General features: G+C 42.5%; 2 protein-coding genes across 2 annotated transcripts in view; both read left to right on the top strand.

Moving 5' to 3' along the window:
* Positions 1-20,343, top strand: part of TTLL10 (tubulin tyrosine ligase like 10) — a 93,629-nt gene extending 73,286 nt beyond the window's left edge. The window contains exons 7-11 of the mRNA XM_082274151.1: positions 2,675-2,846; positions 5,842-5,982; positions 9,431-9,547; positions 16,931-17,024; positions 19,622-20,343. Coding sequence (XP_082130277.1) covers positions 2,675-2,846; positions 5,842-5,982; positions 9,431-9,547; positions 16,931-17,024; positions 19,622-20,319 — 1,222 coding nt within the window. The 3' untranslated portion in view covers positions 20,320-20,343. The remainder of the gene's footprint in view (positions 1-2,674; positions 2,847-5,841; positions 5,983-9,430; positions 9,548-16,930; positions 17,025-19,621) is intronic.
* An 11,406-nt stretch (positions 20,344-31,749) lies between these two features.
* On the top strand, positions 31,750-131,205 carry LOC309568398 (putative pleckstrin homology domain-containing family N member 1). The gene is made up of 12 exons (XM_082274055.1): positions 31,750-32,408; positions 68,572-68,653; positions 79,911-79,967; positions 84,213-84,359; positions 86,239-86,325; positions 87,988-88,060; positions 90,254-90,396; positions 97,342-97,488; positions 101,035-101,121; positions 119,733-119,808; positions 126,537-126,613; positions 130,518-131,205. The coding sequence occupies exons 1-12, from the start codon at positions 32,323-32,325 to the stop codon at positions 130,584-130,586; spliced, it is 1,131 nt and encodes a 376-aa protein (XP_082130181.1). The 5' UTR covers positions 31,750-32,322; the 3' UTR covers positions 130,587-131,205.
* Positions 131,206-144,179: the final 12,974 nt, after the last annotated feature.

Here is a 144,179-nt window from a genome sequence, read left to right as displayed (position 1 = left end):
CGCGGACTTGAATTTACGGGAGGCCGTTTTTAAATGGCCTCCCAGAAAGACTCTCCCCGCGCGCTCCCGCGAGCGCGCATCGGGGAGAATCTGTGTCTGCCGTGTCCCTTGGACACGGCCGATCACAGATCGTGATGAATGGCCAATCACAGCGGCCATTCACCACGTGATCAAGCCGTCCAATGAGAGATGATCTCATATGTAAACATATGAGATCATCTCTCATCGCCGGCGCTCCTTCCTCACACAGAGCCTGCAGTGTGAGGAAGGAGGGGGAGCCGTCAGCCGCCGGGGACACACAGCAATGTAATCAGGGCACTGATCACCAGTGCCCTGATTACTAAAGGTAAAAAAACACACACAGTGCCCGCCATCAGTGCCCACAGTGCCCGCCATCAGTGCCCCCCATCAATGCCCACAATCAGTGCCCATAGTGCTGCTAGTCAGTGCCCATCAGTGCCTGCTCATCTAGGCACTGATGAGCACTGACTGGCAGCACTATGGGCACTGAGTGTGGGCACTGATGGTGCTGCCCATCAGTGCTCATCAGTGCCGCCCATCAGTGCTCATCAGTGCCACCCGTCAGTGTCCATCAGTGCCATCCGCCAGTGCCCATCAGTGCCACCTATCAGTGCCCATCAGTGCCGCCCGTCAGTGCCGCCTCTCAGTGCCCAGCAGTGCCACCTCTCAGTGCCACCTCTCAGTGCCCAGCAGTGCCGCCTATCAGTGCTCATCAGTGCCGCCTATCAATGCCGCCTATCAGTGCCGCCTATCAGTGCTCATCAGTGCGGCATATTAGTACCTCCTCATCAGTGCACATAAGTGCCACCTCATCAGTGCCCATAAGTGCCACCTCATCATTGCCCATAAGTGCCACCTCATCAGTGCCCATCAGTGCCGCCTCATCAGCGCACATCAGTGAAGGAGAAAAATTTATTTTCAAAATTTACTCGCAGAAAATAAGAAAACTTTTTTTTTTTTCAAAATTTTCTGTCTTTATTCTTTTTTTTTGTAAAAAATAAAAAACCCAGAGATGATTAAATACCACCAAAAGAAAGCTCTATTTGTGTGAAAAAAATGATAAAAATTTCATATGGGTACAGTGTAGCATGACCGCGCAATTGTCAGTCAAAGTGTGACAGTGCTGAAAGCTAAAAATTGGCCTGGATGGGAAGGGTGTTTAAGTGCACAGTAGGCAAGTGGTTAATTTTGCCCTGCCTCCTCCCACCCCCCTCTCTCACATTTGGGTATTTATTTTATATAATGGATTTTTAAGAATATTGGTCACGTCTCTCCACTCCTTTGCAGGGCTTTAGCTCTCGTACGAGCCGTGCTGCACATCCGCACACACACGACAGACTCAAAATCAAATATAAGGGCAGAGAAGTCCCTGCAAGTCCGTTAGCTGTCCCTATTTTGCTGATTACACTCAACAGCTCCTTTATTACTTCCTCCACGCAGCCTGAATTGCAGGGACTTCTCTGCCCTTATATTTGATTTTGAGTCTGTATGGAAGACAAGGACTGGTGATCTCATGGTAACATATATTGAGACTCAGGACCTCCTGCAAGATATAGGCATCGAGCATCAGATTTCAGCACTCTTCATCGTAGCCAGGTCATATGGGCACAGTGCAATATTAGGTCTACGCTCCCCCTTCTTTTTGATTGCTTACCTTTGCACTTTTATACTGGTCACTGTTTAGACCTCCCATTGCACTTTTTCCACAGCGTCCGGACGTGATTTTGTGGCTTTTTTGTTTTTTGTGTTTTATCTTTTGTCTTCACTGTGTTTGTCCATGTCCTTTCTTGTTTTGTCCACTATGGGTATGTAGGTGGGGTTACTGCAACTGTTATGTTGGCATGCTGTGTTGTGGTTATATGGCAATGTGTGACCGTACATATGCCTCCTATTTTTATTTATTTTCTTCAATAAAGTATGCATTTTTTCCACCTTACACCAGTTGAACTTGCCTAGTTATTACCCTCTTTCTCTGCCACTGTGGTTCCTTCCCAGAGGTATTTTTTGCTGTTTTCCTCATTGTGTTTAGGTTATCAGGCAAGAATCTCACAGACAATTGGTTAGTATATGATGGTCATGCATCCCCTCTCTGTTTTTTTACTTACTAAAACAAAAACTGTGCCTGTCTTCATTTCAGGCCGCAAAGCAACAAAATGTGATTATTTTAAAGGGGGGGGGGTGATTCTTTTCTTTACCCACTGTACCAGCCTATGTGTAACCCCCCTGTAGAATGTCTACTGAGCTGTGCATGCAACAGCTCCATTTACATATCGGCATCATCCCACCCCGGCCAATCAAGATGGCCAAACAGGGGCACCCGGAAGAAGCTGGGAAGAAGAAGCTGGGGCTAGCGAGGGATCTTGTAGCATCCTTCTGTTGGAACTAAGGAAAATATTTTTCCCTAGTTCTGCTTTAAGGTCAGGTAAAGAACTATGGTAAAAGTATAGAAAAGTGCAGTAATCTATAGCTAAGCACACCACACATATAGTCTGACTTCTTTGGATCTACCAGCTATTATGTAGGCTAATTGTTATGTGTATGGGGGGTTATATTACTGAAATATCTGAATGTTAAACCCTTTTTAAGGAAGTCAGATGTTCTGCATAACAACTGTAATTTATATAGAGTTACCCTTTTTTCCCCTCTATTACAGATACATTCCAAACCCTTTGCTATTGGAAGGAAAGAAGTTTGATATTCGTTCCTACCTGCTCATAGCCTCTACTGTGCCTTATTATGTATTTTTCCGTCACGGCTATGTACGCCTGACCTGCAACCCATATGATCCAAAGTCCGATGATCTCACAGCTCACTTGACGAACCAGGTTTGTTGAAGGCATACACACACCCTGAAACTAAACAGTGAACATGTAAATGCTCTTTTGTTACATACTTTATTATTATTATTACATTGTTTATTTTTGCTCATTTTCTAAAACAACTCCTCTTCACATGGTTTTATTTCAAAGTCTGGAAACAGCTGTGTTTATTTCATAGGGCAAAGAGCAATGATATTATAGCCTATAGCAATCAGTCAGAGTTTTTATTTAACTGATATGACATTGCACTCTTTATTTTATTAAAGCACAGTTACAATTCAGGCTGCATTCACATGTCAGCGTATGGATCGCGGGCAGAATCGCCGCGATTCCGCCCGTGATCCGGAAATCATTTCAAATCGCGGGACGCCTGTGCGTTGCCCGTGATTTGCAATAGCACCCCAAACGCTGAGCGATGTTGCCGCAATTTCCGCCTGCCGAATCGCGGTAACATCGCGCAAAAAAAATCGCGGGACGCATTACGCCCAAAAAAGTACAAGAGCTTCTTTGGAGCGTAATGCGTCCCGCGATTTTTTTTGCGCGATGTTACCGCGATTCGGCAGGCGGAAATCGCGGCAACATCGCTCATCGTATGGGGTGCTATTGCAAATCACGGGCAACGCACAGGCGTCTGGCGATTTGCAATGATTTCCGGATCGCGGGCGGAATCGCGGCGATTCTGCCCGCGATCCATACGCTGACATGTGAATGCAGCCTCAACAATAAATTTAAAGTAATATAGTTACAATTACAATTTACAACATGGTTTTGAAAGCTCAAAAATCATGGACTTTGGAGGCATATATACATAGAATAAAATAATTCCACATTTTATTTTGTCTACATTAACAATTTTTTTTATTTTTATTTATTTATTTTTACACAAAACAATACAATTACAATTTTAATTACTTGTTAGGGAGAGTTCTCATGCTTCATCAACAGCATGCAGAAATTAAAGTGGTTGTAAAGGCACAAAGTTTTTCCACCTTCATGCATTCTATGCATAAAGTTAAAAAAACTTCTGTGTGGAGCAGCTCCCCCCCCCCCCCAATACTTTTCTGAGCCCCATCTCCATCCAGCCATGTCCACGAGCGTGTTGTCTCTCTGGGGACTCGCACTCTTGATTGGCTTTTGGCAGCAGCACCATTGGGTCCCGCTGCTGTCAATCAGAGCCACTGAGCCAATCAGGACATAGGCTAGAAAGCAGGAAGCAAATAAAGAAATGTTAAAAAAGTTGAAATACAATATACTTTCTTATCTAAATGCTATCAGCATACAATTAAAATAGTTAATGTTGATTGAGAGAGTTTAGTTCTGCTTTAAATAACAATGACTGAACTGTTATGATATTTAACCACTTGCCGACCGCCAGTAGTACATATACTGCGGCAAATCAGCTCTGTCCCGAGAAACGACGTACCTGTAAGTAATTTCGCAGGACCGCTAGTAGGGGGCAATTAGCGGGTCTGGTGACCGCAATTGTTACCAGGCACCCGCAATCGCTTCACGCTGAGATAGAATGGTGGACCGCTGTTCTGTCAGTAATAAACACATGGATCCTGTGTTCCTCCTATTTAGGATCACAGGTCTCTGTGTTCATTCAGCAAGCCCATCCCCCACACAGTTAGAAAGCACCCCCTAGGGACACATTTAACCCTTTGATCACCCCTGGTTTAACCCCTTCCCTGCCAGTGTCATTAGTACAGTAATAGTGCATATTTTTAGCACTGATTACTGTTGCAATGTTACTGGTCCCCAAAAGCTGATCGCCATTACTAGTAAAAAAATAAAAAATAAATAAAAATAATAAAAAATAAATAAAAATGACATAAGTCTTTCCCCTAGTTTGTGGACACGATAACTTTTGCGCATACCAATCAATATACACCTATTTATTGGGAATTTTTTATAGCAAAAAGTAAAAAATATTGTTTTTTTTTTTCAGAATTATCACTCTCTTTTTAAAGAAAAGAAGAAAGATCCGCGCTTAGGATAAACTATCTATAAAATAGTGCGTAAAATTTCTATAAATAAAACACTAATGGCTGCTGCCCACTCCAAAAGATGCACCCCCAGTGGGGGAGCGTCAGGTGTAAATGTCAAAAAGGGGAGTGGTTGGCGCTGCCAGGAAGTTAGGTTAATGGGAAATCTGGGTTAGGCTCCTATAGTTCAAGACCAAGTTCAACACATGCAAATGCACATAGAATGTATGTGGGAATGAGAACTATATAAGTAATAGGATATAGAAACACAATGGGTGTGTAATATGTGTGTAAAATTAACACTATGTGCTGATACCAAATCAATAAATAAATAAATGTGTTCAATACCTAACAGGCTTATTGAGACTCAACATAAATATGCAAATATATGTAAATGTAGGTATAAAAATATAAAAGCATATAAAGATAGTATTAATAAATTATGGTGATATAGAGAGTTAGTGTGCAAAGGTGCTAAAAAATAAATATAGTGCACTAATCAAACTAAATAAGGTGCATTCCGAATAGTCATAACCATCTATTCAATAAAGTGCAACTGCATACTCATAGGCAATGAAAACACATATTACACACCCATTGTGTTTCTATATCCTATTACTTATATAGTTCTCATTCCCACATACATTCTATGTGCATTTGCATGTGTTGAACTTGGTCTTGAACTATAGGAGCCTAGCCCAGATTTCCCATTAACCTAACTTCCTGGCAGCGCCAACCACTCCCCTTTTTGACATTTATCACTCTCTTTTTGTTTATATCGCAAAAAATAAAAATCACAGAGATGATCAAATACCACCAAAAAGAAAGCTCTATTTGTGAGAAAATAAGGACATTAATTTTATTTGGGTACAGCATCGCAAAAATGACCTGGTCATTAAGGGGGAAAACCTTCCGGTCCAGAAGTGGTTAATCCATGAACAGAATATACTGTACCTATTAGAATTTATTATGTGTTGTTTATTAAAACATTATTTTACTATTTTTTTTTTTACCAGTACATGCAGAAGAAAAACCCACTTTACAATGAGATGAAAGAGGAGACAGTGTGGGGAATGGAAAGGTTTAACAACTATGTCAATGAGAATTTTGCTGCAGCTAAGTCTTTGCCTCAGGACTGGGTTCTCAGTGTTTTTACGGTGAGGAATTATCATGGTAGCCATATGCATAATGCTTTTTTGCCAAAACAATTAATTAATTGGTGAAGTAATCCATATTTAAATCCGTGATCTCCAAACTGCAGCCCAGGCCTGGATGTGGCCCCTTGCTTGTCTTTATCCGGCCCTTGGGGTACTATTCTATCCAATGACACTAAAGATGGGGCATAATTTCTGTCGCTGACACCAACAATGGGTTACTATACGCCCCCCTTACACCATCAAATGGGGCACAACTCCTTCCATTGACACCAACGATGGGGCACTATTCCTCCAACTGACTCCAATAATAGGGCACTATTCCTCCCATTGTCACCAAAGATGGGGCATTTTTTACTCCCACTGGGTGACAGGACATTTTCTACTCCACTGGCCCTAGTCCAGCCCCCCTAAAGTCTAAAGGACAGTAAACTTGCTCTTTGTTTACAAAGTTTTGAGACCCCCAGTTTATATCCTTATTTGTACATTGATTAACCCCTTCCTGCTTCCAGCCCCTTTAAGAGTTTTAAATGCCAGGGGCACTATTCCTCCCATTGTCACCAAAAATGGGGCATTTTTTACTCCCACTGGATGCCAGGACATTTTCTACTCCACTGGCCCTAGTCCAGCCCCCCTAAAGTCTAAAAGGACAGTAAACTGACTCTTTGTTTAGAAATATTTGAGACCCCCAGTTTATATCATTATTTATACATTGATTAACCCCTTCCTCCTTCCTGCCCTTTTAAGAGTTCTAAATGCCAGGAGGCCGAGGCGGGCATTCTGGTCACATGACTGATGTGATTCGCTGTCACTTCAGTCACATGATCGGAAAGCCCTTGATCGCAAATAGGCATCGGGAGCTTTCCTAGTTCCCACCGGTAGCTGTGCTGGAAGCATGCACAAAGCATGCTCTCAGCACAGAAGTGTTTACATACAGACCTCATATATGTTGCGGTGTTAATGCCCACCCACCGAGAGGCCACATATATGGGTATGGCCGATCGGAACAGGTTAAACTGTAACTACACTTTTGTAGAAAAAAAAATTGCAAATAAAAAAAAAAAATGCAATATGCAATTGCTATACAAGTCATATTGTAACTGAATGTTATAACAAAAATGCCCTTTTGTTTTGAATCTGCAGTGCTGTATTTTTTGTAAAATGCAAGGCAATATGGCAACCTGGATCTGTACACAGATGTGGCTTTAAAATAAATAAATTATTGGTGCGCTTATCCTCCAACCTGTGTGAAACAATCAAATGATTGTAATAAACTAAAAGTAAATTAGTATCTTCTACAATCCTAAGCATCCATATATAAGTGCTTAAAGGGTTTGTAAAGTCAGAAGGTTTTTTATCTTAATGCATTCTGTGAAATAAAGGAGATGTACAGCCAAAGCTTGTTTGGCTGTACATCTCCTATGGATCACAGGAGTGCAATTCGTTTTCAGCAGAGAGCGGTCTGAAGTCCACTCTCTGCTGACCTCACAGAAGTCGGTTCAGGCACCGCGTCATCACGACAATGGAGGTCAGGATCCACCAGGTGCCTGGACTGACACTCAGCTCAGCCTCTCAGCGAGACGCTGAAAGCCTGAGCCAGCCGCTCCTCGCCCCTCCACAGCCCAGCGCTCCAGTGAGCGAGGAGGGGGCAGAGCAGAGAGCTGATGACTGATAGTCACCACCTCTCTGCTCGGGGAGCTTTTAGAACCAATGGATCAGCAGTGGTCGATCGCTCGGTTCTCAATGTAGAGGCGCCAGGGGACAGATGCAGCATTGGACCAATGCTGCATCCACCTAGGTAAGTATAATGCTCAAAAAACTCCAAAGTCATACTTCTCTTTTAGGATAAAAGCCTTCTGTGTGCAGCAGCCCCCCTAGGGTAAGAGTCCCCTCTCTAACCAGCAATGTCCAAGAGTGTTTCAGTCATCCGGGACTCTCTCTCCTGATTGGCTGAGACACAGCAGCGGTGCCATTGGCTCCCGCTGCTAGCAGTCAAACTCAGTTAGCCAATCAGGAGAGGGAGAGGGTGGGGCCAAACAGCATCTCCATGTCTGAATGAATACACGTAGCTGCAGCTCGGCTCAGGTGCCCCCATAGCAAGCTGCTTGCTGTGGGGGCACTCAGCAGGAGGGAGGGGCCAGGAGCTCCAGCCAGGGACCCAATAAAAGGAGGATCTGGAATGCTCTGTGCAAAACCACTGCACAGAGGAGGTAAGTATTACATGTTTGTTATTTAAAAAAACAAAAAAACAAAAACAAAACAAGACTTTAGGCTCGGTTTCCACTAGTGCGACTTGCGGTGCGACTTGACACATGTCAAGTCGCACAGCAAGTCAAAACCCATTGTTTTCAATGGGGCCCGTTTCCACTGCCGCGGCTTCAGTTGCGGCGACTTCAAAAGTAGATCGTGCACTTGAGGGACAAGTTTCACTGAAGCCGCAGTTTACTTTCGCTACGAAGTCGTGCTAGAAGTAGCACGACTTCGTAGCCGCACTAGTGGAAACCGAGCCTTAGTAGAACTTTAAGCACTCAGAAAAAAAAGGAAAATAAATGTTTCCACAGAGTAGTAAGGTTTTATTTAAAATAGAAAAAGACTAAAAGACAAGCACTACACTCTCACAAGCTTCAGGGTGTAGCTGATGGATAACCTCTTAGCCAAGTAACCATCAGTAAGGGGGAATAGTAAAAGTTCTAACGAAAGCCTCGTACACACGCAACGATTATCGGCCGACCGATCGGCCGTCTTTTGTCCAGTGTTGTGTTGGTTGAAATGTGCTCTAGACTGCACACGAATTTTCTCGGCCAACAAAAACCAACTTCAGAAGTGATGTCATGTGCTAGTTAACTTTCCGTGTGTTTTTTCTTCTCTGAGCATGCCCAGTCTTGCTCATCTGAATTTTGTCTGCCGAAATCTGTACTGACTGACAGAAAATCGGCCGTTCTGTTGACGGCCAACAAAAATTTTATAGTCTGCGCACCAGATTTTGTTCGGCCGAAAAGTCGGAGTCGGTTATCGGAAGCATCATACTAACAAGCCGAAAATGTACGAGGCATTACCATCATCAAAAATGACAACAATTTGTTAATATTTGTGTTCTAAAGCCCACAATCTACTCAATTTAGACTCAAAAAACAAGACCTACTAAAAGAATATTGCTACTAAGTCCAGACACTAACAAAACGGAGTATATTAGTGTTTATACTTGGAATATAGTTATTTAAAATTGTACTAGCCAATTGTTGTGTAACTGAACTCAACCTACCTATGCTTGGCTAAGGTAAGTATGGTAACTACACTTTTCAGGGTCAGCAGATTTGGAGGATTTCCTTTTTTTCCCATTTATTGTATAACCCATCATAGTCATATCTGACAGTAAATGAATGAAAGGCAGTCTGGTGTGCATGCCTGTAATTGTTTGCCTGTTATGTCATTGTTTTCCTGTCTTTGACAGAAAAGGATGCAGCAGATAATGATACACTGTTTCCTGACCGTAAAATCAAAGCTGGAGTGTCGACGGGGCTTTTTTGACCTCATCGGCTGTGACTTCCTAATTGATGATGACTTTAAGGTATTATGTTAGTGTAAATTAAATCCTAAGATATACCGTATCTTTTATCATCATGTAGATCACTTTAAATTGAACTTATTCTAAATGCACAGGAATTTGATGACTTGTTACAGTTTCAACCTCATATACTGTATACTATAGATATTGGATTTGTTAAATAGAAAAGAGTTATCAACGCAGCTCCAGAATATGGAAAAAAAAAATCAGTATCAATGCTTTGCATTCACACCCATGATTACCATATATTATAAGAGTTTTGCATTTTTAACAAGAAAGTAAGAAACCCTTTAATATTGGCCTTAAGATAATAACAATCACCTTTGCTGGTTGGCTGTCTTTGATGTCTTTAGCTAAGATTTTCCTATAGTTTCTGTAAAGTTGGCTGTAGACTCTATCTATAGCACACAGTTTTTAGCTTCCAAATCAATAAAACAGCTTGCCATAACCCTACTGGAAGACAGCTATATGAAACCTTAAGTGTAAGTTCACCTTTGAAGAAAAATAACAAATGCACATATTTTTGCAAAAAAAAAAATGTGCATGTGTTATTTTTTTCCTGCAGGAGCCTGGAAAGCATTGCACCCCTGATCAGTAGATTAGGGGTGCAATGTGAGCGCCTGCAGACATGTCTTTCAGCCCATACCTCTGTTATAAATAGAAAGGCCGAGGACATGTCAGTGGACTATGAGAGCGCTCATCAGCACCCCCACAGCCCATTAAAACTAAAAGTCAGTCTGCTGCGGTAGAGGATGGTAATTGTAGTTCATTCATGCACTGGAATCTGTGATTAAATGACATGGCTTTGTGGGCAGAGCCCCACATAGCCGTGTTGTTTTTAAAAAGTAACAGCGGGTATGGGAAGAGGAAACCATCCTGCTATCACAGGGAGGGGGCAGGAGCTGGAAAATGTTGCATGTTCCACTCTAAATATGGGTGGAACATGTGATTAGTTTTAAAGATAAGCTTAGCTTTTAAAATTCCAATATAATAGAAAAACCTTCTAAGTCATAGTGGTTTTAAGCAAAACAGAAAAAATAATAACAATCCATTCCAATGCCTTTATATGTGGGTCTAAGCACTTGCAACAGAGCAAAGATCTGTTGTTTCCGCGTGCCTTCTTGACTTGTTGCCTTCCACACATAACAGGAAATGTTCTGTGAGCTCCTAGATTTTAAAGATACCAAGAAAAGGCCAATTTAGGAGCCTTAAGTTAATTTACTGCCTTAAGAAAAAAGTAACGATCCTCTTGCCATTTATTCCTAAAAACCAGTCAGCCTCTTTGTTTCCTGTTTCCAGACAGGCTAAATCATTTAAAGCAAATAGTTCATATATTAGGCCTAGACGTAGAGGACCCTACCTATTTGACTGTTTGCTTATCAGGGTCATGTTGTGGTTGTAAAGTCAGAAGGTTTTTATATTTTAAAATATATTATATGCATTAAAAAAAAAAAAAAGCCTTCTGTGTGCAGCAGCCCCCATAATACTTATCTGAGCCCCATCTCCATCCAGTGGTGTTGCAGGAAGGTCTCCGCTGCCCGAGACTCTCCCTCCTCATTGGCTAAGATGGCAGCGCAGTGCTATTGGCTCCCGCTGCTGTCAATCAAAGCCAGTCAGCCAACGTGGAGAGAGAGGGGGCGGGGCTGGGCTGTGGCTCCGTATCTGAATGGAAACAAGGAGCTGCTGCTTGGATCGGGTGCCCCCATAGCAAGCTGCTTGCTGTGGGGGCATGTAACAGGAGGAAGGGGCCAGGAGCACTGAAGAGGGACCCGAGAAAAGGAAGATGTGGGCTGCTTTGTGCAAAACCACTGCACAGAACAGGTAAGTATAACATGTTTGTTATTTTTAACAAAAAAAAGAAAACGAGACTTTACAATCACTTTTAGGTGTTAATATGATTTTTTTATTTTTTTTTCAAATTAAACATTTTTTAGGTTGTAAGTATACAAATTAATAGGTCAAATATGGTAGGACAATAGGGCAGCATTAATAAACATTAAAACAGTATTCTGTGACAATAGAAGATACAAGTATTAACAAATAAATATCACTCAAGCGTGTATTGTATAACTAATACAAAATCTTAGTTATCATTTATTACAACATATTAATGCAAAAATAAAGTGTATCAAAAAATAAAATACACATAAAAGAAAACAAACAAATGAGCAAATAAAATAAAATGGAATATATTGGATATATGTGAATGTGCAATGTATATGTAAAAGCACTGCATAAATTGACAGCGCTATATAAGTACCTGAATAATAATAATATATATATATATATATATATATATATATATATATATATATATATATATAGTGGAAAAGGAAAAAAGTAATAAATACAAGAGGATAATAAGAAAACGCAAATAAAGTACAACCTATATTCGATTTTTGAAAAAAAGAGACATAAGATAGAAAAGATAGAGGAAAAAGAAAAGAGAAAGAAAATGAAAGAAAATTAGAAAGTTTATGGAGTCAGAGAAGATGGAATGTTAGGAAAAAAGTGTATGGCAGGGAGGAAATAATTTGATAACTAAAATTAAGTAAGAAAGGGCAAAATGTTAGGTGAAGTGGAAAATTCCATCCATACATACCAAAGTTTGTAAAAAAAAAACCTAGTTATAAACTATGGCAATTAATTCCTCCAGTCTTATGAGATTGTCCAGTTCAGTGACCCAATCTCTAATGGAAGGGGGTATAGAGGTTTTCCCAAGATCTAGGGATCAGGGTTTTACCAGCCAGAATAAAAAATCTGAAAAGACTCTTTTTAATATTTTTATTAGAACCCGGGATCATGGAGAGAAGAGCTACTTTAGAACCCTTCTGGCCATTGTTTAGTTGTGACTATGTGGCCTTCCAAAATGAACGAATGATAGGGCATGGCGAGTTTTAATTTAGACTGGCCAATAATGGATTGTTTTTTTTGTTCAGTCAGCAGGCTGGATTCCTCCATCTTCATAGTCAGGGTGGATGGAGGAATCCTCTCCACTGAGACATTGTATTCTGACAGTGGGGACTGTCCGCTGTCAGAATAAACTGATCAGTGGCTGCAGCTGCTGATTGAAAAGAATTTCCAACAAGGCCATTAGACAGAAGTCGATCAGTAGATCAACTTTTGTCAAGCGGGAATGACCGCACATGTGTCGAAATTTAGCTGGTCCCTACTAAACTGGCCAAACTCTGATCCATCTATGGCCAGCTTTAGCCTATGCTAGGCTGGGAACCAGGAGCTTCTTGGAAGCCCCAGTGCCAGTGCTCTTATGATGTTGATGGTAATTCTGCAGCTGATAAAATGTGGGGACATACAAGACACAATACATTTTTGTACTGGACATGTGCAGTTGATCTACTGCAGATATTGCACAGTTCTACAGAAAAAGAATATCAGCTATCAGAATATCAAATTCAAAGGCAGCTTATGATGTAACATTCTAATGGATAATATCTGCGCTCAATGTGAATAAACCAATAAAAAATTATTATAATTATTGACAGCCGCACTCAAATATAATGCACATACCAATATAGAAAATAGAAAGAAAAAGTGTTATGCTGCACTGCTATCAAAATATAAGTTATCATACAAAAAATATTGTATAAAAAAGGGGGGTGTGAGTGACTGTTATTACTCACGTGATCACGCCTAGGACTGGTGAGTATCAATAAATTAATACAGAAATAAATTAATTCAAAAATTAATAAACTAATTAATTAAATATTCAAAAATTGAGCAGCTAGTCGAAAACACCAATGTGTTAGTGAATGTAAAACAAGGAGGGGAGGACAGTGCTCAATATTATCTGTGCATATCAAAACCACAAATCACAATTAAATGATAATAATAGTTGGGTTCCCCCAAGTGATTAACCATAAAGTGACTGTGCAACTATAAATAGGTATAAAACAACTTATAGTCCATTCATAAAGTGCAGGTGCAAATGTGCAGCAAACAAATTAAAGTGGTTGAAGTGCTTGGTGCTCAGCAAAGATGCATCCTTTATGTGAAATTAGGGTAAAGGAATCCGTCACCAGGTGTCCTACTCACTTACCAGATGACCCCATTTGATCCCTGATGACATCATACGTTGGATGACGAAACGCGTCGGGTCCCGTGCTACGCCCTACGCCACTTCCGGTTTCCTGGAACGCAGCCGGAACGCAAACCGGCTGCGGCGCTACTCCGAGCTGTTCCCTGCAAACTTGAATGTAAGTGGCTACATTTTTATTAAACCTTGAAAAATACATACTACACCATGAGCTTCCTCAGTTTTCTTATGGCTTAATGGAATTATCGTATATGACTTGAATGGAATACCTAGCGGAATCCATAGCAGTCCTCCTTATACAGTGGATAAAGTCCCGGGCATTTAAAGAGAGCGGGGAGACGAAGTCTGGCCAAATACCGGGAATTTCTTGAAGTTACCACTTACCTATGCTAGACCCCAAGGGGTCATCTGGTAAGTGAGTAGGACACCTGGTGACGGATTCCTTTACCCTCATTTCACATAAAGGATGCATCTTTGCTGAGCACCAAGCACTTCAACCACTTTAATTTATTTGCTGCACAGTTGCACAGTCACTTTATGGTTAATCACTTGGGGGAACCCAACTATTATCATTTAATTGTGATTTGTGGTTTTGATATGCACAGATAATATTGAGCGCTGTCCCCCCCCCCCTGTTTTAAATAATATCGTATACATAAAGTGTTTTACACCAAAATATGACGTAAAAAAATATAAATATACAAAAATCATATAAATTCAAAATATTCAAAAAACAAGAGTTCTGTGCAATCAGGCAGGATAATATGTAAAAGTACAAAGAAGCAATATAAAAGTTCCTAAAATCATTCAGATCAGAATATGGCGATATAGCGATGAAATCATGCACATCTTCAATTGGTGTTTAAAGTGGCCCACTCCAAGACAGACATAATTAGCCTCCTACCAGAAGATGAGACCCTAAATGGGTCTAACCTCGCTTTTAGTGAGTCCCCCTCACTATGGTTATATGATGTATATCACAGCAGAGAAGCCCAAATGAATAATGGCACTTTGCCAGAAAATACTCACAACCATTCCCGTGGGGCATAGTAGATAGAAAGAGAAGGAAGAGATTCTTATTGTGAAGCACCCAATAAAACTATTTATTAGCTAAAGTGACATCCACTTTAGCTAATAATTAGTGCATGATTTGATTAATGTATGATTTGAATAGTGCATGATTTGATCACTATATCACCATATTCTGATCTGAATAATTTTTGGGACTTTTATATTTTTTCTTTGGACTTTCACATATTATCCTGCATGATTGCACGGAACTCTTGTTTTTTTAATATTTTGAATTTATATGATTTTTGTATATTTATATTTATCATGTCACATATTGGTGTAAAATACTTTATGTATACAATATTATTTATATGATAACTAATATTTAGATGACAACGCAACAAAACACTTTTTCTTAATGATGTAACATTAATAGACATAACATGCTAGTTTACCCTCCTCCCAGGAGAATTGTATTTCTTGATCCTTTAACATGACAAACTGTATTGAGAGGAAGGAAACACAGACCATGTAGTGAGATAGGATATAGACTACATTGAGTTTTAGCTGAGGAATGATGTTACATTGTCTGTGTTTGTGTAAGAAAAAACCCTTGCAGCTTGACTGCCGGTTCACACTGATCCAACTTGTCAGGTGACTTGGTCGTCTGACAAGTAGCTTCCAATGCTGTGCAATGGGAACCATTCTAATCAGAGCGACTCAAGTCGCTCCGACTTAGAAAAAGGTTCCTGCACTTTTTTTTTGCAAAGTCGGAGCGACTTGCATTGACTTCCATTATGAGAAGTCGTTGCAAGCCGCGCTGCACGGGCGACTTCATTAGTCGCCCGAAGTCGGGGGGACTTCGAGTCGGATCAGTGTGAACCGACTCTAAAGCTAAAGTTTATACTGCTTATATTTTCCCTTCCATGGTTCATCCCACCTCCTTCATCAACAAACTAATTACATTTGTAAAATGAAACTTTTACGTTTTCATTACATACTTAGTTTTAGACCCAGTGATGTTGTCACTCAGTGCGTCTCTGTGCTTCTCGATGCAATGCAGGCAGATCAAAGCTGGTAAGAGGTGCTGTACATAACTTCCTGAAAATTTCATAGCAGCCTGCTACAGTTCTACTCTCAACAGTTTAAGTCATGATTCAGGCAGCGAACTGGCTTTTTGGCAGAGTTATGCAAATGCCAAAATGCCACATGGCAATAGGTGGCCATAGTTATTCTAGACCAACAAACGCATAACTGATTCACGAGAATTAATAGAATAATATTACTATACAGGATATATATAGCATCAACAGTTTTCACAGTGCTTTGCAATATAAAGGGAGACAATGCAGTTAAAATAGAATAAAATACAAAAGGGTTAAGAGGACCCTGCTCAGAAGAGCTTACAATCTGTTAGAATTCACATCAAAGCTACATTAAAAGTCTTTGCTTCTTGAAGTTTTTGGAGTTCTTTTGAAGATGGGATAGACTGTTCTCTGAACTGCCATTGTACAGGACAAGCTGGACTTGATGACTACCATGCCGAAAAAAAAATGGAGGGAAGGCACATCATTAGTGAAAAAGATTAAATGACTCTGGATTAATAGAGAGCTGCAAAAGAAAACCCCTTTAATGTAATCAGTTGAAGACTTTAGTAAGGGTGGCTATACCTAGCCAAGTTCCACACAACTGTACATTGCTTGTGATACTGCCCTAAGCAAGAGATTATATCTAGAGGATAGAAACTGGAAGAGCTCGGTCAGGCTAGACCAGCCTTTCCTAACCAGGGTTCCTCCTGAGGTTGTTAGGAGTTCCTTGAATAGTGAGCAATGGAGAATTGATCTCCCACCCAATCTGATCATCAATACAAGTCGGCAATTTTCCACTGACCAACTTATAATTACACTGACCACTAATCTTATAGCACACCACCATTTTCACTATCTGCATTTCTTTTTGTTGTTGTTATTGTTATTCATTGAATTTAATTTAATGACTGATACAGTTGTATACAGTGGGTGGGTGTTAAAAAATGTGCTAGGTGTGAAATAATCTAGGTATGCTACATTTTGTATTGCTTTATTTAAATCTTTGCATGATTTACTGCCTTTGTACCATGAGCTGTACAGTATGTGTAACCATTTAAGCAGGGGCTCTCCAAGACCTTAAAACTATTTCAAAAGTTCCTCAGAGGTAAAAAGTTTGAAAAACGTTGGGCTAGACAGTGACCAAGATAAAAACCTTTGCCAAGCCTTACCTCCTGCAATGAGAGCACGTTCTGTCTATGGTCAGCCAGACACTTATTTCTGACTCTTTTTTAGGTGTGGCTGCTGGAAATGAACTGTAATCCTGCTCTGCATACCAACTGTGAGGTACTGAAAGAAGTAATCCCCAATGTGGTCAATGAAACCCTTGGTATGTATATTTCATACACATTTTCCACTAAGTTTCATTTGTGAATGATGGTTTAGATTTTAGCAGGGATTACCGATTTATTATATTTATTGGTTTTCAACATTCTTTATATATTTTTAATTGCCTGCAATTTGCCAAATGATACTACCATAGAAGACAAAGGTTATGTCTACCCCAGGTACTGCACAAGCATCATAAAAATCACTGCATACTAGCACATTATGACAGACTTACCTAAAAGCGGAACCCTCCAGTGCAACGTTATTAAGGCTCCCGGCGCTTCCATCTTCACCTGGTCTTTCTTCTGGGTTTGTGGGCTCTGGCTATATGAACGGCACAGAGCTCTGAAGGTACGGCCTTGGGTAAGCCGTCCGTTCAGAGTGCAGGCGCCTTTGATGTCACCGGCTGCATCTCAATTAATATCTCCTAAACGGTGCAAGTTTAGGAGATATTCACTGTACCTACAGGTAAGCCTTATAATAAGCTTACCTGTAAGTACAAGTTAAAAGGTGGACTTTACTTCCACTTTAATGTATAGATCATACGCATGGTGGAGGAGGTAAAGGGGTTAATGTACAGGTCACAAACAGTTGGAAGATGAAGATGAGGGGGTTATTTAATGTGCGGGATAAGGGAGGTGAATAATTAATATACAGGTCACATACAGAGACAGGATGGAAAGGAGAAGAAGTTGAATGGGTAAAAATGATCACACAGTCAGTGTAAAATCCGCACCATGGATTATTTGTTGCTTCTGACCCATTTATTCCCCATATCTAAATTAATACTGTTTCTCCCCCTTCCTTCATTATAAGAGAGAAAGGGGAGTAATCAACAATGTACACAGTAATGTGTTCACATTTGTAATCTATGTGATTAGTTATCACAGTGATGACATGGTACAGAGCCACTCTGATTGGCTCAGTGGACTTAAGCTGGCCACAGATGGAGAAAATCGCTCAATTCCCCCATTATCACAGTCTGTGCTGATGGAGGAATCCTTCTCCTGGAGCCATTATGCTCTGGAGAGCTGGGGGAGCTGTCCCCGCTGGGAAAACACAATGATTACTGCTAGTGACTATAATAGCCGCTAGCAATAATCACATGTAAAATCCGACAGGCTGGTTGTACCCCAGTTGATTGGTTGATCAACTTGGGTACATTTAGCCTGGCCATAAATGGTTTGAACCATCTATGGGCAGCTTAAGACGTCTAATGAGGACTTGGTTCAAGGCCATTAGTGGGCACAACAGCAGTCCAGTGGTGCTTTCTTCTGTGCTGTTTATGCACAGTACTGGGGAAATAACTGTCCACCTCTCCTGCATTTAAAAAACGTATATTGGTTGCGAAGTGGTTAAGCCACACTGCCACTACAATACATACTTGGAGGCAACTCCTATTCTTTAAAGGTTCAGCAACACATTAGAAGTGCAGAGATCACCTTTGCCAAGCAGCTGAAAACTTCCAGTGAGTGTCTGTGCCAAATGAAAAAATGCAACAATGGGAGCACAGATCAGTTTGAAACTAACAAACTTAATAAAGGGCAGGACAATATGAAAAGCAATACAAAGGGTTGTCCCTGGATTTTTATTGCTGTCTGTGGTTCCACTGGGAAGATTCACCCTTTGTATTAGTCTCTATTAGATTACTGTCACCAGGACAGATAGTGATGGGAAATCCAAAGTGGTAAAGGTGCCATTGGACCCGGAGATGAGGGGAAATCATTCAACATGGACACTTGTTCCAGCGATTGCTCTCACTTTAGAGAGATATCCACTCACTTTGTGTCAGGGTCAAATCTAGCCTGCCTGATGTAGGGGTGCAGTAAAAAATGTTGGGCGGGGGGGGGTAGGAGATGGAAAGTCAGCAGGGCAGAGGGTCTTTGGGGGAACACAAATGAAATCTGGAAAAGGGGGGTGTGCAGCCCACCTCAGCACCCCCTAGGTCCAACCATGCTTTGTATCTTATCTATGGGAAAGGAAGTGAAAGGAAATATCCCTAACGGCACAAAGACAGAGGAAAAAAATAGTTTTAACCATAAACCAATCCAAAACTAGAAAAATAAAAGGTTTTCTTTAGATACACTTAAACAGACAGAAGTAAAGGAAATAATTCCCAACTTTTTGGGGATTATAGCACACTTTATACTGCCTTGGGGTTTTTTACAGCTCTGTAGGAATGGTGAGGGGGATACCTCTACCTCTAATTTAGCTGTGACAGATGCTGCTCATTTTTTTCAATTGAGCCTCTGGTGCCATCAGGCAAATTCATTTCTCCTTCCTATAGAATGTAGAATCCTACTCGAGGACATTGGGCACAGGTATGTCACCAACTGATTTTCTTTAGGAAAGATTAATTTGGTGACACCAGAGACTAAAGTGAAGATAAGCAGGATTTGAAACAGCCTTTCTAGTGGGGATATCTCTATAAGGCTTCTTGGAGAAATGAAAAACCTGGACAGGAGATTGAAACCTTCTCTATGCCATCCCTAATTGGGTAATTCTTGTCTTAGATAAAGCTCCTCTTTAAATAAAGCTTTTTGTGATACGCATTTCAACTCATTTAAAAGACTTTATCAAAGTCCTTTGTTTCCGCAGACTTGGCCCTTGAGATCTTCAATAAAAGCTTTAAAGGCCAGCGCATTATGCCCCTGAATACACAGAAAACATTTGTGTTGTTATACAATGGGGAGACCAATGAACAGGCAATAAAATTTAACTGGCCCAGAAGCTCCAGTCCTGCTAAAGAAGAGAAGAAGACAGTGCCAGCTGACAACCAAATCAAACTTGTGAAAAATGTGGAGAAGCCCCAGAGATCTTTTAAACCTCTTGCAGACAATGCAAGCCGTATTGTAACTAGGTCAACTGTCTTGCAATCTCCTCAAAGAACAAGCTTGGCAATGTCCCCCATTAATATGATGGGCTTTCATGATGGCTTGACACTCCACACAGTAAGACACAAAGCCAGGTACAACATATCATCTAAGAGTCTGGATGGGCCTCAGTTCAACAGTTTAACAGAGGTGGGCCGAACAAATAGCAAAGCTGAACCAACACCTGTTGCCAAGATTTCATTTACAGGTCCTCAGAAATTTAGGGTGATTGGTAGAAAAACACCCCAGTTTACAAGGAGGAGCACACCCGATACATCAATCAACACCAATGTTGTGATCCTTTCTGAACAGAATCGCCTCCTCTTCAGCAGAGGCTCTGTCCGCAATGTTGAGGACCCCGGTGAACCCACATTAGAAGATACCCACTCAAAGGAACATGGTCATGGAGCATCTGTAAACTAATTATGGTCGCCGAGCCAAAATTAGTAAAAGCGCATTAAAAAAGTGATTCATGGTCTTTTGTAGATGGTCTGATCTGATATTTCTAAACTTTTATCTGTCAAACTGAAAACCATTGCCAAACTTACAGTAGTTATCTTTCCTGATTATTTTAAGATAAGAGTCCAGCAATGCATAAAGCTTGGGATTTTTAAGACAGAATCTGCAAGATAACTATTAAGAATAATAGTTAAGATAATAATTCCACCCAAAGAGAGTTTTACAGGACTAGTGTATGAGTTTAAATGTAACATCCTTGCCTTGTTGCTGAGATCAGCTAAGTTGAAAAAAAACTGCTTTGATCATTGGCAGCTCTGGTTCACTCTTCTGCATTTAATGTCATTTAAATCAGTGGTTCTCAAATCCGGTCCTCGGGACCCACCAACAGGCCAGGTTTGCAAGATAACTAAATTACATCACAGGTGATCTCATTTGCTTCTCAGTGATTGCAGTATTCTAGTCTGCATCCCCCAAGGTAATACTTAAAATCTGGCCTGTTAGTGGGTCCCGAGGACCGGATTTGAGAACCAATGATTTAAATGTTTGCCACAAAGCCATAGAAGGCAATATCCTCTGACACATGCTTATCACAGACACAGTGAATTGTAGGCAGGAGAGCCTAACGATTACAAAAATGAATGGCAGATAGGTGGGCTTTACCCATTATTGACCCTATTCAATAAAGGGTTTCTTATTCATAAGTGCAGTAACCTGTAGCAACCAATTGAAATCTAGTTTGTTGAAGTCAAGCTAATAAAAGTTGGCTTTTGTTTGCTATGGGCTACTGTACTGCTCTGTACTTACAGCAGCACTGTTGCTGCAGCCATTACTATGTTACAGATATGCCCCTGGCTCCCCATGGGGACCGGTATTATTTCAGCTGGTGGGAATTAAAAAAAACTCTTCATTACCCTGCAAGAAAAAAAACAGCTTTAGTGCCCCTTTTGCCTACAATGTTTCTCACTACTTATTGTATATTAACCCAGAACCACCTTTATTTCATCTTGGGACAAAGTTGAAAATATACTTTAACCACTTGCCGACTGCCTAACGACGATTTACGTCGGCAGTCAGCCCCTCACAGGCAAAGCGATGTAGGTCTACGTCGCTAGCCTGTGAGGGTCTAGGGAACGAGCGGCTCAGTCACAGACCCCCCCCCCCCGCGAGTCGGTTACAGCGGGAGAAAGGCAGGCGGCTAATGTAAACAAAGCCGCCTGTCAGTCTCCCCTGTGTAACAGCACAGATCATACGGTCCTGCTATGTAGGACCGTTGATCTGTGCTGTTACACACACAGCCACATCCAATCACAGTAAGAATCACGCCCCTAGGGACACACTTAACCCCTCCCTCTCAAATAAAGTTAACCCCTTCACTGCCAGTGTCATTTTTACAACTTTTGGGTAATGTCACTGGTAACCCCAAAAGTGTCAAAAATGTCAGTCAAGGGTCCGATCTGTCCGCTGCAATGTCGCAGTCCCGCAAAAAAAATTGCAGATCGCCGCCATTAATCCTTAAAAAAAACAATAAAAATGACAAAAATCTTTCCCTTAGTTAGTAAACGCAATAACTTTTGTGCAAACCAATCAAAATAAGCTTTTTGTGATTTTTTTCTTACCAAGCATATGTAGCAGAAAACAAATTGACCTAAAATGTTAAAAAAATTTGATTTTTACTTTTTTTTTTGTGGGTAATTTCATATAAAAAAATGTGAAAAATATTGTTATTTTTGCAAAATTGACGCTCTTTTTTTGTTTATAGCGCATGATCAAAAAATCGCAAAGGTGATCAAATACCACCAAAAGAAAGCTCTGTTCGTGGGAAAAAAAGGATGTCAAATTAGTTTGGGTACAGCGCCGCACGACCGCGCAATTGTCCGGTAAATTCACACAGTGCCAAATCGCAAAATAGGCCCTGGTCAGGAAGGGGGTAAAATCTTCCGGGGCTTAAGTGGTTAAAGTATGTGTAAATCTAAATATTAAGTTGTAAATAAGCTTTTTTGGAAAAAAATAAAAAATAAGCTTTAATATCTAAATGTAATTTCAAAATCTATTTTTAATAATTTATATTTTCAGTTTGAAGATTTCATTAAAATCACACTTTGTGATTCTTATGTGAAGATCATTGTACAGGCACTTTCTGTTATGGGGTGACTATGCTCTGTCCTAGTTTTTCTTCATTGTCACTCACTCTCCCCCAATGAAGACACAGATGCACTCCTCTGTTGTCACCATTTAGAAATGCCATGCAACAGTGAAAGCTTGTAGACATAAAGTGACTTTAAAAAGACTTGTGATGATCAGCACTTCTGAAAAAAAAAAGGGAAAAGCATTTTATTAAACAAAAAAGAAAAAAAGATAATTTATTTTTGATACCTAATGTTTTAGCAAACTGAAGAATTAACAGGTCTGCAGACTAGACACCCATCACATGTGTTAATACATACAAAAGAAAAGGAGCACTAATCCAAATAGATGGGGCTATAAGGTGTCAGTTACGGTCAGTACAACTATTTTAAGAAGTGAAGAACTCGCTTGGTTAAGTTTCGAAACATCTTCAGCGTTAAAAGTCCAGATAAGTATGACTAATACTAGATACAACTATTTTAAGATATATTTGTTAAAACACATCTATAACATGTTTCCCCATCATTTCTCTACCAATGGGAATACACATAATCTAAATATCTATGCAAACTTGTATACAGTGGGGTTGATTTTCTAAAACTGGAGAGCGCAAAACTTGGTGCAGCTGTGCATGGTAACCAATCAGCTTCTAATTTCAACTTGTTCAATGAAGCTTTAACAATAAAATCTAGAAGCTGATTGGTTTCTATGCAGAGCTGCACCACATTTTGCATGCTCCATTCTTAGTAAAGCCCCGTACACACGCACCGATTGTCGGCCGAACGATCGGCCGTCTTTTGTCCAGTGTTGGTTGAAAAATGCTCAAGACTGCACACAAATTTTGTCCACCAACAACAACCAACTTCAGAAGTGATGTCTTGTGATGGTTAACTTTTTTTGTTTTTTCTTCTCTGAGCATGCCCAGTCTTGCTCATCTGGTTTTGTCGGCCGAAATCTGTACTGACGAACAATCGGCCGTTCTGGTGTTGGCCAACAAAAATTTTATAGCATGCAGACCAGATTTTGTTCGGCCGAAAAGTCGCAGGCGGTTGTCGGAAGCATCATACTAACAAGCCGACAATCGGCCGATCGGACGTTGGCCGAATATTTACGGCCGACAATCGGTACGTGTGTACGGGCCTTTAATCTACCCTGGTATGTCATTCATTTAGGGATTACAGTACATATACTTTATTTATAAGAGCTTTTGCTAAATGATGACCATTACCTAATATGTTCACGTGGAGCAGTTTACTGTACTGGAACCTTTACTAATTTTTAAGCCTTTAAGTATAAGTCCTGTCTAATAGCAGATACAACAAGATAAATGCTATTATCTTTATTATCCAAAAAAAAGCCTGTTCTGTGACCTTTTCCAATTTAGTTTGACTTTGTCACTAGGGCAACACTTTCCCTGGTTATGTTTAAGCCCCGCCAACTATAATTCCGCAGTTCAGTGACGTTGCCCCAGGGGAGTCAGCAAGGGTACTCTTCTTAGACAGGGGAGTAGCAGGTAATGGAGAATAGCCATTGAAACTGGTCATACAGTGATTGAATTTAATCCATTTCCTGATAAATTAGACGGGCCACGCTCTTTTTGAATTGAACAGCGGGTGCTGGGAGAAGATCACAAAGGTGGGGGAGGGGGAATTTAGGGAGAGGGGGCAGATGCTGAACATGTTACATCATAAATATAGGTGTAACATGTTTAGAAAGATGAACTTTAAATACAATAGGTAGAGCAGGAAACTGTAACACAGATCTCTGTCTTCCCACAGTACAAGCACCTCCCCACACAGTTAGCAAGCACTCCCTAGCAACAGATTTAACCCTTTGATTGCCCCTGATGTTAATCCCTTCCCTGCCAGTGTCATTAGTACATTGACAGTGCATATTTTTGTTGCACTGATCACTGTATTTGTGTCACTGGTCCCTTAAAAAGTGTCACTTAGTGTCTGATTTGTCTGCCGCAATGTTGCAGTACAGCAATAAGTCGCTGATCACCGCCATTACCTGTAAAAAAAGATATATATACGGATATTTTATTTATTTATCCCATTTGTTTGCAGCTGCTATAACTTTTGCTCAAACCAATCAATATATGCTTATTGGTACAGAAGAAATAAATAAAAGTTCTATACATATATCCCATTTGTTTGTAGACACTATAACTTTTGCACAAACCATATAATATACGCCTATTGTGATTTTTTTTTTTTTACCAAAAACATGTACCAGAATACATATTATTCTAAAATTATGAAGAAATTTGATTTTTAAAAAAATTTATTGGGTGTGTTTTAGAGCAGAAAGTAAGAAATACTTTATAGCACAAAAAATTAAAACTGCAGTGGTGATCAAATACCACCAAAGGAAAGCTATATTTGTGGGAAAAAAGTATATCATCTTTTTTTTGGGAGCTGAAGCGGTTAAACATTTAAAATAGTGTACCGGTTTACTTTAAGTGCTCATTTTGATTTTCTGTTAATGATTTGCTGCAATGGCAAAAAGGGTAATATTAATATTTTTCTTTGTGGACTATACTGTATTTACTGTATATTTATATATACATTATTTCTGTATGAAAATGTATAGCCAAGGGTGTTCTCAATTATTGAAAAAATTTAATATATTGCAGCTTACCAGTAAAGATGGCCATGCAGTGATTGAAATTTGGCTGATTCAACATGAACCAGCCAAATTTTGGACAGTGTGTGGCAGTCCCTGCTTAACAGAAGTACAGAAGTCGATCATTTGATTTACGTCTGTTAAAGGGACATGTTGGAAAACTTTTCTGGATCATTGGCTGTAATCCACTGACCCCTGTGTTCTGAAAACAAAGGATGCAGCTATCAGAACACAATGTCCTGGCGGGATGGGGGGGGGGGGGGGGGTCATTGCTAGCAGCTATAGCCACTGGCAGTGATTGCACAAGAATAACGCAACAGGCTGGTTGTACTTACTGTATTTATCGGTGTATAACACACACTTTTTCCTCCTAAAAATGGAGGGCAAAGCACCAGTGCGTGTTATACACCGATATAGTAAAAAAAAAAAAAGCAAAAAAGCCGGGCAGCGCTGAGAGGAAGAGGAGGGGGGCGGGCCAGGCGGAGCAGAAGGAAGGACGAGCGGCTGCTGTCATAGGAAGTCCCGCCTCCTATGATAGACAGCACAGTGGCCTAATGCCGGGACACGGGACGTGTGCCGTCTATCATAGGGGCCGGGATGTCAGATGACAGCGGCGGCTCGTACTCGCTTCTCCTCGCACGGCCCGCCCCCCTCTGCCTCAGAGCTGCCCGGCTTTTTAAAAAAGTAATGTAATGCAATGTAATGGCACTGGCGAGGCTGCATTGGGGACACTTGCGCTGGGGAGGCTGCATTGGGGACACTTGCGCTGGCGAGGCTGCATTGGGGACACTTGCGCTGGCTAGGTTGCATTGGGGACACTTGCGCTGGCTAGGCTGCATTGGGGACACTTGTGCTGGCGAGGCTGCATTGGGGACACTTGCGCTGGCGAGGCTGCATTGGGGACACTTGCGCTGGCGAGGCTGCATTGGGGACACTTGCGCTGGCGAGGCTGCATTGGGGACACTTACGCTGACGAGGCTGCATTGGGGACACTTGCGCTGGCGAGGCTGCATTGGGGACACTTGCGCTGGCGAGGCTGCATTAGGGACACTTGTGCTGGCGAGGCTGCATTGGGGACACTTGCGCTGGCTAGGCTGCATTGGGGACACTTGCGCTGGCTAGGCTGCATTGGGGACACTTGAGCTGGCTAGGCTGCATTGGGGGACACTTGAGCTGGCTAGGCTGTATTGGGGACACTTGCGCTGGCTAGGCTGCAGAGGACACTGCACTGGCGAGGCTGCATTTATGGACACTGCGCTGATGAGGCTGCATTCATGGGCACAGGTAAGACTGCATTTGATTAAAAAAAATAGTTCGGAGTTCAATGCTGTTTATTTAAAATTTTAAGCTTTTTTCCTAAAATTTCCCTCCTAAATGTGAGGTGTGTGTTATACGCCAGTGCGTGTTATACGCCGATAAATACGGTAAGTAAATCGATAAATCGACTTCATTACAACCAGCATGCCTATAGATGCATCAAAATTCTCCCGGTTCCTGCTAAACCGGAAAAACTTTGATCTATCTATGGCATGCCTAAGGATGAGCTAAGGTTTGGGTTGTCACGTGAGAGCATGCTACTGGTCCAATTAACTGTGGCTAGGGAATTCCTTGCCTTGCAGCTGCATGTAACAAAGCAATGGGAATGCTGGTAACATCATTGACTAATATAGCTACATGGCCTAATTTGGACAATGTTTTTGACCAAATGTATCCATGTGGTCATATTAGGTCAATGATGTCACTAGCATCCACACCCCTTTGCTGCATGCAGCTGTGGGTTTGGGCCTATGGTCTGCTATTATGTGCCAGCTTTCCTGGGGTTTGGTCAGATAGCCACATTTGTACAATGTCGTTGACCATATATGGCCATATCAGGCCATTGGTGTCACCAACATCCTCAAACCTTTGTTAAGTGCGGCTGTGGAGAGGAGAATTTCCTTCTTGCAGCTGATTGCATGGGTGATCTGCTATCAGGTTACAGCTTTCCGTGGGTTTAGGTCAAATTGGGTTTGGTCTGAACCTTGGTTCATCACTACCTTCCAATCCTTAAATGTAGTGGCTTCATTTTTTGTTTTCTTTTTTAAGGCTTGGCTTTATTTTTCTTGATCCTGCCAGTAACACACTTCCTGTCCTTTGGTGACAATGCTCACCCACTGTATTGTAGCTATGAAGGAGCAGCATTGTCATTTTGGGTGAGCTGGAATACAAAAAACCTTCCGCTCTAGTTATCTACATTATATGGAGGAAGGTGTTCCTCAGTTCACAGATGATACAGTAGATAGGAAGGCTGATGACATAGTTTGATATTTCAGGTCCATACACAGGAAGTTAAAGCGGAGTTCCAGCCATTTCACTCACCTGTCCAACGGTCCAGCGATGCGGCCGCCCGAAGCCTCGATCCTCTCGCTCGGCGCCGGCATCACTGCTGTGGGCACCCGGCTGTGACAGTTTGCGGCTTCACAGCCGGGTACCCACTGCGCATGCGCGAGTTGCGCTGCGTGTCTTGATTGGTCGGCAATCTTCTGGGACCTCTGACATGTCCCAGAAGATTGCAGGGAGGGAGGGGGAGAGGAGAACTTCCGTTCAGGGCGCCGTGGCGCTCCGAGCGGAAGTGGGAGCGGGTGCCTGTCAAAACTAGGTACCCGCTCCCCCCCAAAAAAAATTACATGCCAAATGTGGCATGTCAGGGGGTTAGAATACCTAAAGCGGAAGTTCCATTTTTGGGTGGAACTCCGCTTTAAGAGGACATTGGATTTCTAGCAAGATTAATAGGTATTTTCTATACTAGTTAAAAATATTCTTTGCCTGAAAAAAGAAAACTAATGCAGCCACAGTATCTAAGGTAAGCTGCAATATGTTAAATGTTGGTCTTGGGTTTAGATATACTTGAACTACAGTGTACTTTGGTGTTACCTTCTTGAACTGTTTACAATTGATAAGTATAATGCAAATTATGATAACATTGATACAGGTCGTATTTTTTCTGCACTGAAACAAGCCAACAATATTTATATATCTAAACAGATATATCACTTTTCTATTAATAATAAAAAAAACGTACTCCTACACAGGGCCGCTGATAGGGGGGGACCACCAGCCCTCTTGTAGGGGGCCAGAGCACACAGGGGGGCCCACACAGAGAGGGGGATTAGTGATGGACAACAAATACAGAAATCTTCCTCCAGCACCTGAATCCGATCTGTCCCCCCTCCCTGCTATCAGCTTTTATCTGCTGAGAAAGAGACAGTTGTCCCTCACTAATCCCCCTCCCTGTGTGGGCCCCCCTCCCAGCACTGGCTCTAATGTTATCTCTACTCAGGAGTTTATTTGTAACTGTGTTTCTCTCTCTCTGTCTCTTTGATCACTGAGCTCCAATTGCCCAGCCTGTATATTTTTCTCATCTCATCTTCATTTTTATTTAACATAGTTTTTTTTTTTTTTAGATTTAGCAGGAATTATGCGAGTTATGTTATATTTGTGTCTGCTAATAGTGATTTTGTTGTAATTTTAGCTAAATATATCTTTAATATTTTCTTGGGGGGGGCCCTGCCAGGTAGTTTGTATGGGGCCCCGCGATTTCTAACAGCAGCCCTGCTCCTACATAATTGTATCCATTTGTATTTTGTAAAATGTAGTCGCACACCAAGTGGGTACCTGTGGTTAGGGGCGGGTGTCTGAGCCTGAATGCATCTGACTTCAGTTACAGAAACTCTTTATTTTTTCTTTTGGGGTTTTACAGGTTTTACATGAATAAATTGAAGCTGACAAATAAAAAAAAGCACTCCTGTCTCAACCCTCTATGCTGCTTTTGCTGGACAGCTTGGCCTGTTAAAGGAATCTGAGAAAATAACAGATTTGCTGGCAAGGTCAACAGGTAAAAAATAGAAAAAATAGAAAAGAAATTTAACCACCGCATCTAAAAAACGAGTTAATCCTAACAACCCTCCCTCATCCTTCCTATGGTATTTACACTCCCTTATTAATGCCCCAGGTCAGAGAGAATCCTCATTCAATAGCAGAAGCATACTCCAGGCTAGGTGGCACTAATGTCCTCTTCCAATATGGCATATCTCATTGCATTTCCTCTTCCAATATGACAGGGACATTAGGTGTGGCACAAGTGTGGCTTTTCTTCGTAAGCTCTAATGATAACATTTTTTCCCTGCAGGCTACTTCTGAAACTGTAAGTTGTTTAGTTGTCTGTGGTTTCAATACTTTTTAAGTCCCTGACCAGCAACAATCAAATGCATGAGAAAGACATGTAAACTTTGTATCTACATGTTATGATCACATGGCAATATGGCTATATAAGATCAATGTTATAATCCCAGTTGGGTCATGTGGTTATACTGGGTCAATAGTGTCACGAACATCCCCTTCCCTTTGTGTACATGCAGCTGTGGGCCTGAGAATGTCCCGATTGCAACTCATTGGCCCGGCACTGACAGATGGGTTCTGGGGGACGGAGCTGATCCTAAGCCTTTCCATAGTAGCTAGCTAGTATACCACCAGTATAAGGAATGTTGTCCTGGTTCTAACGTGAAGTCCTCTTTCCCCATGATGAAAAATAAATAACAGGTTCTGTCATGTGACTATGCATCTCTTCTTCCTGATGGTTACAGGACACTGAGCAGACACACGGTGTGCCAGTATTCCATAGTTTGTTCGACTTGAGGCAAGATGCAGGCTGTGCTTGAGCAGGAGATGTGTTCAAGAGAGAGGCTGGGATTGGGAGCAGGTATGTGCCAGAAGCAGGCTGTGATTAGTCATGGGGCATGGTGGCTGAACAAACTACCCAAAGCAGGCATGCTGTGTGTCTGCACAGTGTCCTGTACCTCTTAATGGCCAGCCAGAGGATGAAAACTGACCACGCTAACACAGATCCTTTTCTGTGCCTTGTGTGGTCAGTTAAAAAAGGTGACTGGCAGGATCAACCAGCTATTTCAGATGGAAGACGTACATGAAAATGATAGAGAATATGATTTATAAAATACACAAATGTGAACACACACATAGAAAAAACTTTAATTAATGCTTGTGTATTTTTTTTTTTTTTGTATATGGCCATTGTTAATCGTCTTTGTATGGCTTTGCTAACATTTTGGCTAAAATTCTCCACTTGGGTCCCAGGACAATAAAAACATTCTCATCTGGGGGCTCAGTTTTAAAAGTTTCCAAACCCCTACTCTACACAAGTCAATGTGAACCCCAGTTCAATACAAGCCAATGTGAACCCCAGTTCTATACAAGCAAATGTGAATCCCAGCTCTATACAAATCATTGTGAACCCAGCTCTATACAAATCATTGTGAACCCAGCTCTATACATGTCAATGTAAACCCCAGCTCTATACAAGTCAATGTAAACCCCAGCTCTATACATGTCAATGTGATTCCCAGCTCTATATAAGTCAATGTGAACCCCAGCTCTATACAAGTCAATGTAAACCCCAGCTTTATACAAGTCAATGTGAACCCCAGCTCTATACAAGTCAATGTGAACCCAGCTCTATACAAGTCTATGTGAACCCAGCTCTATAAAAATCAATGTGAACCCCAGCTCTATATAAGTCAATGTGAGTCCCAGCTCTATACAAATCAATGTGAACCCAGCTCTATACAAGTCAATGTGAACTCCTGCTCTACACAAGTTAATGTGAATCCCACCTCTATACAAGTCAATGTGAACCTCAGCTCTATACAAATCGATGTAAACCCAGCTCTATACAAGTCAATGTGAACCCCTGCTTTATACAAGTCAATGTGAACACCTGTTCTATACAAATCAATGTGAACCCCAGTTCTATACAAATCAATGTAAACCCCTGCTCTATAGATGTCAATGTGAACCCCAGTTCTATACAAATCAATGTTAACCCCAGCTCTATACAAGTCAATGTGAACCCCAGCTCTATACAAGTCAATGTGAACCCCAGCTCTATACAAGTCAATGTGAATCTCAGCTCTATACAAGTCAATGTGAACCCCAGCTCTATACAAGTCAATGTGAACCCCAGCTCTATACAAGCCAATGTAAATCCAGCTCTATATAAGTCAATGTGAACCCCAGCTCTATACAAGCCAATGTGAACCCCAGATCTATACAACAAGTCAATGTGAACCCCAGCTCTATACAAGCCAATGTGAACCCCAGCTCTATACAAGTCAATGTAAATCAGGCTCTATACAAGTATATGGGAACCCCAGCTCTCTACAAGTCAATATGAATCCCAGCTCTATACAAGCCAATGTGAACCCCAGCTCTATACAACAAGTCAATGTGAACCCCAGCTCTATACAAGTCAATGTGAACCCCAGCTCTATACAACAAGTCAATGTGAACCCCAGCTCTATACAAGCCAATGTGACCCCAGCTTGATGCAAGGCAAGCTGAATGCATGGCATTCACATCCCCAATGCATCCCACACCCCCATAACCCTTATAACTTTAATCATTTATAATTAGAATTCTTTCTTTCAACAGCCCGTGTTTTCAGTTTACTGATCTCTGAACTTTTCCTCATCTTTTTCCTGTTAGATGGAATGTTCCAGTTGATTTGTGATCTGTAATGTGATTACTTGTGTGCAGTAATATATTTCTCCTCCCATACTGGAAAAAATAGGGCAGGGAGCTAGGAAATACCTGGCTGTGCACAGAATTGGACTTGTAAGAGTGTTTCCTACGTGTCACACTTGTCCTGATACGGTTGAAGATTTTCTGCCTGCCAAGTCCATGTATTATAAAGTTCACCGGCATGCCTCCCTTTGCTGGAACTTGTTCCCTTCTTCGCAATACTCTACTATAGGGGACGATGACAGCAAGTGTCACTTGTAATTAAGGCCCGGCATCTTGGACTAGTATAATAAGGGTTAACGTCCTTTCACTTTTTTCCTTTGTCAGTCTTTTCTTCGACTCTCACCCGGCCCTATAAGCTCTTTTCTTTCTGTGAAATTGAGAAACTTGCTGAGCCTCCCTCCCTCCCCCCCTCAGGTCATCTCATTCTACAGGAAAAAGAAACAAGCTTGAATCTAACAGGAAGCTCTCTCTATTTCACACTGCCGGTTTGTGAATTTTTCTAGCATATTGTCTGTATCCAGCTCCAGTCCTGATCACAGGAGGAAGGATGTGGGAGGCCATCCCAGCTCCCCACATCTCTCAGGCTGGCTCCTAGGAGCAGTACTGCTCACTAGATTCTAATGACACCGATGTCCTAGGATGGGCTGCTGCAGTGTGACAGCCAGGGGTTCCAACACCACCAATGATGGCCACGAAGAGGTGGAACTGCTGCAGAGAGACAACCGGTAAGCTTTTGTTATTATAATAATGCCTATTTAAATCTAAAAAAAAAGAAGCATAGCAAGAAGTCAAATCTTCAGATCTGCACATTTGCTATATGACAATGACGCAGAAAGGATTGCGCCAATCTTTCTAAGCAGGCACCCTACACATCTTTATCAGTACAGTTTCCCTTTAAACACTTCCATAGCGGGCCAATTCTGGCACTCAGCGCCTACGTGTAAAAATCATCATTTTTTTGTTAGAAAATTACTCAGAACCCCCAAACATATGTTTTTTTTATTTAGCAGGAACCCTAGGGAATAAAATAGCGGTCATTGCAACTTTTTGTGTCACACTGTATTTGCACAGTAATTTTTCAAACGTGTTTTTTTTTTTTTTGCAAAAAAAACTTTCATTAATTAAAAAAAAACAAAACCCCAAAACTAGACCAATTTTTCTGTATATTGTGAAAGATGATGTTACGCAGAGTAAATAGATACCTAACATGTCATGTTTTAAAATTGCGCACACTCGTGGAATGACGCCAAACTTTGGTTCTTAAAAATCTCCATATTCAATGCTTTAAAAATCTTTACAGGTTACCAGTTTAGAGTTACAGAGGAGGTCTTGTGCTAGAATTATAGCTCTTGCTTTAACGTTCGTGGCGATACCTAGCATGTGTGGATTGAACACCATTTACATATGTGGGCGGGACGTACGTATGCGTTCACTTTTGCGTGCAAGCACGCAGGGCCAGGGGCACTTTAATATTTTTTTGTTTATTTTATTATTTTTTTATTTTTACACTTTCCCTTACATTTTTTTTCTTTTGATCACTTGTATTCCTATTACAAGGAATGTAAACATCCCTTGTATTAGGAATAGTGCATGGCAGGTCCTCTATAAGACCTCAGATCTCTCCTACAGGCCGGAAGCCTGAGATTAAAAAAAAAAATAAAAAAAAAAAAACGATCTTGGCTATCCAGCCGAGATCATGGCAATATTTACAACTGTCAGGCCAGACGTGACGTCATTACGTCGTGCCCGGGCATCCGAAAGTCATACAGACTGCTGGGGACCATCTAGTCCTCGGAATTCTCTATGGTGTACTTCTGCCACCGGGGGATTCCTTCTCTCACTCCCCAATCGCACGGGTGAGCCAGTAGAAGCACCGGTGGACGGCGGGAGGGGACGTCAGCTGAACAGCCGCTTTGATTGTTCTTATAGTGAAGAGAATCGCTGGCTAAAAAAATGATATCTGAATGATGCGTGCAGCTGCAGACATCATTCAGATATCCCCCCAAAGCCCAGGACGTCATATGACATCCAGCGATATGGAAGTGGTTAAGAAAGTATGTTACCGAAAATCAATCTCTTATTACAGGGGATACCTGTAATCTGAATTTAAGCTCTGTGCAGACTGCTGTGTTAACGAGGTTGTAAACCTACTGAAAAAACAAATAAAAACCTGAAAGACAAAGGCATAATGAGCTAGTATGCATCGCATACTAGCTCATTATGAAAATACCTTAGAATGAGGCCCTTCCAGCGGCGCCCGCTCACTGCTGAGACGACCGACATGTTTACCAGTCTTCCTTCCAGGTTCACATCCTCCGGCCGGAGCCACGATAACGTCACTCCTACGCATGCGCACAGAAGCCGCTGTTCACGGCACAGGGCTCTGAAGAAAGGATACGGGCGGCCGATCTTTCAGACGCATACGCCGGTGATGTCACTGGCTGCATGTAAAGTAAATCTCTCCTAAACAGTGCATGTTAAAGCGGAGTTCCACCCAAAAGTGGAACTTCCGCTTTAGGTGGTTCTAACCCCCTGACATGCCACATTTGGCATGTCATTTTTTGGGGGGGGGAGCGGGTACCTAGTTTTGACAGGTACCCGCTCCCACTTCCACTCGGAGCGCCGTGGCGCCCTGAGCGGAAGTTCTCCTTCCCCCCTCCCTCCAATCTTCTGGGACATGTCAGAGGTCCCAGAAGATTGCCGGCCAATCACGACGCGTAGCGCAACTCGCGCATGCGCAGTGCGTACCCGGCTGTGAAGCCGCAAACTGTCACAGCCGGGTGCCCACACCAGTGATGCTGGCGCCGCAGAGCAGAGAGGGAGAAGAGCGAGGCTTCGGGCGGCCGCATCGCTGGACCGTTGGACAGGTGAGTGTGTGAGGCTGGAACTCCGCTTTAAGGAGATATTTACACTACCTATAGGTAAGACTTATAATACCTATAGGTAAAAGTTACAAAAGGAAGTTTACTTCTTCTTTAAGTAAGGCAAAGTAAGAGCAAGCATTTTTTTAAATGTTCTATTAATTTGATCACTACGTGTATTTACTCCAGGATTAAAAATAGAAAAGTTATTTTACTGCAACACATTTTTTAAAGGACCTTATGCAGAGAACAATATTGAGCCATCTACTGCTCATCTTTTCCTAAAGTGATAGTTTTCCTGCTTGTTTCTGACTTCGGTACAGTGTAAATCACTGAACAAGAGGGCACACTGACTGAAGGTAATACGCCATATCTGTAGACTCGTTTCAAGAAATAAATGATCGTCTTATTGCAGCGGATACCTGTCGTCTAAATTCAAGTTCTGTGCAGACTGCTATAAAAAGCAGCGACCCATTCACTTATACAGAAAATATGATTTTTGGGGGCACAATTCTGACATTGTACAGAAGTACAGACTATTCGCTGTTGCCATAATTACAATAAAAAGATATTTGAAATGTTTTGGTAGTTTGAAAAACTTTTAACTTTTCATTCTGTGAAACTGAAAAATTCAATTATATATTTTTTTATTTACATTATATACATTTTATATATCCCTAGTGCCCAGCCTGAGTCTTTTTGGTACTTGACGTGCAGGCCTTGGACCCCAACAGTCTATAGTTGGAGTGAGAGCATAGATTTGTAAAGGGGTGATCTCTGCTAGCCTCTCTCTAGTCTCCAGTCAAACTCGTAGCATGTCCACAGTCTCTGACAATCATTTTCTGTAGTATGTCTGCAGTTCATAGGCGTGTGCACAGGGTGTTCCAGGTGTGCCTGGGCACACCCTAATCGCCATGTGTGGTGCAGATTCCCCCTGTTTAAACCCCTGATATTTCACCACAGCTTCATAATGGGGCTCCTAAAAAATTTTGTAAAAAAAGAATAAAAAAAATAAAATTGTAAAACCTACTGACACTATCCACTGCCCTACTGACCCCAATCTCTGCCCTACTGACACCGCCAGTATATATACACATGCAGCACTGTGTGTTTGAGCTTTGAGTCGCACACTCTAATGCAATAGGCTGTGCACAACTATGCTGCAGTTTCTGACAGTTCTCTCTAGCTTTACATGTACTGCACATTATTTGACCCTCTGTTGATGTCAAGGGCTGCATTTGAGGCCCTCTATACCTTGTAAGTCGACAACCACTGATATATACTGTATATACAAAAGAGCTTGTATAGTGATTGTGTAATACACTTTAGTAAAAACTGAATTTACCTTTAAGCATCCTGATGGGTGTGTGATCTATCTACATGAAGGCTGTGTCATCATCACTAGATAGGGAAGGTCTTGCCTTGGGTCAAAATATCTCCAGACTGACTAAACCTCAAGCATTGGGGTGGCTATACACCCATGGATTCTGGTAGAAAATCTAACAGATTCCTCCTTCCACCCTAACAGCATATTGTTAATAAACAAGTCCCCTGTGCGGGGCTATTGAATTCTGACAGCTGCTACTGATTGGATGCAGCCACTGTTCGGCTGGCCTCTTCAAGAATGTCGGCCAGGATGGCCCCCCACAAAGCGAGTTTCCCCTGTTTCATCAGGATTTGGATGGAATTTGCACAGTGCATGGCCAGCTTTACTCACCTCATATGACCTTGCTGGGCCTTTTAGGGCTCATGTTCACTAGCCTAGGCAATGTGTCCACCCATGATTCAGTGGCATGGAACTAAAAATTGTAAAGGTATATGTGAAACCAAAACGTATTTTTGACACTTTTTTTGTTGAATGAGTAGGAGTACAATGTACCCCATACTCATTCATATAGGGGTGGGGCCGGGATCTGGGGGTCCCCTTGTTAAAAGGGGCTTCCAGATTCTGATAAGCCTCCTGCCGGCAGACCCCCAAACCCCCACAACCACTGCCCAGGGTTATGGGGAAGAGGACCTTGTCCCCAAAACCACCCCCCCCCCATGTTGATGGCATGTGGCCTGTTATGGTTTAGGAGGGGGGGCTCACTCATCCTCCTCCTTTCCTGGCCTGCTAGGATGCATGCTCGGATAAGGGTCTGGTGTGGATTTTGGGGGGGGGCCCATGCCACTTTTTTAAAAATGTTGGCGTGGGGGTTTCCCTTCAAAATCCATACCAGACCCAAAGAACCTGGTATGGGTTTTGGGGGGGGGGGGGGGTTTCTTTCAAATTTTTCTATTGCAGACAATTTTTTTTATTCTTTTGTCAGCCAGGAAGCCCACTGATAGCTGATGACTTATCTGTTGTTAAGGACCTGGCAGCTGGCTTTCCGGCCCGCTCATTACAACTGGCAGCTTCTATTCACTGTGCACTTGGCTGTGCACTGCATGGGCAAATATCCTGCTGAGACCTGGAAAATGCAGGTGTTCGGCGAACGGGCACCCGAACGGAACCCTGAGCGGGCGCTGAATCGGCCGGAACAAATTGCCCATCTCTAGTCACAAAGTCAAAATTGTGCGAAATGAGACAGTATGTATATCAATCAAATATATCTGCTCAATACACAGGAAATGTAGGTCAAACATGAACCATGTGGTGATAGAATCCAAGAGTCCAATGTTTATATTGATAAAATTGATTTAAGTTTATCTATAAAAACCTTAGACTCTTGGACATTTGCTTGGCGCTCTTATGGGATTGTATGTACTGTATGTGGATTCTCAACTCCGGGTTCATTCCCTATTTCTAAGGAGTGTCCCCATATTATGAAGTGCTGGCGAACCAGAGCCAGTGTGCCTAGTGACAATTGCAGTAACTCTTAGAAAATAAGGATTTGTTTTTTCTTGTGTTTAGCTATAACAATCTGAGAAGGTTCTAACCCATCCACACTCTATGCAGAATTCAAAGGAAAAGCTTTAGCATTCGGCACACACTTTAAATTGATTATTTTTGTATACACTGTCACCGAATACACCGCCATTACAGCTGAACGTTAGATTAACATAGCGGGTATGCCTTCACAGATACCGTGAAATATCACACTTCCGCAATTTCGCAGCTTTTTAGGTTTTGTTAATTAACCACAATGGCACATGTGCTAACAGATACTCTGTAACCACTTATTAGGAAGACAGAGAATACGAAGATGTGACAATTGCTGATTTCTCTTTGTCATTTTCATGTCACTACTGTCATTTAAACTGTAAGCCGAAATCAACAAATTATATGAAATCTTTTGATAGAAAAGTTATAGCTGCTAACAGTATGCACTTATGGGGGTTTTATGTGTGCAGATAAGTGAATTCTTAAAGTGAATTTAAAGTACTGTAAGAATATTCCCTGATTGTCTCATTGTAGAAATGTTTCATATTGCAAACACTAAACTATTTATGACAAGTACCATAAAAATGATGTGGCTGGTATATAAAAAAGGAAATGAAAAGGCATTGTAAAACCAAAAACACTGGCAATGTTTTTTCTATGTCGTGATAAAGGGTGCGCTGATAACTCAAAAGCTGCTACCTGAGCTGTGTATAGTGTTAAATAATTGAATAAATAAATAGGTGCGCTAAATGTCGTATCAAATCACAATATATACATAACAAAAGATACAGTGGGTACGGAAAGTATTCAGACCCCCTTAAATTTTTCACTCTTTGTTATATTGCAGCCATTTGCTAAAATCATTTAAGTTCATTCTTCTTCCTCATGAATGTACACATAGCACCCCATACTGACAGAAAAACACAGAATTGTTGACATTGTTGCAGATTTGTTAAAAAAGAAAAACTGAAATATCACATGGTCCTAAGTATTCAGACCCTTTGCTGTGACACTCATATATTTAACTCAGGTGCTTTCCATTTCTTCTGATCATCCTTGAGATGGTTCTACACCTTCATTTGAGTCCAGCTGTGTTTGATTATACTGATTGGACTTGATTAGGAAAGCCACACACCTGTCTATACAAGACCTTCCAGATCACAATGCATGTCAGAGCAAATGAGAATCATGAGGTCATAGGAACTGCCTTAAGAGCTCAGAGACAGAATTGTGGCAAGGCACAGATCTGGCCAAGGTTACAAAAAGATTTCTGCTGCACTTAAGGTTCCTAAGAGCACAGTGGCCTCCATAATCCTCAAATGGAAGACGTTTGGGACGACCAGAACCCTTCCTAGAGCTGGCCGTCCGGCCAAACTGAGCTATCGGGGGAGAAGAGCCTTGGTGAGAGAGGTAAAGAAGAACCCAAAGATCACTGTGGCTGAGCTCCAGAGATGCAGTCAGGAGATGGGAGAAAGTTGTAGAAAGTCAACCATCACTGCAGCCCTCCACCAGTCGGGGCTTTATGGCAGAGTGGCCCGACGGAAGCCTCTCCTCAGTGTAAGACACATGAAAGCCCGCATAGAGTTTGCTAAAAAACACCTGAAGGACTCCAAGATGGTGAGAAATAAGATTCTCTGGTCTGATGAGACCAAAATAGAACTTTTTGGCCTTAATTCTAATCGGTATGTGTGGAGAAAACCAGGCACTGCTCATCACCTGTCCAATACAGTCCCAACAGTGAAGCATGGTGGTGGCAGCATCATGCTGTGGGGGTGTTTTTCAGCTGCAGGGACAGGATGACTGGTTGCAATCGAGGGAAAGATGAATGCGGCCAAGTACAGGGATATCCTGGACAAAAACCTTCTCCAGAGTGCTCTGGACCTCAGACTGGGCCGAAGGTTTACCTTCCAACAAGACAATGACCCTAAGCACACAGCTAAAATAACGAAGGAGTGGCTTCACAACAACTCCGTGACTGTTCTTGATTGGCCCAGCCAGAGCCCTGACTTAAACCCAATTGAGCATCTCTGGAGAGACCTAAAAATGGCTGTCCACCAACATTTACCATCCAACCTGACAGAACTGGAGAGGATCTGCAAGGAGGAATGGCAGAGGATCCCCAAATCCAGGTGTGAAAGACTTGTTGCATCTTTCCCAAAAAGACTCCTGGCTGTATTAGATCAAAAGGGGGCTTCTACTAAATACTGAGCAAAGGGTGTGAATACTTAGGTCCATGTGATATTTCAGTTTTTCTTTTTTAATAAATCTGCAACAATGTCAACAATTCTGTGTTTTTCTGTCAGTATGGGGTGCTATGTGTACATTCATGAGGAAGAAGAATGAACTTAAATGATTTTAGCAAATGGCTGCAATATAACAAAGAGTGAAAAATTTAAGGGGGTCTGAATACTTTCCGTACCCACTGTATATAAAAAAAATGTGTGTTTTCAATGCGTGTCCAATGTGTTAACATCCACAATAACGTAAATTCACCACGTGTATGGATGGGTGCACAAGTGAACGAAACAAAAAAGTCCCAAAATTAATCCAAACAATCAAGTCCAAATAGTGTTCTAAACTAGGTGCTGAAAATCAATGAAAACTTCTGAGATAGGAGGGATCTATCTCAAAAGAAGCCTGTTGAGAGGAAACGACGTAAGAGAGGAGGCGTGTCGCGCCGCCACATGACGTCACACACAAGCCAGGTCTGCAGCCGGGATCTGTGTATTGATTGCATACAACGCTCGTATCCCCTGCATGAATGTAAGTGCAACACCTTTTCAAATAAACATTTTCTCGGGGTATTATGCTATGGTCTTCTTTCTTTGCCCCACACATGTTCATTTGTAGAAGCTATAAGAAAATAGGAACCGATAGCAGGAGCGAGATTGCATCATCTGACAATCGATCCATGTATGAAGTTCGCAGCAGTGGATTTAGTCTGTGCTTGTTAAATCCTAACAGTTGGTAAGAGGCCATTCATATCTTACCACGAGGTGACTTACTTAAAGATATCTCCTTCTTGCCATCTAGTAGTGGAATTTTTCTGCACACCATTTTAATATCTTTGGTAAGGAGGCAAGCCTTTTGGTGGCGGGATCTTCAGTCACGGAGCACTGGATACAGCACTTCTAGTTTTCATTGATTTTCAGCACCTAGTTGAGAACACTATTTGGACTTGATTGTTTGGATTAATTTTGGGACTTTTTTGTTTCGTTCACTTGTGCACCCATCCATACACGTGGAAAATTTACGTTATTGTGGATGTTAACACATTGGACACCACTGGTCCTAATTTTGAAAACGCACATTTTTTATATATCTTTTGTTATGTATATATTGTGATTTGATACGACATTTAGCGCACCTATTTATTTATTCAATGTTTTTTCTAGCATAGCGCGGATTGCCCCTCTATATTATTTAATGTTCTTTCAGTGTCACCCAAAACTGATTTTTTTTTTTTTTTCATTTTGTAGGGTAGCTGCAAAGTTTTACATTAGCTAACCCCTTATAGCGCAAGTATGGAAGAGCCCTGGGGCCATCATAAAAAAAATTTCAAAGATTTCTGAGTTTGAAAATATTTTTTATTTTATTTTACAGAATTCTGAGTTTGAAAGTCAGAATTCTGAGATTAAAAGTCAGAATTCTGACTTTGCAAGTCAGAATTCTGAGATTACAAGTTTGGACCATGCTAAAATGTATTAAACACAATTCTGAGATTAAATTCTGACTTTTAATCTTAGAATTCTGACTTTCAAACTCAGAATTCTGTAACAAAAAAAATAAATATTTTCAAACTCAGAAATCTTTGATTTTTTTTTTTATGATGGCCCCAGGGCTCTTCCATATGCAAGAACTCCATTCCACCATTTAAATATCAACACCAGAATTTTCTCGCACCAGAATTTTCCCCCACTAACATGTTCACAGTCCTGGATAAGGTCCACATGTACTGCTCCTACTGTGCTCATAGTATGGAGTAGAGGTCCTTCGCATGGTAGTTCTATCTACATGGGGTATTCAAATGACCTGTTCCAACAGTGATGCTTCCCATTTATAGGACCGTGAGCTCAGGTTCCCTATGACAAGCAATGCCCAATCAAGTTGGTCATGGATGTTTATCTTTAATCGTGCTTTCTCCAAAAATGCATAATTCCCATATTTTCAGAATTTCAGACAAATCCTAAGCTAAATTTAGGAATGTTATATTCTACTAAGCATCATGCAGAAAATATGAAGGGGTCAAGTATCATCAACCATCTATCAAATGTTTATTTTATTCGGTTGGTTATCTCAGTACACATACTTCTATTTAATTTAACATACTATCAGTGATGGGTATTGTCATAGCGCTACCCCGAAATGGCCACTGGCTGATGATGGTCAAATGTGCCATCCAAAAGGATATTATTTGCAGGGTTGAGCAGAAGTGGACTCATTTTGCCATTGCATTTGCATTGCTTTGTGCATTCCAGAAATGGACACATTCAGTTTTGGTTTTTAGAGCTGTTTAGGTACAAGGGGTTTATATCGGAATTAAACTTTCTCAATCAACATTAACAATACAATATTTAATACCTATGTTGCTAACATTGTTCAATAGATAGGACGATATATAGTATAATATTTACTTGTTTTAAACCCAGGAGTCTTCATGGCCATTTTTTTTCCTTTCATCTGGAGGAGGGGCTTTCTCAGCTAAGCACACCCTCCTGCCTGCATGCCTGAGCTAAGGGCAGATGGAGTACAGGAAGTGAATGCTACATGAAGCATTTCCCCTTATTCAATATGACCGCAGCTAGAAATATTAGAGTGGTGTTTTCCAAAGTAAAGTATAGAGACAAGGATGGATTGGTGAGTTTGCATTGAATGTTAAAAATAAATCAAATGGTGTTTTCAGTTTGTGGTGAAGTGCTGAAATACAGGTAAAGTGTTACTAAACTCAGGAGCCTGCATTTACTATATCTGGTCTCCCACAGTATAGAACATGAAAATACAATTATTTTAGTAAATATAAACTGCTAAATACCTTTTCTCATCAGCAGTATATAGCAACCATGTTACTTGTATCAGTTCCTAGTAAAGCTCGTAGGTGGAGTTTTCATTCTCCCCTGACCCTCTGTCCGGACAGTGCGGATTGGCCCTGTGCTGACCACATGCATTCTCCCAAGAAAAAAAAAAAATAAATCTCTAGCAATACACACCAAACTGAGCATGTGCAGAGTGACTCCAAAGACTCTGTTCTATCAGTAGATGGAGTCAGTTAAAGAAGAGGAGAATCAGGGAGACAGGATCACACAGCCTTTATACACAATGCAGAGGATTAACTCCTTAGGTTCCACAGTGAGTATAACAGGCATGCTTTACTGCATATACAAACTCATTTTACTGTTGTGGATTTAGTAACACTTTAAAGCGGAGTTCCGGGCACAAAAACAATATTTTTTTTTTTTGTGCCCCTCCGCTAGTTCGAGATCACCTGAAAAGGAATTGGATAGTTATTTTTTTTTTGTTTACTTACCTTTTAATTGAAGATCGTAAATACTCACCTCAGAATACTTCCTCCCTCGGAGCCGCGGCTCACCCCGTCACTTCCTGTCTCGCTATGATTCCTGGGAGCTGAACGTTATCGCTCCCAGGAATCAATGCGACGGCACCGGCCCCGCTCGTCACTTCCGGGCGACGACGCATTCCCCTGCTAAACAGCTTCTGGGCATGCCCAGAAGCTGTTTAGGAATGCGGCGCCACACTGGAAGTGACGAGAGGGGCCGGTGCAGGCACATTTTGGGAAAGAAGACGCGGAAGAAGACGCAGAAGAGGACCGCGCCGGCTTCAGCTGCCCACAAGAGAGATGGAAACGCTGTGGAAGAAATTTTATAAGTAAGTATTTCTTCTAAAAGGTAAGTGCGAACCGGGACAGATCAGAGGCTAGCCATTGTGGAATGTACTAGCCCTGACTGTCCCGGGGGTATGTTTATTAAAAAATGACTTCTGTGCCCGGAGCTTTAAGTTCTGCTTCAAGAAAAAAAAAAATGATGTACAGTTTTTCTTTTTTTAGAGAGTGGTTTTTGATGGGAGGTTAATGAAGGACACAAGGACGGATATACATTACTTGAAACAAACTTTTGTAAGCCTCAAGAGCCTAAAAGCAACCAAAAATAATCAATTAAAGACATTAAAGAAAAGATACATTTTCTATTTCATTTTGCAGCTGTTGTGATTTTCTGAAACTGGAAATCCAAATACCAAATACTACATGTTTGCAATATGGCAATAGGGAATTATTTTGTATTCTGCATATGTACAGAACACCATTCAAAAATCTTATATTAATCTTCAAAAAGCTTTCTAAAACCTTTTCAGTGCATATTCATATACTGTATTTCTCTTTATTCTCAACTAAAAAACTTGAGTTACACTTTAAATCTGAACTCTGCACCAAGGTTTCTCAAAAAATGGCATTAAATAACAGAATAAATGTCACAACATACCTATTTTATGTAAAACTTGTGCTGCCTTTTTTTCTGCACAGGTGCTCAATTCTGAGTCAAACTCGAGATAAGCAGTGTACAGGGGGTCAGTATGGCAAGGTATAGTGATTAGTAGGGGGTCAGCAGGGCACATTACATGGGGGGGGGGGGGGCCAGCAGCAGGGCACATTATGTGAGGGGCGGCAGCAGGGCACATTGCATAGGGGGTGGCAGCAGGGTACATATGTGGGTGGAAGCAGCAGGGCACATTTTGTGAGGAGTGGCAGCGGGGCACATTACATAGGTGTGGCAGCAGGGCATATATGTGGGTGGCAGCAGCAGGGCACATATGTGGGTGGCAGCAGCAGGGCACATTATGTGAGGGGAAGCAGCAGGGCACATTATGTAGGGGGCAGTAGCAAACACATTATGTGAGGGGCAGCAGCAGGTCACATTATGTGAGGGGCGGCAGCTGGGCACATTGCGTGGGGGGTGGCAGCAGGGCACATGTGTGGGTGGCAGCAGCAGGGCACATTATGTGAGGGGAGGCAGCAGGGCACATTATGTGAGGGGCAGCAGCAGGGCACATATGTGGGTGGCAGCAGCAGGGCACATTATGTGAGGGGAGGCAGCAGGGCGCATTATATGAGGGGAGGCAGCAGGGCATATTATGTAAAGGGGCAGCAGCAGGGAACATATGTGGATGGCAGCAGCAGGGCACATTATGTAGGGGGCAGTAGCAAGACATATTATATGGGGGGTGGCAACAGGGCACATTATGTGGGGGACGACAGCAGTGCATATTATGAGAGGGGCGGCAGCAGTACACATTATGTTGGGCATAGGCGTGCACAGGGGGCGTGCCCTGGCACACCCTAATCCCCCTGTGCGCCAAGGGCGATAAAAAGGCTGTACAGCCTGCCCTCCTGTACCAGGCCCATGTCATATTAATTCAAAAGGGGGGCCTAGAAACCTGCTGAGCAGGAGGACCAGCTGTACTGCCTTATTGCAGATACCGATTCTTGTTCCTCCCCTGCAGTGCTGCTGTTTTCTCCTCCTCTCCCTCCCCATGGCTGCGCTGCAGGGGGATCAGTTCTAGCATCTAGCGTCTCTTTCTCAGTCTTAAATGTAGGACCTCAGGGGTCTGTGTAGAACCCTGATATTTCACCAAAGCCCCCAAAAGGGCAGTTAAAAAATGTAAAAAATAAATAAATGAAAAAAAAAATTTAAATAAATATAAGGACTCATTCACATGTGCTTTGCACTCTGTAAATTCTGCCATGACTGCGTAGCATAGCATTGCGACCACTGCCTCTGTTGCTCTGTGTTTGAGCTTTGGGGTGCACACCCTACTACAATAGGCTGTGTACACCTATGATGTGGGGGGCAGCAGCAGGACTCATAAACATGCAGGCAGCAGGACACATTACATTAGCTGAGCAGTTTCCTTCACATGTAGAAGTCCTGTTGTGGGTACATACAAGCACCTGGGATGGACAGAAGGGGCCGGTGGGGGACAGCACATACACTCATTGCTTTACTGCACCTCTCTGCATACAAGGGGAAAAGTCCGGAGAGTGTAGGCTGAGTGGGGATGCAATCTATCTGTCAGCTGCCTGCAATTGATAGGTAGATCATGGCGCAACCCCTGGATGGGAAACCCTGCTTTAAACAGGTATATAAGATATATACTATATTAATTAAACTCAGTAATTATTCATACATCATTAAATGTATTTTTTTAATGCAAGCATTTTAAGGAACCAGAATTTGACCTGGTATCGGTCATAGGGTTGAAATACAAACACATTTTTTTTCTCTGGACTCTAGAAATGAGTTTCTTTGTTGGTGGGCCTCGTGTTTAGTAACTACCCCTTTGCCCTTTGTTTAAAATAACCTTTCATATTTTTCTCTACACGACAGCAGTCATCATCAGTGGAAAGTGCTGCAATATCTCTTTAAACAGAATTGCTGCTGTTAGAAATGAATTATTTTATTATCCCCTTGGGCTCCACCTTAGCTCCTGTCTAATGACTTTGTCTCAAGTTACAGACACTTGCAGAAATAATAAAATGGTCTGACTTTGCTGGGAGGATATAAGCCAAAGTAATTTGACTCTTTTTATTAATTTATTAACCAATTAAGTTACCTTTATGCTATTGTTATTTTATAATCATTTTTTTTTTATATGTCATAATACTGCAGAATACTTTTCTCATTAACTAGTTTTGCTATGTTGTTAGTACTTTTTTTGTTAGGGCACATTTTTTAGGTTATAGATGGTTGTTAATTTATTCCGGGGTAGCGATACCTGTCTTCATACCCTGCCTGCTTCTGTGGCTTTACAAAAGTCTACCTGGAAAATAAAGTGCACCATAGTACTCTAGGCACATAAGTTAAGATAAAAACTTAATTCTGAAGTGTATGCATTATTATTGTAGAAAATATTCCAAAGTGTTTTAGCCTGCAGCGGAAATAGAAGGCTGTCTATGCCATGATCCCTATGACAGAAGCCCAGGGCCACCATCAGGGGGTACTACCAGTACTCCTGTATGGGGCCCAGGCACACAGAGGGGCCCGGACAGCGCGAGGATCGGTGGGGAGGGGGATCAATGACAGAATGATGCACTGTGTGCCTCTTCCTCCACCAGCTGAAACCTGGTTTCTCCCCCTCTCGCTGCCTTTCAGCTGCTTGTCCCCGCCCACGCTCAGAGTCGGGAGAAGGGGACAGTAGCCTGGAGAAGTGGTGGAGAGGTAAGACCTGGGAGGAGGTGCGCTGTGTTGTGCTCTCCAGGCTCTCCCCTCCTGTCAGAACAACACTCGTCCATGCAGCACAGGAGACAGGATCGCTCTTACATTGCATCAGACTGTACACACACAGTTTGATTACGGCCCCCTACCTCCTTCACGGGCTGCTCATATCCCAACAACAGGAAATGTGGGTAGGGGGCGGTAATCAAACTGTGTGTGTGTGTGTACAGTCCGATGTGATGTAAGATCATTGCTGTGCATTCCTGTGCTGCATGGACGGGTGTTGTTCTGACAGGAGGGGAGAGCACAACACAGCGCACCTCCTCCTGGCTTTGTAGTGGTTTCACCTGTGGGTTGAGGGGGGAGGGGGGTAGAGCTTATTACCCCCTCCCCCCTCATTGTACCCAATGAGGGGGGGGAGGTAATAGTGGCTAAATAATTTATGTCTGGGATGTATGTGCAGGAGGAGGGATTGGCCACTCTCTGTGCTAGAAATTGTAATGGGGATTGGGGGGGGGTAGGTACTTGGTAGAAGAAGGAATGGGGGAAGGGATATGTGCTAGTAGGAGGGTTTGGGCGACTTGAGCCAGAAGGGGGGATTGGGGAAAATGTTTGTGCTCAGAGCAGGAGGGTTTGGGGGATTTGTGCTAAGAGGGGGGATTGGGGGGGATTTGTGCTAGGAGGAGGGATGGGGGGATTGTATTGGGAGGGGAGATGGGGGGGATTGGTGCTCAGAGGAGGGATTTGTGCTGGGAGGGGGGGTATTGGGGGGGTTGCTAGGAGGAGAGATTGGGGGGAGTTTGGGCTGGGAGAAGGGATTGGGGGGAATTGTGCTAGAATGGGGAATTTGAAAAAAAAGAGGATGTGTGCTAGGAGGGTGATTTTTTTGGGGTAAGAGAGATTTCTGATAGGAGGGGAATTTGGGGTTGGATTTTAACTCGGAGGTGGGATTGGGGGAGCAAAGGTTTGTGCTGGTAGGGGAAATATTTGCATTTTTGTTTGGGGAGAATATTGGCATGCAGACATATGTTATGCTTAGAGGGTGAATGTGCTGACTAGTGCAGTATTTTTATGGGGAGGGATTAATGCTGAGATAGGATGCTGGGAGCAATAGCCACACTGATTTACCCTGTACAGGCTACAGTGCCCATGCAAATGAGGACCAAAACCTCATTTACACACAGAGCTTTATTTCTTAACTTTTTATGTTTTAGGCTTGGCAGGAATTGTGTAAGTTGTTGTATGTTCGTGTCCACTAATGATGACTTTTGTGTATTTTTTGTGATGTCATTTTGATATTTTTGCCAAGGGTGGGGGATCCCTGTCAGGTTGGCTGTACAGGGCCCTGGGATTTTTAGCGGCAGCCCTGCAGAAGCCTGTCTATGACATGATGCGTATGCTACAGTCAGTGACTTAGGGAAGTGTCTCCAAATGTGGCAAGCAGTCTAGATGCAGCCCTTTACTTGCCTTTATCCAGCCCTTTGACACTATTGCTCTCATTGGCACCAATGACATGGCACCATTTGTTCTACTGACACCAATGATGGGGCATAATTCTTCCCAATGACACCAATGATGTGGCACTATTCCTTCCACTGACACCAATGATGTGACACTATTCCTCCTACTGACACTAACGAGGTGACACTATTCCTCCCACTGACACCAATGATGTGACACTATTCCTCCCACTGACACCAATGATGTGACACTATTCCTCCCACTAACACCAATGACGGGGTACTATTCCTCCCACTGACACCAATGACGGGGCACTATTCCTCCCACTGACACCAATGATGAGGCACTATTCCTCCTCCTAATGACCACAGGTGCTATGTAATTGTTACCACCAAGCCTGAGGCATTGTTTACCCCCTACTGCCGCCTCCCCCCCCCCCCATGTCTAAAGGATAGTAAACTGCTTCTGTTTTAGAAGGTTTGGAGACCATGCTGTAGGCAATTAAATATACTTGAAGAGTTTGTCCTAATTTTAGTACCACTATAACCACCCAGCTTCCTCTGTACAGGACTTCTGTCCTGCCCTACGCATTCTGAACTTTTCTTCCCTTGTATGCAAGACCTCTTTTTCATTCTATTCTCTTTATGCAGACCCATGTCCCCCCTCCTCTCCCCATAGAGAACCCATTTTCTTTCCTCTCTATATGCAGGATCCCTCTTTACACCCTTCCCCTCTTAATGCATTTTCTTTCTTCCTCTCTATATACTGGACATTTCTTTACACCCTTCCCCTCTTTATGCAGGACCCCTTATCTTTCTCTCTATATGCAGGACCCCCCCTTTTTTTTTTTACTCTTCCTTTCTATAAGCAGGACTCATTTTCTGCCAACCCCTCTTTGTGAGTACCCCCTATTGTGTCTTCCTCATTACATGCAAGACCCTTTTCTACATTTATATGTGGGGCCCCTTTTACCCCTTCCTCTCTTTACTTAGGCTGGCCATATATGATACAATTTTCTTACAATTTTCTGTACAATTTTTTTTAGATTTACCTTCAACTATGTAGTACAAAGGCCTGCCTTATAGGATACAATTGAAAGTGTTGTTTAGTTTTGACCTCCTTTTATATGGTTTTCAGTAAATCTAACAGAAAATTGTACAGAAGATTGAACAAGTATGGCCAGCCTTAGTACTCAATTTTTCCCTTTTTCTCTGTAGCGGGGTCTTCCATTATACAAGTTGTAAAAGACTGCTGCTTGACATTTGAGAGGAACTCTGCTCCATCTAGTGGCCAAAAGGACACATTGCAGCGGCTATGGAATTTCTTTGGATGTGATTTTCCTTTCAGGAAGTTGAGCAGTCTTCATCGCCCATAGTGCTTTGAGAGTACCAGGATGCACTGCTTCACCGCACAGCCTTCTGGGGGAAGCTTTATAAAGGAAGGGAGGAGCCAGGCTCACTCTCTTGGGAAAGACACAGTGAGACAAGCAGGAAGCCAGCGCTGTGGGCTGATGCTGCATGCTAGGCCGAAACTCCTGGGCCTTAAGTGACTAAGTTGCAGTGTTTCATCTCCAGTAGAGGATCCCTCCTGGAGGTCCCATCGATGTTCTACAGAGACCAGACTCATCCACCCCAAATACCTAGCGCGGCTGGTGACAGAGGCCGGAGACTGAGGCTTCCTGGGAGACAGTCCTGTTGGTGAGAGGGCACCTGCCCAAAAACTGACTCTATCTATCAAAGAAGTAACTTTAGTCAGGATTAGCCTTAGAGTAGTAGAAGGCAATTTACCAGGTGGCCCAGTACATCTCTCACAGAAGTTTTACCGCCAATCCTGCACAGACACCCCGCGGTGATTACTAACTGTTTGCTACCATTCTCTCTATTGATCACCCATCCTCAATGTGGATTACAAATCGCGAGTGCACCAACGTTGCTAGCAAAGATATAGAGAAGAAACAGCGGACTCAGATAGGTCTGACTGTCTGGTACTGTGTCTAACTGAATGCTGAGCCTTATTTCCAAAAGTATAATAGTGATTAAGATGGTGGTCCTATAGGCTCGGAGACATTTCCTGAAACAATTAATGTGCCCTTGAGGAGTGATATCACAGTATTTATCTTATCTTTGATTAATTAATCAGTATATCCTTTTACAAAGTCATATTTTACTGTATCGAAACTGTTTATTTGATTTACAGTAAATAACTTTCCTGTTTAAAAGCAAGCTTGTGTGTGGTCACCTTGTATTACCCAGAAGGACTGCAGCTGGAGAGAGGTAACAGGTCATTATTATTTATTGAAGTGTTATATTCCAATCTGTGTAGCCATTTGGTATTCCAGTCCTATTCTGGGTCAGTTGTGCCTAGGGAGGGTTCGAGCCAATTCTGTGGGTTGTTAGGCAGGACGTAGACCCAATAATCTAATCAGCAGCTCCTGCGGGGGTGGTGCTACACGTGGGGGCTCGTCCGGGATCATCTACAGTCCTGCAACACAACCCTCTCAGCCACAGAATCCCCCTCAACGCAGAAATGGATCCTACCGCTGCAGCCGAGTGGTGCAGGGAAGAGAATGTCGTAGTGGAAAATGGCCTGGTGGTTGAAATCAAGGGAGAGGTCTGGACTGAGGAAAAACTCCTCCCAGTTTTAAGGGCACTGTCCACAGACAGGAAATTCTGGGTGACTGACATAAAGACAGACACCACCGTTCCACACACGTATGCATTGTGTGAGTGGAGGAAGGGGGTCCCTGATTACTTTAAGGGAACCAGTGTAAAGACTACTGACCAAACAGAACTTTTCTTAATACATCCAGAAGTCCTTACTGAAGGTCCCTCATCCACCACTCCTGGGGGATCCAGCAAAGAAAAAGGTGTCCAAGAAGGGAGTCCAGAGTCACTACCTTTGTCTACGTTTAGCTCAGAACTGTGTGCTGTTCTCGGGGAAATCGTAGCAAAATGTAGTAAGGACTCCCCAAACTATCTGATGACTGGATATAGGAAGCTCAGGACATTCTCTGGGAAACAGCCTGTGCCTTCGACAGAAGATGGGTTTGAAGAGTGGTTAGATACCGCCACTCAGGCTTTGGAAGAGTGGGAGGTACCAGAACAGCACAAGAAACAGAGAATCACAGAAAGTTTAAAGGGACCTGCACTAGAGGCCGTACGTAATCTCAAGCTAAGCAAAAAGAACTGTACTGCACAGGATTATCTAGACATTCTACAAGATGTATTTGGTCGGACGGAGAACGTGGCTGAACTTCTTTACCAGTTAGACCACTGTTACCAAGAAGAGGAAGAGAAGTTGTCCGAATTTATTAGACGCCTAGATAAGATCATCCACCATATCTTGTTAAAGAAAGGGATAGACCCCCGGAAGGTAGATGAGACTCGTGCACGGCAGGTGCTGAGAGGGGCTCAACCCTTAGATCCCATTGCCATACTGTTGCGAACTCGCCTAAATGGTGGCATTCTGGAATACCCTGACCTGATCCGAATGGTCAGAGAAGAAGAGGTCATGTTGGACAACAAAAGGAAGAGTCGGCAGTTTGACTCAACTGCTCGTGTCAGAGTGATAAGTGCAAAAGAAAGTGACTCGCAAGTTGAACTCCTAAAGACCCAGGTGTCCCAGTTGATAGAAATGGTGTCCATCCTGACTAGTCAGGCATCTACTCTACCTGATGGGAACGTGTCAGAGAAGCCGGATAAACCTTCTAACCTTAGAGTAGACCCGGAACCGAGACCGAGGAGATCGCTAACTTGTTTCAACTGTGGGGGAGTAGGACATGTTAGAGGAGTATGTCCCAGCCCAGGAAATGTCGCCTCAGAACCTCGCAAGCCAGCGGAAAAACTTCAGAGGGCACCCGTGAAGGAGTCGACAGGGTGCCCGCCAGTTTCAGGGGAATCCAAGAGACTCAATGATTCAGGGAATCTGAGTCAGGGAGTCAGATCCAGGTACAACGCCCCTAGTTCTATACTCCAGGCTACTGAGAGGAGGAAAATCAATGCACACCGGGCCCAGAGGGGACTGAAGTCCAGAAGAAAAAAAAAGAAAAGAGCCTGGGTGCAGAGAACTGAATCAGACAACAAGGCCACTTCAAGAGAATTCCCAACTAACTTGGGCGGGCCTTCCCCTGTAGTCTCTGTCCAGGTAGAAGGAATTTACACAAGAGCCCTCCTTGACACTGGGGCCCAAGTGACTCTTCTGTATAGAGACTTCTATGATAAACACCTTACCCATCTACCTCTGCAGAAGTTGGAAGATCTGGAGATATGGGGTATCGGGACTCAAAGTTTTCCCTATGACGGGTATATGCCAATCAAGTTGACCTTTGACCCATCAGTGGCTGGTGAAGCTGAAACCTTCGACACCCTAGCGGTGGTCTGTCCTCGTCCGCCAGGGGCCAACAAAAGCTCTCTCATCGTAGGGACCAACACTGACCTAGTAAGGCGCCTCCTGACACAACTGGTCCAGGGACAGGATGCTCCAGCGCCAAGGATTCACCCCATGCTACGGCAGGCCTATCAACGATTAGTATTGGAGCAAGAGACTCCTGCAGAAGGAGTTGGAAGACTCTGGAAGTTGGACAGAAGGGAAAAGGTCTTGCAGCCAGGAGAGGTGGCTTGTCTGAAAGCTTCCGTTAAACTCACATGGAAACAGCCGGGCCCTTTTATCATCTTTGAATCAGGTCCACAGTAAGAGGAGAGAGGGATAGAAGTAATCCCTGAAGTGATCCTTTTGAAGGTGTTACAGAAAAACCATGAAAGGGTTTTAGTGAGTGTCAGAAACACCTCTACTACACCGGTGAAGGTACCGGCCAGAGTGCTGTTGGGCCAAGTTAACCCGGCTACCCCAGTTGTCCCATCTGATCTTAAAGAGGAGGAAAGGGGTGAAGATGTTATAGAAGAGCTCTGCTCTGGAAACGCTGCCCTCCCACCAGAATGGGTGAAGAGGGCCAAGGCACAACTTGCTCGATGGCGAGGAATATTTTCTAGGGATGAGTTCGACGTGGGATGCGCCAGGAGTGCCACTCATAAGATCCGCCTGAGTGAGGACAAACCTTTCCGAGAAAGAGTCCGGCGAGTTCCCTTAGGTGACTTAGAAGATCTACGTCAGCAGCTGGCGGAACTCAAGAAGACTGGGGTTATTCGAGAATCTAGGAGCCCATATGCTTCTCCGATAGTGGTAGTCCGGAAGAAAAACGGATCTCTGAGGCTTTGTATCGACTACCGAACCCTGAACAGAAGAACCATCCCAGACCAGTATACCACTCCTCGAATCGAAGACGCCCTACAGAGCCTGTCAGGGGCGAAGTGGTTCAGTGTGATGGACTTAAAGAGTGGGTATTATTAGATCCCCATGCACCCTGAAGATCGGGAGAAGACAGCCTTCATCACCCCTGTGGGGTTCTTTGAGTTCAATCGCATGCCTCAGGGGTTGTCAGGGGCCCCTGCTACCTTCCAAAGGCTGATGGAAAGGACCGTTGGAGATATGAATTTGATAGAGGTACTGGTATACTTGGATGATGTTATCGTGTTTGGCAGAACTTTGGAAGAACACGAGGAGAGGTTGGAAAAGGTCCTGAAGAGGCTACATGAAGAAGGCCTGAAACTTTCTCCTGAGAAGTGCCAATTCTGTCAGTCCTCGGTCCATTACCTGGGCCACATCGTGTCTGAAGAAGGGGTGGCCACCGACCCGGACAAGCTGGATGCTGTCGCCTCCTGGCCGAGACCTACAAATGTGACCGAACTTCGGTCGTTCCTGGGTTTTTGCTCCTATTACAGGAGGTTTGTAGAGGGGTTCGCCAAGATTGCCCGACCCCTCAATGAGTTACTAAAGAACGAAGAAGATGACGTTCCTGAACTGGTCAAGCCAATGAAGTCCACCATGGGACCCCGGAAGGCCAAGGAGTCCATCCAGGATCAGTGGACCCCAGAATGTGAAGGGGCTTTCATTCAGTTGAAAAAGAATCTAACCACTGCCCCTGTGTTGGCCTACGCAGACCCCACGAAACCATATGAACTACATGTCGATGCCAGCCGAGATGGGCTGGGTGGGGTACTCTACCAGGAACATGAGGGCCACCTGCGACCCGTAGCCTACGTGAGCAGGAGTCTACTACCTGCTGAAAGGAATTATCCTACCCACAAACTTGAATTCCTGGCCTTAAAGTGGGCAGTGGTCGACAAACTGAAAGATTACCTGTACGGAGCTGAATTCATTGTCAAGACGGATAATAATCCCCTTACCTATCTGTTGACTACAGCTAAGCTGGATGCAACAGGACACAGATGGTTGGCTGCCCTCTCTAGCTTCAACTTCAGCCTGAAGTATCGGCCAGGAATCGGGAACAGGGATGCAGATGCCCTATCCAGAAGGTTGCATGCACCACACAAACCTGATGAAGAATGGACCCATTTGGCTCCAGAAGGGGTGCGTGCCCTATATCAGGGAACTGAACTTCGATCCAGAGGAGGATCAAGAGCCGAAGAGATTGGGGTTTCGGCTGTCGGAGTACCCAAATACTATTGCAGGGTGACCCAGGTTGAAGGGGAAGATTTACCCCGGCTGTCAAAAAGGGACTTGAGGAAGGAGCAGCTGGAAGACCCTCTGGGAAAACTTCTTTTGGAAGCCTTGGAGATCCAGCGCCCTGAGTTGCTTCTAACCGACTCTCCTCAGGGGGCCCGTCTGTTGCATAGAGAGTGGACCCGGTTACAGATCCGAGAAGGGGTGGCCTACCGAAGAGGCCCATCTGAAGATCTGGAGGAGAAGTGGCAACTGTTCTTACCAGCTAAATACAGGGAGAGAGTTCTGGCTGCTCTTCATGATAATCATGGCCATCTGGGACCTGAAAGAACTTTTCAGCTTGTCAGAGACAGGTTCTACTGGCCCTGTATGAGGGCCGAAGTTGAAGGATACTGTCATTCTTGTGTCCGATGTATACAAAGGAAGACTCTGCCACGTCAAGCAGCCCCAATGGGCCATCTGCAAAGCCAGGGACCCATGGAACTGGTGTGCATTGATTTCCTTTGCCTAGAGCCTGATCTGAGTGGCCAAGGGAATGTCCTTGTGGTAACAGACCATTTTACCAGATACGCCCAAGCATTCCCAACAAGGGATCAGAAGGCCTCTACAGTAGCCAAAGTTCTTGTAGAAAAGTTCTTTGTACACTATGGGTTACCACAACGCCTCCATTCAGATCAGGGAAGAGACTTTGAAAGCAGACTGATCAAGAGACTGTTAGATCTGTTAGGCATCCAAAAGACTAGAACTACTCCCTACCATCCACAAGGGGATGCCCAGCCGGAACGATTTAACAGGACTCTTTTGGACATGTTGGGGACTTTGAGCTCAGAGAAGAAACAGCATTGGGGCAAACATGTAGCTGCCATTGTGCATGCCTACAACAGTACTGTCAGTGATGCTACTGGATATTCCCCTTATCGTCTAATGTTTGGACGAGAGGCTCGGTTGCCAGTGGATTTGGCCTTTGGCATCTCGCCCGATCACACCTCTTCAGCATCGCACAAGGGATATGTGGACCGACTGCGGAAGAGTCTGAAATCGGCCTATGATAAAGCTCAGGCCACATCTGATCAACGTGGACTGAGGAATAAAAGGAATTTCGACTTAAAAGTTCGGATCCAAGACTTGCAACCAGGGGACAGGGTATTGTTGAGGAACTTGGGTGTCCCGGGAAAACACAAGTTGGCAGACCGCTGGAAGTCCCAACCTTATGTTATCTGCAAGCAACTACCAAACCTCCCTGTGTATCAAATTCGGCCTGAAGGAAGTGTGGGTCCATTGAAGACTTGGCATAGGAACCATTGCCCCCTGACGACGTCATTCTGACGAAACCGGTCGGGAGGTTCCGGACATCGCGCTTGTCACACCCCAAAGACGCCGGCTTTGTATCAACTATAGCGGGACGCCGCTTTTTACCTGTTACTCGTTTGTGTTGATCTACTGCCATGTGAGTAGAATCTTAAATAAAGCTGTTTTATATTATCAAACGGGATTACGCTATGAATGCTTTTATCCTCTACATATTGCCATACATATCGGAGTTATTTCTGGATCTATGAGCGAGTGAGGGGTTGATGCAGTCTAGCGAAGCTTGGTCCGTTCATGCAGAGGAGAGAACCCAGTCCATAGGAGTTGTTACCTTATGCTCTTAGTGGCCCATCCATTAATTTGGAGGCCCACTCATTGCGGTAAGCTGCCATCTTGCCTATCCGCACGGGTGACTGTTTGTTTCCATTGCTTTTCACATCTTGGGATCTTCACCCTTAAGTGGACTCTCCACCATCTTCATATGCTGAATGGACTTATGACTTAGTGCAATTGATTCATTTTTTTTATTGCACCATTATTAATTGTATATCCATTTATATAATTTTTTAAGTATAATTAATTTTGTTGCTTATAGCGCTGCACTACTTGACACACAATATGAATGGGATTACTATGAATCCAGTGTTCTAGCTGCTATCTTGTTTTATATCATTTGTTTTATGTCATTTTATTATATCTACTTATTCACTATTAAGCGCAGGATACCCCCCCTGATTTTATAGGAACCATTTACTGCCTCTCTCTGAAGCAGTTCGCATGCCTCCTGTCGTAGATTCGCCAGAGACCCCTTCGACCTCTCGCCTGTCCAGACCAGTCACCAGATCTCAGTCGACACTACCAGATGTGAGGGAGGGAAATTCTCCATCTGAAGATCTGGAAGATGAAGAGGAGGTACCTGACTGGATGTGGTCATCTCAGTTACCAGAACCCACACCTGCCTCCCTGTCTTCATCCGAATTGGCTGACAGAGGAACCCTTCGGGCGGAAGCCCCCGAATTCATACCTTTCCACATGCTTCCAGAAGAAGTAGTTGATGATGAAGATCCTGAGGAGGAGGTTGCACCTTTCTCTGAAGAAGAACTGACCGCTCTTGAAGCATCAGATTCCTGTGTGTTGGAACATGAGGAGGAGGACATTGAAGAATCCCCAGAAGTGGCTGGTCCTAGTACCTCTGAGATCGTGCATCCCAAAGAACAGAGGGAAAGAAGAGTCATTCACCCACCCAAAAGACTGACCTATGACCAATTGGGTGAATGCTTGGAAGAGGCTATCTTTACTTCCAAACAAACTCTTGATCAGCCTAGTTCTTCCACCGCAGATTTGGTGGAGGACAACCCTAGCTCACCCCCAGGCACATCTGTACAAGCCACTCAAGTGTTAGGGGTCTGTGAACAGAATTACCTTCCCTCCCCCGACAATTGGTGGGAGGTTCCTATGTCGAACCTGTGTTGTAATATGCAGTTGTTAAGTTTGAACTCTGCTTATGAAAAGGAAGATGATTCCCTGTTATGCATATGTTAATGTTTTTTTTTGTGTACTGCCAACATATGCACTGGAGTACATGCTGTTGTCCTCTTTGGGGACCAAAGTTTCTCAAGTGGGGGGAGTGTGTAGCGGGGTCTTCCATTATACAAGTTGTAAAAGACTGCTGCTTGACATTTGAGAGGAACTCTGCTCCATCTAGTGGCCAAAAGGACACATTGCAGCGGCTATGGAATTTCTTTGGATGTGATTTTCCTTTCAGGAAGTTGAGCAGTCTTCATCGCCCATAGTGCTTTGAGAGTACCAGGATGCACTGCTTCACCGCACAGCCTTCTGGGGGAAGCTTTATAAAGGAAGGGAGGAGCCAGGCTCACTCTCTTGGGAAAGACACAGTGAGACAAGCAGGAAGCCAGCGCTGTGGGCTGATGCTGCATGCTAGGCCGAAACTCCTGGGCCTTAAGTGACTAAGTTGCAGTGTTTCATCTCCAGTAGAGGATCCCTCCTGGAGGTCCCATCGATGTTCTACAGAGACCAGACTCATCCACCCCAAATACCTAGCGCGGCTGGTGACAGAGGCCGGAGACTGAGACAGCAGCGGAGGCTTCCTGGGAGACAGTCCTGTTGGTGAGAGGGCACCTGCCCAAAAACTGACTCTATCTATCAAAGAAGTAACTTTAGTCAGGATTAGCCTTAGAGTAGTAGAAGGCAATTTACCAGGTGGCCCAGTACATCTCTCACAGAAGTTTTACCGCCAATCCTGCACAGACACCCCGCGGTGATTACTAACTGTTTGCTGCCATTCTCTCTATTGATCACCCATCCTCAATGTGGATTACAAATCGCGAGTGCACCAACGTTGCTAGCAAAGATATAGAGAAGAAACAGCGGACTCAGATAGGTCTGACTGTCTGGTACTGTGTCTAACTGAATGCTGAGCCTTATTTCCAAAAGTATAATAGTGATTAAGATGGTGGTCCTATAGGCTCGGAGACATTTCCTGAAACAATTAATGTGCCCTTGAGGAGTGATATCACAGTATTTATCTTATCTTTGATTAATTAATCAGTATATCCTTTTACAAAGTCATATTTTACTGTATCGAAACTGTTTATTTGATTTACAGTAAATAACTTTCCTGTTTAAAAGCAAGCTTGTGTGTGGTCACCTTGTATTACCCAGAAGGACTGCAGCTGGAGAGAGGTAACAGGTCATTATTATTTATTGAAGTGTTATATTCCAATCTGTGTAGCCATTTGGTATTCCAGTCCTATTCTGGGTCAGTTGTGCATAGGGAGGGTTCGAGCCAATTCTGTGGGTTGTTAGGCAGGACGTAGACCCAATAATCTAATCAGCAGCTCCTGCGGGGGTGGTGCTACATCTCTATATGTGGAACCTCCTTACTCCCTCCCACCCTACACGCAGGGCTGTTTTCCTCCTCCCCTGAGCAGGATTCATTCCTCCCCTCCCCTCTATGAGCAGGATTCCTCCTCCCTCCCCTCTATAAGCAGGATTCCTTTTCCCCCCTCCCCTCTATGAGCAGGATTCCTTTCCCCCCTCCCCTCGATGAGCAGGATTCCTTTTCCCCCCTCCCCTCTATGAGCAGGATTCCTTTTCCCTCCTCCCCTCGATGAACAGGATTCCTCCCCCCCACCCCTCTATGAGCAGGATTCCTTTTCCCCCCCTCCCCTCAATGAGCAGGATTCCTTTCCCCCCCTCCCCTCGATGAGCAGGATTCCTTTTCCACCCTCCCCTCTATGAGCAGGATTCCTTTTCGCCCCTCCCCTCCCCTCTATGAGCAGGATTCCTTTTCTCAACTCCCCTCTATGAGAAGGATTCATTTTCTCCCCTCCCCTCCCCTCCCCTACCCTATATGAGCAAGATTCCTTTTCTCCCCTCCCCTCCCCCTCCCCTCCAAGAGCAGGATTCATTTTCTCCCCCCCCTCCCCTCTATGGGCAGGATTCCTTTTTTCCCCTTCCCTCTATGAGCAGGATTCCTTTTCTTCCTTCCCCTCCCCTCTATGAGCAGGATTCCTTTTCTCCCCTCCCTTCTATGAGCAGGATTTCTTTTCTTCCTTCCCCTCCCCTCTATGAGCAGGATTCCTTTTCCCCCCTCCCCTCTACAAGCAGGCCCCTTTCTGCGGTATGAATGATGATTCTACTCCTGCCTTCATAAAAAACACAGCAGGAGGAGTGGATTATTACAAAGACTTTGAGCTACAAACCTCTGAAATATTAATTTGGGTGAACTAACCCTTAAAAATAAACTCCCATGCGCCCATAAAGATCTTTTACTGATCTAGCTGTGGTCTCAAAATCTTGCTCAACATCTGACAACAAGGTTTTGCCATACATCTTCCTCTAGAGTTTTAGGAAATCCACTTAAGTAACCAAGAAGTATGATGAGGTTTAGTCTTCTGCGGTTTAGCTAAACATTTTTTCCTTCCCCTCCCTCCCCTTGATGAGCAGGATTCCTTTTCCACCCTTCCCTCTATGAGCAGGATTCCTTTTCGCCCCTCCCCTCTATGAGCAGGATTCCTTTTCTCAACTCCCCTCTATGAGAAGGATTTCTTTTCTATTATACTATATTATTTGTTTATAAAAATGACATAAAGGGTATAGGTGGTATTTAAAATAAAGGGTGTGTGTTGGTGTAATTAATGACATGTGCTATGTGATGCATGTGATTGGGTGGAGCTATGTCCACCAGTCTGAGGACATGAAAGCAAGGCTGTCAGTCCAGGCAGTGGGTTGTAGTATGTTGCCATCAGTCCTGAGAGTGAGCAGATGGCTATCAGGTCATGGAGTGGGCTGAAGATGCCAATAGAATGTACCTTCAAGTTGGTATAAAGTGCCTAATTTGTGTGCTGCATTGCATCATATTATATCCTAAAATTATCTTATATACAGGCACATATATTTGTTCAATCCGTCACATAGAAGATATGTTATATATACAGTAGATGTAGGCAAGTGCAGTCAACTTTCTCCACTGCAGGTGGCGCTCAACCGCGGCGGCATTGCAGAGGGAGAAGAAGTCAAGAAGTACATGGTCCCTCTATGGTTTCCTGGGTCACTGGGGGAGCTGTCCGATTGGATGCTGGCACCCCATGTGACCCCGTCAGCCATCTTGGGTCAGGCAGAGTCTATTTAAGACCCTGGCTCCCAGGCTTAGAGCACATTTCAAGTGTGGGTAGTGTAGGGACAGGTCACCTACTTGTCAGGGATAGTAATAAGTGGAAAGGAGAGGTTCCAGATGAGTAGGGAAAGAGCAAGGACATGCCATCCTTCCTGGAAGGCTGCATTCAGGCCCTCAAGACAGATGCTGTTGGTGCACCCTAGACCTACTTCTATACTCTTCGCTGCAACATTCTGTGAGTGTGCCTGGTCAGGTTGTCTTCATGCAGGGTAGTTGTGCTTTGTTGAACTTTAACTTCAATACAGTTCTGTTTCTGCAACTAGACTCTTGAGTGTTTACTGCTGCCGCACCACGCTGCACCTCCCCACATAGGTATAAAAAGTTATATAGAAAGTCATACTGTATATTGGTGCTATGTACAGTGACAGAAAAGGAATGTGCCTATTCACTGTCAGTGAATTATAAAATGTTAAAGAGAACAAAAGGTGTGCATAAACTAGATTGCATAGCCAGAATCATGGTTTAACATAGGTACTCGAGAGACTGGTAACTGTCACTGAACAATTGGTGCACATACTATAGAGGATTTTACTGAGAGGTAATTCACAACTGGAACAAACACAAACACACTGGATGCTGATCATTAATGGATAAATACACACACTGGAGACTGATTACTGAGGGGATTAATATACATACACTGGAGACTGGTTACTGAGGGGATTAATATACAGTGCATTGCGAAAGTATTCAGCCCCCTTGAACTTTTCGACCTTTTGCCACATTTCAGGCTTCAAACATAAAGATATAAAACTGTAATTTTTTGTGAAGAATCAACAAGTGGGACACAATCATGAAGTGGAACGAAATTTATTGGATATTTCAAACTTTTTTAACAAATAAAAAACTGAAAAATTGGGCGTGCAAAATTATTGAACCCCCTTAAGTTAATACTTTGTAGCGCCACCTTTTGCTGCGATTACAGCTGTAAGTCACTAAGGGTATGTCTCTATCAGTTTTGCACATCGAGAGACTGAAATTTTTTCCCATTCCTCCTTGCAAAACAGCTCGAGCTCAGTAAGGGTTTGATGGAGAGTGTTTGAGAACAGCAGTTTTCAGTTCTTTCCACAGATTCTCGATTGGATTCAGGTCTGGACTTTGACTTGGCCATTCTTACACCTGGATATGTTTATTTGTGAACCATTCCATTGTAGATTTTGCTTTATGTTTTGGATCATTGTCTTGTTGGAAGACAAATCTCCATCACAGTCTCAGGTCTTTTGCAGACTCAATCAGGTTTTCTTCCAGAATGGTTCTGTATTTGGCTCCATCCATCTTCCCATCAATTTTAACCATCTTCCCTGTCCCTGCTGAAGAAAAGCAGCCCCAAACCATGATGCTGCCACCACCATGTTTGACAGTGTGGATGGTGTGTTCAGGGTGATGAGCTGTGTTGCTTTTACTCCAAACATAACGTTTTGCATTGTTGCCAAAAAGTTTGATTTTGGTTTCATCTGACCAGAGCACCTTCTTCCACATGTTTGGTGTGTCTCCCAGGTGGCTTGTGGCAAACTTTAAACAACAGTTTTTATGGATATCTTTAAGAAATGGCTTTCTTCTTGCCATGCTTCCATAAAGGCCAGATTTGTGCAGTATACGACTGATTGTTGTCCTATGGACAGAGTCTCCCACCTCAGCTGTAGATCTCTGCAGTTCATCCACAGTGATCATGGGCCTCTTGGTTGCATCTCTGATCAGTCTTCTCCTTGTATGAGCTGAAAGTTTAGAGGGACGGCCAGGTCTTCGTAGATTTGCAGTGGTCTGATACTCCTTCCATTTCAATATTATCGCTTGCACAGTGCTCCTTGGGATGTTTAAAGCTTGGGAAATCTTTTTGTATCCAAATCCGGCTTTAAACTTCTCCACAACAGTATCTCGGACCTGCCTGGTGTGTTCCTTGTTCTTCATGATGCTCTCTGCGCTTTAAACGGACCTCTGAGTCTATCACAGTGCAGGTGCATTTATACGGAGACTTGATTACACACAGGTGGATTCTATTTATCATCATTAGTCATTTAGGTCAACATTGGATCATTCAGAGATCCTCACTGAACCTCTGGAGAGAGTTTGCTGCACTGAAAGTAAAGGGGCTGAATAATTTTGCATGCCCAAGTTTTCAGTTTTTTATTTGTTAACAAAGTTTGACAAAGTTTGAAATATCCAATAAATTTCGTTCCACTTCATGATTGTGTCCCACTTGTTGTTGATTCTTCACAAAAAAATACAGTTTTATATCTTTATGTTTGAAGCCTGAAATGTTGCAAAAGGTCACAAAGTTCAAGGGGGCCGAATACTTTCGCAAGGCTCTGTATGTATATATATATAACATCAGTCCCTGCCCTCAAGGAGCTTACAATCTAAGGTGTATATAGTAAATATTTTTGTGTTTAATACTGCTAAGGGTTAATTCAAGTGGTCATATTAGCTGAAATGCAGGCAGGCTTTTATATTTTTCACTTTAGTACTCAGTGCAGGCACTCTGAGGGTAAGCTTTGGATTTAACTTTTAGTTGGATTATAGTTAGAGAACAATGTTACTGTAATATAAGGGATACTCAGCAGTAAATGCACATTAGTACATTTTGGCACTCATGAAACAATGCTAAGATACTACCAATATGTTGTAGGGAATGTATTGGTGTTTTATAAATCTTTACCATAGCTATATACAGTAATAGACAGGATTAAAAAAAATAAAAATAAACTATATATATATATATATATATATATATATATATATATATAATATATATACAGTATATATAATATATTCTACACTATCCGGCCAGTCAGTGGAGCATTGGAATAATTGTCAAATGATTTCCCCTTTCTCTAACTACCTGTTGTAAAGTATCTGCTGTTTACAGAGCTCAATAGATCAATCTGAAATTAACATGCACAACTGAATACATGTAAATCAGATCAGTAATTAATCCTTATCAAACAATTTTTAGTCAGGCAAAGCAAGACACAAGCCAGACAACATCTGTTGTGTTGTAATTTGTTTTTTTGTAGATAACCAATAATGCTTTTGAAATTTTTTTTCATGTATTTAATGTTTATTGCATAAAAGCTTCAATAGTGGATTGGGACTTGTGGCATTGCAGCATCATTTCCAGTACCATAGCTGGAGGGAAGACAACTCTATCTCCCATCATTCCTTTTATTGTCCCGGCACTGTAGGGGCAATGCATACAAGAATGGTGAGGTGGGGTTGGCCTCAGTGCTTCTGGAGTGTCTACACGGTGTCTACATGGAGATGCTGGGGGATAAGACTGGATAAGCACTGTAATTCAGCACGAAAAAGTGTGACAACTCTGTGCATATTTCCACGGGCACCTTATAGCATTGCCACCCATAGAAAGGGAATTAGAACTTTTACTCTCAGGATTAACTAACAGTAACAAGTACTGATAAAGAAATGGAACCCAGAGAAGCCATTAAGCTACTCAAAGGTATAGAGCCGTCACCTTGACATGGGCAGTTTTGCATTTTGATTGGACTTGCACTTTAAAGAAATAACATTGACCCTAAACATAGCAGTTCCCTTTATTGCTTCAATGTTCTTTTTTTACAAAGCAGATATTACAGGATGTTCTTGTGATAAGATAAGTATCAAGCTTTTAAAAGATCTGCTTGTGTATTGGTCACACTATCACTTCTGCATTTAACATACTGTTTGGAGTCATCATATCTTTTCCATCTATTCATCGCCTCATGGTAAACATTTTCCTCTCTGTGCTAGAATAGGTCAACCCATCATCACAGGGTCTGTATTATAAGAGTACACAATATATACTATATATATATATATATATATATATATATATATATATATATATATATATATATACTGTATATTAGATTAATGAAATGCAAAGGGAGTTTTACATGCTGTGGTTTTCTCAGTTGATATAAGCTTGTCCACTAGGCAAGGTCAGAACAGGGAATTTAGAGTTACTTCTTTAAGGTCTTTTAACAAATTGCCTAAATTTTATTTATCCCTTTAGCTCCTTAACATACGGCATTTACATGCCTGATTTATCTTATTTATAAAACTCAATAAGAATACTATAGAAAGGAACAGAGATAATCCATAAGATATTCAAGACTCTGTCTAAGAAAACTTAGTGAATAGGATACCTTTCCAAAAAAACCCAATGCTTGGGGCATTCTTACCTAATCATCTGTGAGAATTGGCAGATATTAATCCTTTTTAGGAATGAGTCAATCTGCCTGGGTTTGGTTCAGGAGTAGTTTAGCAAATCTTGCTAGAAGTTTGCAAAATTTGCAGTGAACCCTTGAACCCTGTGAAGTCTGTGGGCGGGGGGGGGGGGGGGGGGATTGAAGATTGATATTTCATTTCGGCCTTTTTTGAGAGGTAAGTGAACTATTTTAAACAAAAGGCAATAGAAGATAGGTACTGCCCTAGGAAACATGTGCCATTACCAAAAAAAGTAATTAGCTCCAAAACACACTGAAAATATGGTTGCGGTAAGCCCACCCCTTTTAAAAAAGGGAGATGGGGTTTCAATTCTTTCAACTTATTTGCTTTTGTGACTCAGCTGACCAGCGGCAAAAGTCATGCACTGTAATATAGGTGCACCTTTAGCGTCTTTGGACAAAGTCACAAACTGCAGAAATCTTGAGGTTTTGCCATAAACTCATGGTATCAGTGAACGTAAACCTTATCCCTACTCTCTTTCATTATTCTGCCCCAGCTTTAGCAATAGGACAGTTTTAAATCACAACAGCAAGAGGGGCAATTTATTCCAAAATAAAAGCATTCGTCCGGCCGGCGGCTCCCATCCATTACGATTGCGATTTTATCTACTATGCTTGTGAGTGTTCTTCTTTTAATTATTAAACCAGTCATTATTTTATTACACTATTGGCGTTTTTCTTTCACTCGGGCTGTATCTTGGTACTGAGTTCATAGTTAACACCATTGATGCTGTTGGTCCCGGAGCTTCACGTATGATGGGAAAGCGTTATTAGATCTACTGCTTGGAATATTTGTCATCTGGTAAGAGGCCAACAGGGCTTTTGAGTGACGTTTCTGGTTTCTCAGCGATCTGGATTTACTTATTTGCTCATTTGACTCTATTTTTGGTAAGAGGCTTCACAATTGGTGGTGGTTTGTTCCACGTTTCTCTCTTTACACTGGGCTATTTACGCTATACTCATTATTCATTTGGTGAGCTGCTGCACGATTGATAGGGATTCCCTATTGGTGGTGGATACTTTACATTACGGTATCACACTATGTAAGTTTTTTTCTTTGCATATCATTCACAATATTCGCTGAGGACTCTGACAACCTCCATCTCCCGGATCTGTGACTATATCTCGGCATATGAATTTTGCAGACTTTTAGTGGCTATCCGGTAAGCACATTTCCTACAGAGACTGTGGAGTGTGATCTATGTCTTCAGCGTCAATCAAGTTGTTATATGGGACATTGATTTTTGTTTGGACATTAATTTTTGTTTACCCACTTCACGCAGCGCGGCTTATTTTTCTATACTATTCGGATGGACAACCTGGCCATAATTTTGGGTCTTACTTTTTATATTCCTTTATAAAACCTGAGATATTACTGTATATGCATAGTGTCTTGGATCCTGCAGGGTGGTCATGGGACTTATGACACTCTCCTGCAGTGCCAATGTCTCGCACAATCCAGGGCACTGGGCAGTGCTGAATATGGCTGGTGTCAGCTTTGCAAGGGACTGGTGTACTAAGAAGATAATTGTAAGGAGAAGAGTCACATGATGTGTGACCCTATAGCGTTCGTGTGACCCTATGGCTTTCAGGCCACCCCTTCCTATCAACACTCCTTGCACTCGTGTTACCGCTGTAAAGCTTGATACTGTGAAGCAGCATGATCTGATTCAGAAACATTTGGTTACCTGACTGCCATCCATTCTTCCAGAAACCCTTATGTTTTAGCTGGGGTCTAAGGAGGAGGGATGGTTCACTGGCTTCATTGAAATAGATTGGAAGTTTGTAGCACTTTGGTGGCTGCATGAGGATGGGGGTCTATGGCATCATCACAGTGCTATAGTTCCTTTTCTCTCATACAACAGTGTCACACCTAGACCCTTGCAGCTTGCCTGGAAAGGGCTTCTGCAGCACTCTAGGGGAAGGGGTGTTCTGTGATTGGCACAGAATATCAATGATTTGGGGTTTATTTAATCATTAACAATGATGATTTTGGACTTATTTTATTCAGCTGATACAGATAATTGCATTAACACCAATTACCGTAACACTAATAACACCAATTGGATTTTTCCTAACTGCCTTTGATGATATGAGGCTTATTTCATTTAACTACCTTCAACAATATGGAGCTTATTTTATCGCACTGACACCAACTGGGCATATTTTACTTCCAATTAAACCATTGATGTGGGGCTTATTTTACTCACAATTGCACCAAAGATATTGGGATTTTTTATACCAATAAAATTGACAATTTGGGGTTTATTTAATCCCACTGACACTGACCATTGGGCTTATTTTATCCCACTTACACCAATGATGAGGCTTATTTTATCCAACTGACACCAACTATATGGGGCTTATTTTATCCAACTGCCATCAACATGAGGCTTATTTTATCCCACTGTCACTAAACATATCCGGTTTATTTTACTCCTGGTGATATCAATAATATGATACTTATTTTACTCCTGCTAACACCAATAATTATTTTTAATGAGGCCTATTTTATCCCACTATCATTGGTATTACAATGGGTTATTATATTCCACTGACACCAAGGATGGGGCTTATGATCTTCCCATTGGCACCAGCGTTGAGTTTTATTACACACACACTGGCACCAACAACGGATTGTATTTTAACTTCTACCGACACAAATAATCAGACTTATTTTACTTCTAGTTGCTCTTTATTACAACCTCAGCCTTCTTATAATATAAAACATAGCAGAGCATGGCGGGGGGGGGGGGGGGGTGCAGCATTACAAGCTAAACACCATGAAGCCAATTTCTGGCCACACACTCTTGCGTCTGATGGGTGCTGTGTTTTTCATACCACAGTTTTCTCACTATATGACTTGTATAACCTAGTCAGTTTATGTACCTAGTCATTTTATATATGAACACGGGACAGCCATATTTACTTATTACATATCCTTTCTGTTTTGATGTGAATTTGTTTGAAAGTCCGCAAAACCGAATGTTATTAGACTATTTTCACTCCAGATCATTTATTCTCCATTTATTTGAATAGCATGAATCATGTTTACGCTATTTTTAAGAATGGAGCATAAATGATCTGATCCCACTCTGTCCCACACTGTTTGTAGTTGGGGACCACAGCTGCACCCACACGCATGTCATACTGGGACACAGCGGCTATGTCCTTGCAGCTGCTGTGTCACAATAGACATCAATAGGCCTGCCTGCATGGTGGTGCACCTGTTCGCCCTGTGGAGGTAAACGTAGCCCTATACAGGTATACACTATTGTACGCTATGTGTGAATGAGGCCTATGAGGTGTGAATATGTAAAGGGATTTAATCCCTAAAAATGTAATATTTGGATGGTTGATAAACAAGTATGTACATTTCAGAGGGTATGTTTTATATTTTTTATCCTACTATGCCTACTATCTCCTAGAATGCTTAATTATATTTACAAAAGGGGTATATTGTAAAACTGGCAATTCCCTTTATCTAACAACTCTGATTGGAAGATAGCTTTCACAGGAGTGCATCGTCCTCCCAGCATGGACTTGCTGAGAAGACATTACTCTTAACATTGTGAGCAAAGGATGGACTTGACATGTAAAACAGCATTTTCAAAGCTGGTTAAGCAACCCTTGCATTTCAAAGATAGTTTTGCAGTTAAAATCTGGATTTACTTATTAACTGAAAAAGGCAAAAATAACAGATTTCATTGTTTCCTTTTTTTCTGTGCAGAAAAAAGTTGACAGACAGTTCTCATTGTTCTCCTTCTCCAAATGGAGGACCATGCTGTATTCCAGAAGAGCTGGCAGGAGGGGTAAGTGTCTGAAAATTGCTTCCCTCGTACAGGATCCAATCCTGTTGTTTCCCCTTCCTTCCAGCATGATCTGATCCAACCGCCTCCTTTTCAATAAGATTGTGACCCTGCTGTCTCCTCGCCACATCTATCACAATCTGTTACAGCTACCTCCTCTTCTACCATGACCTGATCTCATTGGTTTATGTTCCATTAGAATCTGGGTCAGCTGCTTCTGCTGCCTATCCATCACAACCAGACCCCAGTGTCTCCTCCGTGTTCATAATCTGATCCCACTGCCTTCTTCTCCACCAAAATCCAGTTCAGCTGCTTCCTCTCCTCATCAGAATCTGACCTCACTTGAATCTGACCTCCTTGACCATGATCCATCCCCAATATGTCCCCTCCCCCACCACCTTCATTCTGATACTACTTCCTCTTTTTCTAATCCAATTCAAAACCAATCTTGCTAATACCTTTTTTTCCCTTTACTGTGGTTTCATACTGCTGCCTTCCCTTCCTTCATATTCTAATCCTGCTGCCTTCCCTTCCTTCATATTCTAATCCTGCTGCCTCCTCCTTTGCCACAATTCCATTCAGTAGCTTCCTTTTTTCCATTTACCATTAACTGATCCTGCTACCTCCCTTTCTCCACAATCCCATTACATTGACTCATTTGCTCTGCCTTCAATCTGACATAACATCAGCTGCAATGCAGAGGGAGAGGAAGTCAAGAGGAACCTTGTTCCTTTATGGTTTCCTGGGTCACAGGGGCTGCAATTCCGTTGGATGCTGGCCCCCCCGTGTGACTTTAGAGGCCATCTTTGGTCAGGCTGAGTCCACTTAAGACCATGGCTCCCAGGCTTAATGCGCATTTCGCATGTGACTAGAGTAGGGACAGGTCTGATAGGGACAGTGCTTAGCATCAGGAAAAGGTTCCAGGGAAGTAGGGAAAGTGCAGGGACGTCCTTCCATCCTTCCTGGAAGCCTCCCCGCTCAGGCATAGACAAACCAAGCTGTATTCCTCTGCTCGAAACAGATGCTGTCGGCTCACCTGTGACCTTCTGCTGCTGACACATCACTGTTACATCCTGTAACTGCTCCTGGTCGGGTTGGCTTTCTGTCAAGCTTGTTGTCTATTGCTGAAATTCTATTACAATATATTCCGGTTACTCTGCACCTGGCTCTTGAGTGTTTTCTGCCACCGCATTACCTGCACCTATCCACATACTTCCATCACTATCTGATCCTGCTGCCTTCTCCTTCTTTACCACAACTTCATCCAGCTGCCTCATTTGCCGATTTACAATAAATAGATCCTGCTGCCACCCTTCCCCGCCACTGATATTCAATTACACTCCATCCTTCTCTCTCTGCCTTCAATCTGATCCAGCTACCTCTCTTTTTTTCCAATCCATTCCTGCTGATACCTCCACCATGGTCTGCTACCACTGTCTCCCTATTCATCACAATCTGATCCCACTGCCTTCTTCTTCTTTACTACAATTCCAATCTGCTGCCTCCTTTCTCTATCCATAATTATCTGATCCTGCTGTCTCCCTTTCCCATCCACCACAATCCCATTCCACTGCCTCATCCTACAGTAAAATCCCATCTTGCTGCCTCTTTTCCCTACAACGTATTCTGATACTATTTGGCTACCTTTTGAACTAGGACACAAATGAACACCTGAAAAAAAAAAAAATTGAAAACAGAGAATACATTTTACATATGTCACAATCTACAATAAGATAGCGAACACAATTTTTTTCCACTGCACAAGATCATCTCATATTCCGTTTTATTACCCATCTATAATTAGCTCTATTTAATACATCAAAAATACAGAAAATAAATTGCAGCTACTAGAATTTGGTTTACCTCCAGAGTTCTGTTCATGAATGCTGTATTTTGAGGAATGCTTGCTACCACAAATGAATGTGTGCTAAATAATAAATACGGTACTTTTGCCATCAGAGATGTTAATCTTTGAAGCTGAACTCCCGGCACAAAAACTTTCACATAAAATATATTCCTCAATAGCCACCAAGGATAAAGAAAAAACCCTTTATGTGCACCAAATCCCTTTGTAAACCGGGTTATAGCCAATTAAAAGTAGCCAGCCAAAAACTACAGGAGGAGGCAGAAACAAGACCAGTCACCATGCACAAGGAGAGACAGCGGCAGGGACAGGTCTTTATTACAGGAAGCCAGGGCCGGCCTTTGTGGTGTACAAACTGTGGGCAACAGAGGCGCCGTGCGGCCATCACAGCTCGCAAATGATCAGGCGGCACAGCGGGAGGTAAGCGGCGACCGCGCCTGGACAGGGTTAACACAGGGAGGCGAAAGGAGAGAGAGATCGTCAGCTCCTCCTCCTCCCGCCCCTTCTCCTCCTCCTCCCACCTTTTCTCTTCCTCATCCTGCCCCTCTCCTCCTGAGTCTGCCCCACCCACACTCTCCGGGGATGTGTGGGTGGGAAGTTTAAACACAGAAGAAAAGAACTTTGTTTTTGTCTGCAGACAAAAACAAAGGGATTTCCAGTCACTCCTTACCAACCAGCCAGCAACCAGCCAAATTAACCTGTCTAACAGTATGCATTAAAAACAGGGGTTTAGTTGCACACATTTGCAAATACATGCGTAAGCTGCAGGCCGCGCCAAGGCACCCTGATATCTGCAGTCCCTAACTCTACCTTTAAAGAGTCTCCACAATGGAAGCACATGCATTCTGATGAGATAGATGGAGGACAGGTGACTGGAGGGAGCCCACCCCTCCTTAAAGGCGCAGGGTCACACTGAACACCCAGCACATAGCACAATGGCAGCAAAGGTGTCAGTGCGTTGCCTGACCAATATAAACGTTATACGATATTGCAAAAAGTGGCCACCTCCTCCACCTATAACTGGTCTTGATAGTAAGGAGCACTGGAAGGGCAAACGCAGATCAAAAACGAAGGGATTTCCAGTCACTACTTACCAACCAGCCAGAAAAGCTGCAGACAGCCTGAGCCTTCATCCTGGTGTAAGTAATCTTACCCTCTCTCCTGCCCCAGTATGTAACAAATGTAAGGGGGGCTCTGTGTGGGGGGCTCTCTGATGTAAAGGGGGCTCTGAGGGTCTCTGATGTAAGGGGGGCTCTGTGGGGGTCTCTGATGTAAAGGGGCTCTGTAAGGGTCTCTGATGTCAGTGGGGGCTCTGCGGGGAATCTCTGATGTAAGGGGGGCTCTGTGGGGGAGTCTCTGATGTAAGGGGGGTCTGCAGGGGGGTCTCTGATGTAAGGGGGCTCTGTGGGGGGTTTCTGATGTAAGGGGGGCTCTGTGGGGGGGTTCTCTGTTGTAAAGGGGGTCTGCAGGCATCTCTGATGTAAGAGGGGGCTCTGTGGGGGGTTTCTGATGTAAGGGGGGCTCTGTGGGGAGCTCTGATGAAAGGGAGGCTCTCTGATATAAGGTGGGGGGGCTCTGTCAGGGTCTCTGATTTAAGGGGGGCTCTGTGGGGGGTCTCTGATGTAAGGGGGGCTCTATGGGCGGTCTCTGATGTAAGGGGGGTTCTGTGGGGGTCTCTGATGTAAGGGGGGCTCTGTGGGGGTCTCTGATGTAAGGGGAGGCTCTGTGGGGGGTCTCTGATGTAAGGGGAGGCTCTGTGGGTGGTCTCTGATGTAAGGGGGGGCTCTGTGGGGGGGGTCTCTGATGTAAGGGGGGGCTCTGTGGGGGGGGGGGTCTCTAATGTAAGGGAGCTAAGTTATTAGTGAACATAAAAAAGTTCCAAGAAAAGTCCAATGAAGTGCAAAAAAGGTTCAAGAGAATGTGCAAAAAAGTGCAAAGAAATATTTATGGTGACAAATCTTCAACGGAAGGTGTGCGCCAAAAAAGCACCCTATGTGCTGCTTTCACCAATCACCCCAAACTGACTCACCAGACTTTGAAAAAAGCCTATGTATTTTATAGAATCACGCTATGTTGATTTATTTTTTGCACATTGTAGAGGCTATGAATATTTAATTGTTATTTATTTAGTAGTGGTATATGATCTGTATACTGTAGTAGCCATGCAGATTTAATTCATAATTTAGCACTGTGCACTTTTTACAACAGAAACAGATTTGGGTGATATATTTATATATCATTTTAGGGTAAATACTTAAGAGTATTTTTGCGCTGATTTTTTTCCCTGTTTTTATCTTGCTGCTGCACCCACATGCAGTCAATTAGCAGCAATTATACTCTTAAATAGTTTTTCAATAGATACAGCCATGTTTAGGGGGGCGAGAGGTGAGGATGGGGGGATGGGGGGCCACAGGATTAGCTCGCACAGGGGGGGGGGGCACAGGATTAGCTCGCACAGGGGGGGGGGCACAGGATTAGCTCGCACAGAGCGCCTGAACACCTAAGGCTGGACCTGCAGGAAGCTTTTGCACAGATACAAAGGTGTACACTAGATTACTGCACAGATCTGGAAGAAAAACCCAAAACACACCAAGATTGAAGGAACAAAACACGTCTTTTGTATTTAGTGTTAAGATTTACTAAAACTGGGGAATGCAAAATCTGGTGCAGCTCTGCATAGAAAGCAATCAGCTTCCAGTTTTTTTTTTTGTCAAAGCTTATTTGAACAAGCTTAAAGGCCAGTACACACGATAAGAAATTCGGAAGGGAAATTTCTCCGACGACCGATCTGTCGATTTTCGGATTGTTAGTATGGTGCTTTCGACAGCCGACTCCGACTTTTCGGCTGACAAAATCCTGATGTGCAGACTATAAAATGTTTGTCCTCCGTCAACACACGTCCGATTTTTGTCTCATTAGTACAGATTTCGACTGGGAAGAATCTTATGAGCAAGACTAGGCATGCTCAGAGATGAACACATAGAAATTAACCCAACACATGACATCACTTCTGAAGTAGAATTCTGTCGTATGGGAAAATTTGTATGAAAATAACCTCTTCACTTTCCACATCAGACTAGCATGCCACAAAAAAGGGACGACAGATAGTTCGATAATCTTATCGTGTGTACGGGGCTTAAGCTAGAAGATGTGATTGGCTATCATGCACAGCTGCACCAGATTTTGCACTCTGCAGTTTCAGTAAATCAACGCCTATGTGTTTATCCCAGAGTTTAGCTTTAAATTTCCTTTGTTATGCATAACGATTCATGGTTCCTTTCTTTATGCCTTTCTTCACATACTGTAGAGATGACAAACCAAGAGTGTTTATTTTAAATCATTGATTATTCAAAGAATAATAATTAAAATACTTTTAGAATGGTGTGTAGGGTACAGGTATGCCAATGCACATGCTTGACCCCCTGAACCATCCTGCTGATGTCACTGTTCTCACATGTTACAGTTGTTGTACTGCTTATTGCAGATCTTGCTGTAATAGAGAGACTGTCCTGAAGTGCATTCCCAATGGAGAAAGACTGTTTCCTGGCCTGCAGACCTTTGCAGGAAAGCAACTTTTTCTACACCTCCCACATTTATGAGCAAGGAAAAACTCTTCTTAAACTCTGATAATTTACATCATTTTAGGCTGCACATTACAAAAACCTATCAATTGCTAACAGTTTCTTATGTTTTTAAAGCAAGCTTATAAACACATCAATGAGTACTTTGTGAAATGTGGGGATATGAAACAATATTTTGCATGGCAGACTGGAATATACCAACCTAATTGTTGTGTCCCCAGATAGATGCTTGCAATGCCAATCAATCTATACTGCTAGTCTTGAAGAATACTTTTAACCAATAGGGCCAAGTCATTAGCCTTTAGCAGTTTTATATATTTCATATTAAAAATGAATAAAGGCAATTTAAAAAGAGAACGGTCCTTAATTCTGCTCACTTGGTTTCCCCTGCCTATCATTTGTGTTCAAAATACATTTTATTCTAATATTTTTTCTGGCAGCCATGGGAAATCACTGGCATTGCACTCATAACCGACCACTTTCTCCTGATGTCTTCTTGTTCCAGAAGTAAAGTCTTTATTTTCTGTCTCCTATTCCTCTACCTGAATGCTCTGTTAATCCAGAGGTGAGACTGAAGCAAAGTGGAAGGTGTTATGCCCCGTACACACGTGCAGATTATCTGAAGACTTTTGTCTGCAGACTTACCAAAACCATATAATATGAGGTCAAACCTATACACTTTCAATTTGTATGCAATCCGGCAGGCCCTTGCACTACATAGAAAAGGTAAATCTTAAGACAAAAGACTTCAGATAATCTGCACGTGTGTACGGGGCATTACCCGAAGCAGGGTGCAGTCCCCTCTCCATAATCCTAATGCTTTTAGGTGATAGAGAGAGGGAGAAAAGTGGTGCTACCATGCCGAAAAATCTGCAGACAAGAATTAAGAATCACCAGCTAGGTGTGAATATAAAGAAAGTGGGATTTTTAGGCATCACCCCATTTCTGTACATATCAACAACAAGCGTTGGCTTGGGTGTTGAAGCCTAGCCCCCCACCTCCTCTGGCTGGTGGACATTGGGACTCCTTCAGGATGCTACATGAAAAAAACTGACCTTCTGTGGCCAATCTGGGAGGCACACTACTATGTCTGACTAACCATATACATTTGAAACTGGTATATTTGGGGGACAGGCGCTGCAGGGACTGGACTTGTGCCCGAAGGATCAGAGAATTAGGTAAGTATATCTCTACTCTCCAAACCCTAGACAAAAACGAGCAGTTAACCCATGCAGTGCGGGGACAGTCCCACTGCATGCAAGAAAAAGAGACTCTCAGCGAGTCAGAGACAAAAAAGTCAGCGGCAGCCGCGGCGGACCCTGCAAGGATCGCTTACGGACACCAGTGACTCACTGTCTAATTGTGAGTCAGCCAGACTCTGTTAGGCCAGAGTGAGCAGCAGGTGGCAGCTTGTCCTTGTGGCGGTGGGGGGGGGGGGTGCATGCTTTTCCTCCAATAAGCTGTTACAGTGTATACCAAAACTCCACACCCAGTGCTGGAACAGGAAGAAACAATTCTAACACAATGTTCCCTTTTGAAACATTATAGAAAGCTGAAGACAGCAGATATACAAATTTGTTTCATCTCTGTGTATCATTTGAGGCTGTTCACTTCACTGGGTATATGTGAAGGTTTACATCCACTTTAAAGGGCAGCATGGAAAAAAAAATCAATCCTTTGAATTAAATAATTTGAAGATGCTTTAAAGTGGTGTTACAGAAAATTAGGATTTTGACAAGGAGCATCAGTGACACCATATTCTGGCATCACATGTTTTGGCTTAAATACTTCAGCAACACCCAAAGTTTAATAATTCCAACTAAATAAAAAGGGCTTTTAGGTAGTTTGGGCTGTGACCCCTGACTTTTTATCAAACATTAATTGACTTGTGGCAATAGCAGCCATAGCAGATCTACAAGCTATAGGATGATATCCTGTTAAAAAATAAAATAAAACCTTCAACTTCGTACAATTTGGTCAGTGGAACAGCAGTTTAATAGCATAGATTGTGAGTTTCCTTTTCTTTTTTTTTTTAAAGAACCACACTTCATTGTCTCAAAAGTTTAATAAAATGTCAAAACAAAATGGATGAAATCACTCTTAATATCACAACCCTAAATTCCCTGACCTGCTTCCATCCCCAATATTCCCAATTATTCCATAAATAATTAAGATATAGATCTCAGGTATTGTAGAAATTGGCACACGTCAGAACTGTATTTGAGCACTTGAACTGGAAGCACATAGAAAGATAAAGGCAGTTTTTATCCCGAAATCAACATTAACAGTGCATTATGTGAGAGACAATAGCTACAGATATTCTACAGTAGGTGGGCACTATGAAAGCAGGTTGTTTTAGGTCGCAATTTATGAGGAAGACAAGAGGCAAACATTATCATATGTAATCTTGCCTGGCTGAAGATGGCATGTGGTCAGACCCCTCTTCGCCTGATTGCTGGTTTTGCAGGATTACTGGCTCCAAGGAGTCGAAGTATGAGGCAGGAGTACAAGTGACTGTACTGTCACCATCAGTCAAGAGACATGGTAGTACTTCCATTATATTAGTTCAGTGTTGCATCCCTGCCCATGCGTACTGGCCCATGTGTCCATGGTCATAGATAAACTGCCACTTACTGCATTGCCTAGACATACTCTGCCTCTTGATAATGAGTGAGAAATATCACCAGCACACCATGGGTCTCCAAAAATGGGTCCAAAGCTTTACTCAGCGACCTCATTGTTACAGCAAACAGCAACGTTTCGGAGCCTTGCAGGACCCCTTTATCAGGCCTGATGAAGTGGTCCTGTGAGGTGCCGCTGTTTGCTGTAATGATGTGATCGCTGAATAAAGCTTTGGACCCATTTTTTGAGACCCATGGTGTGCTGGTGACATTTCTCGCTCTGATTGCTCACGGTTCCAGCCGGTGGTCGCTTCAGCACCCACTTATACACACAGCCACTTCTACGGGAACATGTGCATTGGGAATAGTGCATTGGCTGCCTCTTGATGGTGGTGTGCCCTGACCACCTCCTTGTTCTGCAAATCCTGCTTGCCCCCTACTGTCTCATGTGTGGAATTGTATGTACATGGATATGAAATTGGTTATATTAATGGGTCAAGAAAGTAGTGATAAATGACTCATTCTCTGATGATCTAAAGTTGTTAGTGATGTGCCCCAGGGTTCTGTCTTTGAGCTAATGCTGTTCAATTTTTTTTATTAATAATATAGAGGTTGGAATCAAGACAGAGCTCAGTTTCAGTAGTTGCTGATGATATTATGCAGGGAAATAACTTTGGCACAGGATAAATCTCATTACAGGAAGACTTTGACACAATAGGGGGTTGGGCAGATGAAGTTCAGTATAGAGAAAAGTACAGTTACTCACTTGCGCTTTAAAAATACAGATTAGGAGGGGTTCCCCTGGGAGAAGCAGTGATGGTAAAGGATCGGAGGGTGCTTATAGATTACAGACTAATGCTGGCCATACATCATAGGAAAAAGCGTTCAAATTAATTTTCGAAATACGAACACTCGACCGTCAGAACAAACGATCATGCGGTCATGTAATGACCGATAAATTGTTCAATGGATATAAATGAATCCTTTGTGTACATTTTTTCACATATACCTAGCGCAAACAGTTTGGACGAGAAACACATTATCCTTTCAATTTATCGTTCCTTCGGCAGAAAATGTCCAAACTTGTCCTTTGTTTTTTATTTTGGCTCAAAAACGTCACAACCGATTACTGTTTTTTTGGGGGCTCAAAAACGTCACAACCGATTACCAATTTGTGCCCAAACTTTCCAAATGACCGAATTTCGCCCATTTTTTTCTATAATGTATGGCCACCATTAGCCATGGCATGCAATGCTAAGCTGTAGCTAACAAAGCCTTCAAAAATCTGTCATGCATTCAAAAAGGCATACATTCCACAGAGAAATCAATGCATCCTTTTACAAAACAATGGTGCAGCCTTGAATATGCAGTTCAGTTTTGATCAGCAGTCTTTAGGAAAGATATTAAATTAGAAAGAGTTCAGCGAAGAGCAACAAAATTAATAAGGTTGATGGAGGACCTCAGCGATGAGGATCAATTACATAGATTACAGTTAATCACTCTGGAGAAGAGGCTCCTAAAATGGGGATATGATTACAATGTACAAATATACACTATATTACCAAAAGTATTGAGACACCTGCCTTTACACACACATGAACCGTAATGGCGTATTAGACTTGGTCTGTAGGGTTCAGTATTGAGTTGACCCACTCTTTGCAGATCTTCTCGTCCACATCAGTGCTTGACCTCACAAATGCGCTTCTGGAAGATTGGTCAATTATTCCCATAGACACACTCCTATACCTTGTGGACAGCCTTCCCAGAAGAGTTGAAGCTGTTATAGCTGCAAAGGGTGGGCCAGTGGCGGCTGGTGCTCCATGGGCTGGGTGGGGGGCATGGGGGGGGGCTTTAGATGGACCGCACCATACCCCCCAGACCACACCGGGATAGGGGAGAAAGGAGACAGGACAGGAGAGACAGGAGACAGGACAGGACCCCCCTCACTCACCCTGCCTGCATGCAGCAGGGCTTCTTCCCCTGTCTTCTGCGTCTCCTCCATCCTCCTCCATGCCCAATGGCATGGCTTCTCCTTATGGCCAATGGGGAAACGGGTCTCAAACCCGCTTCCTGATTGGACAGGAGGAGGATCCGTGTGACAATAGTGAATTTTCATTTGTTATTGTCACACAACTGGGTGGGCTCGGACGCAGAGCAGCCCACCCTTTTTTTTAGCCTATGAGAGCCTCTGGCTCTAATCACATGGTTAAAAAAAAAAAGCCCCATTGAACTCCATGCATCCAGCGCCCTGCATGTAGATTAGGGGGCCGGATGCATGGATATGGGGGCGGCGCCCCTGCGCCCCATATACACCATCCACCACTGGAGTGGGCCAACTTAATATTGAACCCTACTGAATAAGACTGGGATGCCATTAAAGTTCATGTGTGTGTTCAAGGCCGGCATCCCAATACTTTTGTTAATATAGTGTATCAATGGTGACTTCAGTAACTGTATAAAGTACTCTAAGGTCCCTGAAGAGAGCATGCAGCAATGCTTTGAGGTTAGTATACACACACACACACACACACACACACACCCTGAAATGGCTGGACCTGTGTCTTTTTTTCAACATTATAAAGTATGCAACTAGGTAACTCTTGTGCACATGAAAGGAGATAATTTATCAGTGGCTGCAAACCCAGAAGAAGTGGCAGAGAGGATGGCAGTGGCATACAGAACTGCAAGGGACGGCTCTGAACTGTCATTGCTGGAGAAGGGCAAACATGTATATTTCAATGGTTTATTTGGCCGCTTGCCTGAAGTTCACTTTTTAGGGACCTGCATCCAGTGCTAATTTTGACGCCAACTTTCGATTTAGTTTTAGTCATAATTTTATTGACTAAAATGCCATTTTAGTTTTAGGTGTATTTTAGTCTTCTAAATTATTTTCGTTTTAGTCGTATTTTAGTAGACTAAAATCGAATCAGTTTCGTTAAATTGCAAAGCATTATTTAAGCATTTCTGTAGAAATTCCAAGCTCATTATATACTCCTGGGATAAAACAATCTAAAAACATGTTATTATTTATTGTATTAAGGTTTGAACATGCACTACAGACACAGATTTAGCCGTTGTGATATTTGACTTATATATATCATATATATGAAAAAAATGATTCAAATGTTAATCATGTACTGATATGTGGCAATGACTCTATGACTACTAATTCTGTTGCTTATCTGTGTCTGCAGCTTCTAACTCCTGGAATATTGGACCGTCATACAGTACATACACAGTTTGTATCTAAGGTGAGAAGCATAACTATTTTGAAAGCAAATCTACAACAATGATATTGACTAACATTTTCTAAGGTATGAATAGGGGTCGTCTGACATTTAATGACACTTTTATGTTGAGTAATGTGCAGCCATAATTATGGAAAACAGGCCAGACCACATAATTTAGATCCAACCTACCATTAACCGCTTCCCGACCACCCGCCAAATTTTTCCTGTGGAAGGGTGGCTCTCCTGCGCAAACCAACGTAGACCTACTTTGGTCGTACGCGGAAAGCTAGGGGCGAGCGTGCCCCGGCACGCTCCCGCCCCCACTCAGCAGCGGAGAAGCCGATGCACGGGTCAGATGGCTCCGATTGCCACCTGACACACGCTTTTGTTTGTTTTGTTTGTAAACACAGCCTACCGTTCTTCTCCCTGGAATGACCATAGAGCCCATGTGATCCTTCTATATAGGATCACATGTCTCTATGGTAATTTCAGAAGCCACGCCCCCCCCCAGTTAGAATCACTCACCTAGGCTCACATTTAACCCCTTGATCACCCACAGGGTTAACCCCTTCCCTGCCAGTGGCATTTTTACAGTAACAGTGCATATTTTTAGCATTGATTACTGTAATAATGTCACTGGTACCCCCAAAAGTGTCAAAAATGTCAGTTAGGGGTCCGATCTGTCTGCCGCAATGTTGCAAAAAATCACAGATCGCCGCCATTACTAGTAAAAAAAAAACTGTAAAAATGACATAAATCTTTCCCGTAGTTAGTAGACGCAATAACTTTTGCGCAAACCAATTAAAAAACGCTTATTGCGATTTTATTTTACCAAAAATATGTAGCAGAAAACAAATTGGCGTAAAATGTTAAACAATTTTGATTTTTTATTTTTTTATTTTTTTTTGAGTATGCCAAATAGCAGAATGAGAAAAATATTATTATTTTTTCTCAAAATTGTCGCTCTTTTTTGTTTATAGCGCAAAAAAATAAAAATCGCACAGGTGATCAAATACCACCAAAAGAAAGCTCTATTTGTGGGAAATAAAGGACATCAATTTTATTTGGGACCACACAATTGTACGTTAATGTAACGCAGTGCCGAATCGGAAAATAGGGCCTGGTCAGGAAGGGGGAAAATCCTTCCAGGCTTAAAGTGGTTAAATATTATGGTTTGGGGTTAATTTTTGACCTAAAATAACCTATACTGTAGCAACCAATAGGAGATCTTTTTTTGTAAGTTCAGCAAATGAGCTTTGCTCATTTGTGCTTCAGGCTATTATCACTTGCATGCCTTTTTTTTTGCATTAGAAAATTAGTCTACGGGTGTATGAGTTGATTCAAATATGATAGTGATCTTCGTTGGGAAGGTACATGGACTGTATCTATTAGTGAAGTGGTTTTTAAACATTAGTCATCTGGGTATTACCATCATGCCTTGTTCTAAATCAGATCAAAGTCTGTATTTGTACTGACATTTTCTGTTGTAATCGAGAAATGATTTTAAATTAGGGACAACAGGCTGTCAGCAGCATATTGCCCTTCTTTTAGAACCATGCCTCTTTATTAAACTTGTCACTAGGTTCAACTTTCAACTTGCCCATAACAAAAACCAGGGCTGTCTTTAATATTGATTGGACCCAGGGCAAATATTTTCTTGCCCCCCCCCCCCCCCCAGCTAGACTCAAAATTAGTTTACTGCAGCAGATCATGCAGCAATTGCGATTGACTGCCAGAGGTTACAGCACATCATTACCGCTCACTGATTATTTGCTAGAGGTTACAGCACATCGTTTCCACTTGCTGATTGGTTGCTAGAGATTACTGCACATCATTACTGCTCACTGGTTGCTAGAGGTTACAGAACATCATTACTGCTCACTAATTGGTTTCTAGAGGTTACTGCAAGTCATTATTGCTCACTGATTGGTTGCTAGAGGTTACCGCACATCATAACCTCTGTATCAAATTGGCCAAACTGCACTAGCATTGAGTGGTGTGCTATGTACAGAGTGCAGGTTTGAGGGGTGCACTACTAAAAGAGTGCATAGTTGAAAGGTGTGCTAAATACAGAGTTGAAGGGTGCACTATGTACAGAATGTAGGGTTCAGGGGTACGCTAGGTACAGAGTGCAGGAGTGAACTTTGTAAAGAGTGCAGGGTTGGGGGGTGCGCTACTTGCAGAGTGCAAGTTGTGAGATATGTGCAGAGTGCAGGGTTGAGGGGTGCGCTACATGTGCAGAGTGCAGGGTTGAGGGGTGTGCTACATGCAGGGTTGAGGGGTGCACTACATTCAGAGTGCAAGGTTCAGGGGTGCGCTATCTACAGAGTACAGGGTTCAGGGGTGCAGTTTGTACAGAGTGCAGGGTTGAGGGTGTGCTAGGTTCAGGGATGTGCTAGGTGCGGAGTGCAGGGGTGCGCTAGATGCAGAATTTAGAGTGGGCTAGGTGTAGGGGTGTGCTAGGTGCAGAATGCAGGGGTGCGTTAGGTGCAGGAGTTCGTAGGTGCAGAGTGCAGGGGTGCGAAAGATGCAGAGGTGCAGGGGTGAGCTAGGTGCAGGAGTAAGCTAAGTGCAGGGGTGAGCTAGGTGCAAGGTTCAAGGGGTGAGCTGGGTGCAGAGTGCAGGGGGTGAGCTAGATGCAGAGTGCAGGGGTGCATGGCTCTCCTCCCCCCCCAGATTCCAGTACAGAGCTCCTGCCTGTGATTCCAGTACAGAACCCTACTCCCCCCAAGTACAAAGCTCCCCCCCCCCCCGAGATTTCAGCACAGATTTTTCCTCCGCTGCATGTCCGATGTCCATGCCGCTTCCTCTGTGCAGATTCCCCCACCCCCTTCCTCCTCTGCTCTCATGGATTGGTTTATACCCGAGAGGGATCAGAGAGGCCGCCAGGAGAGGAGCGCTGTCACTTGTAAACACAGAAGCAGTGCTTCTGTATTTACAAGTGACAGTAGTGAGCAGCCAGCATGTGAATAGCGCCACAGGTTGTCAAACTCTCACATGCTCAAGGGGCAGCTGCTTTGGGCCCCTCAGCAATGACTGGACCCTGGACAGATGCTCCTTTTGCCCTGCATTAAAGACAGCCCTGACAGGAACCTTAAAGAGAACATTTACATTCCGGGGCTACACCTTGCTGGTTCAGGCAGTTAGGGATAACTGTATGAGAGGTGGTGAGCACTGTTTTTAGGGGTCCATAATAAAGCAGTGGTATGATCTTTTTACCCCCTTAGTAATGCTGTTGCTGGTGAGTGAGTTGCTGCCAGGTAGTGCTGGGACAAGGACATCCAGTGCCCAAGGCGAAGAATCCCAAACTTCACCCACCTTCCCCACTGGTTAATTATACATTAGTAAGCCTGTGCCCAACCGCCTTCTGCAGCTGACATACCACTCCCAGATGCTACCATGCTTTTTTCCCTGTGTCACTGCCCAGCTCCGGGTCCCCCAATTGGGTTTCATGTGGACCCAGAAGTGCACAGTGAGGTAATGGACCTCCCTGCTGGGTGTTTTCTGCCTCTGCTAGTCTCATGTTTTCATTGTAAATAGTGCAGGGCCGGCCAAAGACAAAACAAAAGGCAGGGCACTGCTCACCACCAGCCCACACATGAATTTCTGTGCCTGGGTTAGCCGCCTTTCCTGTCTCCCCACCTTGACCCTCCCCCCGTGTTAGTGTATAGGACACTCCTTTCTACCTGGATCTCAAGGCAAAACAAAAAGAAGGGTATGCATTTGATGAGGAGGGAACAGCTCACTACGCCCCTTCCCATGAAAACACTGCTGCACCCAGGGCAGCTGCAGACCACAAGATACATAAACATATCTATGGAAATGACCAGTGAGGTAAACTAGTTACTACAGTTCTACCTATTTTTTCCCTGCACTGGAATCAGATTGCATGGGTGTTCACACCCATGCGATCCAATTCCTGTCCGAATTCACAGTTTGCCCTGCAATCTGCGAACCGATCTGGGGGTGCCATTAACTTTTTATTGACACCCGCAGCAGTTCGCAGAGGGCAGTGTGAACTGCCTGCGGGGGAGATGCAAGATGCAAACCCCCCCCCTAGAATTGTGCTGGTTCCCACTTCACATATGTGTGAACCCAGGCTAAATGTGTAAATAACTTAAGGTTGTAAAGTTTTCTGTACTTTACTGTACTTTTCTGTACTTTACTTTCCTGTCTATAGACCCCTGGTGCAACTGTTGGTACACATTCCAGACTTCAGGTATAAAAATGATATTATTTAATATACTGTATGTTTTCTTATTTCAGCCTATCCTGTTTTGGGGACGGACCCGTGAAAATCTAAATGAAATGATTTTGATAGAGCCAATTCTAGGCTGGGAAGGACGAGAAATTAAGTCTTATGGAAATGTGGTGATGTCTTCTTTAGCAGTTATGCAAATTAGCCATACGCAGGTAATAATAATCTATGCTGCAAATTATCTGTTAAAATAAGACATTTACAATACTAGAGCTATTTAGACAACTGTCAACAGCTAGCAGCAGACAGGAGTCTACTCAAAATCAGTGACACTATGGGGGCAATTTTTTCTATTGATTGAATGTTCTTAACATTTTTAGCCAAATGTTCGATTTTCTTAGGAATAAACATCAGAAAATGTTACCTTTGCCCTGTGAAAGGCAACAATTAGAAACTGAAATTTCACATTAAATTCAAACATTATTGAGGATTATTTGTGACTTTTGCACAAATGCTAAAACATTCACACAGCCAGTTTTTTTTTTTCTAAATGTGTCCTACTTCCTTTGGGAAGTTCTCATTTTGTGTTGTGCAAAAAAGGCAGATACAGTGAACACTACGCACCTATTCGGTGCAAACTGCATCAGTGGCTTTTTAATAATGGGCAGTCGTTTTTGTAGATTTTAACCTCTATATTGTCTTAAGATCCAGTACTTGACTTTGTGACAGAGACAAGAGCCAGAAATATATCACAGACATGGTGTGCATAGTAAAAGTCTTTAAGTAGGCTGCATATCAAGAAGGAGAGATGAGAGGTTTTATTAGGAAAGAAAAATTACAAAGTAGTGTGTCATACACAATAGACATAAATATAGCACAGACATGCTACACTTCATGGAAGCCTTTTTATTAGGCAGCATTGGAAGAGGGAGAGATTTGGCTTGTTTTACTGTGGCATAAAATGTACAGTGTCAGAGACCAGAGTCAGAAAATAGCACAGACACACTGCATATCATAAAAGCCTTTTTAGTATCTCTAATTTAAAAAGAAAGAAGAGGCACTTTTCATTATGAAATAATGAAATAAGAAATAAATGACAGTGTATTATGTCGGAGACGAGAGCCAGAAATATATCACAGACATGATGCACATTATGTAAGGCTTTTTTACTAGGTAACAATTAAAGAGAGAGACCAGCCACTTTTCGTAATGCAATAAAAAATAGTAAACTTTGTCAGAGACAAGAGCCAAAAATAAATTACAGACATGCTTAACCTCATGAAAACCTTTTTACTAGTTGGCATTTTATAAGTGAGAGCCAGGGCAGGTTTTATTGTGAAATAAAATATTTGTGTAAAGTGAAAGTGTAGTGTTTCATAGACAATAGCCAGAAATATATTAAGCCTTTTTTTTTTTTTTTTACTAGATTACATTTAAAAAGAGAGAGAGAGAAGAAAGGAGCTTTTAATCAAAGCCTTAAGCCAAAAGGTTGTTTACCTTAATGCATTAGCTGCATTAAGGTAAAAAATGCTCCACTAGTTATTCCCCTATTGATCCAGCGCTGTGCCCATCTGCTGCTGCGTTGGTTCTTTTTCTCTCCGATCTCACAGGCTCAGAGACCGCAGTGGGAGCCATTGGCATCTGCTGCTGTCAATCAAATCCTGTGAGCCAAGAGTGGGGGCCACACCGCGTGTGTCTATAGACACACACAGTCCAGCTCTGGAGTGAGCCCACATGTGTGCCACCATCCTGTGAGGAGGAAGCCGGGGGCAGGGCCGAGCCATGCTGTGTGTGTCTATAGACCCATGCAACCTGGCTTGGGATCAAGCTTGCATGATTCCCGTCATAGCAAGCGTCTTTCTGTGGGGGTACTTGGAGAAGAGGAGGAGCCAACATCACCGGCAGGGGCCTCCAGAAGAGGAGGTTCGTGGCCACTTTGTACAAAACCATTGCATAGAGCAGGTAAGTATAACATTTGTTTGAGAAAAAAAAAACACTTTACAATTACTTTAATTGCTTTGCATATTAATTTACTCACATTTAATACCCTTTAAATGGAAATATATGCATGACAGTTCTTACTATTCTTCACAGGAAATGACAGAGGTCTTTATGGTTCTCTTTCCTCTCCACTTACTCATTTTGTCCATGGATCACCAAGAGAGGCGATTTATGTATCAGGTAAAACATCATTTTATGTATGTAACTGCAAAGGATGTAGAGTGGTAAATGCCTAACATAAAACAATAAAGCAGAAATGATATTCTCTCTCCCATTTTTTGTCAATCTGAGTCCTTAATAAAGGTATTAAACTTTTAATATAATCATAATTAAGATTGCAAGCTTTCAGGGGCCCATTAAATCTTGGTTTATGTGCCTTTATAGCACTGCACTGTTTGATTGGGCCTCTGAATACATGGCTGCAGAGCAGGAATGTCACAGCTTCCAGATAAATATTTGAGGAAAGGAGCAATCTACAATTACAGTTTGTAATCCAACAAAATACTACTGTACTACTACAAAAGAGTGTACATGTTATTTTAGACCAGTCTTTTACAACCTTTTTACTTCCAGGGAACTCTTAACCACTTCCCGACCGCCGCAAGTAGATATACTGCGGCGGTCAGCCCCTCACAGGCAAAGTGACGTATATAAACGTCACTAGCCTGTGAGGTTCTGGGGAGCGAGCGCGCGCCGCCGGAGGCACGCTCCCGCGCGGTCACGGACCCCCGGTGTCCGCCGGTCACTCAGCGATCGTCGGGGGAGAGGGAGAAAGTCAGGCGGCTAGTGTAAACAAGCCGCCTGTCATTCTCCCCTGTGTAGAAACACTGATCATACGGTTCTACTATGTGTTCCTACAGCTCAAGCCACAGCCAATCACAGTAAGAATCACGCCCCTAGGGATACACACAGCCCCTCCCTCTCAAATAAAGTTAACCCCTTCACTACCAGTGTATTTTTACAGTAACAGTGCATATGTATAGCACTGATTACTGCAGTAATGTCACTGGTAACCCCAAAAGTGTCAAAAATGTCAGTCAAGGGTCCGATCTGTCCGCCACAATGTCGCAGTACCGCAAAAAAAATCGCAGATCGCCGCCATTACGCGTAAAAAAAAAACAACAAAAATGACAAAAATCTTTCCCTTTGTTAGTAAACGCAATAACTTTTGCGCAAACCAATCAAAATACGCTTTTTGCGATTTTTATTTTACCAAACATATGTAGCATAAAACAAATTGGCCGAAAATGTTAAAAAATTTCGATTTTTACATTTTTTTGGGGGGGGGGAAATTTCATATAAAAAAATGTGAAAAATATTGTTATTTTTGCAAAATTGACGCTCTTTTTTTGTTTATAGCGCATGATCAAAAAATCGCACAGGTGATCAAATACCACCAAAAGAAAGCTCTGTTTGTGGGAAAAAAAGGACGTCAAATTTGTTTAGGTACGGCGTCGTACGACCGCGCAATTGTCTGTTAAAGTCACGCAGTGCCGAATCGCAAAATACCCCCTGGTCAGGAAGGGGTAAAATCTTCCGGGGCTTAAGTGGTTAAAATAATTTTCTGGTCTCAGAGAACTCATGCTAAAAAATTCATACGATCAGTGGGAAAATTTGAAGATCTAAGGTAATTCAGTCACAGCTCAAGCAACCACTAACAGCCTCAGGAGAACCTTATGTTTTCATAGAACCATGGTTGAGATGGCTTTTGCTGAGTAATAGATGTACCTCAACATTTATATAGAAATCATTTCTTAAAGCTTACCTTCATTCACAATTTCCCCATAGCATGACCTGGTGGTGTATAATTTCTAGTAGTAAGGCTTATGTCTTTTTTTATAGGGACTTTTGCCTCTTTCTGGAATGAGAGTAGTTTGTGATCAGAGAAATAATGGCTATACTTTTGAAATCAGTGGTGAGTATATAAACTCATAATACTTATATTTACATCAGCAATCATTAAACCAAATGGTCTGTACCTCCCCTCAAAAGGAGTAGAGTAGATTATAGTTAGACTAGACTTCTTTGGCCAGATGGGGTGAACAGCATTTTGTCAAATGTTATGCAGAAAGGACCTTGGTCCGGGTCAGGGATGTCCTCCTGCCCAGCCATGTCCTGATTGCTACAGGCATTGCCATGTGTCTGACTATAGAGTAAATTAAATACACCGCAAAAATGCCACGTAAATATTTGTTTTACTTGTTCTGGGTCCTTTTCCAATATATTGGTCACAGAACTGTATGTAAAAGTCAAAGGTATATGTGGTTTTTAGTTTAATAAATATACTGTATACTGCAAATGTTGAGATTATTGAAAGTGCACATGTGTTAGAAAAAAAAGAAAAAAAAATGCTAAGGAGAACCTTTCAAGTTTATGATAGCTCCTAATTTACATTCATACTATTGTGTTGCAGTAATACACATTACATGCATTGGTGTGCTGCCTGTGATTCCATTTATTGTGAATCCCATTGCAATGCAATGCATAGTAGAATGTAAAAATGCTATATGCTATTGAAAACGCTGCACAGGTGAGTTTTGGTTTGTTGACATGCATTAGGCGGCTGATTCAAATGAATGGGCTGCAGCTGTGCCTGTCGGCACAAGGCTTAAAATATGTAAATTAAAACCAGAGTTGTATAAAGTACTCGAAACCCATACTTGAGTAAAAGTACAAGTGCTCGATCAAAAAGTGACTTGAGTAGAAGTGGAAGTGCTCAATCAAAAAGTGACTTTTTTTTTTAAATTTTGCTACTCAAGTACTGAAAGTAAAAGTACCAGTAGTTTTGAAAAAAAAAAAAATGCTACTCAAGTACTGAAAGTAAAAGTACAAGTACTGTGTTATGTAGTTATTAAAGAAAGAAGTCAAAAGTTTGAACATCATATTGTTTTTTATTATTTCAAATGCAGCTTTTATTTATACATACAGTAGCATTTATTTTCGTATGCGCTGATAATACACACGTTTTGAGCTTCATGAAACCTGCCATCTACTGTTCTGGCAGTGGTAATTTTTATAATAGTAACGAGTAACTATGCAGCACAAAAAAAAATATCAGAGTAGAAGTATTGAAATGATTGAAAAAATGTAGTGAAGTAAAAGTGGAAGTAGGAGAAAAAAATTCTACTCTAGGAAAGTACAGATATCGCCTTTCGGTACTTAAGTACAGTAGTGAAGTAGTTCTACTTAGTTACTATACATCTCTGATTAAAACACACTGCAAAAGACCACTCTTGTGAGAATAAGCCCATAAAAGAGACACCTTCTTAAAAAAAAAAAAAAAATGGCAGCCTGTTAAAGTGATTGAGATGTTTCATTCCCTGTGCCACTCTATGGTTTCTTCAGCTGTATTCAGCATTTAGATGACCTTCAATGAAAAATCCCATGTACAGTCTCCGGGTGGGGGGGGTACAAACTTTAAACCACAATTCAAAACCTTCTTTTCTTCATCTGATAACGCAACTTTATTACACCTAAACATGCCTGAGCAGTCTACAATTTAAATTTTCTCATTTGACTGGACCCTCCTCCCCCTTGTTGAGAGTTTCTTGGCTCCATTCCTCTTTTTTTTTAGGTCCTCCAGGTTTCGTTTGGGAGGCATTTCAACCAAATGTTCCCCTTCTCCAGTTATTGTCATCTTTATCTGTGGATTTATTGTAAGGAAGGGGGGAAGGGGGTAGTATTTGACAGTTTAAGATCGCATCTGGCCATATTTGACAACTTAAAGAACTATATACAATATGCAATAGATTGTAAGCTCTAACGAGCAGGGCCCTCTGATTCCTCCTGTATTGAATTGTATTGTGACTGTATTGTCTGCCCTCGTGTTGTAAAGCGTTGCGCAAACTGTTGGCGTTATATAAATCCTGTATAATAATAATAATAATAATAATAATGAAATAAGTTAACAGCTACAGTAAAATCAGAAATAATCTTTCATTGCTCTGACACCTCCAATGTGAGGAAATCTGAATGAAGTGTATTGGTCACTTTGGCTCGTATTGCTGCTTTATGCAAAAAATGTGATTGCCTTCTCTACAAACCATAAATTCTATATTAAAATGTCTAATTGACATTGTTAATTTTTTCCTCATTCTAATGTTTGCAGGCCCAATGATAGAACCACGGGAGGTGTCCTGTCTCAGCTCCAGTGAGAGGAGTCTGTGGATTTCAGCTCTACAGGATCACATCCAGGCGGCCAATACCCATTACTCCCCAGCCTCTCCATCTATCAGCATCTTGTCTTATTTAGTGAGTTTACAGATATAACAGCATCTTCAAAACATGTTTCCCTTATTAACATTAGACTTGAGTTGACCATCCGGTGCCTACAGAGTGCCTACAACTTTTATTATGCTATAAATTCAAGCCATAAACACTCCCCATCTCATCCCAGAATGCAATGCTGGTAACTCTCATTTGGCCACCTAGACACCATGTTTTTATTGTGTAATTTATTGATTCCATCTAATAAATTAACTATTTTTTTGGTTGGTGTTGGCAAATTGAAACATCCCAACTGTATATTTGAATAGATATGGTCTATGATTTTGAGATTGAGTCAGGTCTGCTTGTGTAAACTGCACTTAATTAAGCTATCTTAACCACTTTACCACCGGAGGATTTTGCTGTCTTACGTCTGGGCCACTTTTTGCGATTCGGCACTGTGCGAATTTAACTGACAATTGCGCGGTCATGCGACACTGTACCCAAACGAAATTTACGTCCTTTTTTTCCCACAAACAGAGCTTTCTTTTGGTGGTATTTGATCACCTGTGCGATTTTTACTTTTTGCGCTATAAACAAAAAAAGAGCGACAATTTTGAAAAAATAACAATATTTTTCACATTTTTTTATATGAAATTCCCCCCAAAAAATGTAAAAATCTAAATTTTTTATCATTTTAGGCCAATTTGTTTTCTGCTACATATTTTTGGTAAAAAAAATCGCAATAATCGTATTTTGATTGGTTTGCGCAAAAGTTATTGCGTTTACTAACTAAGGGAAAGATTTCTGTCGTTTTTGGTGTTTATTTTTTAACGAGTAATGGCGGCGATCTGCGATTTTTTTTTTGTGGGACTGCGACATTGCGGCGGACAGATTGGACCCTTGACTGACATTTTTGACACTTTTGGGGTTACCAGTGACATTTCTACAGTAATCAGTGCTATAAATATGCACTGTTACTGTAAAAATGACACTGGCAGGGAAGGGGTTAATTTTATTGGAGAGGTAGGGGTTAATGCATGCCTGGTGCTTACTAACGTGTGTGGGGGGAGGTGACTGAGTGACACAGGGACAGATTTCAGGTTCAGCTATGCTGAACCCTGCAATCTGTCACTGCCTGTCACTTCGGAGATCCGCCCGCTCTGTTTACACAAGCGGGCGGATCTCCAGACTCGATTCCCCGCCACTGCTCCTCCCGTGGCCCGACTCCCGCTGTGACTGAATACAGCGGGAGCGAGCGTCCGGCGGCGCGCGCGCGCCGCCGAGAAGGGGGAGTGTCTGCCGACGCAGGTCTACGTCGTCAGACCTACAAGAGCCACTTTGCCGCAGTAGAGCTCTAGTGAGCAGCGGCAAAGTGGTTAATTGTATTTATTAATTTTTTTTAAATTAATTATTATAGAGAATTCAGCAGGAGTTTAGGGATTTCAAAATGGAAAGCTGCAGAGGTGGGGCATCCAACACAATGCTCCCTGTAGCCAAAATTTAAAGCTGCCCATACACAGTAGAATTCTGTTTGAATGTTTGTTTCGAGATTCTGAAAAACTGTTTATCACAGCATTTGATTTTGCTATCATACCATTTTTTTTAATTATAATTCTTTAGTTTGAAAGCCTTTAAAATTTTTTCCAGGTCTGCTACTTTGTTTTAATCTCAGTTATATTTATAGCTTAGAACATGCACATTACATTATATATGATTTTTCATCTATGAACACCACTTCCACAGTCAAAATTTAGTTTGTTCAAGAGAACAATTTCCACTCTGTTCCTTTGAATTCTCTTGTTACTGCGGTAACAAACAATGTCGATGTGACGTCCACTACCCACTAGGAAATGGAAAGAATGTTCCGTAAATGTAAAATTCTGACTGAAATTCTATTGGCATATGGCCAGTTTAAGTTTTTGGTGGACTGAGATATTATTGTCAATTCGAATGAGGATTCTCCTCCCTTGAGCGTATACACTATATGGCTCGATTGTACTAATTGTGCCATACCTCACAACTGTCCCGGATTCACTGGGACCTTCCCAGAATTTCAAGTAAATCTCGATGTCCTGTGAATCTGAGTCCCGCAGTGGAGCCCAGTATCGGAACAAGTTCCAGCACTGGACTCCACTAATCCCCCTGTCAGGTGCATGCCATGCTGCTGCTGTCAGGCTGAGGTTTGATCAGTGCCTACAACCCCTGGCTTGCAGCCAATCTGTGCCTGGGAAGGGGTTGTGTGGGAAGCAGATTTTAAAACAGCCAGTGCTCCTGATTTATGCCTGAGCCTCTTGAGACAATCCAGCCTCGGGTGAGTGAACTATCCCCTCTCTCTCTTCCTTCCATATGCCATAGTGTTCCTGCCTTCCATGTAACATAATGATCCTTCCTGCATTGCATGTGCCATAGTGATCATTTCTGCCTTCCAGGTGTTATAGTGACCCTTCCTTCCTGCCTTCCACATACCATAGTGATCCTACCTTCCTGTCTTCCATGTGCCATAGTGATCCTTCCTTCCTGGCTTTAATGTGCCATAGTGATCCTTCCCTCTTTCCATGTACCATAGTGACCCCTCCTTCCTTTCTTACATATACCATAGGGATCCTTCCCTTCCTGCATTCTATCTAGCATAATAATCCCCCCTTACTTCCTTCCATGCACCATAGTGACCCCTCTTTCCTTTCTTCCATGTACCATAGTAATCCTTCTTTCCTGCCTTCCATGCACCATAGTGATACATCCTTTCTTCCATCTACAATAGTGATCCTTCCTGCCTTCCATGTACCATAGTGATCCCTCCTTCCTTTCTTCCATATACCATCGTGATCCTTCCCTCTCTCTCTCAAATCTCTCTCCCTAAGGGTTGGTTCACACTGGAACACAGTGTGGGGAAAGGTGCGTTCTGTGTGCATTTCCTGCAATGCATTGCAACCATGCTGCCCTTGTGAGATGCACATGGATGTCATTAAATGATAATGGCTGTGTGTTTGCAACCACCAAACCACATGGTGCTGCAGTACAATGCAGTTTAGTGTGGTATGACTTGAAAATGTAGTGCTTTGCAGAGCATCCCTATTCATTTGAATGGATCGTGGTCGGTGGGCAGTAGTGCATCAGGGGATATAACTCCTGCTGCAGCCGCGATGCAATGCATCGCGGCTGCAGCATATGTACACCCTCGGCTGCTGCGTCTGAAGCGGGAGTGGGAGAACTTGGCGAGGTAGTAAAACCCTGTGGTTGAGCTGCTGGTTTTACCACCCCTTAAACCACTAGTGTGAATGAGCCCTAAGTGTTATGTTGCATATTTCTGACATTTGAGGTAAGATTTTCTTCTGATGACCATTTGTTCAAGCAATGCTGCACTGGATACAGCAACTAGGCTCAGCTTCTGTTTAAACATCCCTCTTTAAGCCACTCCTACTGTTAGATGCAACTTAACCATGACCATAATTTGCTACTTTGAGAATACTTATTTATTGGCTCCATCCCAGGGTACCTCAGGTCCTTCATAATTCTCTCTTTTAAGCTCTCTGTCTATTTTCAGTGTATGTAAAACTAGTTGTATTGGAAGTAATTTTTTAAATGATTGTGTTGAGGTTTATATGTATCCATGAGACTCCAATTTGTGGCACAGCAACCAAAGCATATTTTATAGGTACAAGGAGGCCCTAGTTTTTTTTTTAATCACTGTCATTAAGCCCCTCCCACCTTCCTATTTGCCCCCCCCATTTTTCGCTGCGGCGTGCGTAGTAACTGTCTCCCTGAAATGTCCCTCATTCTCAAGTTCAAAAGTTAGGAGGTATGATTATACTACCAGTATATCCCCCTGAATATGCTAGGTTTATTGCATATATATATTTTTGTTGAAAAGTGTAAGACATTAACAACTTAAGCCCCGGAAGATTTTACCCCCTTCCTGACCCGGTGGTATTTTGCGATTCGGCACTGCGTGACTTTAACGGACAATTGCGCGGTCGTGCGACGCTGTACCTAAACAAATTTGACGTCCTTTTTTTCCCACAAACAGAGCTTTCTTTTGGTGGTATTTGATCACCTGTGCAATTTTTTTGATCATGCGCTATAAACAAAAAAAGAGCGTCAATTTTGCAAAAATAGCAATATTTTTCACAATTTTTTATATGAAATTCCACAAAAAAAATGTAAAAATAATTTTTTTTTTCATTTTCGGCCAATTTGTTTTATGCTAAATATGTTTGGTAAAAAAAAGTCGCAAAAGCGTATTTTGATTGGTTTGCGCAAAAGGTATCGCGTTTACTAACAAAGGGAAAGATTTTTGTCATTTTTGTTGTTTTTTTTTTAACGCGTAATGGCGGTGATTTGCGATTTTTTTTGCGGGACTGCGACATTGAGGCGGACAGATCGGACCCTTGACTGACATTTTTGACACTTTTGGGGTTACCAGTGACATTTCTACAGTAATCAGTGCTATACATATGCACTGTTACTGTAAAATTACACTGGCAGTGAAGGGGTTAACTTTTTTTGAGAGGGAGGGGCTGTGTGTGTGTCCCTAGGGGCGTGATTCTAACTGTGATTGGCTGTGGCTTGGGCTGTAGGAACAATGATCAATGGTCCTACATAGTAGAACCGTGTGATCATTGTTTCTACACAGGGGAGAATGACAGGCGACTTGTTTACATCAGCCGCCTGACTTTCTCCCTCTGCAGCGGCGGTCGCAGAGTGACCGGCGGACATCAGGTCCACCAGTCACACGTGCGGGGGGGGGTCCGTGACCACGCGGGAGCGCGCCTCCGGGGGCGCACGCTCGCTCCCTAGACCCTCACAGGCTAGCGACGTAGATCTACGTCACTTTGCCTGTGAGGGGCTGACTGTCGACGTAAATAGTCATGCGGCAGTCGGCAAGTGGTTAAGGGAACTCCACTTTTAGTTGATTTTGCCTATTGCATGCTTCCTAAAGTGTTGGAGGATGTGCCTTTTACTGACAGCCTACTTTTTCTTCCCGATTCATCCCTGTGTCCCTTTTCGTGCTTTTTGTGCTTTTTGTGCTTTTTCTGCCTCCAAGTTCTTTGACCCTTTTTCCAGCCCCTTATTTCTTTGTCTTTGTCTATCTTCTTCCATTGGTAGAGAGAAGGCCAGGCTACTGTCCCTGCCTGAATGAGAACATTCTCATTACTTTCCTTACAGGACTTATTTCCTATGAAATCAGTCTGCATATTCAATCAGTGTACATTTACTATATATTTGTGTACAGCAGGGGTCTCAAAGTACCGGCCCGGTTATAACCCCAGAACTGGTCCACCAGGATTAGGGCTGTACAGGCCTACCGGGAAACTGGGAAAGTTCTTGGTAGGCCGCCTGCCCTGGGCGGCAGCTGGTGCACAGAGCGCCGCAAGCTAAGGCAGACGGGGGGCGTCAAAGTACCAGAGTGCTCCCCTCCCTTCTCCTCCTCCTGGCTCCTGTGATAGGTGGCACACTGATCCAATGCTGGGAAATTGAATCAGTTTAACCTGTATCATGGGAGCCAGTCTAGGAGGCAAGACTTTGTTACAGTGTCCATACGGGCATTTCAAATCTAAGCTCTGTGACACATCAGGAGATTGCTGCTCTGTGTGATCCAGGCACTGGTAGGCTGCATTTGATGGGCACTGATAGGCTGCATTTTATGGGCACTAGTGAGGCTGCATTTGATTGGCACAGTAAGACTGGATTGATGGGCACAGTGAGGCTGCATTTGATAGGCACTGGTAGGCTGCATTTGATGGGCACTGGTGAGGCTGCATTTGATGGGCACTGGTAGGCTGCATTTGATAGGCCCTGGTGAGGCTGCATTTGATGGGCACAGTGAGGCTGCAGTAACTACCACTGGTGTTGATTTTTACGTTTAAAAGTTTGCATGCAGCTCCCATGGGATATGAAAACTTGTCTAGTGACCCTCAGGTAATTAAGAGTTTGAGACCCCTGGTGTGCAGTGTAGACCTGTAGGACCTATGTGTTCTGTTTACACTTGTACACACTATATATGTATATACAGTAAACCCCCCTCCATTGCGGGGGTTACGTTCCGGACCCAGCTGCGAAAAGTGAAATTCCGCGAAATAGAAAAACCCTATTAAAATGCATTGTAAGCATGTTTATTTTACTGTCACTGTACGTGTAGAAGCATTTTAAGGTCTTTAAACACACTTTTAAAACAATAAAAACTCATTTAAACACATAAAAGATACTTAGAGACATAGCAAGAGCTATGGAAAACACAAAAATATTCAATTTTTAATGATTTATATAGTAAAATAACATTACAAAAAAAAACGCAAATTACCGGGACCGCAAAAACTGAACCGCGATGGAGCGGGGGATTACTGTATTAGAAGAGCTGAAACAGAAAAAAATTGCAGTAACTCATAGCAACAAGAGTTAAAATTTTAGCAGTGCACAGAAAATAATTTTGAATTGGATATTTAGGGTTGTTTCCCTCCTTACTAAAATCTCTGATGTTCATAATGAAATTAGGTTAATTGTAATTTTACTATATGTAGAATTATTTTTGCAAGGTGATGGTTAGTTTCAAACGCTAAAAACATAAAATATTTGAAAAATTTTGTGGTACTATAAAATATTTTACTATATTTTACTTTCAGAGATTTATACGTTTATTCAAACAATAGTTTGTGCTCGCTATAGCTTTGCAGGGAGGGAAAGACTGCCCCCTGCTGGTGGAATTGTGTACTTTTTATTTTATTTCAGGAGTTTTTCTTAGATCCATCCTTTGCTCTGGTTCCTGTGAAACCAATTTCACCTGTAGTAGCCTCCAGTGCATTTCTCATTCCTAGAGAAATATTAAGATTTCTCCTTAGGCAACATTTTGGAGAAATGCTTTGGATTAATTTAACATAATAATATTTTATAGTGTTACATATTCAAGGTGATAATAGTTTTGTATAGCTTCTCTAAAAACATTTAAGTATTAGGCAATGCTTAATATGTATCTTTTATCTCTTCTTAAAGATTCCATGTGACCATTTGTGGAAGAAGAAGGAGCTAGTGAGGTATCTGTCATCATGCCCCATCCTGAATTGGGAAGGCAAGCCGATCCAACACATGGGTAGTGCCGTCTACCTTTCTGCAGTGAGAGCAGCTCACACTATAGATGGAGTAGGTCACATTGACCTTATATGAATGCAATGAGTTACAGCTTTTGTTCACTATCACTGTAGGAGGAATTCTATCTGTTAATAAGACATTTCATGTTTTTTTCCAACTGGCCTTCAAAAATTATTTAATTGGGATATCCATAAATTAATTGATTAAACAATGTTTTTTTTATTTGAAGATAGATTATCTTGAGTTTGTGAAACTGAATATGTAAATAGGTCTATAGAATAGTACACAGCGCAAAAAAGGTATACTATATAAACTGCAAAATTAATATACAAATTGTACAAAATTAGTGGATACTTTAAATGAGAAAGTGTGAAAAATGTGCAAATGTACATTAAAAACAATTGTGAATAAATGAATAATTTATATTTATAATTAATAATTTTATTCATTTATTCATGATTTTTTTTATGTACACACATCTATGGAATATGAATAATTTTTTGCACTTTATTTTATATTGAACTTTGCACAACTAGCACTGTTTTTTTGCACTTTAATGAGATTTATTGATTTATTTGAGGTTGATGGTGCAATATTAGATTGCACATAAGTTTCGCATAATTTGCACATTTTTCACACTTTCTCATTTAAAGTATCCACTAATTTTGTACAATTTGCATATTAATTTTGCACTTTGTATAGTATACCTATTTTGCGCTGTGTACTATTCTATTGACCTTCACAAAATCATCAGATTTTGAACAGTGGCATTTTAGGTTTATTTTTATTTTTAATCCATAGCGCAGGAACTACTATATTATCTATGAATATGTAAATAGCCATGCTTAGTCTGGGCCATAATCGCTAGAGTTCAAAGAAGTACTCAGAAATTCTGTGGGTCGGGGTCACTTCCTAGGAGTTTTAGGACTCATTCAAGTATTTGATTCAGTTTTCGTGTTTAGAACACAAAAGAAAATATTTAGGCAGATAGTATGATAAAACAGAGGAGAGTGAAAGTTACTTCCACCGGTGTGCGTGGAGCACAACAAAACATATTTTATGTCAATCAAAATAATGAAAAAAAATCACTAATTACACAAAAATAAAGTACTATCAAAGTTAACTCATACAACTGTTTATAAAACGTATGTGAAAAAAAAAAGTTCACATCCACTGTTTACAAATAGCCGAAAGGGCTGCTAACACGTGGTATGAAACTTGTGCATTGAAACCAAACATTCCCAGCTTACCAAACCACCAAAGGTGCCAACTTCTTACCAGAAAGATATGATCTCTGCTTTATAGAGATTAAATGCGCTTGTGAAAAGGGTTTAACCCCGCTGGACACATTGTATGTTTCCACGTATTTCGTCTGCAGTAGGGCATCCTCAGGGTACACCAGATGCTCCTACTGCAGACAAAATGTGCATAGGAGTGGGGCTTGCGGCCAGTGACTTTATACTATAATGTTTGATTGCAACGCACACATTTCATATTATTCATCAGCAACCCTTTTAACTATTTGTGGTGGACACTGGGTGTGGACTTTATTTTTCACATACATTTTATGAACAGTTGTATGAATTAACATTTGATTGTACTTTATATTTGTATAAAGAGTACATTTTTAAGTCTTTTTTTTTAAATGTAAACACAGTAGAAATATGTTTTGTTGTGCACAGGTATATTTTGTCACAGACTGGTTTTCATGTGGTTTTTGGGAACTAAATTGGTTTTAATATACCTGTATCCGGATATACATAGTGCTACAATTTTGCGGTACACCAAGTTCATTCGGTTTTCAGTTTTCTATAGATTTTATTGGGAATTATAAGGATGTTGAGTGCACAGGGGGTTATGGAAAGCAGTAATGCATTCAATGGAAGAAGGAGAACTCAGGATCTTCGACACGTTCTTCTTGTAGATGTTTCATGATGAGAACTAACAAGCTAACAAGTGTAGAAAAAAATGTCCACATGTCTTCATTTTCCCTGTTGCTGTTTTAAAAACACCTGTTCTATTCAGAATGCATGCATTTTGCATCCTGTTTGCATCAGATCTGTTTCAGGTCTGCTTTCAAGGAAAGCTGAAAGCTGTATTCTGCTAAACACTGCAACCCCATATGGTATACAGACATACAGATGCAAACTGGCCCTTTGAATACAATGACATAGACTTCCCGTATTGTTTCTGTGCAGTTTGGGTAGCAAATAGAAAAAGTCCTAAATACATTATCTTGTACATATATAGGGAAGCCACAGACGAATGCTAAAGTGATGTAGGCTGTATTATGATTTTCTAAGTGCCTGCTAGAACATTTTGTAAATGATTGATGATGCCCTTCCAGTAGAACCATTGGGTAGTCACTTCCTTTTCATAGGGAGAAAATCACATTCTTCTGCAGTTAAATGACTACAGCATTGCCACCTTTGCTGTTGCTATAGCTTTTAGATGCTGGCACCTTCGGAGGCCCTATCAATAAACAGTCATGCCCAGCCGTGTCCACAGCCATTTGATCTTAGGGCCATTTCACACAGAGCCGTTCCCTTGCAATCAGTAGGGGATCCATGAGCAGATTCCCTGCTCAATCGAAACTGAATGGGACAGAGGTCAGTTTTTTTTTACATCTGTGCCCGTTCCGTTTGTTTCTGCATTTACATAGCAGACACATGGTGACTCTATGGGCAGCTGGATGCAAACAGTTTTTTGTCCATTTACATCAGGCTTCCTCTGTTCTGTCATGTTTAGCAGAGCGCAGAGAAAATTCAGCTTTCCTTGAGCATTTCCCCTCTACAACAAAGGTGCTATACATTTTAGGATATTTAGTATGCCAACTTTCAATGAAAATGCCCGTTTGTCATTATCAAATGAAAAAGGTAAGTGGCTTTAGGCAGGCTTTAACCACTTATGGATTAGGCCTATTTCTGATACTCGTTGTTTATAAGTTAAAATCAGTATTTTTTGCTAGAAAATGACTTAGAACTCCCAACATATTTTTTTTTTTTTTTTTTTTTTAGCAGAGACCCTAGAGAATAAAATGGAGATTGTTGCAATACTTTATGTCACACCGTATTTGAGAAGCAGTTTTACAAATGCAATTTTTTTGAAAAAAAATAAAAATTTTTGAATTAAAAAATAAGCAAACAGTAAAGTTAGCCCAATTATTTTCTATAATGTGAAAGATAATATTACACCAAGTAAATACATACCCAACATGTCATACTTCAAAACTGCGCATGCTCGTGGAATTGCAACAAACATTGGTACTTAAAAATCTCCATAGGTGATGCTTTAAAAATTTCTACAGGTTACCAGTTTAGAGTTACAGAGGAGGTCTAGGGCTACAATTATTGCTCTTGCTTTAACGACTGCGGCAATACCTCACGTGTGGTTTGAACCGTTTACATGTGTGGGCACGACTTGCGTATGCGTTCCCTTGAACTATGAATCGTAGTACGTGACTTCTCTATATATTTGCAAATGTATGAAACTATTGCTTCTGCTTTTATTTTGACTTTAGATGTCAATTTTACATTGAGGCTTGTACTAGTTTTATCTGCATTTCCAAAAATAGTGACACCTATTTCTTTTTTAAAGGATTTTGAGGATCGGATTATGGTGCTGTTTCAGGAAGATCTAATCTTCTTGTCTGTTGATCCTGATAGAACAACTGTTATGCACCATGTAAGTTTTTATGGATTATTCAGAATTTCTTGCACTAATGCCAGTCCTTATTATAATGGCCACCAGATAAGTGTATATGGGTGTGTTTGTGGGTGCTGTATTCCACCCGATGTCTCAGTAACTGCTGCATGGATGGAATGTGACCAGTTGTGAGTCTATATAATATTATCTAAAAAGAATAGAACTGAAGGCCCCCTACATAGTAAGCAAGCTTGGCCTCAGTGTTAAAATGTTAGTCTCTTGACTGTACTTAATAATTTAACGGGCAATGCCATGCAGAATTCTCTATCAATCAAACAAAGGTCAGTTTGTGGCAGCATAATGTGAGTGATAGTCGGCATTATATATTTACCAGATATTGGTTTAACATTTTTCAAATACATTTGTCAGCCTAAATTCACTCAAAACTATTTTTAAAAAACACACATTTACAAATGAAACCCAAAGTGAATCTGTTGTCTTGGCAAACCAAGTTTTATGGTGGCAAGTAGCAGTGGTAGGATACTGATTATTGGATACTGATTTCAATAGACAGCGTATACAGCGTATGCATTACATGTCTGCAAGACATGCAGATTTACTTTATAAAGGACCTACAATTAAACAAAATACTTGTTAATAGGCTACACATGCACCCCTAAGTCTTTATGTAGGCTGACAATAAGGATGATCAAACTTTTGAAAAGTTTGGTTCGACCAGAACACCCAAACTTCCCGAAAGTTCGGGTCCGGATTCCAGAACCCCATTGAAATCAATGGGACCCGAACTTCGGTAATCAAAAAACACCACTTTGAAGCCCTAAAACCCAATAAATGCCCCTAAAAAGTACCTAGGGTTCTAGGTCATGCCCCAGGGACTATTAATCACACAAAAAAAAGTTCTTAAAAATTGTCGTTTTTGATAGAGAGCCAATTATTGAAAAAATTATTGAAAAAAAAAATGAGATTTCTTTGGATTTAGTGTCTGGGGGTCTAAAAGGTGTACCTGTGAAGTTTCAGCTCTGTAGCATGTCCAGAACCAGAAAAAAAAAAAAGATTGTTTAGCTTAGAATTGCAGTAGAGCAGGGCTATGGCTCCGCTATTTTCACACCTGGCCGTTTTTGTTGCAGGCGTTTATTGGGCTTTTTTGGGGACGACTTTGGAGGCAGGCATGACATCTGAACTTCTGTGTAGGGGTATATATACACACACACATATATGTATATATACACATACACACATATAGGTGTGAAAGTAGCAGAACCCTATGCCTGCGCTAATGAAATTATTTGCAGGCATAGGGCTCCGCTCCTATCACACCTATATGTGTGTATGTGTATAAATACATATATGTGTGTCTGTATATATACCCCTATACAGAAGTTCAGATGTTATGCCTGCCTCCAAAGACGTCTAAAAAATGCCCAAAAAAACCGCCTGCAACAACACACCTGGGCGTTTTTGTTGCAGGCGTTTTTTTGGGCATTTTTTGGGCGTCTTTGGAGGCAGGCATGACATCTGAACTTCTGTATAGGGGTATATATACAGACACACATATATGTATTTATACACATACACACATATAGGTGTGATAGGAGCGGAGCCCTATGCCTGCAAACAATTTCATTAGCGCAGGCATAGGGTTCTGCTACTTTCACACCTATATGTGTGTATGTGTATATATACATATATGTGTGTGTGCATATATACCCCTACACAGAAGTTCAGATGTCATGCCTGCCTCCAAAGACGTCCACAAAAAAGCCCAATAAACGCCTGCAACAAAAACGGCCAGGTGTGAAAGTAGCGGAGCCCCATGCCTGCTCTACTGCAATTCTAAGACAAACAATCTTTTTTCTATGGCGGTCACCCTGACATGGAAGAGTTTGGTCACCCTGCCATAGCAGTCAGAGTCAGTTCACCCTACACTACACTACGGTTACCCTGACACTTAACACTTTCCCTACAGAAACGAGATTATTAAATCTAACTATAGTGGGAAATAGTACCCTAACTACACTAGATATCCCTTTCCTCACACTAATAATTGCTAAATGACACTTTTGAAGCAGGAGTAACAGAACTGCTTCCACTCTCTTTCACAGCCCCTGTATTACAGTGGTAGAGATTTGGCGGGGTTATGTTATATACTGGGGGGCGTATTCACTACTGATTGGCCTCTGGACCCCCTAGTCACTCCAATCACATTCCTAGCATCCTCCTGCCCCCTCAATTGGCTTTTACTGATGGTTCTGGTCCAATCACGGGCTTTTAAAGCCCAGTCCCTGTCCCATTGCATTTTGGTCGGTTCTGGTTGCCGAATTCTGAACTTTTTCCGCAAAAAGTTCGTAATTCGGCCGAATTTCGAACAGTCAATGTTCGGGTCGAACATATGGTCGACCCGAACTGTTCGATCATCCCTAGCTGACAACACATGGCATTTTTGCCCAGTTTTCTTTTGCTATAATATTCAGACCCACCTACTCTACCATCCCCAAAACATAAAAGTTAAACATTCTATAGTCCCAAAATAAGGATTAAACTTTTTTTCCCCTTTTTTTATTTCTGTTTTCTTACTTTGTTCTTTTCTTTTATTTTTCTATATTTCATAGTACATCTTCTATACAGATTAATTGGTATATTTTCAGTTAAATGCATTCTTCTCATACATGCTTTCACTATAAATTTATATTTTGGTAATCGTTACCTATTTAAATAAATGTTAGGGCCCTTTCACACGGGCGATCCGATCAGATCCGCCTGTCAGTTTTTTAGGCGGATCTGATCGGATGCTCCATGCAGCTCTATGGGGCAGCGGATGTCAGCGGAGACACCTGCTGCCATCCGTATCCGATCCTGTCCGTGAAATCTGGCCGAATGGAAACCCTATTTTTCCATCCGTTCAGTGATCGGATTGGATAGGATGAGAGCGGACAGGCGGTCCGCTCTCATCCGATCCCCCATAGAGGGCAGCGGGGGCTGAGACACCTCCCTCTCCGCTCTGCAAGCGGAGGCGGAGCTGTCATCCGCCGGCTCAGCGGGGATCGCGGATCGATCCCCGCTGAGCAACACGGATCCGCCTACGGAGGCGGACCGTGTGAAAGAGGCCTTAATATGATCAAAACTGCATGATATCAGATACAAAGACATAATATCAATGCAGTAAAAGGAAACATTGGTAGTGGGTTAGATACAAGCTTTGCAAATCTAACCCTTTCTGTTTCTGTTTGAGGCTTGTAAATTGCAAATTATAAATAAAAATATTTGAAATAAATAAAAAATAAGGACTAACTACTCTCCTTGAGACAATGCAGGAAGTAGGCACAGGAATCAGAGCAGCGCTGAATTTCTGACATAATCCATGTCTTTTTTTTTTTGCGCTTTTTTATAATTTTTTTTATTTATTTCAGGTTTTTATATAGCGCTGTCAATTTACGCAGCGCTTTACATATACATTGTACATTCACATCAGTCCCTGCCCTCAAGGAGCTTACAATCTAAGGTCCCTAACTCACATTCATACATACATAGTAAGGCCAATTTAATGCAGGATCCAATTAACCTACCAGCATGTCTTCGGAGTGTGGGAGGAAACCCACGCAGGCACAGGGAGAACATGCAAACTCCAGGCAGGTAGTGTCGTGGTTGGGATTCGAGCCAGCGACCCTCTTGCTGCTAGGTGAAAGTGCTAACCACTACACCACTGTGCTTGTTGAACATATATAACAAAAGGGAGCAAATAACAAGATAAAAGACTGTAAATGCATTTGTATTTCAATCACCTTTAGCTTCAAATATCAGGCTTGATGCTTGCATTTATAACAACACCATTGACAGTGTTTTGTATCTGTTTAAAGAGGGAGTAAGCTCTAAAGGTATAATTTGTACCTATAGGTAAGCCTACAATAAGGCTTGCCTATAGGTACTGTAAATATCTCCTAAACGTGCACCGTTTAGGAGATATTTACATAAAATTTAGCCGATGATGTCATTGGCACATGCTCTCTGAAGGAACGGCCACCTGTGCCATTCCTTCAGATACTTGTGCTGTAAATGACGGCTCCCCCACGCATGTGCGGGAGTGATGTTATCGTGGCTCTGGCCTGTCACACAACCAGAGTCTGCGGACCCCAAAGGAAGACCAGGAGAAGATGGACACTGCTTCATTTTCAGGTAAGTTTCGCATAATGTGCTAGTATGTGATGCATACTAGCACATTATGCCTTTACCTTGCAGGTCCAAAAAAAAAAAAAAAACAACCAGCGGTTTACAACTGCTTTAAAATAAACTCGAAGTTTAGATTTCTTGTAAGACCCACTTTCCAGATGGGTTGCATGTTTCCATCAATTTATCTAAATAGAATGCATTTATTAACCTGTACTGTCAATGTATACTTTTGTTGGCTTTCTGCAACTTTTTTAGTTTCTTTTCAGTATTTAATTTTTCCAGTGTGGTTGCCCTGTTACATATGTATTAGTATAGTCATATTCTAATCATTGTATTTTATGTACATGTATACTGGCCTTTTCATTTTGTTCAGGGCTCTCATTCCTGGCCATTGACATTGAAGTAGAAGACACGGCCCTTTCATTGATAAGGTTCTGTGAGGGCTTGTCATGCAAATGTCTAATGCCTGGTACACACGATAAGATTATCAGACAAATGAGTGTCCATTTTATTTCCGCATGCTAGTCTCATATCGAAAATGAAGAGCTTACTAAACCTCTCCCCCTTCCAAAGAAATGAACCCAGAAGTAACATGCAAAGGTTTCTTCTCTGGTTAATTTTTAAGTATACTAAATTGAATCGAATTAAATGACAATGTAAGCTACTCACTTCAATTCCCAGAAGAATGTCTGCTAGTAAACTTTCCATTACCTCCACTAAGCACACCTCCCCATGTCTATAGTCTAAATGTCCTGAAGCGATACACCCATGGCAGTTGCTGGATAGAATGGGTCCTATCATCTTTGTCTCAACCTTCTCAAGAACCTCAGCCCCTCTGACACACCAGGTTGAGTGTACAAACATATAATATCACAGGAAATCACTGAAAGTAATACTTGGTACCTAATAGTAATGGTATATTAAAGAAAACAGGCACCAGACCAGGCAGTAAGGGCAAATTTAATATATTGTCACCCAATATGGTTAGTAACTAGGTAAGTATAAAAAGGATTAACAGCGGTAATTACACAATTTAGCATACAAAATGATCAAATTATCTCCTCCTTTTTCTTCACCCTCCCCTCTGCTTACCGGGTGGTCTGTTGTGTAAGTTTTTGATACTCGCCCACTCAGAGGATCCAACGTTGTTCCATTGAGATCCTTATGTTCCTTGCCATCTCTTGGTCCCACGCAGCCATATTGATGATTTCATCATCAAGAGGTCCATCGGCTCTTCCTGGTTCAGCTTTTCTGAATGGGGGGGGGGTGCTTTGTCTACTGGGATATGTGACGTGTATATCCCAGGAGGTAAATGGAGGACAGTGCACGTCATTCACCTAGGTGAATGGCGTAGAAGTGAGGTGGGGAGTTGTGCTTTTTTTAACCAAAACGAAATAAACAAAAAAAGATGACCCACAAATAGGGTTGAGCGGACACCTAGATGTCCGTGTTCGACGGGTTCGGCCGAACTTTAAAAAAAAGTCCGGGTCCGTGTCCCGGACTTTTACCGAACTTTTCCCGGACACCGAACCCCATTGAAGTCAATGGGGACCCGAACTTTAAGGCACTAAAATGGCTCTAAAACACCAAAGGAAAGGGCTAGAGTGCTGCAAATGGCAGCAAAACGTAATTAAGAGCATGGCAAGTGCTCTGCAAACAAATGTGGATAGGGAAATAACTTAAAACAACAAAAAAAAACAGAAAAATAAAACAATGTTCTTCTTCATCTCTGAAGGACGAGGCCCATATGGAGTAGGAGGGAGGTTGAGGTGGTGGTGGATGTGGCGGTGACATAGGCGTGCGCACAGGGTGTGCTGGGTGTGCCTGGGCACACCCTAATCACCTAGGGCACATAGCATTGCCAGTGAGGAGATGGGAAAGATCTCCCTGGGACCTGCTCTGCTCTATTTCTCCTTGCCTACAGGTACATGGCCCCGATACATTACTCTCCCTGCTGGCAAACACATGCATGTGTATTTCAACTTTGGGGTGCACACCTTAATGCAATAGGCTGCGCACACCTATGGGCGGTGTAGGTGGAAGCGGCGGTGGAGGAGGACCAGGGCCGGATTAAGAGCATCATGGGCTTGGTGCTGAGGATTTTGAAGGGCCTTAGGGCCGTGCCTTGCCATGCACCCAGAGGAGGAAGGGTGCAGCCATGCATGCCTAATTCAACATGGGATGCTGTCTCTGAAGCCCATAAACACATCCATGCATCGCCAACTGTCCCTCCTTGTCCGGCCTTCACGCTGTGTGGGGAGGTTCTGAGGGTGCTGCCTGGGGAAGCGAGCATAGAAGCCAGACTTCTGTGTTTACAAGTGACAGAAGAGCGGTAACAGTGAATATGGCCAACCCGGGGCCTATATAAAAGGTAGGGGCCTGGAGCTGCAGCTCCAATAGCCCCTACATTAATCTGGCCCTGAGGAGGAGGACGAGGTAGCCAACACTGCTTCTTTTCACAAATTTTAAATGAGGGTACACCCCAAAAGAGTGAGAAAGAGCAAAAATGGAACAATGGGTGGGTAAGGTCGGTATCCATTGCTATTCTGCACAAGGTACGGAAAAGTCCCGTGGGATCCATGCCTGGTTCATTTTAATGAACGTGAGCTTGTCCACATTGTCTCTGGACAGGCGGCTGCGCTTGTCTGTTATAACGCCCCCAGCCGTGCTAAATACCCGTTCAGATAATACACTGGCTGCAGGGCACGCCAGCACCTCCAAGGCGTAAAGGGCAAGCTCAGGCCATGTGCCCAATTTGGAGACCCAGAAGTTGAAGGGGGCAGACCCGTCATTCACTACATGTAGGCGTGTGCACACATACTGCTCCACCATGTTGGTAAAATGCTGCCTCCTGCTAAGACGTTCCATCTGAGCTGCTGGTGCTGCTGTTTGTTGTGGCGTGCTGACAAAGCTTTTCCACATTTCGGCCATGCTAACCCTGCCTTCTGAGGTGCTGGCGGTGCCCTGGTTGCGTTGGCGACCTCCTCCTCCTCCTCCTCTGCCTTGTGCTTCCACTGTGGCCCCGCTGTCAGATGGGAATGCCAGCAGCATGGCGTCTACCAGCGTGCGCTTGTACTCGCGCATCTTGCGATCGCGCTCCAGTGAGTGAATTAAGGACGGTACGTTGTCCTTGTAACGGGGATCCAGCAGCGTGGCCACCCAGTAATCAGCACAAGTTAGAATGTGGGCAACTCGGCGGTCGTTGTGGAGACACTGCAGCATGTAATCGCTCATGTGTGCCAGGCTGCCCAGAGGCAACGAAAGGCTGTCCTCTGTGGGAGGTGTATGGTCCGTGTCCTCTGTATCCCCCCAGCCACGCACCAGTGATGGCCATGAGCTGGCCTGGGTGCCACCCTGCTGTGAACATGGTTCCATCTCCTCCTCCAGCTCCTCCTCCTCCTCATCCTCCTCATCCTCCAGAACTGTGCCCCTGCTGGACAATTGCGTCCCTGGCGTTTGCGTGTGCAGGAACCCACCCTCGGAGCCCCTTGCGAATGACTGCCCTGAAAGCCTTGGAAATGTTACCTCTTCATCCTCCTCCTCCTCCTCATCCTGTGCCACATCCTCTTCCATCATCGCCCGAATTGTTTTTTCAAGGAGGCATAGAAGTGGGATAGTTAAGCTGAGAACGGCGTCATTGCCACTGGCCATGTTGGTGGAGTACTCAAAACAGCGCAACAAGGCACACAGGTCTCGCATGGAGGCCCAGTTATTGGTGGTGAAGTGGTGCTGTTCCGCAGAGCGACTCACGCGTGCGTGCTGCAGCTGAAACTCCACTATGGCCTGCTGCTGCTCGCACAGTCTTTCCAGCATGTGCAAGGTGGAGTTCCACCTTGTGGGCACGTCACATATGAGGCGGTGAGCGGGAAGGCCGAAGTTACGCTGCAGCGCTGCCAGGCGAGCAGCAGCAGGGTGAGAACGCCGAAAGTGCGCACAAACGGCCCGCACTTTCTGCAGCAGCTCTGACATATCGGGGTAGTTTTTAAGGAACCTCTGCACCACCAAATTCAGCACATGCGCCAGGCAAGGGATGTGCGTCAAACCGGCTAGGCCCAGAGCTGCTATGAGATTTCGCCCGTTATCGCACACCACCAGGCCGGGCTTGAGGCTCGCTGGCAGCAACCACTCATTTGTCTGCTGTTCCATGCTCCTCCACAACTCCTGCGCGGTGTGTGGTTTGTCCCCCAAACAGGCAAGTTGTAAAACTGCCTGCTGTCGTTTACCCCTGGCCGTGCTGAAGTTGGTGGTGAAGGTGTTACGCTGTCCGGATGAGGAGGCGGTAGAGGATGAGGAAGCGGAGTAGGAGGAGTTAGGAACAGGAGGCAAACTGAAGCGCCCTGCAATCCTCGGTGGTGGAAGGACATGCGCCAAATTGCTATCCGCCTCAGGCCCATCCGCCACTGCATTTACCCAGTGTGCCGTTAGGGAGATATAACGCCCCTGACCGTGCTTACTGGTCCACGTATCCGTAGTTAGGTGGACCTTGGCACAGATGGCGTTGCGCAGTGCACACCTGATTTTTTCCCCCACTTGGTTGTGCAGGGAAGGGATGGCTTGCCTGGAAAAGTAGTGGCGGCTGGGCACGACGTACTGTGGGACAGCCACCGACATAAGGTTTTTAAAACTGTGCGTCTCCACCAGATGGAATGACAGCATTTCAAAGGCCAATAATTTTGAAATGCTGGCATTCAGGGCCAGGGATCGCGGGTGGGTAGGGGGGTACTTCCTCTTCCTCTCAAGTGTTTGGGAGATGGAAAGCTGAACGCTTCCACGGGACATTGTGGAGATGGTTGTTGGTGACCCAGGTGGTGGTGTTGCTGACAGATCGTCTGTTTGCGGGGTGGCAGGTGCCGGTATCACTACAGATGTGGCTGGAGCGGCCGAGACTGCAGCAGAAGAGGAAGCAGGATGAGCCAGAGACGTTTCTTGGTTTTGAAGGTGTGTACTCCACTGCAGCTCGTGCTTTGCACTTAGATGCCTGATCATGCAGGTTGTGCTCAGGTTGAGAAGGTTCATGCCTCGCTTCAAGCTCTGATTGCACAGGGTGCAAACCACTCGTGTCCTGTCATCAGCACATTTTCTAAAGAACTTCCACGCTAGAGAACTCCTTTGAGCTGACTTTGGTGCGCTCGTTCCCTTGCTGCGTTGGGCAGTAGCGGGCGTAGTGTCTAGGGCACGGCCGCTCCGCTTCTGCACCCTGCTCCCTCTTCTGCTGTGCTGGTGGCTCTGTGCGACCACCGCCTCTTCCTCCAAACTACTCAGTTCACCTGCATGACGTTCATTCCATGTGGGGTCGAGGACCTCATCGTCCTCCACATCATCTTCCACCCAGTCTTCACCCCTGCCCTCCTTGTCGGTCTCCACAATGCTGAACGCCGCAGCAGTTGGCACCTGCGTTTCGTCATCATCGGAGACGTGCTGCGATGATCCTTGCATGTACTCATCTTGAGAAATAAGTGGTTGGGCATCGCTGCACTCAATCTCTTCCACTTCTGGGGCAGGGCTAGGTGGATGGCCCTGGGAAACCCTGCTGACAGAGTCCTCAAAAAGAATAAGAGACTGCTGTATGGCTTGGGGCTCAGACTGCTGGCCTGATTTGCAAGGGGGTGAGGTGAAAGACGGTTGGACATTGGCTGCAGGTGCCAACTCTGACCTTTCTGCAGTAGACTGGGTGGGAGACAATGTGAAGGAACTGGAGGCACTGTCAGCAGCAAACCAATCTACTATCGCCTCAACTTGTTCTGGCCTCATCACTTCTAGGGGCGTTTGATGCCCTACCAAATACTGATGCAGGTTCTGTCGCCTACTCACACTTGAGGAAGGTGTTTCACTTGTGCGTGTAGCTGGCACAGATCGACCATGTCCTCTCCTTGCAACAGGAGCTCTACCAGCAGCACCACGACCCAGGCCACGGCCCTTATTTGACGGTCTCCTCATATTTCTGTAATTTAAGATCTTGCCCTAGAAAGGTTTTTATTGAATAGCGGAATAGAAAATATGATCCAAAAAAAGTGTATGTATATCACACGTACACAACCACACTAGGCCCCAATTACTATTGTTTGTACCCCTAAAAGGCTAGATGAGGAGTAGGGGGGGTATGGAACAGGCAGCACCCTCAAACCTTCAGAAGTATGAGATGAACCCCAACAACTTGGAAAGGTGGATCTCTCTCACACGTACCGACACAGACTATCCCGCAATTCAATTGATCCTCAAAGGTTTTTATTGAATAGCGGAATAGGAAATATGATCAAAAAAAGTGTATGTATCTCGCACGTACACAACCACACTAGGCCCCAATTACTATTGTTTGTACCCCTAAAAGGCTAGATGAGGAGTAGGGGGGGTATGGAACAGGCAGCACCCTCAAACCTTCAGAAGTATGAGATGAACCCCAACAACTTGGAAAGGTGGATCTCTCTCACACGTACCAACACAGACTATCCCCCAATTTAACTGATCCCCAAAGGTTTTTGATTAAATAGCGGAATAGAAAATATGATCCCAAAAAAGTGTATGTATATCACACGTACACAACCACACTAGGCCCCAATTACTATTGTTTGTACCCCTGAAAGGCTAGGAGTAGGGGGGGTATGGAACAGGCAGCACCCTCAAACCTTCAGAAGTATGAGATGAACCCCAACAACTTGGAAAGGTGGATCTCTCTCACACGTACCAACACAGACTATCCCCCAATTTAACTGATCCCCAAAGGTTTTTGATTAAATAGCGGAATAGAAAATATGATCCCAAAAAAGTGTATGTATATCACACGTACACAACCACACTAGGCCCCAATTACTATTGTTTGTACCCCTAAAAGGCTAGGAGTAGGGGGAGTATGGAACAGGCAGCACCCTCAAACCTTCAGAAGTATGAGATGAACCCCAACAACTTGGAAAGGTGGATCTCTCTCACACGTACCAACACAGACTATCCCCCAATTTAACTGATCCCCAAAGGTTTTTGATTAAATAGCGGAATAGAAAATATGATCCCAAAAAAGTGTATGTATATCACACGTACACAACCACACTAGGCCCCAATTACTATTGTTTGTACCCCTAAAAGGCTAGGAGTAGGGGGGGTATGGAACAGGCAGCACCCTCAAACCTTCAGAAGTATGAGATGAACCCCAACAACTTGGAAAGGTGGATCTCTCTCACACGTACCAACACAGACTATCCCCCAATTTAACTGATCCCCAAAGGTTTTTGATTAAATAGCGGAATAGAAAATATGATCCCAAAAAAGTGTATGTATATCACACGTACACAACCACACTAGGCCCCAATTACTATTGTTTGTACCCCTAAAAGGCTAGGAGTAGGGGGGGTATGGAACAGGCAGCACCCTCAAACCTTCAGAAGTATGAGATGAACCCCAACAACTTGGAAAGGTGGATCTCTCTCACACGTACCAACACAGACTATCCCCCAATTTAACTGATCCCCAAAGGTTTTTGATTAAATAGCGGAATAGAAAATATGATCCCAAAAAAGTGTATGTATATCACACGTACACAACCACACTAGGCCCCAATTACTATTGTTTGTACCCCTAAAAGGCTAGGAGTAGGGGGAGTATGGAACAGGCAGCACCCTCAAACCTTCAGAAGTATGAGATGAACCTCAACAACTTGGAAAGGTGGATCTCTCTCACACGTACCAACACAGACTATCCCCCAATTTAACTGATCCCCAAAGGTTTTTGATTAAATAGCGGAATAGAAAATATGATCCCAAAAAAGTGTATGTATATCACACGTACACAACCACACTAGGCCCCAATTACTATTGTTTGTACCCCTAAAAGGCTAGGAGTAGGGGGAGTATGGAACAGGCAGCACCCTCAAACCTTCAGAAGTATGAGATGAACCCCAACAACTTGGAAAGGTGGATCTCTCTCACACGTACCAACACAGACTATCCCCCAATTTAACTGATCCCCAAAGGTTTTTGATTAAATAGCGGAATAGAAAATATGATCCCAAAAAAGTGTATGTATATCACACGTACACAACCACACTAGGCCCCAATTACTATTGTTTGTACCCCTAAAAGGCTAGGAGTAGGGGGGGTATGGAACAGGCAGCACCCTCAAACCTTCAGAAGTATGAGATGAACCCCAACAACTTGGAAAGGTGGATCTCTCTCACACGTACCAACACAGACTATCCCCCAATTTAACTGATCCCCAAAGGTTTTTGATTAAATAGCGGAATAGAAAATATGATCCCAAAAAAGTGTATGTATATCACACGTACACAACCACACTAGGCCCCAATTACTATTGTTTGTACCCCTAAAAGGCTAGGAGTAGGGGGAGTATGGAACAGGCAGCACCCTCAAACCTTCAGAAGTATGAGATGAACCCCAACAACTTGGAAAGGTGGATCTCTCTCACACGTACCAACACAGACTATCCCCCAATTTAACTGATCCCCAAAGGTTTTTGATTAAATAGCGGAATAGAAAATATGATCCCAAAAAAGTGTATGTATATCACACGTACACAACCACACTAGGCCCCAATTACTATTGTTTGTACCCCTAAAAGGCTAGGAGTAGGGGGGGTATGGAACAGGCAGCACCCTCAAACCTTCAGAAGTATGAGATGAACCCCAACAACTTGGAAAGGTGGATCTCTCTCACACGTACCAACACAGACTATCCCCCAATTTAACTGATCCCCAAAGGTTTTTGATTAAATAGCGGAATAGAAAATATGATCCCAAAAAAGTGTATGTATATCACACGTACACAACCACACTAGGCCCCAATTACTATTGTTTGTACCCCTAAAAGGCTAGGAGTAGGGGGGGTATGGAACAGGCAGCACCCTCAAACCTTCAGAAGTATGAGATGAACCCCAACAACTTGGAAAGGTGGATCTCTCTCACACGTACCAACACAGACTATCCCCCAATTTAACTGATCCCCAAAGGTTTTTGATTAAATAGCGGAATAGAAAATATGATCCCAAAAAAGTGTATGTATATCACACGTACACAACCACACTAGGCCCCAATTACTATTGTTTGTACCCCTAAAAGGCTAGGAGTAGGGGGAGTATGGAACAGGCAGCACCCTCAAACCTTCAGAAGTATGAGATGAACCCCAACAACTTGGAAAGGTGGATCTCTCTCACACGTACCAACACAGACTATCCCCCAATTTAACTGATCCCCAAAGGTTTTTGATGAAATAGCGGAATAGAAAATATGATCCCAAAAAAGTGTATGTATATCACACGTACACAACCACACTAGGCCCCAATTACTATTGTTTGTACCCCTAAAAGGCTAGGAGTAGGGGGAGTATGGAACAGGCAGCACCCTCAAACCTTCAGAAGTATGAGATGAACCCCAACAACTTGGAAAGGTGGATCTCTCTCACACGTACCAACACAGACTATCCCCCAATTTAACTGATCCCCAAAGGTTTTTGATTAAATAGCGGAATAGAAAATATGATCCCAAAAAAGTGTATGTATATCACACGTACACAACCACACTAGGCCCCAATTACTATTGTTTGTACCCCTAAAAGGCTAGGAGTAGGGGGGGTATGGAACAGGCAGCACCCTCAAACCTTCAGAAGTATGAGATGAACCCCAACAACTTGGAAAGGTGGATCTCTCTCACACGTACCAACACAGACTATCCCCCAATTTAACTGATCCCCAAAGGTTTTTGATTAAATAGCGGAATAGAAAATATGATCCCAAAAAAGTGTATGTATATCACACGTACACAACCACACTAGGCCCCAATTACTATTGTTTGTACCCCTAAAAGGCTAGGAGTAGGGGGGGTATGGAACAGGCAGCACCCTCAAACCTTCAGAAGTATGAGATGAACCCCAACAACTTGGAAAGGTGGATCTCTCTCACACGTACCAACACAGACTATCCCCCAATTTAACTGATCCCCAAAGGTTTTTGATTAAATAGCGGAATAGAAAATATGATCCCAAAAAAGTGTATGTATATCACACGTACACAACCACACTAGGCCCCAATTACTATTGTTTGTACCCCTAAAAGGCTAGGAGTAGGGGGAGTATGGAACAGGCAGCACCCTCAAACCTTCAGAAGTATGAGATGAACCCCAACAACTTGGAAAGGTGGATCTCTCTCACACGTACCAACACAGACTATCCCCCAATTTAACTGATCCCCAAAGGTTTTTGATTAAATAGCGGAATAGAAAATATGATCCCAAAAAAGTGTATGTATATCACACGTACACAACCACACTAGGCCCCAATTACTATTGTTTGTACCCCTAAAAGGCTAGGAGTAGGGGGAGTATGGAACAGGCAGCACCCTCAAACCTTCAGAAGTATGAGATGAACCCCAACAACTTGGAAAGGTGGATCTCTCTCACACGTACCAACACAGACTATCCCCCAATTTAACTGATCCCCAAAGGTTTTTGATTAAATAGCGGAATAGAAAATATGATCCCAAAAAAGTGTATGTATATCACACGTACACAACCACACTAGGCCCCAATTACTATTGTTTGTACCCCTAAAAGGCTAGGAGTAGGGGGGGTATGGAACAGGCAGCACCCTCAAACCTTCAGAAGTATGAGATGAACCCCAACAACTTGGAAAGGTGGATCTCTCTCACACGTACCAACACAGACTATCCCCCAATTTAACTGATCCCCAAAGGTTTTTGATTAAATAGCGGAATAGAAAATATGATCCCAAAAAAGTGTATGTATATCACACGTACACAACCACACTAGGCCCCAATTACTATTGTTTGTACCCCTAAAAGGCTAGGAGTAGGGGGAGTATGGAACAGGCAGCACCCTCAAACCTTCAGAAGTATGAGATGAACCCCAACAACTTGGAAAGGTGGATCTCTCTCACACGTACCAACACAGACTATCCCCCAATTTAACTGATCCCCAAAGGTTTTTGATTAAATAGCGGAATAGAAAATATGATCCCAAAAAAGTGTATGTATATCACACGTACACAACCACACTAGGCCCCAATTACTATTGTTTGTACCCCTAAAAGGCTAGATGAGGAGTAGGGGGAGTATGGAACAGGCAGCACCCTCAAACCTTCAGTATGAGATTGTGTTCACTGTACCCCACAAAGATTGAGTTCACTGCACCCCACAATGATTGTGTTCACTGCACCCCACAAAGATTGTGTTCACTGCACCTCACAAAGATTGTGTTCACTGTACCCCCCAAAGATTGTGTTCACTGCACCCCACAAAGATTCTGTTCACTGTACCCCACAAAGATTGTGTTCACTGCACCCCAAAAAGATTGTGTTCACTGCACCCCAAAAAGGATGTTGTTCACTGCACCCCAAAAAGGATGTTGTTCACTCCACCCCAAAAAGATTGTGTTCACTGCACCCCACAAAGATTGTGTTCACTGCACCCCAAAAAGATTGTGTTCACTGCACCCCAAAAATGATTTTGTTCACTGCACCCCAAAAAGGATTTTGTTCACTGCACCCCAAAAAGGATGTTGTTCACTCCACCCCAAAAAGATTGTGTTCACTGCACCCCAAAAAGATTGTGTTCACTGCACCCCACAAAGGATTTTGTTCACTGCACCCCAAAAAGATTGTGTTCACTGCACCCCAAAAAGGATGTTGTTCACTGCACCCCAAAAAGGATTTTGTTCACTGCACCCCAAAAAGATTGTGTTCACTGCACCCCACAAAGGATTTTGTTCACTGCACCCCACAAAGATTGTGTTCACTGCACACCAAAAAGGATTGTGTTCACTGCACCCCAAAAAGATTTTGTTCACTGCACCCCAAAAAGATTGTGTTCACTGCAGCCCAAAAAGATTGTGTTCACTGCAGCCCAAAAAGATTGTGTTCACTGCAGCCCAAAAAGATTGTGTTCACTGCAGCCCAAAAAGATTGTGTTCACTGCAGCTCACACACAGAAAAATGGATGTGGATCACTGACACCTGCCTATCTCCAATCCCACACCACACAGCAATATCGATTGTAGTTTGTAGAACACAGTTTCCCTAAAATTCAGCAGACTCTGTCCCTAACAGGATTGAGAAGAGATCGTAGATCAGGATTGAGTGCAGACCCCACCCCCCACACAGCAATATCGATTGTAGTTTGTAGAAGACACTGACCCTATATAATTCAGCAGACTCTATCCCTAAAATGCCTACAACTCGCCCTGCCTAAACACTCCGACCTGTCCCTCAATTCTATCCGGACACAAATGGTTTTTTCCTGCCTATCTTTCCCTAATCAGCAGCCAGCACGTTGATGTGTGCTCTGTCCCTGAATCTAAGCAGCATAATGACGCCGCTGCGGCTGCCTCGAACTTATAAAGACTTGGTCACATGCTTCAGACGGCCAATCACAGCTACTGAGACATTTGCAGGCATGGCTGGGATGGCTTAAGGCACACCAGTTAAACGATTGTTGATTGGCTGTTGAAAGCCCGCCATGAAAAGAGCGCCAAAGCATGCAAAACCCGGAAATAAAACGACCGAACACGGATTTTTACCCGAACATACAGTAAAGTGTCCGTGTCCGTGTTCGGGTACAAAAAATCCAATTATTCGGTACGAACACGAATAATACAGTCCGTGTTCGCTCAACACTACCCACAAAGACAAAACAGTAGCAAGGCCAACTTATGTGCAGCGATGAGCAGTAGTAAAGTTTAATCTACCGAGTGCTGGAACTATACTGCATTTATGGCAGCAATGCTGGGCCTAGATCAACTGGGTATGCACTGTCCAAAAGAAAAGTGGAGCAGAGTAAAATGAGGTCTTGCAGTATAATATTTACAGGAAGGGAAGTCCTTTTAGGTGTTCTTCAGCCGGCTATCTTTGTGGCCCTTTAAGAGCGTTGATGCCCTTAATGTTAGTCCCAGTTACCCTGCATTCAGTATAAGTTCAGTATAGGTATGGTATAGTCTTGGCACAAGTGCAAGGTAGATGTTCTTAGATGTGGTTCAGATGTGGTAAAGGCTTAGTATAATGTGTTAAAGGGTTGGTATAGGTGCAGTCTAGATTTGAAATAAGTGTGGTATAGAGTGCAGTATGGGTGGGTCAACTCACAAGATTCTCTGGATTCTGCATATAAGTCTATGGGCTTGCTTAGCTTTAGCTCTCACCCTGCTGGCTGGAGGAGGATGGTGCAGCATAACATAGGTGGAACCCTTAAAAATGTGCATGTGCACGAAACGCGTCGGGAGGGGCCTACGTGCTTATGTCACTTCCGCCGCATCCTCGTGGTAGGAGCAGCAGCCATCTCTGTAAGTTTTTCTGGCCAGTTTTGTTTTTATGCTGCAGCAAATACATCTGTTTTTTTACATCTGTTTTTATCATTAATAATATACTACACTATATGAGCATCATTTGGGCTCCTGCTGGTGAGCTTTTTTTGCACAGTGCTTGGTCCCTCTGGTGTCCACCATCCAATCACTATACCTGAGCAGGATATCACTTGGCTTCATAGAACCAATTCAAGGCATATCGTTGTTTGTTATCTGGTGAATGTTTAGATTGGTGGAGGTGCACAGCTATGGCAGGCCTTTTCCAAGCATATTGGATGAAGTGCGATTATTTAATGCTGGATATTTTCTGATATTTGGGGATTGGTTTGACACATCAAACCTATTATTGGAACAATTTTGATTATACAGAAGATTCCTTTTAAGTCACATCACAGAATTCCCTATATTTTGAGACTATAACTATATTTACTGTATATAACACTGTCAGACCTTCAGAGCTCCTTGCCCGAAAGTGAACTCCCGCACGCATTCGCGTGGGAGTGACGTCATCACGGCCCTGGCCACTCACAGCGCCGGAGCCGCCGAACCCGGAAGAGACGCCATGGGAACATGACAGCTTCCTTAGCGGTGTCTGGGCAACCGTGTGGGGGCTTCGTTCTAAGGTAAGTATTTCATAATGTGCTAGTATGCAATGCATACTAGCACATTATGCCATTGTCTTGCAGGTTTTTTTTTTTTTTTTTTACAGGGATACTACAGTTTTAATGTCTTAGGGTGACAAGATTGTCCTTCCATAGATGCAGTATGGTTAGTAAGCGTTTTCATCTGGTGATCCTGCCATAACACACTTCCTGTTCTAAGGTGTCAATAAAGAAAAAAAGCATGACAAGAAAACAAATGCAGCCTTCACATCTAAGAACTAGTAAGCTGCAATATATTACATTTTTGTTCTTGGGTTTATGATTTGTCTGCCTTTTAAACTTTGGGGAAACTAATAAAATGACTTGGGCAGATACAGTATTTTACAACTGTGTTTTCAATTCATGGAAAACATGCATCTTTGTTTTTAGCCACATGACTTCAATTTTTAAATCACATTGGGTGCAGATAAAAATAACTGTCACTCTTTCGAAAATACGGATTCTTATCCTAATGTTTTAGCGTTGTAAAGTGAGCCTTATGTGTCGTTTTATTACAGGGTACACTTCCATTAAATGCAATTCATATTGAAGGAGGTCTAGCTTGGAATGGAAGACTGGAATTCCAAATTACGGGCAAGTCATCATTTTCATATTCATATATATATATGTATGTGTTTATCACTGATATCCATATTTGTCAGACATAGTAGCAAAACATTTTTTTTTTTCAGTGCTTGTTATCCGTGCTCTATCCAAACTCAAACTATTAGCTAGATATTAGCTATGCAAGGTAATATTTCTCTATATGTCCTCATAAGAGATAAAACTGCAAAGAATTCTTCAACCCAAAACCATTGGTATCAGTTGTGGTGAGGAGTATTGGAACTGGCTGGATATATCAGCCTGGATGATTTCCCACCAGAGAGGCTGCTCATGCCCCTTCATCTGGCATCCTTGAATCTTTGCAGGACTTGATTGCATCCCATTGGGTGACTTTGGTCCCTCCATGACTCACATGGTGGTCTTTGTTTGACCTCCCTAGAGTGGCACGGCAGACGGGTCATCTCTTCCTGGTGACAGGATGGATATTGTTGGCTGTTTTTAACATTGTCAGATGCTGTAGAAATATTTAATTCTACACAACATAAGTGACTCTATTCTACCACTATACATCCCTGAAAAAAATAATGTTCTTCTGAAACGCGTTGGGTAATTCTGTATATGCTCAGTTATGGTACATGTATTGTGGGACTAACAGGAGATGTAGAGCATTGTCCAAATGCATATTTTTTGCCTTGTTGTAAATGTAATAACAATACACCAGCCACAGTTTGTTTTTTATGATATTGTTTAATAAACAATTTTCTTGAGATGTTATACTTCCATTACAAAATGTAAATCATTATTTATGGATTAACTTTAGGTATTTAAAAGCCCTTTAGGAGGGTTTTCTTTCCTTTTTCCTATTTCTCAATATCTTTCCAGTTCTTCATGACAAAGGGATCAAAGAAGTTTGTGACAAGCTTGTGTTTGGTACCAGCCATTAGGGATGATCGAACGGTTCGGGTCGACCATCGGTTCGACCCGAACATTGACTGTTCGAAATTCGGCCGAATTCCGAACTATTTGCGGAAAAAGTTCGGAATTCGGCAACCAGAACCACCCAAAATGCAATGGGACAGGAACTGGGCTTTAAAAGCCCGTGATTGGACCAGAAAAATCAGTAAAAGCCAATTGAGGGGGTAAGAGGATGCTAGGAATGTGATTGGAGTGACTAGGGGGTCCAGAGGCCAATCAGTAGTGAATACGCCCCCCCAGTATATAACATAGCCCCGCCAAATCTCTAGCACTGTAATACAGGGGCTGTGGAAGAGAGTGGAAGCAGTTCTGTTACTCCTGCTTCAAAAGTGTAATTTAGCAATTATTAGTGTGAGGAAAGGGATATGCAGTGTAGTTAGGGTACTATATACCACTATAGTTAGATTCAATAATCTAGTTTCTGTAGGGAAAGTGTTAAGTGTCAGGGTGACCGTAGTGTAGTTTCGGGTGAACTGACTCTGACTGCTATGCCAGATGACAGAACTCATCCATGTCAGGGTGACCGCCATAAGAAAAAGATCATTTTTCTTAGAATTAATAGTAGAGCAGGGATGGTGCTCCACTCCTTGTATGCCAGGGTGACAGAACTCATCCATGTCAGGGTGACCGCCATAAGAAAAAGATAATTTTTCTTAGAATTATTAGTAGAGCAGGGATGGGATTCCGCTCCTGTCACACCTGGGCGTTTTTGTTTCAGGCGTTTATTGGGCTTTTTTGTGGACGTCTTTGGAGGCAGGCATGACATCTTAACTTCTGTGTAGGGGTATATATACACACACACACACATATATGTATATATACACATACACACATATAGGTGTGAAAGTAGCGGAACCCCATCCCCGCGCTAATGAAATTATTTGCAGGGATGGGGTTACACTCCTATCACACCTATATGTGTGTATGTGTATATATACATATATGTGTGTGTGTGTATATATACCCCTATACAGAAGTTCAGATGTTATGCCTGCCTCCAAATACGCCCAAAAAATGCCCAAAAAACGCCTGCAACAAAAACACCCAAGTGTGTTGTTGCAGGCGTTTATTGGGCATTTTTTGGGCATCTTTGGAGGCAGGCATAACATCTGAACTTCTGTATAGGGGTGTATATACACACACATATATGTATATATACACATACACACATATAGGTGTGATAGGAGCGGAACCCCATCCCTGCAAATAATTTCATTAGCGCAGGGATGGGGTTCCGCTACTTTCACACCAACATGTGTGTATATATATATGTGTGTGTGTGTGTATATATACCCCTATACAGAAGTTCAGATGTTATGCCTGCCTCCAAAGACGCCCAAAAAATGCCCAATAAACGCCTGAAACAAAAACGCCCAGGTGTGAAAGGAGCGGAACCCTATCCCTGCGCTAATAAAAATTCTAAGAAAAATTATCTTTTTTTCTGGTTCTGGACATGCTACAGAGCTGAAACTTCACAGGTACACTTTTCAGACCCCCCCCCGACACTAAATCCAAAGAAATCTCTTTTTTTTTTTTTTTTTATAATTTTTTCAATAATTGGCTCTCTATCAAAAACAACAATTTTTAAGAACTTTTTTTGTGTGATTAATAGTCCCTGGGGCATGACCCAGAACCCTAGGCACTTTTTAGGGGCATTTGTTGGGTTTTAGGGCTTCAAAATGGTGTTTTGTGATTACCGAAGTTCGGGTCCCATTGATTTCAATGGGGTTCTGGAAGCCGGACCCGAACTGTCGGGAAGTTCGGGTGTTCTGGTCGAACCAAACTTTTCGAAAGTTCGATCATCCCTACTAGCCATTTATTTAAAGTATAATAAAGCTTTAATGAAAACAGTATAGCAGGGGTATTGAATTAAAATTCTTAGGAGCTGTGGCCATTAAAGTTTTTATCCAGCAAAGTTCAGAGTCTCATATTTGTGCTATGACTCGGTTTCATCACATTACAGCTCCTCCCCATTACATTACAGTTTCCCCTTTTACAATAGTCCTTCCCTTTACATCAAAGACCCCCATTTACATTACAGCACAGCTTTTATATCGCAGAACTCCCTCTTTAAATCACAGAACCCTCCCCCCCCTTTACAATACAGCTCCCATTTACATTATAGTGTCCCTTTACATCACCGTGCCCCACTTTACATTAAAGCACTCTCTTTACAACACAGCTTCTTTACATTACAGTGCCTGCTTTACATCACAGCCCCCTTATGCATCCAAGTCCCCCCCTTTACATAATAGTACTTACTTTATCTAAATGTTCTCTGTCCCCTTTCACATCACAGCACCCTCACCTTACATTGGATACCTACACCCTTTACGTCAGCCCCCCCTTCCTTGCACCTCAGTCCCCTTCACAGCCCCTCTTCCTTGCACTTCAGTCCCCTTTGCAGCCCCCTCTTACTTGCATCCCAGTCCCCTTCACAGACCCCCTTCCTTGCACCCCAGTCCATATCATAGCCCCCCTTCCTTGCATCTCACTCTCCTTTACAGCCCCCCCCCCCTTACTTGCAGCTCAGTCCCCTTCACAGCCCCCTTCCTTGCACCTCATTCCCTTACACAGCCCCCCTTTTCTTGCATCTCAGTTCCCTTCTAGCCCCTCCTTGTATCCCCCTTCACAGACCCCCTCCTTGTATCCCAGTTCCGTTCACAGCCCCCCTTCTAGAACCCCAGTCCCCTTTAAAGCCCCCTTAACTTGCATCTCAGACCCCCCTTACTTGCATCCCAGTTCCCTTCACAGCCCCTCCTTTTATCCCAGTCCCCTCCACAGCCCCCCTCCTTGTATCCCAGTCCCCTCCACAGCCCCCCTCCTTGTATCCCTGTCCCCTTCACAGCCCCCCTCCTTGTATCCCAGTCCCCTTCACAGACCCCCTTCTTGTATCCCAGTCCCCTTCACAGCCCCCCTCCTAACACCCCAATCCTCTTTACAGCCCCTTACTTTCATCTCAGTCTCTTTCACACCCCCCCTCCACCCTTTCCTTGTATCTAAGTCCCCTTCACAGCACCACAACCCCACTTTTTTTATACTGGTCCCCTTAACAGCCACTCTTCCGTCCCTGTAATCCTCCTCCAATGTTTGTGATCCTACCTTACACAGCAGATAGAAGGGACGGCATGTCAAGACAGAGGGTGGGAAATGCTTTTCATATTACAGGCAGGGGATTGGTTGCTAGGACTGCCCCGCATTCTAGCAATAAATCACTGGCTTGTTAACTTACAAAGGATGTCCAGCCCTCTGTCCGGACATGCTGTGCCTTCTGCATGCTACGGACGAATGCCGTGGCATCGGCGGGGGAAGGAAGCTGTCAGCAGGGAGAGGATACCCAGGCTGCTAAGTGGCAGAGCCAAGGAGAGCTGTATGAGGGCAGAGATAACAGGAGACTGCAGAGATCCATGAGTATTCATCAAGAGAGGAGAAATATGCAGGCAAGCAGTGGTGTGAGTGTGTCTGTCTCTCTGTCTGTCTGTATATATGTGTATGTGTGTGTGTGTGTGTGTGTGTGTGTGTATATGTGTATGCGTGTGTGTCTGTGTACTTTGTAAATCCAGGAAGTGAACAGGCAGCAATTTCAGCTGCCCCCAGTTAAAATAGCTACAGCCAGACTTAGTGTAGGGAGATTTTTGCAGCACATTTGGCAAGTACAAAAATCACAGTATAAACAAAAAAAATATGCACAGTGGTGGTTGGCGGGAATCTTCAGAATGGTAAAGGTATTTTTATTACAAATTATGTGAGCAGACTGCAGTTCCTCTTTAAGCAACAAAAACGTGTCCGGGGTTATAACCTTTTCCTACTTTATCTAAAATAAAAAAAGAAAGGCTTTATCTTTTGCTGTATTACAATTTTATACTATGTACACTTTTTTGTGTGTCATTACTATTTAATTTTTTACTTTAGAGTTAGCCGCTAGAGGGCTCCCCTAGCTTCACATAGAATGTGATAATATAACAGTTAGAGTTAAACCTAACTTTTATTTTTACGGTTCAACCTAACTTTTTTTTTTTTGTGTGCATAATAGGAAAAAGACAACATGTTGTGATAGTGTGGGCAGAGTCACATGTGGAAATTCCAACATCAGCAGAGATCACTCACATCAGGGCTGTTTTCTATAAAAAAAACTGAAAGCTTGGGTCTGTCGTGCCATGTTGTTTTCAAAAAGAATATAGAAGGGAGATAATACAAACATATATACCTAAGAGTTTTGTACACTAATTACAATGAATGAAAGTTACAGTTTTAATTCAGTTTACAAACCTGTCTTAATGTTATTCATGTTATTGATTGTATTATCCTAATATGCTGCTACAATCTGTGCATCTAGTATTTAACATACATAAAATACTCTGAATCCCTCAATGGAACACATCAGATGAGATTTAGTCTTGCAGGGCTAGCTAGTAAGAGTAAGGAAGACCAACATTTAAAACTGTTGTCCCCATTTTGGGCAACTAAAAGCTCTGAAACTCACCTGGGTAAGTTGATTGACTCCTTGAAATGGTCTACATTTGATGCTGAAACTCTATAGTAGTTTGTTACTGACCCAGAATAAGTATGCAAGACCGGAGTCCAAAGTGCATACTAAGTCAAGGTCAACAATTCACCAAGTAGAGATGAAAATGACAACCCTTATGCTTGGACCTTTAAAAAACAAATCAGACATTGCATCTCATATTTATATTTAAAGCCCAACCTCATGAAACCTGAAAATACTAAACATCCCCAGTGCAAGGGTTTAATGCTTGTGTATGTCCAAGGGATGGAAAAGCTGCTTTACTTAAAAGATGTTCTGCTCCACTGGCAGACAGCACCCTCCTAGGCTCTGGTGGTGGACTGTTTCTCAGCGTTCTTACACCCATGGCTCTTGTCTAGAGTTGCCACCTCATCCCTTTAAAACAGAACACAAATTAATTACACAGGTTCTGAGGCTAATTTAATGCAGAGAAGGCTCCAAGTGAGTTTAATTACCACCTTAATCAGCCACAGACCCTGTGTAATTAATATGTGTTCTGTTTTAAAGGGATGAGGTGGCAACCCTACTCTTGTCTCTTCATTTGTCTTGATCACATCAGAGGACCTTAGAACATCATGGCATAGGGGAGAGGAGGCTTTTCGGGACTAATCTAGCAGCACAGAGGGGCCTACAAGAAAAGAGGATCAGGTAGGCAAAAGTGCTTTACCAATTTCCCTAGACCTAAATGAGCAGTTAACCATTACAAATTGGGTGCAGCAGGGGAGGATTTTTAAGTTTCCTGCTGTTCAGGTTTAAAAGTAGATGTGAAACCAATCACTAAAATCTCATCTAAGCTTTCATTAAAAATATATCTGGTGATCCTGCCATGAAGGTCCTTCTTCACGTACTTGTTAGTTTGATGACAAGGCTTTGTCCCTATTGCCCAACTGTTCTCCAAGAGACAAGAAGTGTATATTTCAACACACATCGGACATGATCCAATGTCTTCCTCATCAGGAAAATCACCATGAGAAATGCCGTGCAGCTGTTGTATGTAGTCAGGTAGTGACTGCAAAAAAGCTTCAAGAGATCAACAACACTTAGATGCAACAAGGGGTGAAAAAAGGTGAAATCCGTTATTTTTTTTAGCAAACTCAATGCCATTTAGCTAGGACGCACTTTAAAATGTTCCTCTTTAACCTATCACAATATTAGCTGTTACAATATTGAAAACCATGAAAAGCATTAATGCTGCACATGTTTAGTGGAAACGAATGTTATTTTGCGATATTTATGCAATGTTTTTGTAATTCTTTAGGTGATCTTATGGAGCCAATCTTAATTTTGTGTTTGACACCAGAAGATTACAGTAAATGGACTTACTATCTACAAAAGGTAGAATATCTGTGTACATTGTGTATGTTTTGTTTTATGTTTGCAAAGACACAAAAAGCAATAATACCTCATTTGGGTTCAAACCCTCTTCCAGAGCATCCTGCTGAAACATCCATTCAGTGTCCCTGTTGCCACAGGCGCACCACTGAGCAACAGCACAGGCGGAGCAGCAATCAGAGATGTCCCTGAATGTATGAGAGTAGACAGCATCCAACACCACTGCTGCCCACTGCTCTGTAAAAAAACAAAAAACAAAAAAATACTCGCCTAGGTGGGTATATGGTCCACTGCCATAAGGACAAAGCAATCAAAGACTTCAGCCTTCAGTGAGGAGAAAGCGATGACTGTCAGTTGTTGGTTCTCTGCTCTGCCCCTTGAGTGCTTACTGGAGGGCTGGCCTTTGGTGGATCGGGAGCTGCTGGCTCAGGCTCTTAGCGACTGTCTGAGAGCCTGAGCCAGCTGCTAGTCCAGACATCTGGGCAGATTCCTACTGGAAAGAAGTTGGGATCTTTCCTCAGCTTGTACCGGCTGACGACGTCAGCTGATAGATGGCTTTAACCCACTGTCGCCTGAAAATGGGTCACAGGTAGGGATGATCGAACGTTTCGGGTCGACCATCGGTTCGACCCGAACATTGGCTGTTCGAGGTTCGGCCGAATTCCGAACTTTTTGCTGAAAAAGTTCGGAATTCGGCAACCAGAACCGACCAAAATGCAATGGTACAGGAAATGGGCTTTAAAAGCCTGTGATTGGACCAGAACCATCAGTAAAAGCCAATTGAGGGGGCAGGAGAATGCTAGGAATGTGATTGGAGTGACTAGGGGGTCCATAGGCCAATCATTAGTGAATACGCCCCCCAGTATATAAGATAGCCCCCGCCAAATTCCTAGCATTGTAATACAGGGACATGGAAGAGAGTGGAAGCAGTTCTGTGACTTCTGCTACAAAGTGTCATTTAGCAATTTTTAGTGTGAGGAAAGGGATATCTAGTGTAGTTAGGGTGCTATTTTCCACTATAGTTAGTTTTAATAATCTAGTTTCTGTAGGGAAAGTGTTAAGTGTAAGGGGACCGTAGTGTAGTGTAGGGTTAACTGACTCTGACTGCTATGGCAGGGTGACAAAACCCTTCCATATCAGGGTGACCGCTATAGAGAAAAGATTGTTTCTCTTAGGTCACTTTCAGAACAGCGATATGGCTTCTCGCCTGTCTCCCAGCTTTTTGCTGCAGGCGTTTATAGGGCTTTTTTGAGGACATTTTTGGAGTCAGGCATGACATCTGAACTTCTGTGTAGGGGTGTATATATACATACACCCATGTATGTATATATACACATACACATATATAGGTGTGAAAGTAGCAGAACACTATGCTTGCTCTAATGAAATAATTAACAGGCATATGTCTCCGCTCCTATCACACCTATATGTGTGTATGTGTATAAATACATATAAGTGTGTGTGTGTATATAACCCTATACAGAAGTTCAGATGTTTTGCCTGCCTCCAAAGACCCACAAAAAATGCCCAAAAAAAACGCCTGCAACAACACACCTGGGCATTTTATTTTGGCGCAGGCATTTTTTTTGGGCATTTTTTGTGGGTCTTTGGAGGCAGGCAAAACATCTGAAATTCTGTATAGGGGTATATATACACACACACTTATATGTATTTATACACATACACACATATAGGTGTGATTGGAGCGGAGACATATTGGTGTTAATTATTTCATTAGCGCAAGCATAGTGTTCTGCTACTTTCACACCTATATATGTGTATGTGTATATATACAGACATGGGTGTATGTATATATACCCCTATACAGAAGTTCAGATGTTTTGCCTGCCTCCAAAGACCCACAAAAAATGCCCAAAACAATGCCTGCGCCAAAAAAAAAATGCCCAGGTGTGTTGTTTCAGGCGTTTTTTTTTGGGCATTTTTTGTGGGTCTTTGGAGGCAGGCAAAACATCTGAACTTCTGTATAGGGGTATATATACACACACACACTTATATGTATTTATACACATACACACATATAGGTGTTATAGGAGCGAAGCCATATTGGTGTTAATTATTTCATTAGCGCAAGCATAGGGTTCTGCTATTTTCACACCTATATATGTGTATGTGTATATATACAGACATGGGTGTTTGTATATATACCCCTACACAGAAGTTCTGATGTTATGCCTGCCTCCAAAGTCACCCAAAAAATGCCCAAAAAAAACGCTTGCTACAAAACCGGCAAGGTGTGAAAATAGCGGAGCCATATCCCTGTTCTATATTGATTCTAATACAAACAATCTTTTTTTTTTTTCTGGTTCTGGACATGCTACAGAGCTGAAACTTCACAGGTACACTTTTTAGACCCCCCCGGACACTAAATCCAAAGAAATCTCATTTTTTTTTCAAATAATTTTTACAATAATTGGCTCTCTATCAAAAATGACAATTTTTAAGAACTTTTTTGTTGTGTGATTAATAGTCCCTGGGGCATGACCCAGAATCCTAGGCACTTTTTAGGGGCATTTATTGGGTTTTAGGGCTTCAAAATGGTGTTTTTTGATTACCGAAGTTCGGGTCCCATTGATTTCAATGGGGTTCTGAAATCCGGGCCGAACTTTCGGGAAGTTCGGGTGTTCTGGTCGAACCGAACTTTTGAAAAGTTCGATCATCCCTAGTCACAGGAGTGTGTGATTAAATGCACTCCTGTGATCCCCAGGAGAAGTATAGCTGAAATAGCTTTGGCTATTCTTCTCCTTTAAAGAGGAGCAATGGGGGGTAAAAATGATACTCAGCTGCATGTTTTACTGCCCCCAACCGCACGTGTAAACGAGCCCTAATAGTTGGCTACAGGAAACATGGTGCATGGGAACAATCAAACCCACAGTAATCATATACTTAGTGGAAAACAGCAGTACATAATGACACTGTACCTGTACTGCTCTGTGTTTTAGATTTGCCTGGGTTTAGGCAAGGCATCTTCAGTCCGCTTCTGTCCCCTCCGGCCAGCCCATCCACCACCTGTAAGGATTCAGTATTCTTAGATATGCACGAGTCTAGCCCTGGCATTTTCTGCATCTTCTGTCTGCTTTTGTCCCCGCCTCCCGGCCCGCCCACCTCCTATCAGACCTGTAGAACAAAGGCTAGAAAAGTGTCATTGGTGCTGGGTGGGCGGGCCAGCTAGTGAGTGGGCACGTCAGCCAGCGGGAATAGAAGCCGAGGTAAATGCCTGGACAAGACACGGGCAGATCTAATAATACTAAAGCCTTACAGGAGGTGGGCAGGCCGGGAGGCGGGCACAGATGCTGACAGAAGATGTGGAAAATGCCAGGGCTAGACTCGTACATACTGAATCCTTACAGGTAGTGGGCACGCCAGCCGTCGGGGACACAGGTGGAATGCTTTAATCCTGTCACTGGGATAAAAGAAGAGTTGACGCTCCCAACCCGCTCCCCTCAACACTGCGCCCAGGGCAGCCCCCCCCCCCCTTGTACCGGCCCTGCCCTCTCCTAATGTCTTCATCGCCATTCCCTATGCCGTCCAATACTAAAACTACTAGGGATAGTTTCGCAAAACATAATGGACACAGTCCTTTTTACTTTTTTGTCACTAAAAGCAGTCAGATGCAGGCAATGGAAACCACCATGTAGACTTTCTCCAGTGTTGTATACAATATTGTCATGTTTGATTGGAACCCCTACATAGCTGCTGGGGCATGTACTTTGTAGATTAACCTGGGTATTTAGTCCACTCAAAACTGACATTTCAGTTTTGAGTTGATATCTGATCCTTGTCATGTAAGGCAACATTTTAGGTTTAGTGGCCTTTTGCAGGCCTTTTAGTATGGGTATCATTGTTCACATTCAATAAAGATCTTTACCAGAATACCTTTGAATTTTAGCCACAACAAATCCGCTGTGGTGTCGGTCTGCATCCTCTGCCTTCTGTGCCGCCCAAATATCGAAGGTAAGAAGATAGAGTCTGGAAAATTATTACTGTGACAGTCTCCCTGGGCAAATGTCAAAGTATGATAGACGTCAGCAGAAGAGGAAGCCAGCTGGAGGAGTCACTGGAGTCTTCTCTGTGTCACAGCTCAAATACTTGGTTGTAATGGTAAAAAGGAATACAAAAAGAGGAAGTGGGAGTGTAAAATGTTCAACAAAGGATAAGAATATACTGTAAATAAAGCAATACTAAGGAAAAAAGCAAAGAACAAGAAGATGGAAGCAGAGTTAAAAAGTCACACTCATGTCTGTGGCTTCCTGACTATTTTTCTACTCTCTATTAGAAAAAGATGTCAGCTGAGATAAAAACAATAAAAGGTAAAAACAATCCAATAACATTAGTCATTGGTGCAGATAAGAGTTCGGTAATAAATGATTTCCAATGAAGGTGTTTTATTTTAGCTAAGATCTTATGCTGTATGAAAAAATTTCCTAAACAAAGTAATTGCAGCCAGGGTGGAGAAGAAGGCTGTCACTCCTGACTATATCGGTTGTAACACAGCATGTAATTGTGCAGCACAGAAATATATTACAGGTAGGGCAGGATTTAAGGGAAGAATTCATAGGCTGCAGCAGGAATGCTAAGGGAACTGCCCAGAAGCACTTTAACATTTATTTCCAGATTTCTGTTTTTTTTTTTACATGTATTTCATGTATCTCCTCGCTGAGCTGTCCCCAGGTCCCTCTTCCTTGAGTATGTAGCTCCACTTTGAGCATCTCCTCTATATCAGATGGCTGTTCTGCAAAAGACTAGATGTTTAAATGGGTTTCAGAGTTTTGTCTCATCTACAAAAGGGTAAGATCTGATAGAAGAGGTATGAAGTGGGTCACACTGGAATAGCTGGATGTGGTGAAGAGCTTGGGTAGAGATGTAGACCTACAGGAGCCAGGCTGCGATAGCGTTAGCTTTCCAGGCAGAAGAGCAGGAGCAACTGGAATATGTGTAAGGTCCAGACTATTATTTATTGTGTCTGCAGTATCACCATAACTAAAAAATGTGACAGAGCATTAGCTACCGTAGACAGCCTCGATTAAACAGCCTAGTTCACACTATTATCCAGTTCTGATAGATACCAGAACATTCTGATCAGTCATTGGCTGAGAGCGCTGATTGGGAGCCAGTCGGCTGCTGGTTTTCCAGCATTCTCATTCGTCAGAAGCCGGCTGTTTGGACCTGTTGGACTGGCTGACATAAATATGGGCCGATTGTTGGTCGTTTTTTTTAAACTGGCTGATGTTTTCCAGCATTTGGCTTGTGTGCACTAGGCATAAGCTCCATAACAGATCAGCACCACTAACTCTGCAGTGTGAGTCTCTCAAGTTTAGACTCTGTATACATGTGCTTGCAGAAATAAAGCACATCTCACTCCAAAATGTAATAAAGCATGCAGGTACCGCCGCACACGGTATTCAACTCCAATGTAAGGTGAATGAATAATTGGCTTCAGCTTAGATCCCATTCCCAGCCCGTTGGTCACGCCCTTTGATATGTTTCACCCACATTGGGCTTAATCGAGTAAGCCCAATGTAGGTGAAACATGTCAGAGAGGCATGACCGATGGGCTGGGATCTGAGCTGAAGCCATTTTTTCATTCATCTTACAATGGAGTTGAATACAGTGTGTGGCGGTATCTGCATGCTCTTGGTTATAAACTGTTATAAACTTTATATGCAAAATATTAGGCAGAGGTCTCATATCTTTTCAGCCTAGGGGCAACATTGTATATCTTACAAATATCCACAGGCTGAAAAACATCAGATTTATAAAAATTCCCTGCTTACATCCAGGAGTGCCCTTCGATGCCCCCCTTACATCTAGGTGTAGTCTCTAGAATCCTCATTTACATCCAGGAGTGCTCAAAACTTGTGTCCAGGAGTGACCAACAGAGTCTTCCTTACATCCATTTAGGCCCAGTAAAGTCTCCTCTTACATCCATGTGTGCCCAGTAGAGTCCCCCCTTACATCAAGAAGTATCCAACAGACTCCCCCACTACCTTTCAGACAGCAGGGCAGAAGCTAGGAGGTGGAGCAGGTCTGGACAGAGTAAGGGTTCTTTCACACAGTCCGTTTATCTCAGCGGTGGATCAATCCACCGATCCCCCGCTGGGCAGGAGGATGACAGCTGTTCTCTGCGCTGTGTGCGGAGACACAGCTGTCAGGTCCCCATGCATCTCTACGAGGGAATCGGATGGGAATGGACCGTCTGTCCGTTCTCATCCGATCCAATCCAATTCGCTGGACGGATGGAAAATAGGGTTTCCACCCCGTCCAGATTTGACGGATCGGATGTCAGCGGACATGTCTCCGCTGACATCCGATGCCCCATAGACATGCATGGGGTGACCGTTCAGACAGGCGGATCTGAACGGTCCGCCTGTGTGAAAGGGGCCTAAATCCAGTCCAGCTGTAAATTCTGGGAGTGGGGCAATTATGTCATTGGTTGCTAGGACACCAATAACGGAGGGAGAGGGGGTGGGGGAATCTGTGCTGGAGACTGGGGGAGGATTACAGCTGAATGGCAGTGGATGCACTAGTCTCTGTATTACAATACACAAATTTGGAATCCTCTGCCAGCCGACCAGGGTATTTTTACTTACAGTTGCTGTGGGACAGATAAAATCTTGTAGTGGGTTAGATGTGGCCTGGGAGCCATAGTTTGGAGACCCCTGATAAATGGGGTTATACAAAAAACATCAAATTTATTTTAGAGACTAGTATTAGCATTTTAAATGAACTTTCCGTTCCAATGGAAGGTCCACTTCCCAACCAGCCCTCCAGCTGCACAAGGAAAATAAGCCGAAAAAAACCTCATTAAAAATAAAGATCTCACAAAAAAACAAAAATATTTAAAAATAACTCAGACCTGGCTTCTAAGCTTCCGGGAGGCATTTTTTATGTCCCCGAACCCAACTACTGCCTCCCGCACCAGCTGGGCTCCGAAATCCTGCCAGAATACATTGCCATGAGCTGGGCACAGTCTCATGGGATTTTGAGTGCCCAGGAGGCGGTGAAGTCACAGTACCTCCCGGTAGCTTCAGAAGTCTGGACTAAGGTGAGTATTTTTTTTTTTTGGTGAAATCCTAAAATAGTCCTAGTGCACAGTAGTCTGCACGGCAAAATACAAGCTTTTACTATGTGGGCATCATAGGCGTGCGCACAGGGTGTGCCTGGGCACACCCTAATCACCTAGGGCACATTAGCATTATCGCTCTGTTTGCCAGTGAGGAGATGGGAAAGATCTCCCTCGGACCTGCTCTGCCATAAGAGAAGTGCCACACACTTCTATTTCACTTTGCCAGCAGGGAGAGTAATGTATCGGGGCCATATACATGTAGGCAAACACATGCATGTGTATTTAAACTTTGGGGTGCACACCCTAATGCAATAGGCTGCGCACACCTATGGTGGGCATCTGTCCATGTGAGCGAAGGCAGGCAGCAATACAATGTGTGTTTTAGCGCATTGCACTGCTTATTTTTTATTACTTTATTTAGAGTGTCTTGTAGTGACATTTCATACATGTCTTCACACAGCATTGTACTGTGATGTAATGCCATCCAATGAGTTGTGTAAAAATGTAAATTGGCATGGAATTCCTGCTTTAATGGGCAGGGAAGAAGAAAGCACAAAATCTCCCAATTTATTGTAAACACTAAGTCAAGATATAACATTTTTCCAAAGATTATTTTTTTTAGATCGTGATTGGTGAGCATAGTCAATGAGACATGATAAGGCAACTTACCAGTGACCCATAGTAAGGGAACCAGAATCCATCATTACTTTATTGTGTTTTTTTTTTAATAGAAACCTGTGCGATTTTTCTAGATTTTTTTTTCTAGAGTAGAGTAGAGTTCTTTTCTGTGATTAATTCTTTTATATTAAGAATTTTTTTTATTTCACATTATGCATATTTTACTAATAAGCCTTTAGCAAAATGAAATCTGATTGGTTGTGACGGGTTACTGCACTTTGCATCTCCTTACTTTACTATATGCTTACATCTCAGGAATTCAATACATTTGCAAATTTGCAAGACTAAGCTTAGGGCTACATAGAAGATTAACACTGAAATCTAGTGGAACTGCCAAATACACAGATGAAATACATATCTGTATGATAGCTGTTTTACCTACCAAAGGATTTATGTTTCTGTTTTTCCAATTCTAAGATTTACACACAGTTCTGATACACAGCACAGCCCTTTCTGGCACGGGAGGAGTACCATGTACAGCCCCCCCCCCCCATTCTGTGACTGGACATTGACAGGAGAAGCAGCAGACTGATAAGCTCATCTCTTTCACTCTGATCCCTTCTCCTGTCAGCGTGTCCTTTGTAAAAATTTTAGCCCATCTGACTGGCTCCTTGTGCTGCTTCTCCACCTCCCAGTCTGAGCTTTGCTGTACAGGAACTGCAAGAGGATGATTCCAAGCCAAATTCAGGTACTTACACTGTTTGTATTTAAAAATAAATGTAATGATTGTATTAATGATTACAAAGCTGCATTAATTTGTGTCTTTTATATCTGCCCTGAGTTTAGCTTCAAATCTCTTTTCTAGTGTTAAATTTAATTTAATATAAACAACTGAACACTGCTGTGGGTTGATCTGCTGACTCAGGTCCCACACACCCTTGACTCAGGTGTCAGCCCAGCTCGTCATGCTGTACAATGTGAATGGAAGAGGTGCATTCCGCAATTATTCCATCTTTATTATAAATGTTAAAATTAAATGATACAGCAAGCAGACATTGCTGGGGACAGAGAGAAGGCAACGCGTTTCGTGCTGTTCTAGCACTAATCACTGTTTGTTAGAATCACATAGATTTTAGTATATTGGAAATGAGATGACTTCCTACAACTTGTTAATATCTCTTGGTGGCAAAGAGATAAACTGTGTAGCTGTAGCCCTCATGTTTTGCTGTTCATTATCAAATCAGGCTGTGTGTATTTATCAAAGTACACTTTTGCACTCTAAGGCTTGTTACATCACGTAAGACTATTGCGTGACTGGCGGGTGTTATTTATGATGAGGAGATGTCTTGTTCCAAGAGACATTTATTGTAGCTATATCTGTTGCTAATTACTGGTATTACATCTGTGAAGATATTTTAGATTTTTTTTTTTCAATTTACCTGTTTCTTTATTGTTATTGCTATATTTTTACTGTTTTTTGTTATTAATAGAAAATACGTTTACATGTAATGTTTATGACACCGAAAAAATAAAACTTGTTATTAAAAAAATCTTTATTTTCTTGCATATGTGGTCCTGTATAATTTTTTATTAACCCCTTCACGCCTAAGGGTAAAACAAATCTTAAGGCCTAAGCCCAATTTTGCAACTTTGACATGTGTTACTAAAACCATACATATCATCACAACTACTTTGTGCATCCAGGCGGATTATACCTTGTTTTTTTCTCAGGACAAATTGGGCTTTTATTTGGTGGTAAATGGCATGGGCATAGCTACAGGGGTTCACAAGGGTCACTATTGTGACCCAGCCCCATGCTCTAGGGGGCCCCTGTGCCCCCCCATGTACAAATGAATAGGAAGAGTGGGTGGGGGCCTATAGAGGAACCGATCCCCTCATCTTCCTCCCGCAGCCACCAAATGCCTGATTTTCCTCCTCTCCCTCCTGCAGCTGCAGGAGGGGAGGGGATTGTTTCCTTTATAGGCTGTCGCCCCTTCTATCCAATTTCCCTCTGCTGCCCCAGCCAGGCCCCTGTGCTCTCTCCCAGCCCTCTGTACTCTCGCCACCAGGGCCAGATCTAGGGGGGTGCTGTGCTTGTGCAATGCACACATGGAGGAGGATTGTGAACAAAAACAAATGCACTGTCCTGCCTCCAGGCTGCAGAATCTGTGTGTGAGGCACTGCATCCCAGCTCTATCACTGCCTGCTGTGGGGCTGCTTGCTTCTTGTTACACTGGGAACTGAAAGGTGGTACTAATGGGCCCTGATAGGCTGCACTGATGGGCACTGATAGGCGGCTTTGATGAACACTTATAGGTGACACTGATAGGCAGCATTGATGAGCACTGAAAGACGGCACTGATAGGCTGCACTAATGGGCACTGATAGGCAGCATTGATGAGCACTGATAGGCAGCACCAATAGGGAGCATTGATCATCAGGACATTGTTGATCAGTGCCCTGATTATCAGTGTAAACAATGTACTGACAATCTCGCCGTTTAACGGCTCTCCTTTCCTCACACAGACACAGCGTGGGAGGAAAGTACTGCCAATAACGGGCAAGTCTGTTTTCACATGATCAGCTGATCACATGATAAAGGGCCACTGTGATTGGCTCTTTACTGTGATAGCTGTGTCCGAGGGTCCGCAGTTACAGAGTGCGCTGAATGCTCGCCTCGGGAGGCACGTGGGAGGCAGGATTCTGGGAGGATGTCCATAGATGTCCTCCCAGAACTGGAAGCCCAGGGCTCAGATGTAAAGGGGGCATCAGGGGGGCCCTTTGTATTTTTTTGCACTGAGGCCCTGAAGGTTTTAGTTACACATCTGGTGAATGGATATCTCCTGATTTTTTTTATTATCAAAGGAAAACTGGCCCAAAATAGTAAAAAAAATCTTTTTTTTTTTTTTTTAAATTTAGCTGTATACTACTTGCTACTATCATAACCTACCACCAAAGAACAACCCAAAACCAATTATCCTACTCCTGGCGATTGCAGCGATACCACATATGTGTATGTTAGTTGTTGCATGTACGTGTAGTACAGCCCAGAAACAACGGTGCGCATTTTGGGGGAAATGAATGAAGGTGAACTACTTTATTCCTTGCTCCCTTGGCAGGCTACATTCGTCTCCATTCTCTAACGCTTTGGGAAGTGGGTGGGCTCTTGACTTTCCTATGTACAAAACAGAACTGCTGGTCCTCCTGTATAGTACAAGCTGACACTGGGGAACTAGACTGGCTCAGAGTGAAGAGGAGCTTAGTTATTCGTTGCCTTCAACGAATTGCTAGTTCTCTATTACCCTACACCCTACCACAATTTCTCCTCACTTTCATCAGTTGTCATTTGCCATTGCCATTGTAATATAACTATTCCTGTGTGTAGATTTAAAGGATTTTATTACATACTTTTCCTTCTTGTTTGAAGATTACTAAAATCAAATAATTCACTAACTGTCCATCTGCATTTCCCATAAAGGTTATCCCATAGGGATTGTTATCCAGGCATTTTACAAATTATATAGCTGATTCTCATGGTCCCTTCCAAATAATAAAATATCATCAATAAATATTTTCTAAAACAAAATATAAGACCATTTACCAGTAAAAATATAGTCTTTTTTACAGCAGGCCATAAATATATTCACCATGTTGAGGGTACATTTCACTCCCATTGCAACTCCTTTTCACTGCAAAAATATTTTCCTTGATACAAAAAATATTTTTAGCCCATAGCAAACTCCAAAAATTTTAGTGCAAATTTTATCAACATGCCATTCAAATGGATTACCTCCTCTAGGATCCACTTTACTGCTATAAGGACACATTGCTGGAGACAATCACTGGGGAGGATGATTACTATTTTATTATAATTGATGTAAATTCTTTATATACAAATATAAGACAAACAGATGCCCTTTTATAAATATATATAGAATGGGAGGGGAATACAATGGATAATAGGAAGGGTATTATGGGATCGGCATATTGGGTAAGATAAATATAATAGGTATAATCCATAACATAATATTGGTATTATTCTTAAAAAAGCCAATACCCGACATATCTAGTAGGGTAAAACGACAAGGGGGGAACAAACGGGACTTTGTATGAGGTGTGTGGAGTCGGTGGACATGATAAATTGGTACAGTCACCTAATATAGGGTAAAAGATTTAATATGTATCATATAGTGAATATCATATATAACATGAACAGAAATATGCATGATACATCAGAGTTACATACATGTGATAATACAGTCAGAAAGGCAATAAGGAACATCCTGAATGCAAGATCATACAAAATTGATGGAATATACATTGGGAAGGAAAGGTCATTGATGATAAACATGTATAAAATCCAAATATAAAATATTATTATTAATGGGGAATACATCCATATTAAGCTCGACGCGTTTCGTGGATGAATTCCACTCATCAGTAGGGATGATCGAGCGGTTCGGGTCGACCATCGGTTCGACCCGAACATTGACTGTTCAAGGTTCGGCCGAATTTAGAACTTTTTGCTGAAAAAGTTCGGAATTTGGCAACCAGAACCGCCCAAAATGCAATGGGCGAGGAAATGGGCTTTAAAAGCCTGTGATTGGACCAGAGCCATTAGTAAAAGCCAATTGAGGGGGCAGGAGAATGCTAGGAATATGATTGGAGTGACTGGGGGTCCAGAGGCCAATCATTAGTGAATACGCCCCCCCCAGTATATAAGATGGCCCCCGCCAAATTTCTACCATTTTAATACAGGCACATGGAGGAGAGTGGCAGCAGTTCTGTTACTTCTGCTTCAAAGTGTCATTTAGCAATTATTAGTGTGAGGAAAGGATATCTAGTGTAGTTAGGGTGCTATTTTCCACTATAGTTAGCTTCAAAAATCTAGTTTCTGTAGGGAAAGTGTTAAGTGCCAGGGTGACCATAGTGTAGTGTAGGGTGAACTGACACTGACTGCTATGGCAGGGTGACCAAACCCTTCCATTTCAGGGTGACCGCTATAGAGAAAAGATCGTTTTCTCTTATGTGACTTTCAGAGCAGCGATATGACTTCTCTCCAGTCAGCCTGCTTTTTGCTGCAGGCGTTTATAGGGCTTTTTTGAGGACAAGTTTGGAGTCAGGCATGACATCTGAACTTGTGTATAGGGGTATATATACACACACATGTATGTATATATACACCTACACATATATAGGTGTGAAAAGAGCAGAACACTATGCTTGTGCTAATGAAATAATTAACAGGCATATGGCTCTGCTCCTATCACACCTATATGTGTGTATGTGTATAATACATACAAGTGTGTGTCTATATATACCCCTATACAGAAGTTCAGATGTTTTGCCTGCCTCCAAAGACCCAAAAAAATGCCCAAAAAAACACCTGCGCCAAAAAAAAAAACGCCCAGGTGTGTTATTACAGGCTTTTTTTTGTGCATTTTTTTGGGGTCTTTGGAGTCAGGCAAAACATCTGAACTTCTGTATAGGGGTATATATACACACACATGTATGTATATATACACATACACATATATAGGTGTTATAGGAGCGGAGCCATATGGGTGTTAATTATTTCATTAGCGCAAGCATAGTGTTCTGCTATTTTCACACCAATATATGTGTAGGTGTATATAGACATACATGTGTGTGTATATATATACCCCTATACACAAGTTCAGATGTTTTGCCTGCCTCCAAAGACCCAAAAAAATGCCCAAAAAAGCGCCTGCGCCAAAAAAAAAAACCGCCCAGGTGTGTTATTGCAGGCTTCTTTTTTGGGGATTTTTTTGTGGTCTTTGGAGTCAGGCATGACATCTGAACTTGTGTATATGGGTATACACATATATACACACACATGTATGTCTATATACACCTACACATATATAGGTGTGAAAATAGCAGAACACTATGCTTGCGCTAATAAAATAATTAACACCAATATGGCTCCGCTCCTTTCACACGTATATGTGTGTAAGTGTATATATAAATACATGTGTGTGTATATATACCCCTATACACAAGTTCAGATGTTTTGCCTGACTCCAAAGACCCCAAAAAAAAAAAAGCCTGCAATAACACACCTGGTCGTTTTTTTTTTGGCGCAGGCGTTTTTTTGGGCATTTTTTGTGGGTCTTTGGAGTCAGGCAAAATATCTGAACTTGTGTATAGGGGTATATATACACACACATGTATGTATATATATACCTACACACATATAGGTGTGAAAGGAGCGGAGCCATATGGGTGTTAATTATTTTATTAGCGCAAGTATAGTGTTCTGCTACTTTCACACCTATATATGTGTATGTGTATATATATATACATATAAGTGTGTGTGTGTATATATACCCCTACACAGAAGTTCTGATGTTATGCCTGCCTCCAATAACCCCCAAAAAATGCCTTTGCTACAAAACCGGCAAAGTGTGAAAATAGCGGAGCCATATCCCTGTTCTATAAGTGAGCTAATAGAAACTATCTTTTTTTTCTGGTTCTGGACATGCTACAGAGCTGAAACTTCACAGGTACACATTTTAGACCCCCCAGACACTAAATCAAAAGTCAAAATAAAAAAAATCAAATTTTTTTTTCAATAATTTTTTCAATAATTGGCTCTCTATCAAAAATGACAATTTTTAAGAACTTTTTTTTTGTGTGATTAATAGTCTCTGGGGCATGACCCAGAACCCTATGCACTTTTTAGGGGCATTTATTGGGTTTTAGGGCTTCAAAATTGGATTTTTTGATTATCGAAGTTCGGGTCCCATTGATTTCAATGGGGTTCTGAAATCCGGGCCGAACTTTCTGAAAGTTCTGGTGTTCTGGTCGAACCGAACTTTTGAAAAGTTTGATCATCCCTACTCATCAGGAGCAGATGCACCCCAAATCAGCATTCAAGGTGGAGTCAGTATAAAAGAGGATAGTGTGGACAGTAATTGAAAGGTCAAAAGGTCTGTTTTGGGAGCTGTAGGGGCATATTTCTGTTCATGTTATATATGATATTCACTATATGATACATATTAAATATTTTACCCTATATTAGGTGACTGTACCAATTTATCATGTCCATCGACTCCACACACCTCATACAAAGTCCCGTTTGTTTCCCCCCTTTCCCGTTTTACCCTACTAGATATGTCGGGTATTGGCTTTTTTAAGAATAATACCAATATTATGTTATGGATTATACCTATTATATTTATCTTACCCAATATGCCGATCCCATAATACCCTTCCTATTATCCATTGTATTCCCCTCCCCTTCTATATATACCTGATTAGGGATGGAGGCAGCTAGCCTTGGATGGGCATTGCCTCGTTGAAAGTCCCAACTGTATTGTTTTTGTGTTTGTTTTGTTTTTGTTTGTCCTCTGTCTTTTGTTTCCTTTATTTTGCCCTTTATAAATGTTTATACAGTACACATCTATAGGATCTGATAAGCAGGGCTGAAAAGTGGAGTTTCCTGTGATGCACAGAAAAAGAAAGTAGCGTTGTCAGATATGCTTATTTGCTTTAAGAGATCAATATTATTGGGTGAGTAGATCCTAAAAATGGATAGGAGTGTGTTTTGGTGGAAATGGCCACAAGGGGGAAAAAAAAGAAAAACGTTTTTGGAAGATTTTCTGAATAAAAGGGATAAGTCACTGGTCTGGTCTGAAGATTGACTATTCATACAGTATATTTATTGCATCTTTTTGTGGACTTATGGATATTTTACTGGTTTAAAGAGACACATATATTTACTACATTTTTAAACAAAGCAAAGGAAGGGATTTTTACAGTGCCATGACACATAGATTTCTAAAAACTTTAATTTTTATTAAATCATAATTGTTAAAATTGGGCATACAATTGCTCCAAGACTGTTTTTACTTAAAGACTCCACATATACAAACACATATACAAACTTTTATGCTGTTAACAATGCTTATTGCTTGAAATATTTCGCTTATCTGCTTCTTCAGGAGCTGTAAAGCATGTACTGTCGTAACATCTGTATTCACAAAATAAAATAAATGAACACTGCTGAGAGTCAATACAGTTGGTATAGAGAGGGAGCCACGTCCATTGGTAATAGAAGACTGTAGGGAGAACAAATTAGAGCCAATTTTTAACTTGAATTGATGTTCAACAAATTCTAGATTCAGCAAAAAGACCAAGAGATAGCGCTCAAGGTTTGGCTAGGCAAAAGTGCCATCATGTGTAGCATTAGTCATAGATGGGTATGCCACTGAAAAACCCTCCAATAGAGTGGATCACTGCATCAAATTTGAACTAGAAGATGGACACAGACAGCATATTCAGCTCCCTGCTACACTTCATCAAGGACTTGTTCATTGGTTTTGTCACTTTTTATCAACTTAGTTTGTATGGTTTTGGCACTCAATAAGATGTGTTATGTTATATCTAAGTGTGTTATATATGGTATATATTTGTTAAAATAAGAAAAAAACTAAGAAAGGAAGACGGACTATTAAGTTACCCAACATAGTAAATACAGATAGAATCAATTATTTTATATTGATAACATAACTCATTAAAATATATAAATAAAAACATCTATTTGGCAGTAACAATTGATATATTACCTCCTTGCTCAAGAAGTCCCAGACCTGCACCTATCTATTTCAGATAATGTTTATACATTTCATATACATGGATACATAAATAGGTACAGATTGAGAATTTCTTGGATAAGGAGGCAATATAACAAGTTTTACACTCAAACAGATGTTTTTTTTAATCTATATATTTTTAATTAATTATGTTATTCATAAAAAAAAAATGATTTTATCTGTATTGACTATGTTGGGTAAACTAAAATTCTATCTTCCTTTCTTTGGTATGTTCTTCTCTATCACAACTGTGATGGGGTACCCTACACTAGCACATTACCATAATACCATTTCTATATATTTTTTTATGCATGAGTTGTGAATAGGTTTTAGGTAATGTTTTTATTAATACTTTTTTTTTGTTATTGAAGGCTAAGGGGTTTAAAGGGGGATAAGGGGAGCATTGTATATGGTTTTTGCGTGCATTACAAAAAACAAATCACAAGTACTTAAAGAGGTTCTTTTTTTAAACAATAAAGAGGTTCTAAACCTCCTAAAAAAAAAAAATAAATAAATAAAAAAATCTGTAAGACAAAGGCATAATGAGCTAGTATGCATCACATACTAGCTTATTATAAAATACTTACCTTAGGATGAAGCCCCTCCAGCGGCGGCCGCTCAACGCTGAGACGGCCAACATGTTCACCCTTCTGGGTACGAGTCCTCTGGCTGGCTGATTGGCCGGAGCCGCAATGATGTCACTCCCGTGTATGCGCACGGGAGCCGCCATTCACGGCACAGGACTCTGAAGGAACAGCTGCCCATGCCGTTCCTTCTGAGTGCAAGTGCCAGTGATGTCACTGGCTGCATGAAAAGTAAATATCTCCTATACAGTGCACGTTTGGGAGATATTTACAGTACCAATAGGTAAGCCTTATCATAGGCTTACCTATAGGTAAAAGTTACAAAGGGAAGTTTACTTCCTCTTTAATAAAAACAAAAACAAAGGTTTATTTGTGAGTCCATCTGTGACATAATTCATCAGATGGTTTAGGTAGTATTACATTAGAAATCTGTTTAATCATTACAAGTTATTTTTATTACTGCTGCCTACAAGGAGAGGAAGGGAGGGCCTTGTGTCCCACTTATTTTTGTTTTGTGGTTGCATTCTTCAGAAAGTGATTTAAGTGTGTAAAAAAAAAAAAAAAATTAAATAGAGAAGTTGAAAAAGTAAATTAGGGAAGTATTGACTCTCCTTTTCCCTATTTTGTAGCACTGAAACCTTAAACATGGGCTAAACAAATATTGG

Source organism: Pelophylax lessonae (genome assembly GCF_965119305.1).
Source record: "Pelophylax lessonae genome assembly, chromosome: 12".
Lineage (NCBI taxonomy): Eukaryota > Metazoa > Chordata > Amphibia > Anura > Ranidae > Pelophylax > Pelophylax lessonae.
The sequence above is the reverse complement of the archived record's forward strand: the minus strand, read 5'-3'. Positions and strand labels throughout refer to the sequence as shown.

What these genes read in the sequence shown, in the direction of transcription:
- LOC309568398 (XM_082274055.1), top strand. Translation starts at nt 32,323, where the DNA reads ATGGGCTGCTGCAGTGTGACAGCCAGGGGTTCCAACACCACCAATGAT. An exon ending in CAGCTCACACTATAGATGGA is followed by an intron (nt 97,489 to 101,034) that starts GTAGGTCACATT and finishes TCTTTTTTAAAG; the next exon opens with GATTTTGAGGATCGGATTAT. An exon ending in GAACAACTGTTATGCACCAT is followed by an intron (nt 101,122 to 119,732) that starts GTAAGTTTTTAT and finishes GTTTTATTACAG; the next exon opens with GGTACACTTCCATTAAATGC.